Below are 144179 nucleotides of genomic sequence, written 5' to 3' on the forward strand. Positions count from 1 at the left end.
ATTTTGCCATTATTCACTTCGGAAAATCATTTTCCCACGTTTTCAAACGTCAATAACTCGGCAACAAAGCCGTTTCCGGAATTTCGTTACATAAACTTTCCACCTTATTTTCACTCATACAATCACCTCCCAAGTGATGTAAACGAACTTACGAAACACCCTGTATAGTTTTATCTGATACTTTCTCCCCAATCCTACCCATTCAACCTTTCCTTGTATGAAAGAACGATGTGGCATGGCAGTATTGCATGCTTAAAGAATGCCTGAGGAAGGGAGCAGTTGCTTCCCCGAAATGTAGCTAACTTAGGGAGTAGACTCACAAATCCGTAAGTAAAACAGTTTTTATATTATATTTATATTGTTTTCATAATAGAAATATTTTTTAATATTTAATATTGTGAGTAATATGCATGAAAATCCAAAATGAATTCCTCAACAGTGGAAAGAATCCATCATTTTTCCTGTATTTAAAAAAGGTGATAAAATGAACTGCAATAATTACCGTGGAATTTCTCTACTCTCACCAACAAATAAAATATTATCTAACATTCTTTCAACAAGACTAACCCCATATGCTAATGAAATTATAGGTTATTATCAATGTTGATTTAAACGTAACAGATAACTACAGATCAAATTTTTCGCATCAGACAGACACTTGAAAAAAAGTGTGAATATAGTCAAAATGTCCATCAGCTATTCATTAATTTCAAAAAAGCATATGATTCGGTCAAAAGATATAAATTATATAATATATTAGTCGAGTTTGGAATACCTAAGAAGCTTCGTGATAAAAGTATGCACCAGTGAAACAGAAAGTAAAATTCGTGTGGGTATTAAGTGTCTGTCAAATTTACAATTCATGATGGGTTAAAACAAGGAGATGCATTATCTCCATTGATCCTTAATTTTGCCTTAGAATATGCTGTTAGGAAGGTAAAAGAAACTAACAAAAGACTAAAATTAAATGGTGTGACTCAGTTGTTAACATATGCAGATGATGTAGACATATTAGGGGATGATATAAATACAATTAAGAATAATGCTAAAATATTTTTCAAAACAGGTAAAGAGATAGGTTTGGAAGTTAGAAAAGAGAAAACTAAATATATGCTTACAGGCCAAAACCAAGTGTTAGGTAATAATCGAAATCTAATAATTGATAACAACTCCTTTGAAAAATATACAAAACAGTAATTTTGCCTGTAGTATTATATGGATGTGAAACTTGGTCCCTTACATTGAACGAGGAACATAAATTGAGAGTATTTGAAAATAAGATCCTTAGGAAAATATTTCGACCTAAAAGGGATGAGAAGACAGGTGAGTGGAGAAGGTTACATAATTTGCATTCATGTCCAGATATTATTAGAATAATTAAATCAAGAAGACTTACGTGGGCAGGCACGAATGGGAGAGGAAAGAGGAGTTTACAGGATTCTTGTTGGGAAACATGATGGTAAAAGACGTGTAGGAAGGCCAAGACGAAGATGGAGGGACAACGTTGAGATGGACCTAAAGGAAATTGGTAGGGATCGAAAAGAGTATATAGATCTTGCTCAGGATAGGGCCAGGTGGAAGGCCTGTGTTGCTGCAGTCATGAACCTTTGGGTTTAAGAAGGATAGAGAGTTAGAGTTAGTTAATACAATCATTGATCTTTCCTATACTAGACTACTGCAACATGATTTACGGACCAAATCTATCCTTTCGAAACAAAACCAAAATTCATGTTTCCGTTTCGTGTACCATATAAGATAATATGATCATATCCTCTGAATCCTAAAAGCAAACAAAATTTTGAACATGGCCAGATGACGAAAATTACATCTGTGTTGTTTTATTCATAATCTTTTAGAAACAAAACACCTAAAAACCTATTCCAAAAATAAATATGCAGAAGGGAAACACATGATTACAAGACAAGGGGAAAATCGAAACTTGAGCTTCCAATGCACATACTAGTGCTTTTCGAATCATCATTCACATATTCAGCTTCAAGAGCATGGAATGAACTTCCTCCTTCCATGACGTCCCTCACTAATCGCAACAACTTCAAAGACAAACTCAAAACTCTATTGTTAAATGAACAATATCTGTGTTCCAGCACTCACGAATAATAGCTCTCATCTCTGAACCAACTTCCTAAAAACAAGTATTATCATTTTCATTTTGCTTGTTTACTTTCCCCCCTTACATGTTGCCAACCCTTGAGTTCAACCCAGGTCTCTGGCATTCCATGCCATTCATTTACCACTGAGCTACCAAACCGGCCTGTTTTCGCTTCGGCTGTTTTACCTGTGTGGAATCCATCGAATCCAGTCGAGCCTGCATTTTTCTACTAAAGTTTTATGAAGTACATCTCCTGCGTGTGCCTAATTTAATGTATATTATTATTTCAAGAATGAATACATAATATTTTTTTACCATTTAGTCAAAAAATATTCATATTTTTGCTGTAATTCTCATTGCATTGGTCATAAAGCTTTGTGCATATCAATAGTGTGACAATATGTTGTCACTCCCTCTCACTTTTACATTCACTCATTCTTCATTGTCTTCTTCTTTCTGTTGCAGGGTAAACATACATATCTACTTGTGACCTGTGATATCCATTTGACTAAGGGCTGCCACTGCACAGTGTCAAAACTCAAGGTCAACCTCCAGCATCACATGTCCTCAGCCTCTGAACTCCATTTAGGCCTCGTCCTCATTCTCAGTGCTCAAGGTCGACCCCTGGTCTTACATGGACTCACACTGAATATTTGCAAGAGTAATTCATTCACAGTAGTCGGAATTGGGGGATGCCTCAAATAATTCAGAAAATTATTTAGATGTATTTGCCTCACATTTTCAACTAAATTTATTAGGCACAAATACGTGTTACCATTCACCCTTCTCTTTCTTTACAATGCTTTCAAGATTGTAATTTTTTGGAAAGATGAATGCCATAGATATTACAAATTGCTTCTATAAATATTCTCTACATGTTTACAGGTAAAATTGGAAAAAGTCATTGTAGAAGAACAAACTTCTTTTAAAAAATTTGACAACTAGAAAATGAAACTTCACACATTTCAGGTTTTCTGAGTTTTCAACATGCCTGTACGTGCTCCTTATGTCCACATCTCCCTCAGTTCAAAATTCAGGATAAAGTATTCTGATATTTTAAATATTAGTGTGACATATTTTCTTTTTTGAAAAAAATCTTAAGTTTAAAATGATTATCAATCCATAAGTATCACATGTTTTTCTGGGCAATCTTAAAAATGGTCATCTCCATAAGCTTCAGGATACTCCTTTGTTATTACCTACTAGCAAATGCATTGGTCCCACACTGTGGCTGTGTGGTCTAAAACATCAATCAGGCTTTGGGCTCCTGGGTAAGTGTAACAACTTTTCTCATGAGATTTCGGCCAGTGAATGGGATCAAGCTATGAGTGAGTAGAATAAGCCAGACAACACATCATTCCGTAAGTGGTTGGATGATCGCCCACCTCTGCTGAGGCATGTGGAAGTGAAGCAGGCAGTCATTATGTAGGCCCTGACTCTTACAGGCTGTTAGGGCCTCCCCGATGGTGCAGTGGTACCGTCGTAGCCTTGTAATCAAGGGGTCCCGGGTTCGATACCTGGTGGAGGTACATAGTGGTTCGGATCCCACTTTAAATTGTAGGTCCAGTCCCGATTAGCCTTACTGTGCATAAAGTGGATTAAAAACACTAAATCAATCAATCAATCAAATCTTACAGGCTGTTGCACCACAAGTTGAGGAAAAAAAAGCAACTGCATTCAACACAATTTTTATTGTTTAAATAAGCCAAAATTATATCATCTTTGAAGATATTATCAATGTACATTAATAACTATTTGGTGTCAATTGCCATTGAGAGTCTCATGTTAATAATAATGGAACCTATTATCTAGTAAGTACAAGTGCTAAGCGATTATTTTGAATAACCATTTGGTTGGTTTATTTCTTATGCAAAAGTAGAAAAGTGGCTAATATCACATAGAACAAAGTGTCTACTTGGAAGATTAGCTGTAGCTGCAGGGAAGCTACTCTTAAAGTGTAGCCATCTGATTACTGCTAATATGTATATTTGATCAAAACTGGTGCAGTACCAAAGGAAAAATAGTGACAGGATAAAATTAAATGTTGAATGCATTTGATGAAAGGATGAACCTAGATATATAGCTCAGTAGGTGCGAGAACATAGAGCATAACCCTCAACAGTCAAAATTGGACAGGCCAGACTCCAGACTTATTACTGATCGTGAATGCTGAAACTAAAAAGCCTTGGAATCTTGCCACCTTTTGATGTGGGGATACTCAACTTTGAAGTAAAGCAGTCGCTTGGTGGGGTTTTTTGCCTCTGTGTTCTGTAAATATTGTTCTTAATATGATGAACAGTGACATATGTTAAATTCCACAGTAAAAGCAGAGAAAGAAATGATGACATATATTCTGGGAACTTTTATCAAACGACAATTTTATAAGTCTTTAAGTCAAGAAACAAAAGATTCAGAAAACGACAAAATCTTTAGTATGCTTCAAACAGCAGAGGTGCTCATCCCCCAAGACCTATGACACACTTCCCCCCCACCCCCCAAAAGGTAGAACATATCCCACCTTTATGCCGAATTTTTTACTCAAATTATTGTGGTCAGACAAAATTTTCGAAACAATGTAAACGAGTTAGAACTTAGCATAAAAGTAATGACTAGGGTGCCGAATTTTACCTATTGGCCATTTACGTATATTCCTTTGTAGTAAAACATAGGCTTCAATACAGTGGCGTCGCGTGCGGTTCACATACGGGTGTTCACAATATTTTTTTATACTGAATGGAGATTTACTCCTCTCCCTTGTAACTTCATCTTCAATTGAAAAAGTAAGAATAACAGTTCAACTTATTTTCAATTATTTCCCACAAAAATCACGCTATATTTGAAGTAATACATTTTTTTTATTCAATTAACACCCTTTTAATTACGCAATTTACAATTAGTAATGGTTAGTGCAACCTAATTAGTATAACATGCAATCTCAGGTATGTACAATGCAAGACTACCATACCTCGCAATCTACTTTCTATTACACCGACCATATGTTAACCAACCACATTCATTCAGCATTGAAAGCACGTGCATCGTTAGCGGGACAGAGGGGAGGACGCGTCCAGTCCAGAAAAAAAATATTTTGTATGCAAGATATTTGGGAATTATACAGAATGACCTCGCCCCGCCCACAATAACTCGGTTGGGATGCTTATGATCAATGTAACATTCCATATGTTCCTTCTTCCCTCGTGTTTCGTATTTTCCCTCCTAGCATCATTTTGCCATGGTTCAGAGAGATTGATTTTTGACCATTTAATGCAAGGGTTCTCAAATTTCTTTGCTTCATGGGGCCCTTAGCGTTTCAAGATTTTTCCGCGGCGCCAAGAATGTAGCCCTCTCTAACACTTGCATCAGTCAGTTACTTGTAAGATTGCATGCCTTAAGTTAAAAATTAAACACGTATTTCAAATTCAGAAACATTTCATATGTAAAAATGTACTAAATAAGCACATATTTGAAACATCCATAGCACTGACTAACAATTCAGTGAAAATATTGGAACATTTCGCAGCGCCCCTGCGCCCCTCAGGATGCCGCGGCACACTCTTATTATTAACATATTTACCCGTCGTTGCCTTCTAATTCTGGGGTCCTCGGTTCGATACCCGTGGAGGAACTTAGTTATTCGAATCCCACTTAAAACTGTAGGTCCAGTCCCGATTAGTCTTACCGAGCATAAATTGGACTTAAAAAACCAAAAAAATCAATCAAACATATTTACCATCCTTGATCTTATGCATTGCACAAAACTAATCGTTCCAGAGGCAGTCTTTTTGTATAGCTATGTGCAAATGGTAACAAACGCCCAGAATGTGTCCTTTGCCCATCCATGCTTTGAGTGAATTGTTCAATTACAAGAACTGTCCGATGAAAAAAGAATAACAATTCTCTTTTAGATATATTAAAATATTTTTTAAATGTATCTATTACAAACAAGACTACTTACTGATTTGTCCGAATAAGTGGCTAAAGAACACACTCTAAATATGCACTTTCAATTATACATTTGCACATGAACTCCCTCCTGAAGGATAACCGGCCGAAGCCTGTAATTGAGCTCTAGATATTACACAGAAAAAAATAAAATTCTCAGTGTGGGTCGAGTAATTGAACGCCACACACCGACGCACAATGATATCAAGAGAAACTAAATTCTACATTATGCTGGCACTTACCTTTATAGAGGATACAGTTCCTTTAGTAATTTCTGTTGCAACCACTGTAGTGAATTTTACTTGTATTCTACCTCTTGTACAATGTAGAGGTCCGGTTGGTGAGGGCCCATGCTTTTTACTTCAGTTCGTTCTGCTTCGCTCATTCGCGAAAATGGAGTTTCTTTCAAACTCCTAACAGTATTCAGAGTGTACAAAACACAACACTACACTACACACACACACACACGCACGCACGTCTGAAAGCCAATGCACATAAAGTCACCCAACCGCTTGCCAATAGATATCGCTCCAACAGTCGACACCACTCTAACCGCTTTTGCCGGTTGCTGCCAAAGAGCATAGGCTTTTTTATTGCCCCGCAAAAGGAAGGGAACTTGACCTTTCCAAAAATAACGTGTCCCTTGCAGGTCTCCCACAGCAACAGTGTTGCCAACAACTGAAACGCAGAAGTTGCTAAATCTTCAACATGCGCTAAAAGTTGCTGAATCAAATTTACTGGTGAAAAATGCAAAATATATTTTTAAAAAGTGCTGTAAAGAACAACTTACATCAGGTTTATCCCAACCAATAAATTAAATTTCAATATTTGTGCGTTTATATGTAGATTAAAAAATTACTTAATTTCAAATGAGATAATTTTATGCATATTTCATTTTAACTTTCTAACTTCAAAGAAGAAAATATTATGTGTAGCAAAAATGCATCTCTAGTATTCTGAAAGTTATATTTTGTTCTTCACAATAAGCGTATTCCAATAACGTAGAGAATAGTAAAAATAATTTACTAACATCAATTAAATTTTTTTACGGTAACAGCTATTTAGGCCTAGGACTCCATACTATTCTGAGTATAGTTACCAGAAAAATGCGCGTTCAATTGATGTAAATGTAGTCGGCACTTTCCTTTGCAATTTAATTCGGTGAGAGTTCTTCTTCTTTTTTTTTTTTTTTTGCATTAAAAACGTCGATTACTAAAAAAAGGTTGCACAGTCTGAATGGCCCTTAGCCGCACATGCGCAAATCATATAAACCTTGAAAGATATGTAACTCCTGCAGACTACTTTCTAAAGAAAAGTCGCTCGTCACTATTCCGTGAACTTTAGCGTCCACTGGAATTTAAAATCCGCCAGGTTTAGCGACTTCACACTAAAGTTTGCAACTATGTAGTGCAGACTGTCTCGAGTTCCCCATAGGCATGCCTTGTATATGCTGCACTCTGGTGCCGAATGCAAGAAGTATTGCCGCTTGAATCCGGGCTCCCAGCACCATATGTTCACACAGCCCAGTGAACACTTCCGCGGTATAGTGGCCAACAGCCCGTTAGCTGCCAGTTCACAAAACACAACACAGCAATTGTGTTCATCGCAACCGTGCAACACAGGAGTCAGTGTTACCAACTATCTAAAAAAGTTATCAGACGTGAAAGACGTCAACTCCGAGTAAATTGTGTGTATATATTCGAACATCAAAAAAGTATTTTTTTCAATTAAATATATGTGTGTGTGTGTGTGCATTTAATATGTACGTAATTTAAAACATATACATGAGTGTTCACGTACTCATGCGAACATTATCACGCGATGCGCCTGCTTCAATATACAAAGTTCATTTCATTGTGTTTCTAGTCCTAAAACACATTTTTATAGTGCCTATAAATGCTTATTTTGATTAATCATGCCCAAAAATTGCTATTATGCAATTTTTGCATATTTCAGCATTTTTTACGTGCCTTTGGCTTTTCCTAGATTGAAGAATGTAAGGCTTTGTTGATGTTGTACTGACTGAAATCTGGTATTTACCAGATTTGAGGGTCTCAATTGATTGGAACATTATTTCAAAATATTATTTTTGTTACAATGGTGCAAATTGTTTTTTCATCATTTGTTCAAATTCGCACAATAGTTAGCACAAGCTGTTTTTGTGAGAATTACTTTTCCCCACAAAAATGAATTTCGATCAAAATAGTGTTAATTAATATTAATAGTTTGTTATCGTACTTTTATGGATAAACTGAAGTGTTAATACTAGGGGCGTGCAGAACAGAATTTTTTTGGTTGAGATGGGAATTTTTTTAAATCCCGACATTCGGGATGGGAAAAATTTATAATTTCCCCAAGCTCTGGAAATCTCGAATTCTACAAGCCATTTTCACTTTAAGTTATTATTTTTGCATTTCTGGAATAAAAACTAACAACTACCGATAAGTTCCAGACACTTACAATGCAGGAACATCAAAAATTAACGACTTTTTAAAGTGAACATTCTGTATTTTATTTCCCGACTGCTCGGGATCCCGCACACCCCTAGTTAATACAATCTGTGTGCATACTTTGAAGAAAATGGAAATAAGTTCACATTCATTGATTATTTTAATGTCTTTTCTTTGTTTATAGTGCCTTTATAAGTGCCTATTTCAGAGGTTTTTAGTCAGCGGTGTAGTGGTAAAATAAATAGTACCAGGGCGGTCCCTTCCCTTCGGCGTTTTCTCATAATAGACATCTTCGTGTCACTAACGTGCCTGTTTCGAGACATATTCACTGCAAAGTATTTCATAAATTGAATAAATATTATCGTAACCTTCCAATTTATCCCATAATGCAGCAAATGCTGAATTCCAATTTGGTTTATAAAAATACAAGAACATTTTGATATGCTACTTACTTGCATATTAATTAAAAAATTACGAAATAGAGGAAAAGTCAAACGTTAAAGTAATAACTGTTAATAATTTGGAAATAATAATTAAGTAATTTGTAACCTTGTTCTCATATCTTCTTTTCATTTCGAATAGAAAATCAGAGAGCGACCAAAAAGATGTTTTGTTTTAATCACCTCGAAACTCTCAGCTAAAAACAAAAGAACAGACACAAGTGAGAGTCAGCCACAAATTCTCCCTTTTTTATGCTTCGCCGTCTTATCACAACTAAAATCCATTGTTGACAGTGAAAATGCAGCCAGCTGATTGATTCTTTCGCCTAAATAACGGTTGCTTTACTGGCTATTTATAACAGAGTAGATGTATTTTATTATATCAGTTAATATGTTTTCGATATACGCCTACATATATTTTAAGGAAGACTTTTAAAGGAAAAAATAGTTGTTACAAAAAAAAGAACCAGGGCGGTCCCAGGGGTTATCTACACCCCTGTTTTAGTGCCAATAAATCTGCACCCTATTAATGACTCAGTCGGCAAAGTGATCATGTTGAGCTCCCAGAGCTAGGTGAGCATTCCTTGAATACTTAACGCACCCCAAGTGATATGCCTTAAACGATGATCGTTATATGTAGAAGCATTCTCTAGGCAGCACACTGGCTATGGGCTTTGCTATAGCTACTCTTTCAAAAAAGGAGGACATTTACCAATTTCTGAAAAATCCACCCGGATGCCAGACAGACACCTAAAAAGGAGGACATGTCCGGACAGAAGAAGATGTCTGGTCACCATATTCACTCATCCCCATCTTCGCAAATTAGCCAAAAGTAGCAGAAGAAAGTGAAGTAAACACAAATCAAATCAATCAATCCCTTCTTCTCCTTCACGATTAACCACAAGGTAGAAAAGCGATGTTAAATAACTCAGGGTGAATAATGTTTTCCATTGCAAAGCTTCAGAAACAGGAGCCTCTCATTAGGCTGATTTTGTTAACCTGGTCCTTGAACCTGAAGCACTTTCATCATTGGTGTGATCTTGTCAAGACCCACTTCCAAATTTAAATTCCACAGTTTTGTACTTTATGGGAAGATTATTTTTAGTTTTATATACATGTTTAAGTTCAGTGTCTTTCCACTTATCATGGCGATGAATGGTATTACACATGTACTTCATACACACGTATTTGAACTGCCTTGTAAGACTCTTTGGAATGAATGTTCCACTTTGAATTTACATAGTCAACAAAAAGTAAGCTTTAAACAACGAAAAGCCACATAGAAAACCCCAGACATTGTTTACGATTGGCCAAAAATGCCAACAATCAAAAGGCGCATGACATTTCAAACTTTTCATTGCAGTTCAAATTAAAAGACTAAATAAAGAAAAGCACGCTATATTCCATGTTTCCTAACATAAAATGTACAAAACTGCCTAGGCTCACTGCCATTCTTAGTGTAATGAACTGTATTTTTAACATATTAATCTTGAATGCAGTGGCGGTGATTGAGTTCCAAAACTAGGAGGGCAAGGACAGTTTACTTTTTCTTCGTAGATAAGATTTAGTAGGACTGCGCAAGAAAAAGTTGCAAAAAGTGGGAGGTACTGCCCCCTCGCACCACTAATCGCCACCACTGCTTGTATAAATGCGAAAAGCACGCCCCCCATTTCCAAACCGATTCTAAAGGCATAAGCGGTGGTGTTTCATTTCAACCCCATCGCAGCAATCACCCACAGACAGGTAAAGGAAAAATACATAATATCCATAACAAAAATAAATAACAAGTCAATCAAATGAAACGTTCCCCATTTCTTGTGTGAAGATACATAGTATTGTTAGCTTAACTATGAAATTTTGTCCCCCCAAAAAATTCCCATGATGCAGGCATGTCATGAATCCCCCGCTGTTGGCATCCCTGTCAAACACACAAGTACGGATCACCATCAGGATATGAATCTGTAATCACAAAATGCCAGTTCTCGAGTGTTCTACACCTTCCAGAAGGAACTCCACTGGTACAAGTGTTCTATTTTGGTTCTTTGTCTCAACCAAAGAACTAGAGTGTAGTGTTGCCCACGAGACGAGACTTTGGCCTGTCTCGTCTCGTGGAAATGCTGTGAAATGCTGTCTCGTCTCAAAAATATTCATTTGTCAAAGGGACACATGATCAATCTCGTCTCATCTCGAATTTTTAAAAACCTGTCCCGTCTCGTCCCGTGGGCAACACTACTAGAGTGTCCATGGACTCAGACTCCTTGGTTGACAGGCTGTCAGTCAGTGACTGTGAAAACATGCCGAACTCTTGAATACTATTGTTCTGACTGAAACATAACTCACTCCATTTGTCTGTATTCAAGAAAAGATCGTTTTGCCTGTGAAAACACATGTTTAGGGCACAGAATTGAAGAACAGGAGTGATATTCAGAAATACATTATGTAAAAAAGTATGCATCTAATATGGTTCTCCCTTCACAATATAGGCAGAATGAAATTACTCCTGATTAATATTAATCATACACTTCAAAGCTCATGTAGCATTAAGAACATTTATCTCTGAATAATATCTGAGTAAAAGAAAATTGCGAAAGGTACAGTGTAGCTGGGTATTGGTAAAAATAAAATCTACTGGTACAGATCTTGGTTCAAAAGTGATAAAGAGGAACTCTACTAGATCAATATACTAGGTGGTCACTCTAGGATCATGATAAAATTCAATATAATTCCCAGTTGCCTTTCAAAAAATTCAAGCTGATGCTCTCTCTATTTCAACCTTATGTATTACCACCTTTCACCACCCACACACATACACATATATTAACAAATTAATGGGTCTGTGTGATTCCATTGAATCCAAAAATTCTAATTTAATTCAATGTAATGGTATGGTATATACACTGTTTAATATATTCAATTTAAGGTGTGGAGTCTTCGTTTACCAATTTTAGGCTCTAACTATTATCTTGAAAAAGTAAATTATGACACAATTAACATCAAAATGAAAAACCAAAGCATAATTTATGCATCAACGGTTAAAAATCTGGGCCTTACTTTTGATCCAATTTTTTCCTGGTGTGACGTTTTTCTACGCAGATCAGTAATAAAAGTATTACGTCATATTATCACGTAGAAAAGCCTCACATTCTTCCTCATCGCTTCGGTACGCCTTGCGTTAGCCTTTTATTAGGGCTATTTGGTCGAATTGCCGCTAGAGGCCCTCAGTGGCATTTCTTGGTTTACGCGATCACGCATCGAAGAAAAACCCAGTTGCGAAGGGGCAACCTCGACTTTATGGAAGCTTGGACACGTTTGGCAAGACATACCTCCTCCTACTCCGTTGACCTTCGGTAGCAGTGGCTATCTTTATCTCTCGAACTCGACAAGAAGCTGCCCGTTTTTATAGACTGCATGGTGAACAATACGTGAGAGAGTTGGTGTTTCGAGAGATGGAAGGGGAGCGGTGATGACTATGTGAAGCCCTTTTGACTGTTGGCGATTTTGATTCTTGTTCCTTCGTGGACGAAGTTGGATACGCGTGATCAAGACAGATTGAAGAAGTTCGAGGAAAAAAGGCACAAGTCGCAGTCCCAGAAGTTTGGACGTATGTGGATATGGACCCGTAGGAAGGCGACGTTTGGCTCTCTAGGTCGCCACCATCAAGAAACCAAGCTGTCCAATTGATTCGTTATTGAGGTATGTACTTTATGGCCATTCGATAGTGAATAGTGAAGTGTCGTCAGACGAATGTACATGTTACGCTGGATCAAATTACAAGTCGAAATATCAAGAAATGTTGTAAAAGAATGCAAACAAAAAAAAAAGGATTACAGTTGTTTCCTTCGCAATTTCACGACAACGTCACGGTTGCCCCCAGAGTAATGTGATGTGACGTTCTGTTCCTTTTCCCGTTTACGAAAGGCGGATTGGGCTCTAATCGGCACAAATTTGGCACAAAGAAAAAACGAATGCACTTAAGGTAATTTCGGGTTGACACTGTAGGGGATAAATAGGTACACTGCGTACCTTAGCAAAAACATGTAAGAGCACCAAAATATAGGGTTTTCTCTAAAATGTCATGTGTATGCCAATGTCAATGATTAGGCGTTTCTAACTTTTAAAAGAAACATTTGTACAGAATTGTATATAATATAATTTGTCAAATTAGGATTGGTTAAATGGGGAAATGCATTGATGTTGTTTTATACAGGGTGTAAATGTTAACAGTTTGATCTAGTCTATTGTAATACCTTCGGGGAGAGTTAGACCATTGAATAGATGCTGGTTTCATCAAAAAGAAATGTTATATCAATGTATTTGTTGTTCATAAGAAAATATCAGCCATTTCTACGTTGTGTGAGTTAATATAATAAATTTGACCACGTGTCGCAAATTATAGATTGCAGTACATATTTATCTTAAGAAAAAAAATATACTTTAAATTAAAATTGGGTAAACGAGATTGTAGTTATGTGGACACGGAACCGTGGCAGAATTTCCGCTCTAGTTTAGGGAGTTTTTTTGTCGTGTAAAAAAGCAACAACTTTTGACTTTAGTACGAACGGTATCCCTTTGTTAAATAGATCGGATTACCCCGATTAGTTGGTTCTCTCACGAGACTGAGGTGACGGTACAAAATACACATCATTAGCCTCAAACAAATGACTTCTGTAACTGTTAGGTTTTGGTACATTTAACTTTGATTCCACGGCCTCTTTACGCATCTTCCCTTTTCGCTCATTATTTGAGTACCCACCTAATTAGTTACAAAGTTCCTGGTACCAGAGCTGGTTGTACCTTATTTTTTTTTTTTTTTTTTTTTGCTAAAGGAATTATTAATAGGGCTCAATTTTGGAAAAAAAAATTTCCCTTATATTGAAACTTTTGGTTATAACATCACAGCAAACCCCCCCCAATTTTTTTTCCCCGAAATTTTGATTTCACCTTTGGTGTTTTGGAAATTCATGGTTGCTAGTTTTTCCGGCTGGGCAGAAATTTAAAAATTGGAAACTTCATTGGATTTTTATTACAACATACATTCATGTTGCAGTTGAGGAATTTCATTGTATGTATGTTAGTGCTGGTTAATCTTTTGTTTTGGTTATTTTTCTTTTGGAATTCGGGGCACTCTAACCGTGCGGTCCACATAATGTCAGTTCCCCTTAATGACCAACTTTTCCATTCCCACCTGTTAACATACAACCTTCTCCCTTTTTGCATTCTCCAACTTTTCGTACAACGAGAGAACTTTTACTACCTCAAGACCATTCTTATATCACCAATCAGATTAGATATTCGGCAGCAGTAGACCTTTTACAGGCTTTACCGCATACGGATGGTTCAGATCATGATCAATTGTTCCATTTTTTGTTAACACTTTATAGAACCTTCAAATTAAACCTTTTAGACTTAGAATCATTATTGTTGATGGCCTTTTCATCAACAACGGGATTACTACGAGACGTTTGGTATGACTCACTCATTGAGAAATTTCCATGGCCAATGTTTATAAGAGTTATCTGGTATCGATTAGTTCAGTTTTCAAAATTGCAAATGTTGGAAAAATATTTAACACGAATTCAACGAACAGATGAATTTATTTCTGCTTATTTGAATGATATTTATGATGCCTATCATATATTACCAATTGATTGGTCTGAATCTAGTTTATTGGAATCTGCATTGCAGAATTTACAGGATACAACTCGTTTGCATTTAATGGGTTTTAATCGACCGACATCAATGTTAAATTTCATGTGTTTGTCTAGGGAAATTTGGCCTATGGAATTATGCCATGTGGAGCAACAATTGGATGAATGTAAGTTGCAAAATATAGTTCCTCCTTCAAAAAAGGTGCAATTACCTGCAGAACGTTCAATACCTGCTTTGCCTGTACTTCATTCTCCTTCCCCTTCATTGGACGTCTTAGATAAAAAAGAACATTCTCATTCTAATGTTGTTTCATAGACAAATTACATTTCACCAAATATTCTGTCCACTTCTTTGGGTACAGAACAAGTTCCGTCATCTGAGGCTACGACTATAACTCACATAGAGCATCCCTTGACTTTTATTGAAAAAGCAGTTCCGATCATTCATGCTACCTTAAATTCTACACCGAGTCGTCTTCTTGTAGATTCTGGAAGTTCTGTGTCATTAATCGCGAGGGGATTTTTTTAGCAAGTTTACGTCCCAAGCCACCTGATCTTAATGATACTACTCGTAAGTTACAAACAGTAAATAGTCAGGCTATTTATCTCGATTCACGTGTTGTTTTGACATTGAAATTACAACGTTTGTCTTGGAGGTGGAGCTTCTGGATTTCAGAAAATTTACCTTTTCCTGTTATCCTGGGATCAGATTTTCTTTCACATTCTAGGAGCACTATTTTCTTTGAACACTTAGTTGTCTCTTTTCCCTATTCCAAAGAATTAATTCCTTTTGTTCCACCAGTAAATCCAACAATGAAACATCAGGGGCGAACAAATAAGGAAGATATTATTCCTCATCCGATCAATTTACCTACTAACATAGAAAGTTTATTGCAGGAATTCGACGACGTTGTTACAGAACGTGTTGGTAGTTGTACTTTAGAACCAGTTTCCATTCCTTTAATTACCAATGTTCCTTTCCGTTCTAAGCCATTTCGGCTAAACCCAACACAAACGAACATCCTTCATCAACAAATTCAAGAATTGATGGACCAGAATATTATAGAGGCTTACGCTTCTCCTTATGCATCACCTTGTTTCCTCGTCGATAAGAAAGACGGCGGACATCGCCTTGTATGTAGTTACAAGCACTTAAACAGACTCATCGCCTATGACAACTTCCCGCAAAGCCGTATCGATTTGATCTTTCAACATTTACAATCTGCTAGGAAATTTTCCTCCTTGGATCTCTGCAAAAGTTTTCATCAGATACGGTTAGATGAGCCTAGTAAAGACCTAACTGCGTTCGTCACCTCCTTTGGTCAATATCGATATACCAGGGTTCCATTTGGTATAAATCTGGGTACTCAACTTTTGACACGTGCTCTAGATAAAATTCTGGGTCCCTTTAAATATAAATTTTTGGTAAATTATGCAGACGACGTATTGATTTTCAGTCCAGATGAAGAAACTCATCTGAAACATCTTAAATTGGTTCTTCAGGCATTTCGAGAGGCCGGGTTAACTGTCAATCCCGTCAAATCAAAATGGATGCAAACTGAGATCAAATATCTGGGGTATATTTTACGTGAGGGGCAAGTTGTTTTAGACCCCGACCGTATCTCTGCTATTCAGGACATCCCCCCCACCCCCCTAGGAACCTCAAAGCTATCCAGCGCATTCTTGGATTATTGGGTTATTATTCCAGGTTTATACCATCGTATTCGGAGCTTACCTCCTTTTTAACAGGTAAAAAGAAAAAGGGCATTGCATTTACTTGGTCAGAGAGTGACCAACAACAATTTGATCATCTCAAGCAGGTTTTTCTTAAGCATACTGTGTTAGCTTTACCAGATTTTTCTAAAGAATTTGTTTTACAATGTGATGCTTCAGGATTGGAATTGGGAGCTACCCTTAATCAACGTATGACCGATGGGTCATTACGCCCTATAGCTTTTGCATCTCGAAAACGTACAGAAATAGAACGTCGACAATCCATTTATGAGGCAGAATGCTGCGCTATCGTTTATGGATTTAAAAAGTTTAAGACTTATTTAAAATATTACTCTTCACTGTCAAACTTCATGTGTATATTAAGTATACACCTCCAGACAAAACATCTTAGCAAATTCAACAATGGAAAAGCATCTCCATTCTGTGAATGCTCACACGCACATAAGTTGGCCCTTAGGAGCAAAACCATTGTTGTAAATTGAACAATTAAAAGGCTTCTCTTTTGAGTGAACATTCATATGTACACTAAGATCTCTTTTATAGGCAAAATAGTTAGTGCAAATTGAACAATTGGAAAGCCTTCTCCTTATTATGAACATTCACATGCATATTAAGATGATCTTTACAGGCAAAATCTTTGTTACAAATTGAACAATTGAAAGGTTTCTTTCCAGTGTGAACCCTCACATGCACATTAAGATGAACTTTACGAGCAAAATCTTTGTTGCAAATTGAACAATTGAAATGCTTCTCTTTCGAGTGAACATTCATATGTACACTAAGATCTCCTTTACAGACAAAATCTTTGTTGCAAATTGAACAATTGAATAGCTTCTCTAAAGTGTGATCCCTCACATGCTCATTAAGATGAACTTCATGGGTAAAATCTTTGTTGCAAATTGAACAACTGAAAGTCTTCTCTTTTGAGTGAACATTCAAATGTACTCTAAGATCTCCCTTACGGGCAAAACGTTTTTTGCAAATTGAACAATTAAAAGGCTTCTCTTTTGAGTGAACAATCATGTGTTCACTAAGATCTTCTTTACGGGCAAAATATTTATTGCAAATTGAACAATTAAAAGGCTTCTCTCCAGTGTGACCCCTTAAATGCACATTAAGATAATATTTACGTGCAAAATCTTTGTTGCAAATGGAACAATTAGAAGGCTTCTCTCCAGTGTGAACCATCGCATGCTCATTAAGATGAACTTCATGGGCAAAATATTTATTGCAAACTGAACAATTGAAAGACTTCTCTTTTGAGTGAACATTCACATGTACTCTAAGATCTCTTTTACGGGCAAAACATTTATTGCAAATTGAACAATTAAAAGGCTTCTCTCCAGTGTGACCCCTCACATGCTCTTTAAGATGATATTTACGTGCAAAATCTTTGTTGCAAATTGAACAATTGAAACGCTTCTCTCCAGTGTGAACCCTCGCGTGTGCATCAAGATGAACTTTACGGGCAAAATCTTCGTTGCAAATTGAACAACTAAAAGGTTTCTCTTTTGTGTGAACACTCATAAATGTATTAAGCTCAGCTTCATGGACAAAAGTTTTATTCGAAACTGAACAATTAAAAAGCATATGTGATTCATGGGTTATCAAGTCTCCATTGTCAGAGAAAGTATAGTTGGAGATGGGACCTATACATTGCTTTCTTCTGATATTAGCCTTGGAACCATCAACATATGTCTTGCTTGGAAGGATTTTTGGTGAAGGTTCACATTCAAAATTTTCTTCTCTACTGATACGTTCTGTAATTTCTCTTGGCTGCTCTTGTTCACTTAACTTTCCTGCAGACACTAGCAAATGTGGAACTGACCTGGGGACTCCTTGTATCTGTTCTTCCACATAGTTCTTGATCAGGTAGCTGAAAAAAATATGATACAAATGTAGTTTCACTTACTGAGTAAATAATGAGAATGACTGACATGTGCAAATCTATGAAAGGAAAGGAGAGTAGAATAGACTTGATGGGGACATACTCATGAAAAGGGAAATACATGTATATTATTACGTAGAACTTTCAGCAAAAATTGCAGACTCGATCATGACTCGAACCCGGGTCTCTGTTGTTCCATGTCAGGATTCCATGTATTCCAGCAGAAACAAAAAATCAGGCGAAACCAGTTCAGCTTGGTAGCTCATAGTAGTACATAAGCGTAGCTACGAGGTGTGCCGGGTGTGCCTAGGCACACCCTAATGGGCTGCTTTATCAAAGAGAATTAAAGACATATTTCAATAAGCATCTTTCTACAGGGTGGCTACAAACAAGCAGAAATGAAATTCCCTGACTTTTCCAGGTTTTCCAGGACAAAATTTACATTTTTCCCTGACAATTACAAACTAAACTAAATCCATGTTTTTTGCAAAATGGAAATAATAAACTTGTACAGATCCACGTATGGTATTGTTAAGTACCAATATCATCTTCTATGAAATTGACTTAATTTTTCTTTTCTCTATGGTTTGTATTCAAACTGCAAAATAGTGAATTTGGAAAATTATTACAATTCACAAGCTAGGGAAGGATTACGGAATTTTGTCATACGCAGTAAGTTTAAAATAAAATATTTGATTATTTTTAAAGTTACGACTAAATGAGATAAGAGTGAAGAGTGATTGATTAAGAAATACAATTTGTAATTTATCAGTCTCCTTATACATTCTCGGTATTATATGTTGATATTTCCACTGAGGTTTAGGACCCTCTGCTTGCAAGAACCATGAGTGCGGACTCATTTTTCAATGCATAAAGCTACTTCTCTCTTCTCTGTAAAGCAAACAACTTAACTCTTGCATATAAGTGAAACAATTGAATCGAACAAAATAAAGTGTCATATTTCCTTACATTATCAATGAGATTTCTGCTTCAGTACAGTATATCCAAGTGAAGCACTGTGAAACTCACAACATGCAGTTATACCGTATGCTGACGAAAAGGGTTGTAGGTTACCTATTAGAAATTTAACGCAAGGGATTTATAGAATAGCATTGTATAGGTACCTGATTTAGCTAACCACACATTAAAACAGGAACACTAATAATATAATCTTCTGAAAGTTCATATACGAGGGGAGTGCTGAAAAAAGCTCCAATGGTGCCTATACGCAGCACTATTGGTCGGAGAGCGACACACACACATGCAGGCAGGAAGAAGTGGCATGTAGCTGTAATTTGGTACAGTTGCAATGCAGCCGTTTTAGGACAGTTCTAGGTTAAACATTGCAGCTCTCATACAGTCTCCCACCGACTGCGATGTAGCCTACATTGCATGCTCAGAATTTGGCACAGAGCCACCAGCAATCGTGTGAGGTGTGCAGAACGGACGTCGTGAGTATGGTCAGACGATGGTGCAGACAATTCACGGAAGGCCAGTCGAATGTGCACAACCCCATACAGCTGAGTACACACGGGCCCTTTGCATCACTTCAGGTGAGAGATCCTGAAACACTCCCTGTACAGCCCTGACCTTGAATGTACAGACTTTCATCTCTTTGTTTAACTGAAGAGGTTTCTGGCAGGTCAAGGATTTGACAGCTACACTGTGGTAGAGATAGTTCCAGTCTTTGCCGTCAGACACACATGCCATGGGCATACAAAATTTAGTGCCACGCTACAACGAAAGCTAGAACAACGGTGGTGATTATGCCGAAAATTAGGTTAGGACTCACTGTTACTAATGCAATTACTTACAAGTGATATTCTTGTTTTATTTATGCCTAATCGGTAGGGACCTTGATATTTTTTTCTTTTCAAATTGGTGGATTTTCTTATTTTTTTATTTTTTACTATACGGTGTTATTTTCCCCAAAATTCACATTTTCATTTTACCACATTTTCTGGCAAATATCTGAAATTATACCTTCATGGTGTTTTTAAACTACTCTTGCAAATTGTAAGTGACATGGCTTACACCTCTTTGTGAGAGTTTGATATCTTGAAAGTTATTTTGGGAAAGTTATTTTCCATACCCCCTTTTTAATTTTAAGGTAAGGATTTCAGACAATTGAATTTTCCCCGTATATACTGAAGGGTGCATAATGACCATAAGTGGCGACGCACCCAAAAAAATTAAAATCAATCAATCTCACGTGACAGATACCGATATATTATGGCACCAAAAATTGGCATTATCTTTTTTGGACTTGTTAGTGTTAAGATTCCCAAAATTCGCATTTTTATTTTAGAACATTTATCTGCCAAATATATATGTGCTTTTAAACTATTATTTTAAATTGTAGGTCACATGATCTACATATTTTTGTGACAGTTTGATATGTTGGAACAGATTTTTGAGGAAGTAAAAGTAAAGTGCTCCCCTGCACTTTTCCTTGACGGTGTATAGGGGTGTGGAGTTAGGGCCCCGCATTTCTTGATCACTGCTGGAGGTGGGGGTGATGTGATCAGCACCACACTCCTGGCTACCTTTATCCCTCCAAGTTTCCTCAAGGTACCAGCTTATGATGCTGGGTGGGCACCAGAACATTTTGAATAGGTGGAAAACATCCTGGTTCTTCCCCGCAGGGGATCAACCGTGGGTCTCTTGCACAGTAGTCAGACGCCCTAACGACTGAGCTCCATTATTACTCGCTCGACAAATGCCGATGGCGCGCACTTAGCTTGGTAGTTTAAAACATATCTCGTGCGACAAATACAAAGATGTGGCTCCCATGTGACGGTAGATACACACTCGATCTCCTGTTAGAACCCTGCCACTTTGCTCTGTGATGCAAATGGTTTTGATAAAAGTTGAAAAAAATTGTGCGAAATACATGATTTAATGTGGCTGTTGGAATTATTCCATGTACGTATAACTCTATAGTTTACCCTTGAGTATAATGTTGGAAAACTTGCATGTTCTATGTACACAAACATGGCCTAGAAAAGACAAGAATGTTGGATTTTATGGAATTTTTTCGTTGTTTTAGGACATTTCTTTTTTTAAAAAAAAACACTAAGAACGCCAACAATTCGCATTTTATGCCAAATTCGCATTATTTCGATATTTCGAACGGGCAAAAAATGTGTCCAGACATCACTGCACATTCATAAACACAACTTCGCAGCAATTACCATTTTTCACGGTTTTGGCGTTTGCGAAAAATCAATGTCCCTACACATTGGAAATTACTTTCTGGACAGCCCTCGTATAAATCAGTAGATGGAAAGTGAAAATTTAGCAGGGCTGGCAGAGAAAAGTCAATTCTGGAAGAAAGTGATTTGCTTTTATGATTGAATGATTCGAGTAAATATGATATTAAAATATTTACGTATTTATTATTAGTATTTTATTTCATAATATTGGACATTAAACTTACTCAGTGAGAAATTAATGACTATCTCTCATGAGTTTAAACAGACAGGACAGAGAGTGGCGTTAATTTCATTGCAATACTAGTGTTGCAGTAAATTTGAGGAAGGGAGCATGCACTTGCCAATTTTTATAAGGTTCACCAATGCAGATATATGTTTCACTTTTTCGTGATATTATTCAATATATATATCCCGTCTGGTTTTATTCTTCTTGATATCTAAGAATAGTGGAATGTCATTGTAAACGTATGTTAACTTGTGCGAAACCAGTAGTAAGTCAGGATGATGAAAGAAAACCTTTGTAAGCACTGCTACATTAATTAAGGCGAAGTGAGCCAGAAGAGTAATAAAATTCCAGCAGCATATTTGCAGTCTAAAGCTCTTCTTGTTTATGTATTCGATTTTTGTTGGATGTTGCAGTTCATGCAATTTCTGTCACATGTTGTATTGAGATACTTTGTCAGGTGGCGATACTGGACAAAAATCGTATGTATCAATGGAACCTATTTGTTTCCATGTTCCTTCAGTTTGTCCAACAAAATGCCTTACTACGCTCGCACGCATCCACTCCATCTGTTGACAAGTCCCCTTACTACTCCCATACGGACAACAAAAAAATGATAATTCAATGCATTTTCCACGTAATATTTAGAGGCTTAACCTTTACTCCCCTGATGATACCACATGGTATCATCAGAGTAAGGTCGTACTGGCCCGATGATACCGTATGGTATCATGGTGCTGATTACGAAATGAATGTACTTTTTGGACAAATATGGACGGGCCTTGTGCAGAAAAACAAAATTTATTGAAGGAAACAAAGACATTGCCACATCCTATTTTTCTACATAGTCTCCGCCCTTAGTGATACATTTTTCCCAACGTTATGGTAGGTTCTTGATGCCATTCTCGTAGAATGAAGCTGGGCGGGTAGCCAACCAGTTGCGCACAAAGGTTTCCACCTGATCGTTGGTCACAAATAGCTTGCCCCCAAGTGCTTCTTTGAGGGGTCCGAACAGGTAAAAATCACATGGTGAAAGGTCTGGGCTGTATGGTGGATGCAGAAGTGGTTCCCAGTGCATTTCCACCAGTTTCTGCTGTATGGGGTCTGGCGTTGTTGTGGAGGAACAAGACCTGGTGGATGGGACAGCCTCGTCGTTTGCGTCGATACTGCACCTTAACTTGATCCAGGAGGCCGCAGTAGTAGGGTGCATTGATGGTCTAACGTTCGTGTAAGAAATCCACCAGTAGGATCCCCCTCCAGTCCCAAAACACCGTGGCCAACACCTTCCCCGCAGACAACCGAACTTTGGCCTTCACGGGGTTTCCTTCGCCTTTCCTCCTCCACTCCATGCTGGCACGCTGGGATGCTGGGGTGTAATGATGCACCCATGTCTCGTCACAGGTAACGATGCGATGCAAAAACGCTTCCCCTTCCACGTCAAAATGAGTGTGAAGCTGGCGAGCAATGCAAACTCGGTCATCTTTTTGAGCAACATTCAGCAGCTTGGGAACCCACTGAGCTGTGATTTTGCAGAAGCCCAAGTGCTTTGTGATGATTGATTGGACACTTCCATAGCTCACACCAAGTTCTGCCGCAATTTGCTTCACAGTGACTCGGCGATCCTGTTCGACAAGCTCACGAACACGAGCCAAGTTGTCATTCGTCACACTGGTGCGAGGACGACGGGGGTGCACTTCATTTGCAACACGTTCACGGCCTTGCTGGAATTCCTTACACCACACCTTCACTCTTGCCTACGAGAGGGTACCATTCCCAAACTGGGCCTGCAGTCTCCTGTAAATTTCGGCCAGTTTGACGTTTTCCTGGGTGAGGAACTTGATGATTACGCGTTGTGCAACAGACACTGGCACACTCTGCTCACTCATCGTGAGAGCTACTAAACGAAGCATGCGACACGCCGGCTGTTCTGGTTCCCGACTCACGACAGCCCCACCTACCGGCCGCACATGCCCAATCACACCCTGCTACCCATTCCCAAGCTTAGCCAATCAAGGCTCGTTCATATTTGATTCACCTATGTTTGGGTGGAAACTCTGACACAGGTCTGGAGCAAGCCTGGGAAATTCATATTGATGACCAACCTCCCCCTCTTTGCAACATATCCATGCCACATTTCCGAACAGTTTCACATTTTGGCTCATTATTCAACTTGTATGGCACCCAGGAATATGAAACATGTTTCAATCTCTTTGGAAACGTCCATTCTTTGAAGAGAATACTAAGGTTTGCGCCTTCTTCCCAAAACAGCGGGAGAAGAGGTTACAAATTCCAGATTTATTTTCTTTTAAATTCGGTGGTTGCACCCTCAAACCCCCTACCCTTCCTCAGTTCGGCGTTCTGAATTGTACACTGTTGCATGCTCTGATGTTTTAGCTTCAAAACAAAACTTATTCCAAGTAGATTGCTCCCATAGTGCCCGAGTTATAACAATTTTCCTCCTAAAATGCAAATTACCTATTCTTCGTAAAAAAAATAATAATCACATTTTGGCTTATTATTCAACTTGTATGGTACCCAAGAGCATGAAACACGTTTCATTCTCTTTGGAAACGTCCATTCTCTGAAGAGAATTGTAAAGGTTTGCGCCTTCTTCCCAAAATAGCGGGAGAAGAAGGGGCAAACTCCAGATTTTTTTTTCATTGAAATTTGAGTTGTCGTGCCCCCAAGCCCCCTTCCTCAGTCCGGCGTTCTGAATTGTACACGGCTGCATGCTCTGATGTTTTATCTGCAAAACAAAACTTATCCGAAGTGCATTGCTCCCATAGTGCCAGAATTATAACAATTTTCCTCCAAAAATGCAAATTACCTATTTTTCGTAAAAATAATAATCACATTTTGGCTTATTATTCAACTTGTATGGCACCCAAGAACATGAACCATGTTTCATTCTCTTGAGAAATGTCCATTCTTTGAAAAGAATACTAAAGTTCGCGACTTCTCCCCAAAATAGCGGGAGAAGAGGGAGCAAACTCCATATTTTTATGTTTTTTCCATTGAAATTCAGGGTACGTGCCCCCCCAAGCCCCCTTTCTCGATCCGGTGTTCTGAATTGTACACGGTTGCATGCGCTGATGTTTTAGCTGAAAAACAAAAGTTATCCAAAGTAGATTGCTCACATAGTGCCCGAGTTATAACAATTTTCCTCCAAAGAGTGTTCGAATTTAAAATTCCCGCCGAGAACCCCGGGCGAGAGAAATTTCTCTCTCTCTCTCTCTCCCCCACCTGCCATCACTGGTTTCTGGCGCCTTGGTTGTGTTGCGCATAAAAGGGGCCTAAAAGTTCAGGCCGAAACTTACGAACGAGATTTCCTGTTCCCGTGCAGAGTTCCATAACGATATCTTTCATGGAAAAAGAAAGATGAAATTCCCTGACATTTCCCTGACTTTTTTTGACACCTCAAATTCCCTGACTTTTCCCGGTTTTCCAGGTCTGTCGCCACCCTGTTCTATTTTCAGGACAAAATTATTAAAAATAGAGATTATTTGAAATATTGAACTCACTGAATTTATCCCCGAATCGCCCCCCCCCCCCTTCCTCAATATTGGTCTAAAACTTACCTATATTTGTGGAAATGTGGAAACCGGTTCTTTTCTTTACTGGATGCTCGAAATTAAAAACTGATACAATACAGGGAAACAATATGTATAACAATGTCACAGTAACATATTTGCTGCCAACAATCGCCTTCGCCTCCATTCTCACAATCAACTAATTATTGTAAGCTTTCTGTGAGGCAGAAAGCTTATCAGTAAACATTTTGACAATGCAACTATATTGTTGGAAGTTTATTTATCAATGTCACTGGTGGCTGGTATTTAAATCTCTTTCCTGAACCAACTAGTTTACTTCGTTGTAACTTTCGTCATACTTGCTTTTTTGGATTCTGTTGCAAATTCGTCTATCTTAATGATCGAAGGAGCCATTATTTCATGGAAATTGCAGCTTGTGAACGTGATATTTCGTTCGTGTAAACTTACCGTACTTTTTTTAAATAGTGAGTTTATGCTCTAAAAGAAGACGTTTTGGCATAAGACTTAAAAGAAATGAAGGTGGTCCTGATCGAAAGCAGACAGTTGAAAGTTCAAATGCCTGTCACAGTGCCAGTTGTAGTGGTATTGGTGAACTTGTAAATAACAAACCATTCTGTTTTGATGCTCTTGACGCTGAACAAACACCAGGTAAGCCTATTGACATATCAGTAGATCCTTGTGACCCTGTGACTGCAATACCACATAACAGATCAGAATGTGATGTAAGGGTGAAATTAGGACCGTACCAACCAAACCTGGTGGTTTTCCCTAGAAGAAGAACAGGTGGGAAAGAAAGGGCTTTTCAATCTCGCTGGTTTCACAGTTACAATGGTTGGAATATAGTATAGCTGTTGACTCTGCATCTTGTTTTTACTGCAGAGTTTTTGCTTCAAACAATGCATCAGTGAGAGGGCACCTTGATCAAGCATTCATTACACGAGGTTTTAAAAACTGGCATAGAGCAAACAAATGTTATCGAAGTCATGAAAAATCTAAAGGACAGCAGCAAAGCTTAAGTTCCTGGTCAAACTACAATAAAAATAAACCAATTGACGTCCAATTAGATGAGTGTAAGAAGGCTTTTCTTTCAAAGCAAGGACAAACAAGACTGCAAAATCAACAAATCATGGAGAGGCTAATAAACATAATTCTTTATCTTACAAAAGGAGGCTGCCCATTGAGAGGTCATACTGAGAATAAAGAAGCATACGACAGGGGGTTATTTCTAGATGAAGTTGATTTAATTTCTTCTTTATTTTTCTTTTATTTTACCTAAAGATTCAGATACAGTACTGAATGACCATTTTACACTGAAACAGTAACAGCACGAAAATAACAATAACAATAACAACAACAACAAAATAGAGTACAAGATGTCACTGAAAACAAATCAAAATTATACATACATCGTTAACAATTTTCTAAAACTTTCTTCTGGCAACAATATGTCCACATTTGGAGGCAAGTTATTATATGAGTGAGGAAGCCTGTAGAAAAGAGATCGCTGTAGAAGGGAGAGCCTTGTGCTGGGATTGTGGAAGATACATATTTCCAAATATGACCCCATTTTGAAAGAACACTTAGTGAACGGGCCAAAAAATTAAACTTACTTAAGTCCACAAATTCGTTTGAGTTCGTCTTTTGTCTCACAATGCTGCATTCAGTCCTACAAATGATCCTGAAGGTAAGCAAGTTACTCCAAAGTCCAGATGTAAATCTACTTTCAGCTGTATCTAGTGTCAGATCGCTTCGTAATGCTGTGGAATCCATGAGAAATTCATTTCAATTCATGGAACTCTTCAACAAAGCTATTAAGGTCTGTGAGAGTCTGGAGATTTCAATTCCTCCAGTGAAGAGGCGCAAAATTGCAAAGACTCTTGACGAATCAGTCAGCTCGCAGTATTTGTATGAAACAAAGGAAGAGGAGATGAGAATTTCTTGTTATTATCCTCTGTTAGACACAGTGGTGTGTGGTATTGATGAGATATTTCATCCAGAAACTCTTGGGGTCATCAGTGCCATGGGAAATCTGGTTGACTTGAATGCAAAGGATGAAGAAATAGCCGTCTTAGCTAGAACTTTCAAATTGTCAGGTGACGAGTTGGCAGCAGAAGTAAGTCTTCTGAAAGGAAAATCCTCTGAACCTAAGGGAAGCTCTTCTGTTACGCTATAGGAGTGGTTTGAGTGGTTAGAGAAAGAAGAGAGAAATAAGATATTTACTGCATTCTACTCTGTACTACAGCGCTTTTCTTCTATACCTGTCACAAGCTGCACGTGTGAGAGAGCTTCCTCCAAGCTTACCCAAGTTAAAACTAAATTAAGAGCAACTCAGAAGCAAGATAGATTGGAAGCCCTGCTCTTGCTATTTGTGGAACAGAAAAAAGCTTCGTCTATTGATGTAAATTAAGTTATTGATGAGTTTGAGAACATTGTAGCTTTTGACAGACGTCTCTTGTTATGGATGATGTGTATTTTGATGTATTTGTTTGTAACATTTATGAACATTTTGTGTGTGTGTAATTTCTATGCAATTTCTATAAAGTTCTAGCTACGCCTATGTTTATGTATATCAATAAGAGTGTGACAATATATTGTCATTGCCTTGCAAATTTACATTCATTCAATCTTCTTTTTCTTCTTCTTTCTGCAACAAAACTACATTTTTGCGCAATACTGGTGCAGTACCAAAGCAAAAATAGTGACAGGATAAAATTAAAAGCTGTCTATTAATTAGATACAAAAAATTTTATAAAAATTCATAAAAATGAAAAGTATGCTGCATTTGATGAAAGGACGAACCTAGATTTATATCCCAGTGTAGGTGCGAGAATATAGTCAAATTGGACAGGTCACACTCCAAACTTATTACTGAACATGAATGCTGAAACTAAAAAGGCTTGGAATCTTGACACCTTTTGGTGTGAGGATACTCAACTTTGGGCTAGGAAAAAGTAAAGCAGTCGCTTGGTGGGGTTTATTGCCTGTCTTCTGCAGGGGTGGCCCCCTGCCCCAATGTGGTTGCGCCACTGACATGGACACAAAAATATAGTAACAATATGAAGTACCTGTGTGATTCCAATGTATCCAAAAATTCTAATTTAATTTAATTAAACAGTATATTTAAAACATTTAATTTCAAGTCCTTAGTTTACATTTGTCATTTCACATACTCAGACTTGAAATACATCTACAAACACAAGTCACACAAATGTTATGGTGTATATTCTAACCTGCGAAAGTTTGTTAATTGTGTAAGAATTTCAAACTCAAATCTACCTAATCACCTTCAAGAAATCTTATCTTGCAATAATCTTCCATTTGTCAGATTGCTCTACAAAGGACAGTAACAAAGTAAACAGATTGAGAGAATTCTGTTTTTCACATAACATAATTTTCCTTCCTCGATACAAATATAAACTCAACTGAGAAAATCTTGCCTCAGTGCATTTATTAATATGTATAAATTCAAGCATAATTCACGCATAATTCCTGGAGCCAATAATTCACGCAAAATTCCTGGAATTCAAGGAATTCCAGGTGAGTAGCCACCCTGTTTAAATTAAACACTAAGCATTATATTTTAAGAATCAAGGTTATTAATGAATATCGAGAATATCGCTTGTCTTGTAATGCAGCTATAGTATAAATCTTCACGTTCACCTTGGAAAAGCGTGCAACACGCATTCTTGAAACACATCAATGAAAGTGAAGCGAGCAAGAAAATTTTTACATCCATTTCTTTACAGGATTTCAATAATATTGATTTAATGGGTGTCAATAATTTTTTTGATCCCGAGATATTTAGTCTTTTCCAGCTTCTCTTTTCGCACGTTCGGGGTCGAAAAAACGTGTGGATACCATATTGCAAAATGCAGTCTCCAAAATTTAATGTTCAAACTCTCCCTCCACTACAGAAATCCCTTTACAATCTAAGATTTAACAATATTTCAAGAGCTTCCTATCTCTCCATTTAAATTTAATACTCAATCTTACCATCAAAATTTCCATGCCAATTTTAGACTTACTGTTGATATTGAAGAGTGGATATTATCTCCCCTTCCCAAACGTTTAATTCAGAACCCCCCCACCAGAATCCACGTGTCAATTAAGGCCTAATGTATGTAGGAGTTGGATATTTCTCCCCCCCCCCCCTTTCGATAATACCCTTAAAAACTTTATTTCCTTCGTCTAATGAATTAAATATGGTGTATTTAAGGTGTAAAATTTTTACACACCTATATTTTGGGAAAATATATAAATACTGAATATTATATTATTTGAAGGGAAAAAATCCCCCCAAAAATCTTGATGGTGCAGCCTGGGCACCCCTGGAGTTCTGTATAAATTGTTGTTGATATACTGAAGAGTGACACATGGTAAATTGCTCAGGAAAAGCAGAGAAAGAAATTATGACAAATATAAAATGCGAAATGTTTATCAAACCACAATTTTGTGTTAATAACTCTTTATTGCTTAAGTCAAGAAACAACAAGATTCAGAAAGACATTATCTTTAGTATGCTTCAAACAGACAAGTACGGATCACCATCAGAATATGAATCTGTAATTACAGAATGCCAGTTCTCAACTGTTCTACACCTTCCAGAAGAAACTCCACTGGAACAAATGTTCACATTTGGTTCATGCCCTCAACCACATAACTAGTGTATCTATGAAAACACACTCCTTGGTTGACAGGCTGTCAGTCAGTGACTGTGAAAACATGCTGAACTTTTGAACACTCTATTGTAATGTCAAAAACACAACTAATCCCCCACATTCCAATAGCTCTTTCTTTCTTTCTTTGAAATGGAAACTCACTGCAGTTCTCTGCATACAAGAACAGATTGCTTTACCTTTGCAAAACTCATGTTTAGGCTACAGAATTGAAGAACACCAGAAAATGCATTAAAGAAAATAGTATGCATCTAATACAGGACTTCCCCCTTCACAATACAGGCTGAATGAAACTACTATTCATTAATACAATTGATTTGCTTCAAAGCTCATATAGCAATAAGACCATTTATCTATGAACAATATCGGAGTAAAAGTAAATTCCAAAAGGTACTGTGTATTGACCAAAAAAATCTGCCGGTATGGATATGGATACAAAAGAGACAAAGTGGAACTGTACTAGATCGATGGAGTATACTTACAAAAGAAAACAAATATATAAGGTGCCATAAAATAAAAAGGTCCAATGGAAAATATCCCGAAATATGTGTTACCTGTGACAGTGCTTTTGGGTGCTGTGTATACCCGTAGGTGTATGTGACACGTCAGTGGCAAGGGATCAGCACATGTGCAATGTTGACTTGGGTGGCATTGGGTCATTGGCTAATCACTTATCTGGCTCCCCTCCAGGTAAAACATGGTACTGTGTGACGGAACAATGGAGGAGCTGTTCACGGACGTGACCATGGAAGAATAGAGTGGTGTGATACGCTTTCTGCACGCTGAAGGTATGTATGCAGCAGACATTTACCGGAGAATGCAGGCTGTATATGGTTACAAAATGTGTATCGGACAAACAAGTGAGAAAATGGTGTCGACAGTTTCGTGCTGGACGCAACACATTGAAGGACAAATCGCGGCCAGGACAATTGACAAAGCGCATTCCTGATGTGAAAGTGAATGCTATTGACACACTCATTCAAGAAGACAGAAGGACACACCATTAATGTCAACATGTTCTGAGAAACATTGCATCATCTGTGGACAGCAATAAAGCATAAGCGACCCAGCAAGCTCAGCACAGGCTTCATTTTACTGCACAATAATGTTCGTCCCCATGTCGCCATTCAAACATAGGACCTGTTGAATTCTTTTGGTTGGGAAGTGCTCAACCACCCTGCTTACAGTCCTGACTTGAGTCCATGTGATTTCCACATTTTCGGCCCAATGAAGAAACACCTCAGAGGACACCGCTATGCTTTGGACGCAGATCTGCAGGCTGCAGTGACAGAATGGTTTGCCTCACAACCCAAGGACTACTTCTAACAAGGCATTCATCAGTTGGTACCCAAGTGGGATAAGTGCCTTACCTCATATGGCAAAAATGTGGTCACCAAGGCATTCATCAGTTGGTACCCAAGTGGGATAAGTGCCTTACCTCATATGGCGAATATGTGTAGTCAATGTCAGTAATAAACTCTGTATATGGAAATGGACCTTTTCATTTGATGGCACCTTATATATTCTGAATGAGTATAATTGTTACTGTACTGTACTATCAGGATAGACAGAGGCGGGAGGAGGGGGGGGGGTAAGGTTGTTGGATTCAGTCTCAACTTTGTCCTAATTATGATATTCAATAAATCAGAGGTTCAAGTACAATATTCTTCATTCATTTTTTTAAAACATCTATACAGAAACTACACATGAGTAGTACAGGAAGTGATTATTTTGGTATTATGCTGTCCTTTCTTCTTGTAATAGGTCACACTTTTTTACCTTGAATTGTCCTTTGTTATGAATTCTCATAGGTGTATTAAGTTTCTTCATGGATAAAATCTACGTTTAAAATTAAACAATTAAAAGGCTTCTCATTGATGTGAAATTTCATATGCACATAATACACTCCTTGCAAACAATTTGCAATATTGTTACATTAGGCACAAGTTTGGAATACTGTTATATTTGGAAGTAGGTGTTACGCACAGTGGCATATGTTGGTGAAAACATAAGAATATCCAGCAGACACAGATAGCATGTACTGTTGCATTCCAAGGCTGTGCCTATCACCTAATGCCTAATATAACAATATTCAAACCTTTTTTGTAAGGAGTGTATATGGAACATCTAATGTGGGCATTTAAAAGGGTTTTGATTGTGATGAATACTTAGATGAGGATTTCAAAACCAATCTTCTGAAGTATTCATAATAAAATAAATAATACAGTCAGACATAGTGTTTTATTATAAAAGGTCAGTGGAAAGTAAAAAAAACACAACATATTTTTAAGGTTTTGCCATTTCACATTAACCAGCAACATTAACTGCTGATTTCTCAAGAATTGAAATGTTTGAAATATAATGTATTTTGTTACTTACAGATTTCTTCAACATGTATAAAAAAAAAAGGTAAAGTGCTCCCCTGTGCTTAGCACCATGCCATGAAGGCGTATAGGGGGTGTGGCGGTAACGCCCCAACTTTCTTGATCCGGTCGTGAGTGGGGGTGATGTGATCAGCATCACGCCCCTGACCACCTTTAACCCCCAGGGTTTCCCCCAGGTACCCATGTCAATCGATGCTGGGTGGGCGCTGGAGCCGCTTCCAACATTAGAAAAGTTCCCGGATTTGAATCGGCTGGGGATCGAACCCGGGACCTTGAGCATGGTAGTCAGACGCGTTACCGACTGAGCCACCGCGGCCACTTCAACATGTATAAACCAATATATTCTTATCAGTGGCGGCGATTGGGTTACGATACCAGGGGGGGCAAACACAGTATATTTCCCTTTGTAGATAAGGTTTAGCATAGTGCAAGGGCAAAAGTAGTGAAAAGTGGGGGGGGCAACTGCCCCCCTCCCAATCGTCGCCACTGATTCTGATACACAAAGAGTAACTCTACAACAAACTCAAATTTGAACACAAAATACAGCCTGCAGCCTGCTTTTCGGACACTTCCTGGCAAAATGTTCTTCATGTGCTGTGACCTTCGTCATTTCCCTTTGTACCCCCACTCGATACCTGCGTTCCATGTCGGACATACGTATTCCCGGGAATCCCTCACTTCTTGTGGGGAATCCCTGCCACATTCATTTTCGACACGCGATTTGTGCATCATTCGCTAGCCCAAATGTGTTTTCTTTGGGGATATCGTGCCGCATCTTCTTTATGAGTACTATTGTCGGCATATGGAGGTGTGAAGTCCATTTTCACACGATTTCGGCATCCTCTAGCTCTGACATGGTGCATCATTCGACAAAATTCCATTGACATTCTCGTCTTCATTTCACTTGGTGATTCACCTCCTCCACGTTGTAAATGGAATTTTGCACCACCCTGTATATATATTGCATAAACTTCCTGATCTGACTCAAATTTAGCAACCAAAATCATTACAAATACGGAACTACTTCGGTTGAGTGCAACACTCAGCTGCAAGTAACAGCATGGCAGATCTGACAACAAGTAGTACCAGGTTAAAATCAAGTGAAATTTTCTGCCAAATAGAATAGTGAAATTCATTTTACAATCATTTTCAAGTTATTCAATGTTAAGAATAAAGACTGCCATTGTTACGTTCACGCTATTCATTAATGTTAGTTTCCTTGTTATGTAGTGAAACAAGATGTCATTGATCAAAGTAGAGAACATTAACATTAGCTTACATTGTGGTGGACAGAGTGCAACGATAGTTACAGACCTCAACCGCACACATCCTGAGAGATGACCGGCCAATTGCTCATAGCACAGTGGTGGCACTCATCCAGAAATTGAAGCAAAGGGGGAGTGTGTGTGTGTGGTCACTACGATGCAGCAAGCACTGTTTGGAATTGCTTGTGAAAAATTAACAAAAGCCGAAAGCCACCCTTTGTGGTTTTAGTGGGGGGCACATGCCCCGTTCGTGCGATTTTTTCGTGCAAATGGGAAGGGTATGTTTGGAATGCAGATTCGGAAAGGCTGGGAAAAATACGATTGTCATATGAAACATTTGTCCGTACCACCTACCGTTTTCCATGTAGAAAATGGTTTTGAAAAAAAGGAAGGTGAGCCAAATTGAGTATGCCAAGCTTAACAATTAAGATAAGTGCAGCACCATAACAGTTTCGGAAAGTGCAGGACACAAGCTTTCCAACGATATGCCACATGATGACCGAGGGACTAAAAAAGGATGAAACCACGAGACCCAAAAGAGGGGGTCTAAAGTTAGGGATTTCGTGTAATACCTCGTTTTAAAGGTCACAGAAAACGTGAAAAGGATGCAAACATGATTTTGTAATCCACTGACCAGTTTCAAAATGGCGACCAAAACAATTCCGACCCCTGAAGTTGGTGTTCCAAAGTGAGGAATTTCGTACGTAAATAGCAAAACACAAACACTGGACAGAGGACACTAGATCCTGTACAAAGAATGCTAGCGGAACAGCTGTTTATTCATGACAAGGTTTCTAAATGGTTACTGGTTCGCTACCATTGTCAGACCATGCGACCCGTCCCATGTAACGTCAGTGTGCTGAACGTCCGGGTGAGAGGTTTGCGGTTTCGTATTAGTACATGCCTCTGTGAGTGTACAACATGCAGTGAGTAGAACTTCAGGTCCTTTGTGTACGAGTAGGAATAAGCATAAGCCAATGTGTTGGGTAGGCTGAAGTACACAACACAGCATGCTGGCCAATCGACAAATTACAAAGTACGCCAATTGCCGGTGCGTTCAGTTCCATTTGACTGCACGTATGCTGTTCCCACTGCCCGGTTCAACAAAGGCAATCGGAAAGTACCACGGGTCGAGGTTGGACGAGCTCTCCTGCATAGCAGTCGGTTCCAGTGTGCTTCCACTGATAACGCGAATACGCCCCTCCAATCTTGGTCTCATTCACTGTTGTCTGTTACAAGTGGTTGCATCGTCGAAGGCATTGTGTGGTACCTCAGGATGTTCTACAGTGCATTCCTCGCAGGTAGTGTGCATTCCTGTACTTAATTCGCAGTGGCAAATTCTTGAATGTGAACTAATAATGCCTTTCACAAACGAAGAAACATTTGATATGCTCATGGTGTTCGGTGAGTGCCAACGAAATAGTTCTGCTGCTGCTCGTGTGTATGCCGCAAGGTATCCCGATCAGGAACATCGTTCAAGACATGTTTTTCGCACCCTTGCTGATTGTGTACGCAGAATGGGCAATGTTCAGCCTTCTAGCAGTCACAAACATGAATGCATTGCTCTGCCTGTTCGAGATGAGAGGTCTGCTGGTGTACTTGCAGTCTTCCATCTCAATCCTCACATGAGTATCAGGAAGTTGCTCGTGATTCTAGTGTCAGTGCAAGTACAGTGAGAAGGATTTTAAAGGATCACAGATTTCATCCGTACCACGTGTCCTTGCATCAAGAGCTACACAGAACTGATTTTCAAAGCAGGCTAGACTTTTGCATATGGTCTCAAGCTCAAGTGAATGCAAATGTTTGATTCTTTGACGAAATGTTGTGGTCTGACGAGGCTACATTTAAAAGTGATGGTCAGGTAAATTGGCACAACATGCATTACTGGGCCGCTGAAAACCCAAGGCGGATGCAAGAAGTTGATCATCAACGTAGATGGTCTGTGAATGTGTGGTGTGGAATCATCGGCGGACAAATAATTGGACCTCATTTATTTCAAGTGAGACTTACGGGTGTTGTGTACCGCACATTTATTCAAGAACAATTGCCCAGTCTTCTCGAAGACGTCCCCTTACACATCAGAACACACATGTGGCTACAACAAGATGGCTGCCCAACACATTCTGAGCTGACAGCGAGGAATCAGGTGAATGCAATGTTTCGTGGTCACTGGGTAGGTAGAGGTGGGCCTGTGTCCTGGCCTCCTAGGACACCAGACTTAACATGTTTACATTATTACCTCTGGGAACGACTGAAAGAAATTGTTTACCAAAATCGCCCTACAACGAGGGATGACATGATCGAGAGCAAAGTTGCTGCATGCAGGCAGATTAGTGAGGCAGAAGTTATTGCAGCACAGAAAGTTTTCAGTGTCCGTGTGCAGAAATGAATTGAGACCGAGGGAAGACATTTCGAACATCTACTGTAAGTTGTAAAATGTGCATCACACTGGGTGCTTTACCTATTCTTCTCGTTTCCATTGTTCATTGGTTTCTGATTGCTCTTTCGTTTTTCTTATCAATCATTTCAGTTAGGCCTATTTCTCTTGTCAAACAATGGTTTGGCAATCAATTGTAAGAAAAGGACCTTTTTCGTTGGCTAAGCAGCCGTTAAACGCGCCAACAAATTCCTTATTGTGCGTGACAGTAAACCATTCGTTCCCAGTCCTAAGCTTGGAGAAAGTGTGACGGGCGGTCAAAGTTGCAGCTCAAACAAAGCTTACAGTAGTACGGTGTTTCAAGAGCGATCCCATTACCGTAATTGTTTGTACAGGATCTTATGTACTCTGTCCAGTGTTTGTGTTTTGCTATTTACGTACGTAATTCCTCACTTTGGAACATCAACTTCAGGGGTCGGAATTGTTTTGGTCGCCATTTTGAAACTGGTCAGAGGATTACAAAATCATGTTTGCATCCTTTTCACGTTTTCTGTGACCTTTCAAACGAGGTATTACTAGACACCACTTGCCATTTGAAATTTTCGAGTTCTTCCCTAACTTTAGACCCCCTTTTATGGGTCACGCTGTTTCATCCTTTTTTAGTCCCGCAGTCATCATGTGGCATATCGTTGGAAAGCTTGAGTCCTCAACTTTCCGAAACTGTTATGGTGCTGCACTTATCTTAATTGTTAAGCTTGGCATACTCAATTTGGCTCACCTTCCTTTTTTTGCAAAACCATTTTCTACATGAAAAACGGTAGGTGGTACAGACAAATGTTTCATATGACAATCATATTTTTTCCCTTTCTGAATCTGCATTCCAAACATACCCTTCTCATTTGAAAACTGCACGAACGGGTCATGTGCCCCCCCTCTAAAACCACAAAGGGTTTGAGCCAAAAAGACTAGGATGTCAAATCAGTCAATTCTCTTTGGTTTGAGCCAGTGTTGTTTGCTGGAGGATCTTTTCCAGAAACAGGGAATATTGAAGCCTAAAAATTACAAAAAGGGGAAAAAGATGAAACATAAAAATGAGCAAGTAAATGAGAAATACTAATTAGTGTTAGATATAACAGTAATATTAGTTATAATAATACTAATGTACTAAACATTTGCAAAAATGGCATAAGGGTAAATGTATTTAAAAAAAATTGAACATTTGTACAAAAAAATGGAGGAGGGAAGGGGTCGGAAGTATGGGGATAAATCACTGACCACCCCTGTCCAAAAATGCAGAAATCAGTACAGCATGCAAAATGCTAGACAGAGGATTATCCAAAATTTTCCATCTCATGGGGTAGAAGTTCGAATTTGGGGGTAGGGGTAAAATGGTAAATTTAGAGCCAAAATGACCATAAATTAGGCCTCAGTAAAAAAATTTAGGGAATGTGTGGTTAAATCACTGATGCTGAGCTTACAATGTTGGAAAGGTGATAGATACTCCACCATTGGACTTAATATTTTGTTAAAAAGTCTATTTAAAAACAAGGTACAAGTATCTACATCAGCTTCTTAAATTTTATCAACATTGAAAAACGTAAAAACAACCCATTGAAAAATTTCTGTGCATGAACATTTATAATGTAACAAGAAAATTTCCCAAGTATACAGACTTAAAATTTGATTTGTATCTCTCGCAGCATAAATTATCTACAAAGTTCTATAGCAATGCTGATTTTGTTGCTATTTATAGGCACACTTCAGGAAAAGGTCAAAAGACAAAATTTAAGATTATAAATTCTAAATTCAAATTAAATTATATAATATTAATTTATCTCAGTGCATCAGTAGACGAAGGAGCACAGCTTGAGTTCTATGTGGTGAGAGAAATATAGTTTCCAGGAGCTACATCAGTGGTTTTCAAAACACCATTTTAACATGCTGTATTATGTAATCAGCTCTATGAATCTTGTGTCACATAAGAACTACGACAATGAGTACATAGGAGACAGTACATGCAGCTTGATAAAATTCAAGTATAATTCCTGGTTTTCAAGGCAAAATTTCAAAAAATTCAAGGCCACAAGCAGATGTTTTCTCTATTTCAACGTTGTGTATTACTGCCTCTCAACACCCACACACATGTGCAAGAAGTGCAACCATGAACTTTTGTCTTTGGGGGGGGGGCAAGTATTAGGACAAATGTACCAATAATAATAATAATGACATTATTATGACTATTATTATTATTAGTAGTAGTTGTCGTAGTGTCAAAGACATTATCATCCTCGTAAATTACACAAAAAGAGGGGTAGAAGTCGGTGTTAACGCATTTGTGTTGGAACAAAAAATTTTAAACATTTTTTTTAAGAAACGTTCAATTTCACATTCATTAATAATAGAAAACAAGTACACAAAGTGTATTTTTGAATGACAGAAAATGCATGATAAATGCAGTCCGAATATTATTATTTTTGTATATATATGATATACAAGATAAGAGCCGTTGTAGCTCAGTTGTTAGGGCATCTGACTACCATGGGAGAGACAAGGGTTCAATCCCCGGCGGGGGAGAACCGAGAATTTTTCCACCTGTTCAAGAGGTTCCGGCACCCACCCAACATCACATAAAGTGGGTACCTGGAAGAAACTCTGTGGGGTAAAGGCAGCCAGGGGCGTGGTGCTTATCACATCAACCCCATCTTCGGCCATGATCAATAAAGTGTGGGGCCCTAACTCTACACCCCTTATACGCCTTCATGGTGTGGTGCAAAGCACAGGGGAGCACTTTACCCTTTTCTTTTTTTTTTGTATATATAAGATGTAAAACTTTCATGTGCAACATATGTTTTACACATATTCAAAATGGAGTGATGTAAAATAAGAAAATACATGCAAACACTAAATTGTGTATGCATTCAACATTACTTTAATACATACATACATATATATATATATATATATATATATATACTCACCGGACAGTAGGAAAATTCAAAATTTTCGCTAATTTATAGCATCATCGGTGTGAGAAGAAACAGAAGACGGAACCGGGCCGGTTCCGTCTTCTGTTTCTTCTCACACCGATGATGCTATAAATTAGCGAAAATTTTGAATTTTCCTACTGTCCGGTGAGTGTTTCCTTTTACCTTATTTGATTTTTACTTAGCCCTTTTGGCCCTCCTTGCTTTTATCCATTATATATATATATATATATATATATATATATACACACACACAGCATATAGGACTATTATTTATATTCATTACATAATCAATTCATCCACCTCATAACAAACCAACAGCAAAAATTACATAAATTGTCTTTCAAATGTGCACGCTCCTTTTCCTACTAAAAATTGTTCATGCATTTAAGACAAAATCAATTAAGAGAAGTCTTATTTCTCTCTTTGGTAATTTACAATGCATTACAGAAAACAATCATATTGCGAGTGAAGCGAACAAGAACATTTTTAATCCATTTTCTTGCAAACTGAAAACAATATTGATTTAATAGAGCGCAGATAATTTCTTAGGTGCCATGGCATTCTCTCTTTTACAAATTTTATCATTTAGATTGTTTGGCGGCCAGGGCTGACTCCTGCCGCTCCCTAGCTATGGCTCTGAACTTGAGAAGACTAAGAAAAGCAGGCATGCGAGCGAGAAAATTTTATGAAATGTATTTTTATTTGCATAAAATTGAAATCGAGTGCGATAATTGCATCTCTGTGCCCTCTGAGGTGCCCTTGGCCGTCAATGTTTGCACACTTGCCCTCCTTAGAACTGATTTCCATTCAAGGTTGGGGGGGGGGGGGGGGGCAATGACTCCGTGCCTGCTGTGGTTGTGCCACTGATATGGACACAAAAATATAGTAACAATATGAAGTGTCTGTGTGATTCCAATGTATTCAAAAATTCTAATTTAATTTAATTAAACGGTACTGTATATTTAAAACATTTAAATTGAGGTCCTTAGTTTACATTTGCCATTTCACATATTCAGACTCCAAATACATCTACAAACACAAGTCACACAAATGTTACAGTGTATATTCTAACCTGCGAAAAATTGTAATTTGTGTAAGAATTTCAAACTCAAATCTACCTAATTATCTTCAAGAAATCTTATTTTGCAATAATCTTCAGTTTGTCAGATTGCTCTACAAATGACAGAAAAAAAGTAAACAGATCAAGAGAATTCTGTCTTATTTTTTACACAATATTTTCCTTCTTCGGTAAAAAATAACTCAACTGTGAAAATCTCGCCTCAGGGCATTTATCAATATGTATAAATTCAATAGGATTAGGATTAATTCAAGTTGCAATTTTTCGCGTCTATGGAGAAAAATTTAACCAGAATTCACGCATAATTCCCAGAGCCAATAATTCAAGCAGAATTCCTGGAATTCAAGGAATTTACGGTGAGTAGCCACCCTGCTACCGATATGTAGATATCAACAATTGATTTTGATAAAACAGATGTTGAGATTCTAAAGCAAGTGAGATTTGTTGAGAGTCAAAATATCTCTATTTAGAAATCTACTTAGAAACACTAATGGAACGATTTCTAAAATTTCAAGAGATCACTGTTTGGCAAATCACTCCTTCCCGCATCCATACAGCCTTAATGACTTCTGTTTTATGTGTAATCTCTTCACGTGCATAATAATTTATATTTACAGACAAAATATTTTATGCAAATTGAACGATTAAAAAGTTTATTTTTTGTGCATGTTCTCATATGCACACTGAAGAAACCTTAACAGGAAATTCTTTGTCACAAATTCAACATTTAAGATGTTTCTCTTAGACATGAAACTTCCTCATATGTCTATTCAAGTTATGTTTCCAGCCAAACATTTGCTGCAAATTGTACAATTGAAAGCTTTTCTTTAGTGCGAATGCACATATGCAAATTAAGACGTCCTTCATTGCAAAATCTTTGTTGCAAATTGAACACTTCAAAGATTTCTCTTGACTGTGTAGCTTCATATGTACATATATTGAGTGTATATCTCCAGACAAAACATTTATTGCAAATTGGACAATGGAAAGGCTTCTACTTAGTGTGAACGTTCAAATGTGCATTAAGTCGATCATTACGGGCAAAACCTTTGTTGCAAACTGAACAATTAAAAGGCTTCTTCTCGGAGTGAACCCTCATATGCTGAATAAGATTACATTTACGGGCAAAATCTTTGTTGCAAATTGAACAATGAAAAGGCTTTTCTTGACTGTGAATTATCATGTGTGTATTAAGGATATATTTCCGGGCAAACTTTTTGTTGCATATTAAAAAATAAAAGGCTTCTCCTTGGTGTGAACTTTCATATGCACTCTAAGATTTCCTTTACGCGGAAAACTTTTGTTGCAAATTGAACATTGAAGAGCCATAAGTATATTAAGGTCAGCTTATTAATATATTATTCGTTCAGCATTGAAAATTAAAACTTTCTTTTTAATAAAACTTAAACAAAAAATATTAAGGCCAGTCAATAAATATCCATATTGTTGCTGTAATTTTCATTAGGTTGGCCATAATGCTTTGTGCATGTGCAGATCAATAGTATGACAATTTGTTTTGATCATTTGATGTTTATTATTCACTTATTTTCTTGCTGTTTCAGGGTAAACAAGAGTTACATTAATATCTACAAGAGTCCAGAGATGTCCATTGAACTTAGGCCTGGCACTGGCACTGCCCAAACAAGCAGAAATCAAATTCCCTGACTTTTCCAGGTTATACAGGACAAAATTTACATTTTTCCCTGACAATTACAAACTAAACTAAATCCTTGTTTTTGCAAATGGAAATAATAAACTCATACAGATCCAGGTATGGATTTGTTAAGTATGAAATTGACTTTATTTCTCTATTCTCTATGATTTGAATTCAAACTGCAAAATTGTGAATTGGGAAAATTATTGCAATTCACAAGCCAGGGAAGGTTTGCAGAATTTTATCATACGCAGTAAGTTTAAAAGTTCCACTGAGGTTTGGAACCCTCTGCTTGCAAGAACCATGAGTGCGGACTCATTTTTCGATGCATAAAGCTACTTGTCTCTTCTCTGTAAAGCAGTCAACTTAACTCTTGCATATAAGTGAAACAATTGAATTGTACAAAAGAAAGTGTCATATTTCCTTAATCAATGGGATTTCTGCTTCAGTATAGTATATCCAAGTGAAGTATTGTGAAACGGACAACATGCAGTTATACCATTATTGCTGACGAAAAGGGTATGTAGGTATTAGATATTTAATGCAACCAATTTATAGATTTGCATTGTATAGGTACCTGATTTAGCTAACCAAATATTAAAACAGGAACACTCTGTTAATAACAGCATCTGAAAGTTCATATACGAGGGGCATCCTGAAAAAAACCTCCAATGGTGACTGTACGCAGCACTAGTGGCCAGAGAGCGGGCAGGAAGAAGTGGCATATAGCTGTAATCTGGTACAGTCTCAATTCAGCAGTTTTAGGACAGTTCTAGGTTAAAGATTGCAGCTCTCATACAGTCTCCCACTGACTGCGATGTAGCCTACGTGTAGTAATCAGGTTTTTTCATGCTCAGAATTTGGCACAGTGCCACCAGCAATGGTGTGAGGTGTGCAGACCGAACGTCGTGAGGGATAGTACGGTCAGACAATGGTGCAGACAATTCACAGAAGGCCAATAGAATGTGCACAATCCCATACAGCTGAGTGCACGTGGGCCCTTTGCATCACTTCAGGTGAGATATCTTGGACCACTCCGTGTACAGCCCTGGCCTTGCACATACCGACTTTCGTTTCTTTGTTCAATTGAAGAGGTTTCTGGCAGACAAGGATTTGACAGCTACACTGCAGTAGAGATTGTTCCAGTCTTTGCTGTCAGACACATATGCCATGAGCATACAAAATTTAGTGCCATGCGACGACAAATGCCATAACAACGGTGGTGGTTAGGACTCACTATTACTAATGCAATAAATTACAACTGACATTCTTGTTTTTTTTTTATGCCTAATAGGTAGGGACTTTGATTCTTGTGGTTTTTTTTCAAATTGGTGTAATTTTTTTTTTTTTTTTTTTTTTTTTTACTATTCGGTGTTATTTTCCCCAAAATTCACATTTTCATTTTAGTGCATTTTCTGGCAAATACCTGAAATTATACATTCATGGTGTTTTTAAACTATGGTTTCCAATTGTAAGTCACATGGCCTACCCCTCTTCGTGAGCATTTGATATCTTGGAAGTTATTTTAGGAAACTTATGTTCCATACCACCTTTTTAATTTTGTAAGGGTTTTAGATAATCGAATTCTCCCAATACATACTGAAGGGTGCATAATGACCATAAGTGGCGACGCACCCAAAAATTTTAAATCAATCAATCTCAGGTGGCATTATCTTCTCTTGACTTGTTAGTGTTAAGTTTCCCAAAATTCGCGTTTTTGTTTTAGAACATTTTTCTGCAAAATATACCAAAACTCAATACTTCCATTGTGCTTTTAAACTATTATTTTAAATTGTAGGTCACATGGTCTACGTATTTTCGCGACGTTTGATATGTTGGAACAGATTTTTGAGGAAGTAAAAGTAAAGTGCTCCCCTGTGCTTAGCACCAATCCATGAAGGCATCTTGGGGGTGTGGAATTAGGGCCCCAAACTTTCTTGATCATGGCAGAAATTGGGGGTGATGTGATCAGCACCACACTCCTGGCTACCTTTACCTCCTCCCTCCAGTTTCCTCCAGGTACTGGCTTGATACGACGCTAGGTGGGTGCCGGAGCAGTTTGAACAGGTGGAAAAGATTCTGGTTCTCCCTGCAGGGGATCGACCCCGGGTCTCTCGCATGGTAGTCAGTATTTCGCGCTCGACAAATGCCAATGATGCGCACTTAAACACAGTCAATAAAGTTTTGCATCACCCGAGAAATGATGAAAATAGCATCCGCAACATGCCGAAGCAGACAAGAAACGATGAAGCAGAGCTCATTGTGCAAAGTAACGTGGTCGACGTGCAATACCGATCACAACAGATGATTACCGGAGTCTGCAAGCACATGCGTGTGTTCGAGCGTAGCACCACGGTAGTCGGCGAAGGTTAATTAGGTGTTCCTTGTGTCCATTTAGCGAAGGCGAGCGAGTGCAGCTATGTTCAAGGCATGCCTAGGCATATGATAGTGCAGTTTGATCGGGTCAGGAATATCACGCTACTGCAGACTGGCATGTCACAACGGGCTGTAGCAAGGGCTGTTGGAGTGGTGCAAAGCGATGTCTGTAGGACCTGGAGGCGGTATACAGACACAGGAACAGTAGTAGATCGTCAACGGACAGGTCGTCCATGGGTCACAACACCAGCACAAGACCGCTATGTACGACTCTCAGCTCTGCGACAGCATACCATGACGGCAAGGAACATCACTCATGCCCTCCATGCAGCCTCTGGTGTGCGTGTGTCAAACCAAACTGTCCGTAACAGAATCCGAGAAAGTGGTTTACGTTCCAGAAGACCTCTCCAGTGGCAGTACCTGTTGCCACGACATCGGCGTGACCGTGTGCATTGGGCCCATGCACATCGAAATTGGGGACCTGGTCATTGGGCTCATGTGCTCTTCACCGATGAATGTAGGCTATGTCTAAGGCCAGATTCATGAAGAGGATGGGTGTGGCGAGGCCCTGGACTGCAGGAGCGGCTTCGTGGTGTCAAGAGGATCCATCCATACCAAGGAGGAGGAATCATGGTGCGGGCAGGGATCATGCTCGGACCTCGAACGCCCCTAATTCCAATTAGAGGAACACAAACAGCTGTTCGTTATGTCAGGGACATTCTCCAGACGACTGTGGAATCATTTCATCAGGAAATTGGTGATGAATTTGTCTTGGTGGATGACAATGCCCGTCCACACCGCTCATAGATGGTGCACGATTATCTGCAGGCGGCGAATATCCATCGCATGCTCTGGCCAGCGCAAAGTCCAGACATGAATTGCATCGAACATGCATGGGCAATGCTAAACAATGCCATTGCAAACCATCCTGTGGCTCCCACCAATATTCGTGAAGTCCTTCTTGCGGCACAGGACAAATCGTTTACCGCAAGATCACCTTGATCGTCTCATCCTCAGCATGCCACAGCGTGTTCAAGACCTTCTTGCAGCCAGGGGAGGATACACCAGGTGGTAGACAATGTTTCTGGTGGATCCGCTATGACGAACAGTCTTCTTGTGACAGTTCTTTGTTTTTCGCCTCCATCATGAATTGTGCCTTATTCGTTTTAAACACATTTCTGAGAAAATTGTACGTTTTTTGTTCCCTTTTCATTCAACATGTCTTGTTCTTCATCTTTTCTTTTGTATTCCCACTGTCATTGGCAATAAACCTTGTGCTTCATATATGTTTTGTAGTTTTCCGTTCTGATGCAAAACTTCTTTGACTGTGTTTAGCTTGGTAATTCAAAACACATCTCGCGCGACAAATACTGAAGATGCAGGTCCCGTGTGATGGTAGATATGCACTGGATCTTCTGTTAGAACCCTGCCACTTTGCCCTGTGATGCAAATTGTTTTCATAGAAGTTGAAAAAATCGTGGGAAATACATGATTTAATGTGGCTCTCGGAAGCATTCCATGCATAACAAGCACTATAGTTTACTCTTGAATAAAATGTTGGAAAACTTGAACATTCTATGTACAAAAAATGTGGCACATTTTGTTTCTTTAAGCCTAGAAAAGACAAGAATCTTGGATTTCATGGAATTTTTCATTGTTTTAGGACATTTTTTAAAAAAAATAGCTAAAAATGCAAAATAATCGCATTTTATGCCAAATTTGCGTTATTTCGATATTTTGAACGGGCGAAAAATGTGTCCAGACATCACTGCACATTCATAAACACAACTTATCTTAATAATGATTTTTGTAAAAAAGTCAATCAAGACAAAATTCCCTGACATTTCCCTGACTTTTTTTGACACCTCAAATTCCCTGACTTTTCCCAGTTTTCCAGGTCTGTCGCCACCCTGCCAGTGTCAAAGCTCAAGGTCAGCCAGGAGATCAAGGCCAGCTTCTAGTTTCGCATGGCCTCTGCCTCAGACTCAGAACTCAAGGTCGACCTCTGGTCATACATGGTCTCACACTCATAAGTCTCTTGAGGCTCAGTATCAGTCTCTGGAGGCTTAACATTTGTGTGAGAAATTCATTCACAGGTGTCGGAATGGGGGGATGCCTAATATTCAAAAGATGATTCAGGTGTCGTATTTGCATGATATTTTCAGATACACACTATGTACATTCCAATAAAATTTATTAGGCACAAATACATAATACTGTAATTCCTTGTAAGCATGAATGCTACAGAAATTACAAAATGCTTTTGTAAATATTCTCAACATATTTACATGTAAAATTACAGAAAGTCATTCTAGAAGGTAACATTGGACAATTGGAAAATGGGAGCTCCACATTTAAGGTTTATGAGTTTTCATGTAAAGTGCTCCTTAATTTTTGCTCACCACTCTCCACCTGCATAAAGTATACTGATATTTAAAATGTAAGCATGACACTTCCTTCTTATTAAAATTCATATTTAAGTTAATTTATTTTTCAATCCACAATTAACACATGTGTTTCCTTCCAAACTTACAAATGGCTGTGAAAGGCATCAGGATTTGGGCTCGGGCTATGGGACGTATGCTGGTTCAAGTCTCCTGGGGGAAGTGTAACAACTTTTATCATGAGATTTCAACCAGTCCATGGGACCGTTGGCCACCCACAATTGTGAGAATATTTGGAAGCTAGGAATGAGTAGCATAACCCAGTCATGGAGACCTACAACAATGACTCGTCGTGCCCTCAACACATCATCCTGTAACTGGTTGGATGATGGCCCACCTCTGCTGAGGCATGTGGAGTGAGGCCAGCAGTCAGTAAGTAGGCCATCGACTTCACAGGCTGTTGCACCATGGGTTGAAATAAAAAGCAAGTGTATTCACTGCAATTGTATGTGACGTGGTAGCTCAGTCGTTAGGGCACCTTTCTACCATGTGAGACACCCAGGTTCCATCCCCAGCATGGGGGGAACCGGGATTCTTTACACCTGTTCAAGCGGCTCTGGCACCCAACCAGCGTCGTACAAAGTGGGTACCTGGAGCAAACTCTGGGGGGTAAAGGTGGTCAGGGGCATCGTGCTTATCACATCACCCACACCTTCGGCTGTGATCAAGAAAGTGTGGAGCCCTAACTCCACACCCCCTATAAGCTTTCATGACATGGTGCAAAGCACAGGGGAGCACTTTACCTTTTTACTTTTTAATTCACTGCAATTGATTGACAATTTTTATATATAAAACTACAAGTAGCCAAAAGTAAATCATTTGTGAAGATTTTGTCAATGTACATTAAAATTTCTATTTGGTGTGTGATGCCATTACATAAAAAATGATTTATTTTATTTAAGGGGGTTCTAAAGCCATGTTAAAGAATGGGCCCAAATTCCCAGACACAACCGTAGCACTAATATAGATTCGGTAAGGAAGAAATTTTCTGATATGAAAGATTGTTTTATTCACTAGAACCTGGGATATCTATAATTTTGTTACAATTAAAGGCATTTAAGTAAATAAGAGAAAATATAATTTCTCCGTCAGGTTCAAACTGCTGCATACAGATGGTGTTGAAGTGGTAGTTCTTGTCAAGACTGGTGCATTTTTTTTTTTTTTTTGTGACTAGTAAGGAATATTTTGTTGTGAAACAACAAATCCAGTATGAGCCGCAAGTATGTGAAATGCATGGTGGAGCGGAGCCGACTGACACATTTGAAAGTTGAATATATTACGCATGCACGATAGTTTGAAGTGCATTGCGGGGGAAATGAGAATAGGATAGTATGCCATTTCATATGATGACAGGAACAGTCATAATAAACCGTTGGAGCGTTGAACATCGCATTTTCTGTGTTTGTAGTTATTACGAAACGAAGTCAGTGGTTAAAGTGCAGCGATTGTTCAGAAAACAATTCATTGTTAGCCGACATTGTAACGTACAGTATCGAAATATCATATAGGCTTGGGTGAAGAAATTTGAAGAAACTGGCAGTGTATTTGATGTGACACATGGAGCTCCAACAGTGCATACGCCCGAGAACTTGCAGAGAGTGAACGTAGTCCACAATGCATGGCACGCCAGCAGTCTCTGGGGATTCTTGAAAGACCGTGTGTTCAGAAGGCATATCACGACTCTTCAACAATTGAAAGAAGCCATTGTTGAGGAAGTAACGGCTATTGATGAGAAACTACGAAGATAACTTCCAGAGACGTCTGCAACAATGCATTGATGCCAAAGGAGGCCACCTGTCTGATGTAATTTTCAAAAAATGAACTTGTAAGTTGTTAGTAATAAAATTGCATACTTCAATGTACAATTACATACGGGTTTCCTTATTCTCCTTCTTTTCTTTCATCATCTATGAGCATATCAAATGTGTCAGTCGGCTCCGCGCCACCCTGTACTATGTGAAAAGGTGAACACCTTTTATATCTTAAGAAAGTAGTGGTTATGTTCATGGTTTTTGAAGTGCCGTTCATCGTGGTGCTAATTTTAGCATACACTGTTGCCAAAATTTCACTCCGTGATTTCTAACGATATGATCAACTTTTTTATTCACTGCAATTGATTGACAATTTTTTATATAAAACTATAAGTAGCCAAAAGTAAATCATTGGGGAAGATTTTGTCAATGTACATTAAAATTTCTATTTGGTGTGTGATGCCATTATGAGGATTATGAATGATGAGGATAAAGACAATGAAACCAGGGTTCAAACCTGACTCCATAAAGCATTGTACTTGCCACATTATATGAAAACATATCCAATGATTATTTTGTATTTTTCTATGATTGGCACAGTGGTAGCGTCGTCACTTGTAATCAAGGTGTCCTGGGTTCGATACCTGGTGGAGGCACATGGTGGTTCGGATTCCACTTAAAACTGTAGGTCCAGTCCCGATTAGCCTTACTGTGCATAAAATGGACTTTTAACACCAAATCAATCAATCTATGAATGTAACATGAAGTGCTGCTATTATTTATTAATGCATGTTCCTCTTAGGTACAAATTAATGTTTAACAAACATTATAAAGTTAGAACTAATGCATTGAAGTGATCGCCTACCGTGTAGCAAACCAGTAACCCTTTAATTAAGCAGAATTTGTTGTACGTAGTTTTGACTTTTTGAACTAAGGACTATTGCATTCTATTTGATAAAACTAGTTAAATATGTTTCATAACAACGATAACACTTTTCACCGATGACCACCTTAAGTCACATAAAATTAAAATTTATTTAATATATGTTTATACATAAAAATATATGTGCAATAACGTTTAAACTAAATCTCTGTTACTTAAAAATGAAGATCAGGCTTTTATTTTTGTTTGGAAAAATATATTTTTGTAGGAATGCTGATCAACCAAGAAGTTGTGTATTCCCAAGATAATTGTCGAAGATTGCAGGTGTATGTACTCATGTCGTAGGTGTACTAATATAAATAAGGTAGGGACACGTGCAGATGTTGGTTTTTGGTGATGGAAATAGGTTGTAGATATAGTTACCAATTAGCCTTTCTGTGCATAAAGTGAATTTAAAACAAAAAATTTAAAAAAATAATTATATTAATTTTTAAAATATTTAATAATGTATATATTTAGATATTAATTATATAAAAATATATATTTATTATTATTATTATTATTACAATTTTAATAATCATCCTTCTTTCAGTCTGTCATTTGCTTGAAAATATTGACAATTTGCAGATTACAAGACAATATCGTCAACCGCTGTAGTACCATTTAGATCTATTATTTTCACGTCCATTTACAGAAGATACGTAAGTTTTGTATTTCATTATTAATATTTAACTTATCTAAGGTTGTAACAAGAAAATGTAAATATTTTTAAAATGCATTATAAGTTGACTCATACACGATGTTAACTTTATTTTTATTCTTCTTTTTCAGAGAAGCATTTGAGAGTAACTTTTGTAAAAGAGGACAACAAAATTAATTGACAATGGCAGCTGTCCACCATCACAGCTTGCGGATAAGATGCTGTGAAATACGAGGCCTGTCCGGAAAGTAAAGATACAAACCAAAAATAAGATATAAAAGAAATGTATTGCTCGCAACTAAAGTTACACTTGATGCACTGATACAGAGGCTATTTCTCCACATAAGTGCCACCATTGTCCAAACATTTGTTCAGACGCGGAACAAGTTTTTGTATCCCTAAATCGTAGAAATCCGCAGCCTGCATCTGGAACGAAGTTGTGACTTCTTCCCCGACTTCATCATCATCGGAAAGTGTTTTCCACCAAGATTTTTCTTGAGGTACAGGAACAGGTGGTAGTCGCTGGGTGCAAGGTCAGGGCTGTATAGTGGATGGTGAAAGACCTCCCATTGAAACTGTGCAAGCAGATCCTTGGTGACATTCGCTGTATGGGGGCAGGCGTTGTCATGAAGAAAGCAGATTCTACTTGACAACATGCCTTGACAACTTATAAGCAAAGGACTGGAGAATGACTAGAGAGTAACTATGAGAAATATTGATATATTGAAGATGGAACTTCCTCCTGCAAAGTTATGAAGAAACTATGGTAAAGATTTCTGATAAAAGCGAGAAATGTCATCAAGTAGTGTTATACAAAATGGGTTATCTGTAAGTATCTTCAATAGGTGGGTTTTATGTGATGTCAGGATGCACACAGCAGCCATGTTTGCGGTCAATTTTATTTGTCATTTGTAAGGAAATATCCACCACATAGCGTTCGTAACATCTCCATGAACTGCACGTTTGTTTTAAATCACGAATATCTGTGTTACTATCTTCCGCCTGCCTGCTTCAATTCCGTACGCTTACAAGAACTGGTCTCAATCATGGCTGCTCAAAGTCATAATTCAACAGTTTGTGACATAGGTGAAACACACTTATTATCTTGTAGTCAACGCAGCAGTTGCTTCAAACAAAATTGTATTATACTTACTTGCTCTGTTTGGTGTATGAACTAACCACACTGTTGTTTTTATTTTTTTGTTAATATTTTGGAATATTTTGGACTTTTACTACTTTTCATTGCTGATACACTCCTTCTGATAAAGAGTTCTAAAAATCAATAATATTGCTGCACCCCTACGAATTTTGTCTAAATTACACTAATTAATCTGATGTTATCTTCCATCAGTAAATAACCTGATCGACCAACCTGTCTGTACTTATCTTGATTATGCACATAGATCTGGCAACATGGCACTCAGTTGCCATGACAAACAGTACTGACATCTGTTATCGAAAAATTACCGCAAAATCACCTTAGTACGGCCTTAATGTGTTTGGTTATGTTTTTAGTGACCATAAACAATCAAACAAACAAAAAATGGTAGCATTTATTAAATTCGGTAATTTTTTACCAACATATTTAGTAACTTTAAACATATGTTTAACATTACTAACAGGGTGTGGCTCTGCTTAAAAATAATTTATTTGTCGACATCTCAAAAACTAGCAAAAACAAGTCACAGATGGTAACACTGCTATCAAAGTATATCAAATGACAAGTCTCTATCTAATAATGTAATAATGTGAATGCTCAAACTACAAAGCCTGGGCATTTTGCCACCTTCTGCTGAGGGAAAACTCATCTTTGGGCTAGGAAGAAGTATGAGTTGCTTGGTGGGGTTCATTGCCTCAGTATTCTGTAAAACTTCTTCTTAATAAGCTGAACGGTGGTCAATGGTAAATTGCTCAGTAAAAGCAGAGAAAGAGATGATGTCAAATATAAATTGGGAACCTTTTATCACACAACAACTTTATGTTAATCAGTTGTTACTTCTTAAATCAAGAAATAAAAGATTCAGAAAACAACAAATCAATCATATGTTTCGAACAGGCAGGTAAGGATCATCATCAAAGTATGAGTATGTAATCACATAATGCCAGGTCTCGAGTGCTGGAACAAGTGTACCCTCTTAGTTCAAGGCATCACAAAAGAACAAGAGTGACCATGTACTCACACTCCTTGGTTGACAGGCCGTCAAGCTGTGACTGTGAAAACACACTGTTCTCTTGAACACTATTACAATGACCGAAACACAACTCATTCCCCTTCCTCCACTACAACAGCACCTTTCTGCTTTGAAAATGGAAACTCACTGCATTTGTCTACATACAAGAACAGATAACTTTTCCTTGGCAAAACTCATGTTTAGGCTACAGAATTGATTCTGAAAATACATTAGAAGGAAAGAATGAATCTAATTATGACTACTCCCCCTTTTCCAATATAGCCATCATAAAATTAGTATTCATTAATACTAATGATATATTTTAAAGTTCTTGTAGCAATAAAAGCATTAGCTCTGAACAATATCTGAGTCTAAGTAAATTCCAAAAGGTAAAAATATGTACCAGCTGGGCAATGGAAAAAATTAGAGGTATAGAGAAATAAAGTGGCACTCTACTACATCGATATACTATAGTTGCAACAGAAAACATATATTTCGGTAATTATAAATATTCTGAACGATTATATTTGTTAGTGTTAAAACCGAATATTAATAATAATATAGCAGACATCGAAAATTACACATTAGTTAGATGTAGATTAAACAAATCTAGAGGTGGTGTGTGCTTATACATATCCAAATCGCTTTATTGGAAATTTTTAGACGGGTTCGTTAATAATGATATCGGTGTAGAGTCCCTTGTAATTTAATTAACTATCGATAGGAAAAAAATTGGAATTACGGATGGAAAAGAGTATATAGATCTTGCTCAGGATAGGGACAGATGGAAGGCCTGTGTTGCTGCAAACATGAACCTTAGGGTTTGAGAAGGCTAGAGAGTTAGTTAGTTATATCATCCTTTAATACTATGCTTACAGGAAACTAAAGGCAGCCAATATGAAACATACAGAATTGTTCACTATTGTTTAGGCCCACCCTGAACGAGGAATTAGCATATACGTATGTTCATGAATCAATACCATATCAGGAAGTACAATTATCCAAACATCATAAACTCTTCTGCGATTTCAAAATAGAAGCATGGGCTATCCAAATCTCCATAGAAGGACAAAAAATAACAATAATCAATATTTATATTCCATCAAATTACAACTCTCAGAATATAAACCAACTTTCAGAGTTAGAAGCATTGATACCCCTAGTCCATACGTTATTGCTGGTGACTTTAATGGTCATCATGCCATTTGGGGGACACACTCATCAGATAGACTTGGGTCCAGCATTGCTGACTGGATAGAAAACAACTATTTATTGTCATAAATGATGGATCGCCCGCTCATATTCCATGCAATGGAAATAACCCCACATCAATGGACCTTACAATAATATCAGAGTCATTATTCCCCAAATTACAGTGGACCACAGCGGAGGAACTTCATGGCAGTGATCATTTTCCCATTTATGTTAATGCCCAATTTTTATCATCACAACCAATCCTACACATTATATTTCCAATAATTCTCTTTAAAATTAATAATCTATCATGGATCATATATAGTATTAATAGATTCTCATATACTAAAAAAAAAACGAATAAATTCCTCTCAACCGATTACATACAATACATTACTCCAAATCATCACAGAAGTGTTAGACATTCTTAGTTCACAGAATCAATTTTTCGCAAACAATATTTCCAAAAATACATTGGTGGACCACAGAGTGCGAGACGGCAAAAACCAACCGAAAAAAGAGTGTGTTTCATTTTGTATCATACCCCACCCTTGAAAATTGTATATTATGGAAAAAGTCAATAGCACAAGCAAAGAAAATATTTCTGAAAGCCAAACGTCAAGCGTGGATTAAATATTGCTATTCAGTACACATGCAGGAATTATCCCGAAACGTGTGGCACAAATTTAATTCCTTACGTAAACCACATTCACCTCGCCAACAGCCAGTAGATAATAGCTGGCAATACCAATTTTTAACGCAATTGATTCCGCCATCGGTACATCTTCCATATGATAAAATGGAGGACAATAATTCAAATTTTACACAAGAATTATCTCCTGTTACTACAGAGGAACTAAAAAATATAATGAATGATGCTAAACTCACAGCACCAGGCTTGGATGGAATACCTTATGAAGCTATAAGATATTTACCGGAAGCAGGTTTAGATATATTTGCAACATATTCTGTACTGCTATAGTACCAAGGGAACGTATAAATTACGTAGTTCTCCCAGTTCTGAAAGTGCACAAACAACCTCATTGCGCAACATCATACAGACCCATAGTGCTAATTTCAGTCTTGGAAAAAATATTCGAGCAAACAATCTCTTTCAGAATTACCTGGACACTAGAACGTTATCGTTTTTTTATCCTACTCAACTTGGTTTTAGAATTAATTATGGCAGTCAAGATGCAATAGCCATCCTTAGTGCTCCAATTCAAAATAGTAAATTTAATTGATCATACTGTTATAGTCTTTTTATACATTTAGAAAAAGCATATGGTTCAATGAATTTATATATGCTCTTCAATAAATCAGAAAACCTTCATATTCACCCCAACTATCGTTAATTGTATGGAACCTACATACAGGGTGACAATTAATGAACTATATGAAATAAAACGGAAATTAGTGACAAACCACGTAGTACACAAACTATATTGCACATGTAAACGGCACTACAGACATTCGGATTTAGGTTATGACTAGAGCCCGGAAGTTTGGCAAAATGCCCCTTTTTATCTACTGCATATATTGATAAAAATTTTCCGGATATATGTTTCTTATGTTGTTTCAAATGTTTTGGAAGCCTTTTCATTTTGCCAATTTTGCCTATTTGGGATCCCACTGCCTATTTTTAATTATAATGCCTTTTTTGCCTTTTTCAATGAAATTTGACAATTTTTTTAAAAAAATGTGTATATAAATTATTTTTCTCCCAAAAAACGTTGTTGGCATTTATTTTTCTTCCGTTTATTATGTGAATAATTTTCGCCTTTAAGTAATATTGAACTCATGCATGTTTCAACATTGCTGAAGGAGAAAAGTGTGAGAGAAAAGTATTTCATCCTGAGTCAGGATATTGCCTTTCAGTTAACATTTCTTGTGCATGATTGACTGCTGAAGTGGACAGGTTGATTTCAAACACAAAGAAGATATTTCTGAAATCTCCCTCTCGAACCCGAAAATTTCAGGAAGTTGCGATTGAGCTTAGTTTACCTCAGCAACCAGTCTTGACGAGATGGGAAACCTGGATATCAGCAGCTATATATTATGCTAACAACCTTCAAAAAATCAGTGAGGTGATCGATGCTCTTCCAGAAAATGAAGCGGCTTCAATTCGTGAAGGGAAAAAACTCCTGTGCTATTCAAGTTTATTTTTGCACATTATGGTGCATTGCCAGAGACAATTACAATTATAGCATCCATGAAAATCTTCGAGGAATCTATGCAGCAGATGATGGAAGTGCCAGGAGAAAAGGGGTCAGCTGCTGCGGAAAAGTGCAAACAGGTAGTGAGTGCAAATGAGGACTTGAAACAATTGAAAACAATTTGTGATATTCTTAAAGGTGAAAATGCTGTTACCAAAATCAGTCCAGCTACATTAGCTTGTTTTATGTATGCTCCAATAACTTCTGTCGAAGTAGAAAGATCATTTTCTATTTTGAAAAACATTCTCTCTGACAGACGACTATCAATGAATGTTGAGAACTTAAAAAGCACCTTGTAGTTACGTGCAATCAAGACGGAGAAAATTGAAATGCTCTTCCCAATTTAGATTTTAACATTTTGCCAGAAATTATAGATAAAAGTAAGCGACTTCCAAATGTGCCTTTTTTTGGTATATTTTGCCTTTTTTTCATTTTTAGTGCCTATTTTCCACATTATAAATGCCTTTTTGCCTGCCTATTTTAACAAAAATAAATGCCTGAACTTCCGGGCTCTAGTTATGACATATTCGATATGTCTGCCATCTCTGGCGATGACGTGGCATAGACGAACAGCAAAATTCTGCATGACCCGCTGAAGTGTCGAAACATCGATGCTATCGATGACCTCCTGAATGGCAGTTTTCAGCTCGGCAATGGTTTTGGGGTTATTTCTGCACACCTTGTCCTTAACATAGCCCCACAAAAATGAGTCACATGTGTTCAGATCCGGGGAATATGGCGGCCAAGCGAGTCCCCTCCAGTGGCTTCTGGGTATCCCAGGGCCAGAATACGGTCCCCAAAATACTCCTCCAGGATGTCAAACACTCTCATGGTCCGATGGGGTCAAGCTCGGTCTTGCATGAACCACATCTTGTCGAAATCAGGGTCACTTTGAATAATGGGTATGAAATCATTTTCCAAAACCGTCACGTATCGTGCAGTAGTCACCGTGCCGTCAAGGAATATCGCACCGATTATTCCATGACTGGACATTGCACACCACACCGTCACCCATTCAGGGTGTAGTGACTTCTCGATTGCGAAATGCAGATTCTCAGTCTCCCAAATGTGCCAATTTTGCTTATTGACGAACCCATCCAAATGAAAGTGGGCTTCGTCGCTAAACCAAACCATATTCACATCAAATTCCTGGTCGTCAATTCTCTGGACAATAGTGTTGGCGAAAAACAACCGCTGTTCCATGGCCATGGGGCTTAATGGCTGATGGGTTTGAATTTTGTATGGGAAGAGATGCAGGTCTTCAAAAACAATTTGTCGCAGGGTCTCCCGGTTGATTCCCACCTGTTGTGCAGCTCATCTGATCAATTTCCGTGGGCTGGTTTGAAACACAGTGCGTGTCTTAGCGAGGTTTTCAGGCGTTTTCACACTTGTTTGTCGACCGACATTGCCAACAGTATCATCACAAACACTACCTGTTCTCTCAAACTTGCGAACCAAATTCTTGATTGTTAGCACACTTGGACTGCAATCGGACTGTTATTGCTCGCATAATACGCCTTCACAAGTGATACATGCTCCTGCATGCTGTACAGGGACATTTCAACTTGCAAATGGCCGACATCAACACATTGCGAGCGCATGCACATACGAATTCCCATCATGCCCTGTGGCCAGCCACGCAGTTTGGACGTCATCACGCAAACCGTTCAGAAATTGTGACGGTTTTATTTCATATAGTTCATTAATTGTCAGCCTGTACATTCCAACAAAAAAATGCATGGTTCTCAGAAAAACTTACTGACCCTCGCTTTACTTCAAATGGAATTCCCCAAGGTGCACCATAGAGTCCTTTATTATTTAATATTTACACTAATGAAATGCATGCCTTAGCTCTTTATCCATTCCAGATAGTACAATATGCACATGATTTTTGTTTTTATAACTACAGATGATGCAACCCAAGGCGTAATAAAAATGCAGAGATTAATCATCAACATACAAGAATGGTTCTACAATGCAGGATTAATCCTTAGTGAAAACTAATCCAAAATTCCAGCACACATCCCAATAATATTCTACAAATTTCCGACATCCCAGTGACAGATACTCACAAATATTTATGTGATTATTTTGATAAATGCTTTACATGGAATACACTCATTATGCATTTACAAAAATTTACATAAATTTTTAAATATACTCTGTAGTATGGCAATATACTCTGTAGTATGGCAACAACTAAATGGGGTGGGCACCCAAAAATTTTACTTCTCTTTTATAAAAATGGTTTTCGTTCATTTTTGGATTATGCAGCTTTCAGTTACCGGGGAGCAAGATCCAGTCTACTCGACAAAATAGACATATTACAAAGAAAAGCATTGTAAATTTATTTAGGTATCATGCAATCAAGCCTCAATGTAAAAGTTTATATGGAGAACAAAGACACATGCTTGAGACACAGGTGGATTCAATTAACAATAAAATTCCTCCTTAAATCTTGGGAAAATTATCCTCATCCATTTAATAAACTGTTTGAAATACAAAAACAATGGACTGAAGCCGATGTTATAAATCCACAAACAACCTCATATTTCTTTGTATACTGCCATTACTTAGACCCAGAACTTCGATCCAAGAGTTTCACTCTCCTACATCCTTTGATTTATCAACTTGATATACCATTAACAGTGGCAAAGCGTAACATTTTTACGTAGTCATCGCAAGATTTGCCAAACGTCAGGAGGTGGGAAGGGGGGGATATTTCTCCAGGATAAACAATAAGGTCATGTGTTATGTTGTACGATTCATATTCTAGTATTTGATTGATAATAATATCTGACGATACTTAGCATGTCTAGATTATCTGAAGAAAACAAAAAATTTTGAGTCTGTTTACCATACATTTTCGTCAGATGAGAAGTTCCGAAAAATTGGGAGAGCAAATCCTATAGAAAATACAAAATTTCAGATAACCTGAAAAATGGAAAAATTGTTAAACCTCTCTCCCCGAAATTCGTATTGCCTCCAAAATCCGGTCACAGAAAGCCTACTGTGGTTGTAAACAAGGGGACTGAAAAAAAGGTATTTTATGAGCGGTAGAAACCAGTGGTCGAAGGACTTTGGATTCGCAGACCTGCTGTGATGACTTGGGCCGCCTGACACCATTGTACTCAACAGGAAACATAGTGGAAAGGTTGGGCACGGGCGGTAGAACTGGGCTCCCATTTTGATACGCTAAACTTAGCGAATCTCTTGCGTATTTCTAGCTGTATCAAGGCGTCATTTGACTAATTTCTCACAAAGATGCGAATATTCTGACTTATTTTTACTTTTTCTCTAAATATTTAAAATGCAAAATTTTTATTATTTAGCTTCGTCTCCGGATGCCTCGCCTCTGACCATTAAAAACACAATGTACAATACACTTCAGAGATCTAGGACTACATGCATTGTACAGAGAAAAATGGCCAACACACGTAATTATATACACTGATGGTTCAAAGGATAACCAAGGGGTAGGATGCACCTATTACATCCCAGAGGAAAAAAGTACAAGCAGTTTAGATTACCTATAGATTCATCAATTTTCACCATGGAAAGTTAAGCATTATACTGAGCTGTACAAAGTAGAATATCCGAAGGTTATAAAAAAATCTTATCCTTACAGATGCTTTGCATGTATTACAAGCTTTATCTACATCTTATCCTAAATTATGCCATCAGTTTATATTCAATTATCTAATAATTCAACAAGTTCAATTGGCTCGTAAAAGGAACATTGATATACAATTTAGTTATGTTAAAGCATATAATTATATATTAATTTGGGAAATGACACACATACCACATGGAACATTTTAGACTTTTGGAGCATACTGTACCTCAGGTAATGTTCAGAGATATAATATTTTGAGTGCTACATAAGTCTTCAGAAGGATTTTACTTTTCCCACAGAAAACAAGCATGGCTTTTACATTAGAAAATATTTCTTTCTACAAAAGTATCAGCAACAAGCATGGGCGTCCGGAAGGAGGGGCAAGGGGGGGCCGTGGCCACCCCCTGGAAAATGAAAGTCAACAAAAAATTATGTATTTCACACATATAATTTCATTTTAGCCACAATAATATGTGTTAATTATTGCATGAACACCATAAATTCAAATTTAAGCATTTTTTTTAGGGAACAACACTATTTTTGGAGAAAATATGCCTTGTTTGCCCCCCTGGAAAAAAAATACCTTCCTTGCCCCTCCCTGGAAAAAATCCTGCGGACGTCCATTGCAACAAGTGCAAAATTCTTGACACAAGAATGGAACAAATACTCAGGCAATATGTAGGTATCATTTTGAACACTCGCATCCTGCCGTTGCACGTGTGAGGATCCGACAAATGTCAGTTTTTGTATAAAAAATGTGTATTTACACTCATATTTTTCTTCTTGGTAAATTAAAATTGTTTTTTCGACCATAGGCTTATAGCCTAGTCATTACTGAAGAACACGTGGTATAATTTGGCTCTAGCATTCATACAGTGCGTTTGAAAAGTCCCCGCACTCATACTTTAAAAAAAAAGATTCTAAGGCATTCATCTGAATTAGTTGTCAAGTCTGCCAGTAGTGATTGGTATGACCTTGAAGAACGAATTTATGTTATGCTTAGAGCAGTGCCGCTGCTACAGTCCTCGGTGTGAGGCGTACAATCACAGTTTGTCAACAATGCCTTTTAAGCACACCACCCACTGAGATGCGGAGAAACACTGAGTAATGTGGCAACAGGACTTCTGTTGTCTGCTTCCACTGAAATCGAATGGTGTAACAGGGAAACGTGGGGAACAGAAGCACACAATTTCCGTCCCAGAAGTCTGCAGGTTATCTTGAAGGTTATCGCCCACTGAGACGTCGGAAATGCATCAGTTGGGTTCTGCTTCCATGTCTCTCCACGTCTCAGTGGGCATTAAGCTTTACGCACACAGAGCGAATCACATGTTGGAAGCATATTTTCAGTACGTCATATGAAAGATGTGTGTCTATTTGCTGATGATCCAGCACCAGGTAAAACTGCAACGGAGGATTGTTTCAAATTTAGTTTCCATATTCTTGTTGTGTATTTCATCACACGGAAAGTGGTATGCCATCTTGTCAGTGTGTTACTGACCTCAGAGATTGCAGTATTCCTCACATTTAGTTTACAAATTATTTTTTGTGTATTTCAAGATATGTATGTATTCAATACATTGCAAGTTCCATTAATTATAAGCAAAAAATTCTCAAACTTGGAGTGTGGGGACTTTTCGAACACTCTGTAGTTTCTGAGACAAAGTGCAAATTTTATAGCCTAGTCTGTACTGAAGAAAACAAGGTATAGTTTGTAACTCTAGGAATCATAGTTTTTGAAAACCTTGCAGAATTTTAAAATTCCAGCTGAAAACAAGCATAGCTTTCACATTAGAATGTTTCTTGAATCAGAAATTATCAATAACAAGTGTGCAATTCTTTCCCCAGAAGAATGGCACACGTATTGCCGTATTGCCTAAGTGGGGGTAAAATTAAATTCAAATGTCGTAACAAAAATAATTTTCTCACAATTTCTTCTTCTACTTGATATTTTTTTTTTTTAACCATAAGCTTATAGGCTAGTCTGTACTGAAGAAAACGACGTATAATTTATAACTCGGGCATTCATAGGTTCCTACATATAAAATATTATAAAAACCTTGCGGCATTATAAAATTTTTCTCTGTAAAAGTATCAGCAAACAAGTACACAATTTTGTCATGAGAATGGAACACATATGAACCACCACCAGCTTTGCCAGACAAAGTAACAAATTTATTTGTAAAAATATTTTTTTTTAACTTTCTTCTTTTTCTTCTACTACTTGATAAAGGAAATAGAGCTTTTGAACATAAGCTTATAGCCTAATCTGTACTGAACAAAATGAGCTAATATCTGTAACTCTAGCATTCATAGCTTCCAAGATATACATTGTTATTTAAAGCTTTGCATAATTTTAAATTTCCAGTTGGAAAAAGGCTCGCTAATGTCTAACGAGGGAAAATCAGGCTCAGCATTTAGGGGTTATATCAAGATGTAGTCTTCTTAATATTTTATTTTTATGGAATAAAAATATGTCGCTATAAATCACGCACAAAATTCAGCATTGCAAAACTATGGAGGAGGAATAGTAAAAAGCCTACCTGGTAAAAGGTAAACAGTTGAATGCAGAAGTCGACATCCCATGCAGTGCTCAAATGCCGAAAACTGAGATTTTAAACCCATCATCCCGTACCAATTTATCCAATCTCATTGCTACAGTTAAAACAGCATTACAGATACTGGTTTCTCTTCATAACCAAGTAATTGCACACACAAAAATTATAATACAAAATACATACAAATATTTTCATGTAACTGAAATTATCAAATAAATTGGAAATCATATTATCACTTTTCACCTTATGACCTACCTTGGAATGCAATAAAGTAAGTTCATCAAACCCCCTGACAGCTGACAAGGGTGCATGCATCATTTCACCATTCTTGATGTTCCTGGGCCTTAGGCTGCAGTGCAGGTTAGTAGTGGGTAGAGTGCTGCAGCAAGGGCTATTTGTTCGAGTGTCTAATAGTTCGTAAGGATGACGCTAGACAGTGTACGTAATTGACAGGTGCTCGAACAGGCAAAATGAGCAGTATACGCTCAAAGCCCAGTAGCACACATACAATAGTAATTTTCCTGTTGTAGTGGGCCTTCAAATATGAATCATCAAGTGAAAGACACAGTGAAATTGAAACTTAAGTAAACATAGTCATCATCTCCATGTTAAAATGTAATCAACTATTTCATTTTCATATATGGTTATGTATTGGTACAGTCCCGCAGAATTAACTTGAGAGAAATGACTGCCGATGCCACTGCAGGAGTACCAACCTGCAGCGAACGCTTGACTCTCAAGCGAATCTCGGGCAATCGGCTGACAACGGGAGATGGGAGATTTGAAAAATAATTACATTGTGTAATTGAAATATCACTGTATTAAGAGGACATGCTAAGAAAATTATAAGCACTATAAGTATTCTTTCTTACACAATAAATGGATAAACAGTTTATTCTTTACCTTTAATCCGTAATTTGAAAACACCTGAGGTCATCATCCGTGGAGCTCTGTTATGTCGCAGTCGTCTTGTTCACTGTCTGAAGAAGAATTTGACAGAAGACTTGACTCCCCAATATTGATGATGAAATTGTCAATATTTTCTTCGATGATACAGTCCTTCTCCCAATAAAATTTTTCCCATTTACACGCATTCTCAACCACTTTTCTCCAATCTTCAACTGATACTTGTTGGAATCCCTCGTAATCCCTCATCAATGAGAACGCGTACACTTTGTTGTGTGAATGTGCAGTTCTTTCTTTTCTGATTTGGCTTCTATCCATTTATCGCGCTGTCGAAACAATTGCACACAGACACTCACTAATACAAGAAATAAAAAATCAGAAAGAAAGCTCTATGCACTGCCACTTCGCTTGCTTCACCGGTCACTGCATGTGAGTCCTTTCAACAGTTGGTAACATTTCGCGTGCCCGAACATTAGAGTTTCCGTTGGCCCAATACAGCGAGAAGTCTCCCGCTCTAGCCAATTCGAGTGCAGTTGCATCACTCACAGAGCGGCCATTTCTCTCAAGTTAATTCTGTGGGACTGTACCAATACATAACCATATATGAAAATGAAATAGTTGATTATGGGCTAAAACTATCAGGGTGGATTTTACACATATATTTCTACGATTATTGTCTCATTAAAAAGATATTTGATTCCATACATTCTGAAGCATGGGAGACTCAAATAACTATAAGGGAGGGAGAGTGGTCCTAAGCAGTATTTTAGTAGTGGTTAACTTGAAACCTAAAAGGTGGGTGGTGAAGTAACTGAAGTATCAGTCGTGAAGAATTTTTGTTCTTAATTTTCTTAAAAAAAAAAAAAAGACTCCTTTTTTTTGCTTAAACATTAGCAATAAAAAGATGTTGAGATCAGAGTCAATGAACTGCATCTCTTATACAGCATAACACTAATCTCACTTATTTTTTTTACAAATTACATAGAAAATATGATAAAGCCAATTGAATTGCATCCTTTGTAAATACTTTGTGTACAACAAGGCACATGTACTAGGGTTGGCACACTATTTTGAGCCAATACCAGTATTGCTCTCACCACCTGCTGCTGATATTGACATACTTGGTAATTCCATAATTTAAAGATATTCAAAATAGTTATTTGATTGATTGAGTTGTTGTTGTAAGCCCACTTTATGCACAGTAAGGCTAATCGGGAGTGGACCTACAGTTTAAAGTGGGATCCGAACCACTAAGTGCCTCCACCGAGTATTGAACCCGGGACCCCTTGATTACAAGGCGGCAACGCTACCACTGCAACATCGGGGAAGCCCTCTCAAAGTAGTTATTAAATGTGGTAATAAAAGTACAGCTATACCATTTCAGTCTATTTCTTCCATATCCAAAAGTTGAAATATGATACTTAAGTTCGCACAATTAATTTCAGTCAAAAAAAATATATATATCTATGTACTTTGTATCCCATGATAATATCTAGAAAAATATTCATAATCTGTTTGCAAACAGACATGATCAACTGTTTGGGGGTAGTGATAGATCAATACTGATCATTGCTTGATGACTTGCCACCCACTACCCCAGATAACCCTGCACTGCAGCCACACCTGAAAATCCTATTCGCTCTTTTCAAGCTACACACATCAAACAAGAGACAAAAAAAACATAAGAAGCCTCAAATGTCAGATTGTAAATGAACATGACAGTAATAATTTAGGTCAGCTTTTATATATCAAAACGCTCTACTACTTTAAGAATGGTAGGCTGACATTACGGTGCAAAAATCTCACAAAATTTTGTCCTGGTTTATGATGAAAGGATATAAAAAACTTCTCCGTAATGCTTGCTGAGACTGGAGTGCCAGGATTTGAACAAGTAACCCTGTGAAAGAGGAAGAAGGGATCGAGATTTGATGGAAAATCCTTGAACAATCAAAAAGAATATTAACCGAGGATAACTGTAAAAGGTATTTTAACAATTGCCATATTGTTTTTATAATGAGGGACAGGGTGCAAATAATCACGAATTTTATTTTATTATCTTTTACTCCCTCTGTCCCATAACTATTGTCCGGTATGCCAAATGGTAGTACAGGAATTATGGATGAAGAGGCAGATGGAAAGCACACGCATGAGGAGAGGCACAGTAGATCAGTCTTCAAGATTGTGAAGAGGAACAACGTGACCTTATCACAACGAGCAAGAAATACCGCCCAGACGATTACCAAAAGGAGGTGTTGGGTTGCAACACACCGGTGTGGCACTGTATGGCACTGTATGGCAACCGGTCTAGCAAGGCATGCTGCAAATCGTTAGTAGAGCACTCCTTGAGTGAGTACATGTGAGATGAACAGCCATTAACACACAACCCATGACAGGAACCGACAGGGGTAGCAAGAACCTCACGGACAGTAAACGACAGGCAGTGTACGAGTTTCTCTTTGAAAACAGTACGGCTGGCGTAGTGAAGAAAGGTGCCACGACAAGTGCGACTGAGAAATTTCATGTAAGTACGAGAACAGTACGTCACATTTGACAACAGGGGCGGCAATCGTTGAAAAATGGGGCCATTTGTACTGCGGTTGCATCTCGGATGAAAGGCAAAGTCAGATCAAAGAAGAAGGATCTCGCCCTACAACGACTACAGCACGTACCGCTGCGAAAGCGGCAGAATATTCGTTCAATGGCAGTGGCGCTAAATGTTGCTAACAGTACCCTACACAGGCGTGTGAAGGCAGGAGAGATCAGAATTCATACGAATGCGCTGAAGCCATTATTGACCGATAGCAACAAGACGGAACGTCTAAAATTTGCCATGTCAATGCTGGATCCTACCACAGTCGCTTGTCTTGAAAGCGGAAATCCGAAGTTCAACATGATGCTGGAGACAGTTCATGTGGATGAAAAATCGTTCTACCTGATGAAGGATGGTCAGAAATTGTACTTGCTGCCCAATGAACCAGACCCGCAGTGAACATGTAAAAGCAAATATTTTATTCCCAACATGTTTCTGGCTGCCGTCGCCCAGCCTCGTTTGGATCCTGGTCGCAAGCAATGGTTTAATGGTAAGTTAGGCATTTGGCCGTTCGTCAGCAAGGAATCTGCCAAGAGGAACAGTAGGAATCGTCCTGATGGTACAATGGTCACCAAACCATTAACTGTTACCAAAGATGTTTACCGGGACATGCTCATCAACAAGTTAATCCCAGCAATAGATGAACAATGGCCTCGTGGGAGAATCCAGGTGTCCGTTCAGCAGGACAATGCGCGTCCGCATATCGTTCCCAATGACCGCGCCTGGATGGATGCTGCAGCGGCCAGTGGAATCACTTTGGATCTCCTATGCCAACCGCCAAACAGTCCGGACATGAATGTTTTAGATCTGGGGTACTTCCGGGCAATTCAGTCTCTCCAGCATCAGGCAGCTCCACAAACTATTGATGAGTTGATCGCCACCGTTGAAACATCTTTCTCTGATCTGACACACGACAAGCTCAACAACATCTTTTTCACTTTGCAGTCCTGTCTCATTGAAATCATGCGCCTCCAAAGGTGGGAACAACTACAGGATTCCCCATATGAAAAAAGCACACTTGAACCTCCGAAAGGTCCTGCTATCTCGCTTGGAGTGTCCTCGAAACATTTACGACGAGGCTACAGCAGCACTGCAGCACTAGATCTAGCTCGTTGATGGGATGACAACCTTCCTGGACCAACAATCTCTTTCGTCTTGATGTTTTATTTTGTCGAACTTCTTGGTCACTTTGTATTGATCCTGGATTGATTGCTTTTTATTTATGTTCTTTTGGATTCTTGATCGGCCAATTTGTACTGATCCTTGAGTAATAAAGTTGTATGACTCATTCCCGTGTTTCATTTTCTTCTTCTGTATACACCAATGTCACATTTTGAATATCGGACAATTATTATGGGACAACAAACAAAGGTGTTGTTGAGCTTACTACTCCAAATAATTCAATAGTCACTTTCACAAAATATGCCACACTGTCGGTTGTGGTATGCTGACTTCCCTCTCAAATCATTCTATAAATGGATTATTCTATTAAAAAAAAAGTATGTGGGCCATTCAATGTCAAATCAACAAGCCACACAACTTGACCATCACCAATTTCGACAAAATTCACAGAATGGATTATATCTATAGTGATACAAAAAAAAAATAAGATTTTTCAGTTGCTCAGCTTTTCGTGTAGGATGTAAAAAGTCAAAAAATTGCAAAAAGTAAGGTGCGGGTAATTACAAAAAATATTTTTTCTCAGCTCCTATAAGAGATAGAGAGTTCAATTTGGTTCCATTTTAAAGCTCTTGGAATGGGCTTTCATATGATATGTCACTTGGCAAGGTTTTGTGACATATTTCAAGGTCACCAAAAAAAATTATGACGACCTTGTCCTATATCCAAAAAAAAAATTGAAAAAAATATTTTTTGCTTACTAATGTGTTGTACATGTGGTAACATTTCATAATGGGATTGCAATGGGATCATATTAAAAAAATAATTTTGAAACAATTAGGTACAGCTGAATATTGCAATTTTTCCCCCTCTGTGGCAATTGTTAATTGAGATTCAATCAGTGAAAACCCTCCCCTCCCAGTCTTCCTTTTAGTTCGACACAATATGAAAATACAATATAATTAACATTTAGGAGTGGGTGACTGTCACTTGATGAGGTAGAATGTCATGACATGCACTCCTAGTGTCAGCAAAAGAATGCATGTTTCATCCTGTTCAGACAAGCTACATTCCGTCTGTGATCATCTCTTGGAACAGAAGGTTCAGTGGTGTACTGCCCAAGAGGATCTTTGTTTTAGCTCTACCTTTCTGTTTACAGATTTGGAGAAAAAGGACTTAGTTTATCACTGCCTTGGACCAGAGTTCAGTGACCAGCATGAAACCATCAACTTCAACAGCTTCAAGAAAAATGTACTGTTGCAATCCCTTTGAAAAGTCGTCATAATTCCTTCAAGAAAAACCTAAGAACTGTAAACAAGAACACCGCAAACATGTACTTTTCTTAAACAAGGTTACAAAATTTGTGATACTTGCCACAAACAGTTCGAAGCATCTGCTAAAAAGGGACATAATTTAGAATCTAGTTCTGATGAAGAATTTCAACAATTAGATTCTTTGTTTACCCGAGAAAAAGATGAAGCTCTAAATGCTCTGAACAAAAGTTTGATTGATTTTAATGAAACACCTATTCAGAAAGGACGATTATGTGAGAAGAAATACCTTCAACAAAAGCTTAAGAAAGCAGCAGCAGTGTTCAAAAGCAGAGTATTGAACATAGATTCAGATCCTGAACATGAAATTATCAACCAATTGAAGGGAAAATTTAATACTACAGATGATAAGAGCATCAGGATGCAAATACTGACAACGCTCCCTAAAAGCTGGACTTTGAAAGACATTCAAGATGAATTTGGAGTATCAGACTACATTGCAAGGAAAGCTAAAAGCCTGGTTAAAGAAAAAGGTGTCATGTCATGTCCTGATCCTAAACCTGGTAAAACTTTAGATTTTGAAGCAGCAGAATCAGATATATCCACTGCTGAAAATAGGATTTTACAAGTTTTGTGAACTCAGTCCTAAGTACTGTGTTCTTGCCGGTGCAAGTGGAACCCACAGTGTTTGTGCATGTACAATGCACCAAAACCTAAACTTATGGTTATGCATTGTAGGATGAAAGAACTGATGGAAGGTGATAGACCAATTAAATCTTACAAAGATATTATGATGTATGTAGTGTGTGTTAATCCAACTGAAGCTTGCTACTTTGGTGATTGCAAAAACTGTTCTGGGTTTGAAGAAGTCAAGGGAAGATTGAAGAAGCTTTCGAGCTCAACTGCATTGAAAACATCACCTACAAACAGTGGATACAAGTTGAAAAAAGAACATCTCTTGAGACATTAGTGAAACCTACTGAAGAATTCATCAGTATACTTTTGAAAAACTTCCGAAACTTCTTCAACACTCATTTCTTGCTAGTCAACAGTCCAGTTACCTCACCCATCTGAAGCAATCTCTGAAAGAAGGTGGATATCTTGTAATCTGCGACTTCGCTGAGAACTATTCATTCATTCTCCAGGATGCAGCCCAACGTTTCCACTGGAACAATGCACAGGCAACAGTTCACCCCTTCACAATCTATTTCCAAGATCCAACAATAAAAACATTGATGCATACATCTCTTCTCATCATTTCTGACTGCCTCAATAATGACAATAGCGGTGCACCTTTTCCAGAAATACCTAATTGGTTTCATGCAGTCTCATTTTACCACAAAACCAAGCCTGATCTATTACTACGGTGATGGTGCTGCCTCTCAGTATAAAACAGGCTCAATTTTCTCAACCTCTGTTACCATGAATCAGACTTTGGGATCAAATCACAGTGGCAACCCTTTGCAGCTAAAGCCAGTCTTCAAATGACCTACAATGACCAGATCATGACTCCATGATAGTTGTATGACTGGGCAAATGGACACATTTCCAGTACAGTACAATTGAACAGCATAAAGGACAAGAGATTTTGAAACTCAGGACAATGACAGCAAGAACTATACCAGGTACTCAGAAACCACACTCCTTTGTTCCACTGAACAAGATACAGCTGCAAGTGAGGGCGTTTTTATTCTCTAACAACTCAAGAGTACAAAGCACAACAACTTTTGACAGTGATCTTGAATTCACAGAAATGGCTGGGATCTGCAGATATGATGGACACTGGTGGTTAGGGTGTGTTTTAGACTCAGATGAAGAAAATAAAACAGTGAAGATGAAGTTCTTACATCCTCATGGACCTTCACCTTCCATCCGCTACCCAGACTTTGAAGATGGTTTTACTGTGCATAGGAGTGATGTTATTTCAAAAGTAGACCCCAGGGTAAATCCAACAAGAAGAGTTTACAACCTTTCAAAGCAAGAAGTGGAAATGCTAACCAGAAGTTGTAAACAAGAAGTGTACACTGTGTAATCCTTCTGTAAATATCCTCGGAAGCAATACAAATTGCAGTCAAGTGGTGAGTAGGTACAAGTTCGTTACTTTATTCCACCATGATCCCATTACAATACAATTATGAAATGTTTACCACATGTAAAATACATTAGCAAGCAATTTTTTTTTTAGAGTTTCAAAAATATACTTTTGGATATACAGGGTGATGCAAAATTCCGTTTACAATGCGGAGGAGGAAAATCGCCAAGTGAAATGAAGACGAAAATGTAAACGGAATTTTGTCGAATTACGCACCGTGGGAATATATCCGGCATGGAGAGCAGGTATCGAATGGGGGTACAAAGGGAAATGACGGAGGTCACGGCACATGAAGAACATTTCGCCAGGAAGTGTCCGAAAAGCAGGCTGCAGAAGGGGATTCCGCAGAGAAGAGGGGACACAGACAACATGTGCAAGAGGTGTACTATGATGACACACACGTACACAAGAAGTATCCAAGGCTGTACGTAGAAATGAAATACGTACGTAGAAGTGAGAGAACGACGCATGTTGTCACAAGGTGTTCATCCTGAGGCGTGAGGTGAAATTGAGCAAATTGCTAAAGTGGCCGTTAGGAAGTATGTAGTGCATACCATCATCTGTGTTGTCTATACGGGGTGGACGCCTGTGTGGAGTGTTCAGTGCTGTAGTCGTTAACGGTACATCACAAGTTAGTTTCGTACATATTCGTGTGCTCCTTTGTGAGCCTGACAATGGCGACATACACCACCAACGAGCTTGCCGATATGCATCTCGTTTACGGTGAGACACACCAAAATAGCCATCTGGCAAGGCGTGTGTATAGCGAACGATTTCCAAATCTGTGCCTACCATCACATGTCCTGTTTCAACAGGTGGATGCTCGTTTATGTGAAACTGGATCTGTACGACCTAGGGTGTGGGATCATGGCAGACCATGCAGTGTGCGTAGTGTCCAATTTGAGGAAGTGTTGGGACAGGATACGAGAGACGCCAGGCACCAGCAAGCACCCGTGCCATTGCCCATGTGCGACACACGCACCATACCAATGTGTTACGTGTGCTGCACGATGAAGGTATCCACCCACACAAAGTGCAGAGGGTGCAACACCTGTAGCCGACGGACTTTCCCCTACACCTTGATTTTTGTCAGTGGTATTTGCAACAAACCCTTGCAAACCCCAATTTTCCAAATGCAGTGTTGCGGACCGACGAGGCACTATTCACCAGAGAAGGCGTCTTCAATACCCATAATAGTCACGTGTGGGATGTGCAAAACCCGCATGCAATCATTGAGCGTCATTTTCAGCGACGGTTCGCAGTGAATGTGTGGTGTGGCATTGTCGGGGACAACCTGATAGGTCCATACGTGTTGCCCAATACTTTGTCAGGTGGGAACTAGTGTGTGTTCCTACGGGACGTTCTACCTGAACTGTTGGAAAATGTACCTCTTGCAATTAGGCAAGATGTATGGTATCAACATGATGGTGCCCATGCACATTTTGACCGCCGAGCCAGAGCTGTACTCAACAATACATACGGTGATAGATGGATTGGTAGGCGTGGACCTGTTCTGTGGCCACCTTGGTCACCCGACCTCACAATGCTAGATTTCTTCTTGTGGGGCGAAATGAAGAGGCTGGTCTATGAAACCCCGGTGGAAAGTGTGGAGGACCTCGTTGCTCGAGTTACCGTCGCTGCTGGGATGATCACTGACATGCCCAACGTATCTGAGCATACCAGAGCATCCCTGCTACGCCGATGCCATCTGTGTAGATGTGGCTGGCGGACATTTTCAACAACGTCTGTGATATGTATCGTATGTCATTTCCACAGCCAATAAAGAATACTACTTGTGTACGTGTGTGTCATCATACACCTCTTGCACAAGTTGTCTGTGTCCCCTCTTCTCTGGGGAATCCCCTTCTGCAGCCTGCTTTTCGGACACTTCCTGGCGAAATGTTCTTCAAGTGCTGTGACCTCCATCATTTCCCTTTGTACCCCCATTCGATACCTGCGCTCAATGTCGGACATATTCCCAGGAATCCCTCACTTCTTGTGGGGAATCCCTGCCACATTCATTTTCGACATGCGATTTGTGCATCATTCGCTAGCCCAGGTGTGTTTTCTTTGGGGATATTGTGCCGCATCTTCTTTATGAGTACTATTTGTCAGCATATGGAGGTGTGAAGTCCATTTTCACACAATTTCAGCATCTTCTAGCTCTGACACAGTGCGTCATTTGACAAAATTCCATTTACATTTTCATCTTCATTTCACTTGGCGATTCACCTCCACATTGTAAACGGAATTTTGCACCACCCTGTATACGAGGTCATAATTTTTTTGGTGACCTTGAACTATTAATGTTACAAAACCTTGCCAAGTGACATATCATATGAAAGCCCATTCCAAGAGCTTTAAAATGAAACCAAATTGAACTCTCTAGCTTTTATAGGAGCTGAGAAAATGATTTTTTGTAATTACCCGAACCTTACTTTTTGCAATTTTTCACCTTTTTATGTGGGGTCCTACACAAAAACTGAGCAACTGAAAAATCTCAAAAAAATATTTATTGTCATCATTTCATGGGTAGAGCCAATCCTGTAAATTTTATTTGAATTACTTGACATGAATCTGAAAAGTGCATTTATTTTCGTCGATTTGACGTGGAATGACCCATGTACATACTTCCAGAATGTGGTTGAACAGGTGCTTCTACTTGTGCTTAGTAAAAACCATGCATTTCATTGTGTGGTTCAGAATGGTCTATATTTTACAAACTTGAATATCTGTAAAAACAGCAAACCACACAGTTGTATTTTGTTTATACAAAAAACAGGCAAAATAGCGAACACTGATGGGAATTAGTCCAAGTTTGTAAAAATTAATAGAAAAGTTACAGAGGCAAATATGTGCATAATAAACACCACACTTTTTCAAATTGCAAGCATTTGGAGACATTTGATTACATTTTATGTGATACTTGAATTCCCCATAAAATTTTGATTAAGTATTATGATAAATTTCAAACTTTCATGTTAATAATTGGGTCTGAAACTTTTAAGCAATGTGAAGTAGAGTATTCCATCAAATGGCAGAAAATTTTAAAGAACTATAAATTTCAAACTAAAGTTGATATTCCTAAAATGAAAAAAAAAATGGGTTATTATATATTTATCCAAAGATATCACACACCAAATTTCATCCAAATCTGAGATGGTGGACGATCTTGTATGGAATAACCCACTACTACTGCAGCATTGGTGACAATATTCAATAAATTAATTGCATTGTAAATCTTACGTAATAAGATCCAATTTTGAACTTTAGTACTGTCATGTACACTTTCAATCCTTGTACTAAAATTTCCTTCACCTACCTTTCTCCAGGATCTGTCCTTTGGCCTTCCACTTCTTCGGTGATCACTGCATTCTTCTTCCTGTCCTCATCATCACTTAATACTAACGCATCATTGTCACTATCCTCAGCTGGCACTTTCTCCACAAATTGTTTACAGTCATATGGATAAAATCCTTCACTTTCACTAGGAGCTTCCTCACTTGTGCCTTCAAAATGCATCAATTTTTCATCACTCTCACTTTCAATTTTATCAACTAAAGTTTCATCAATGTACTGACTGGATAAATTGATGTCAACATTAGGAGGATCTTCGAATGATTTGGTTTCAGTCTTGACACACGACTCGTCTGGAAGCCAAACATTCTCCAGAGATGATTGTTCACAAACTAATGAATCAACACTTTCCATTTCAGACTTTATTGTTGTCACTTCTGGAGGAGGGAAACCCATATCAGATACTGGAGCAGCCATAGTTTCTTCACTACCACGAGACGAGGATGCAGAATGCTTCTGAAATACAACCGTAACGTACATAAATTTTATGATATAGCCTTTTCATATATAAAACAACCTTTCCCTCTTCCTACAGAAATCACTATCCTAATTGTGCAGCTTAGAAACTACCAACAAAGAAAGGCTGTTTCAGTGTTCAAAGGCACACCTCAACGGTGAATGAAGGATAACATTTATCCTCCATGACATAAGATTGCATCTGCACTGTTTATTTGTTTGCATTTGCTTGGTATGAAGGCTATCAGTCAGTATCATGACTACTCAGTAATATTTTTTTCTACACCAGATGTTACAATGAACACACACACTGATGTAGAAGTTGATATTATGTACCCTAGAGTACGCAGTCATGCAGCACAATGTACTCTGGGAACCCATTCTCTACAGCAATTATGGGACTGAGTTACAAGGGTGCATGGGTTGTTTTTACAGAAAGTGTAGTTGATTCCCGGAGTGAGTGATCTCAGGTGGAGTTTTCAGGCAACATCCCAGCTCCAATGATCACCAAACCTCTAATCAAAGAGGCTCTGGCGAATCTGGGGGAAGGAGTACTGGCTGGAGTCTCATGCTGATCACTTCACCTTGACTATGGCTACCTATTAGGCAGCAGATGTTGCCTATAGTGGATGTCAGTGTAGGAACCAAGCACTTCAATGTTTCTAGGAATTTTGAGGGAGTGGCATTTCCACCCCTCGCAGGTCATAAACAGGCAGGGTGGGTGTCGCCATTGCATCCTAACAATGTTTCCAGCTTGTGTACTTTGTGACCAGATTGTGTGGCGGTAAACTGCATAGATGCAAACAGTTACAACCAGTCCTGAATCAGAGCCCAACACATGCTAAAATAAGTATAATGCTGGCGTGATGCCTATGTAAGCCAAGCGTCAGGTTAACTTTGCAGCAGGTTTTCGCATATGTAGATCCAAACGTGCACACAGAATATAGTTCCACTGAGACAGGTTCTATTCTGACACAACTGCATACTTGCAAGAAAACAGTTATTTAATTTGTAAAATACAGACAAAATAATACATCCATTAGCAGGTTTGGACTAGGGATGGCCAGATCCGGATCCTAAAAATTTTCGGATCCGGTACTTTTGGATATGGTACTTTTGGATCCGGATCCAGAATTTTCGGATCCGGATCCGTTTTGCCATCCCACATGCGCTTCTTTGGAAAGTAAGAATGTGCTTATAACATATTGTTACCTGCTAATATACATATATATATATACACACACACACACATATATATATATAGTGTGTGTGCGCGATTTGTAATTAATTATTACCCTTACAAGGGAGGTCTAAGTCTCCCCCTCCGATTTCCATGAAACTTGACAGGTGTATATACCCCCCCCCCTCAAATGTCAAGATGGGGAGAAATTGAAGTGGGGATCTGACTCCGATTTGATTTAGTTTATTTTACTTCGCGTTTTGTGCCTCTTGGCTAATTTGCGAAGATGGGGATGAGTGATGAAATTATGAAATTGATGAATGGACATTCACAAACAACCAAGCCCACAGGGTCGGGCCGGATCTGACTCCGAAACCATGTAAATATGGCATAGGAAGAAACAGGGGGCATAGGGCCTCTCTATACACCTGTCAAAAATCATGGGAATCGGAGGGGGACACAGGGGTCAGATGATCCCCAAGTCAATTTGTCCTCATCTTGACATTTGAGGTGGGTTTTGCTCCCTAAAACAGTTTTTTAGCTGAAACAAAAAAACATGCATTTCTTCCTTTGGGCCCCTCTATGCACCTGCGAAGTTTCATGAAAATCGGAGGGGGACACAGGGGTCAGATCCTTACTTCATTTTGTCCTCATCTTGACATTTGAGGGTATTTTGCCCCCTAAAACAGTTTTTAGCTGAAACAAAAAAAAACAACATGTATTTCTTCCTTTAGGCCCCTCTATACACCTGCCACGTTTCATGAGAATCGGAGGGGAACACAGGGGTCAGATCCCCACTTGAATTTGTCCTCATCTTGACATTTGAGGGGAGGTTGCTCCCTAGAACAGATTTTTAGCCGAAACAAAAAAACATGTATTTCTTCATTTGGGCCCGTTTATACACACACCTGCCAAGTTTCATAGAAATCGGATGAGGACACAGGGGTTAGATCCCCACTTCAATTAGTCCTCATCTTGACAATTGAGTGGGTTTTGCCCTGTAAAACCGTTTTTTAGCTGAAACAAAAAAACACGTTTTTTAGCTGAAACAAAAAAAACACGTATTTCTTCCTTTGGGCCCCGTTATACACCTGGAAAGTTTCATGGAAATCAGAGGGGGACACATAGGTCAAATGCCCACTTAAATTTGTCCTCATATTGACATTTGAGGGGGGGTTACCTCCTAAAACAGTTTTTTAGCCGTAACAAAAAAAACACGTATTTCTTCATTTGGGCCCGTTTATACACACACCTGCCAAGTATCATGGAAATCGGAGGGGAACATAGGGGTCAGAACCTCACTTCAATTTGTCCTCATCTTGACATTTGAGGGGGTTTTGTCCCCTAAAACCGTTTTTTAGCTGAAACAAAAAAACACGTACTTCTTCCTTTGGGCCCGTTTATACACACACCTGCAAGTATCATGGAAATTGGAGAGGGGGACAGGGGTCAGATCCTCACTTCAATTTGTCCTCATCTTGACATTTGAGGGGGGTTGTTCCCTAAAACAGTTTTTTAGCCGAAACAAAAAATAACATGTATTTCTTCATTTGGGCCCGTTTATACACACACCTGCCAAGTATCATGGAAATTGGAGGGGGACACAGGGGTCAGATCCACACTTCAATTTGTCCTCATCTTGACATTTGAGGGGGTTTGTCCCCTAAAACAGTTTTTTTAGCTGAAACAAAAAAAACACGGAATTCTTCCTTTGGGCCCCAGTATACGCCTGCCAAGTTTCATGGAAATCGGAAGGGAACACTTAGATAACTTCCCTTGTTAGTCTTACACTTTGTAATTATATAACACTGCATATATTATAATGTTTTATTTTAATTTGTAAAACTGTAACTGTAGAACAATTGTATAATTTTTGTATAACATTTCTATCTTGCTATATGTGTTAAAGGTTTCATCCTGGAATGGAATGTCTCACATTTATGTGTGTTTTCATTTCCAATACATTCGAATGAATACATAATCGTTTCAATGGCATTTACAAAATCACCTCTGACATTTTATGTTAAACAAGTAAGATTATTTTTGTACACGAGTGTGTTAGCCGATGCGTAGCAAAGTATTTTAGGAACAACACTTGAAAAAAATCTTGTAGGACTAACGAAAAATTTCTTTGTAATCGAAGATCATAATACCTTATTAAGGTGTGGTAATATTATAATGGGATTGAGATACGAAACTTTCGGACCCGGATCCAGATCCCAAATTTTCGGATCCAGAACTCTCGGATCTGGAACTTGTGGATCCGGATCCAGATCCGAAACTTTCAGACCCGGATCCGGATCCGTTTTGCCATCCCTAGTTTGGACTTGATCGGTTGCAATCACAGTGCAGACAAACTTGGATCTGCAGATTCGCCAACTGGAGTTTGCATTGCGCTGAGGAAACGCTGAAACCCAAGTGCGAGTCTAGCAAGACTGAATACGTTGCAGAGCACGTGGAATCCGTGATACCAGTGTTGCACATCCCACTATTTTAACCCTATGTTTATTGTGATTAATAAGCATGCTACACAGCGGCGAGAATGGCTGAATCAAGGTCTCCTGTTCAGATAATGTTATTGTGGGCTTCATCTGAAGGGAAAAGCTCTTCAAATCAAGCAAGTTGTTTAAAATGCATAATCCTCCTTACGGAAACAAGATCAAAGTATAACAGGGCGTGAGGTGATTTGCCGTCAATGTGCGCACGAACTGTATCCCGGGTGTTGAATGATTTGCGGTCTGAGTTTAGGACGAGGAAACGATTGTTTGTTGTTTGAGGACAAAAGAATGTCCGCGGTATTAAAAGATATCCCAGTGAGAAGAAACATGTTTATTATTTGGACCAGACGTGCTTTAATTCGGGGAGGGGGGGGGGGGGGCGTACATTGAACTTTTTTTCATACCACCATGCAAAACCACCACCAGGGCTGAAGAAACTGACGAGAAAGGAAGAGGGGGGAGGGGGAGGCTTATTGTTTCACCCACTGGCTGCAATGAAGTATTTGTTGAAGGCGCATATTTACTGTTCCGTGCAAAGAAAGGGAAGGATGTTAAGCAAGAAATGGACAGACCAAGATTTGAATCCTGGTTTAGTGAAGTGATTCATAAATTGAAACCAGAGTAATAGCAGCAGACAATGCACCTGATTGTATATACAGTATATCACCAATATCAAATCATGCTTTTTTTTGCTGGTATAACTTGAAGTGCGTGTGTCTTACAGTAACCAAGTTTTTCATAAATGTATTTTTTATAAACCAAAAACAATAATTTGTTATTATATTCAAGAGGACCTATCGTTGTTTACTTATATATTTGTTTATTTTTATTTTTGCGTGCTCGAAATATACACACATGCTTATGGGCATCCGGAAGGGGGAAAGGGGGGCCATGGCCACACCCTGGAAAATGAAAGTCAACCATAAATTATGTATTTCACACATATAATTTCATTTTAGCCACAATAATATGTGTTAATTATTGCATTACCACCATAAATTCAAATTTAAGCAATTTTTTTTTACGGAACTACACTCTTTTGGGCTTGTGACTTGTTTGCCCCCCTGGGAAAAAATACCTTCCTTGCCCCTCCCTAGAAAAAATCCTGTGGACGTCCATGCACATGATCTCATGTTTCGAAGATATTTCGCATTTATATTAAGTAATGACCCATTTTTTAAATAATTTATGTGCCGAAAGTACTTCTAAAATGTTATGTTTCAGGAGACAAAAAGAAACAAAAATATATTCCGCTTGTTATGCATGCGGGTTTTGATGTGTTTTGCGGTTGGCAATACTGTGGATTTTCTCGGTGTCTGCGATGTAAGCAGCTCGGCGATTGAAGCAAGACTGGCATGGAAGGTTCTGAGCTCAGTTCTCGCGTGGATTAATACATAAAACCTGCTGCAAACTTAGCCTGACGCGCGGCTTAGATTATCATATCTCCGGGCAAGTAGTATTATTTGCAACAAATAACTTTTACCTTTATACTATTGAGACAGCCTAAAACATGCAATGTGTTAAAAGTAATTATCTTCACAAACTACAATTTCTTCAGCCACATATTATTTTTCTCGATTTCGTGAAAACTGAATTTGAGAATCCCCCTTAACAAACGATGCCTCCCTGATGGCACAGTGGTAGCATTGTTGCCTTGTAATCAAAGGGTCCCATGTTCGATACCCGGAGGAGGCACATAGGAGTTTGGATTCCATTTTAAACTTTAGGTTCAGTCCTGATTAGCCTTACTGTGCATAAAGTGGACTTAAAACACAAACTAAACTCCTTAACAAACTTTTCGATGAATCAAAAATTTAAACAAGTGAATACATTTTTGTCATTTTGAGGTAAATTAATTTTTTGGGGCTATTTTTGGTTCACATGAATCTCCCTCACACAATAAGTTTATTTTATTGGGTCAAGTACAATAGCCAACCATTGCAATAATTTGATTTTTTAATTTTGATTTGTTGTTTTAAATCCACTTTATGCACAGTAAGGCTAATCGGGACTGGACCCACAGTTTAAAGTGGAATCCGAACCACTATGTGCCTCCACCCCTTGATTACAATGCAAGGACTCTACCACTGCGCCATCGAGGGGGCCCTACCAAACCTTGCAATAAGTCACTGGAAAGACATACATATGTGGTTACACAAGCAACTAAATAATAATTATATTCTTGTGGTATGGAGCCATTGTCATTTAACGAACATTGTTGAATTATTCCATCAGCATTATTGAAAATATAGTCCCATGCTGAACTTATCAACTTAAGAACAGCACATTGATTGCTTAATGAGGCATTTTCCTTGTGTTGCAAAGCAGGTTCAGTTTTTGGAGTATTACAATGTTTTACACAGTCCGTTCGAATAATTTTGTGAATATTGATCTTTTATCAGAGAGACCACCCTGAAACCAACACCCGACTCACGTTGATTGTACCATGACTGAGGCGAAGCTTGACCGCTAGTGTGGATACCGCCTGACCGTGAGCAGAGCATTATGGGAGAGTGACCTGAGTGTTGCTTGAGTGTAGATGTGAATCAAACCTTAATGTAACAAAAACAAGAGAGCACTTAAAAAAAGTGATTAACAAAATGCCAACCACTTACCACTGGTAGCAACAATGAATCACAGAATCCGATAATGACTTTATACCTGCCTCTACACATAACCAGGGTGGCTACAAACTAGCAGAAATGAAATTCCCTGACTTTTCAGGTTTTCCATGACAAAATTTACATTTTTCCCTGACAATTACAAACTAAACTAAATCAATGTTTTTGCAAATAGAAATAATAAACACACAGATCCATGCATGGTTTTGTTAAGTACCAATATTATCTTCCATGAAGTTGACTTAATTTCTCTATTCTCTATGATTTGAATTCAAACTGCAAAATAGTGAATTTTGAAAATTATTACAATTCACAAGCTAGGGAAGGATTACGGAATTTTGTCATATGCAGTAAGTTTAAAATGAAATACTTCATTATTTTTAAAGTTACGACTAAATGAGATAAGAGTGATTGATTAAGAAATACAATTTGTAATTTATCAGTCTCCTTATACACTCTCGGTATTATATGTTGATATTTCCACTGAGGTTTAGGACCCTCTGCTTGCAAGAACCATGAGTGCGAACTCATTTTTCAACGCATAAAGCTACTTCTCTTCTCTGTAAAGCAAACAACTTAACTCTTGCATATAAGTGAAACAATTGAATCGAGCAAAATAAAGTGTCATATTTCCTTACATTATCAATGAGATTTCTTCTTCAGTACAGTATATCCAAGTGAAGTACTGTGAAACTGACAACATGCAGTTATACCATTAATGCTGATGAAAAGGGTACGTAGGTATTAGAAATTAAACGCACGGAATTTATAGAATTGCATTGTATAGGTACCTCATTTAGCTAACCACACATTAAAACAGGAACACTAATAATAAAAGCTTCTGAAAGTTCATATACGAGGGGCATCCTGAAAAAAGCTCCAATGGTGCCTATACGCAGCACTAGTGGTTGGAGAGCTACACACACACATGCAGGCAGGAAGAAGTGGCATGTAGCTGTAATCCGGTACAGTTGCAATGCAGCCGCTTTAGGACAGTTCTAGGTTAAACATTGCAGCTCTCATACAGTCTCCCACCGATTGTGATGTACCCTATATTGCACCCTCAGAATTTGGTGCAGAGCCAGCAGCAATCGTGTGAGGTGTGCAGACCAGACGTCGTGAGTGATAGTATGGTCAGATGATGGTGCAGACAATTCACGGAAGGCCAATCGAATGTGCACAACCCCATACAGCTGAGTACACACGCGTTCTTTGCATCACTTCAGGTGAGAGATCTTGGACCACTCCCTGTACAGCCCTGGCCTTGAATGTACAGACTTTCATCTCTTTGTTTAACTGAAAAGGTTTCTGACAGGGCAAGGATGTGACAGCTACACTGCGGTAGAGATAGTTCCAGTCTTTGCTGTCAGACACACATACCATGGGCATACAAAATTTAGTGCCATGCTACGACAAATGCCAGAACAACAGTGGTGATCATGCCGAAAATTAGGTTAGGACTCACTGTTACTAATGCAATAAATTACAACTGATATTCTTGTTTTATTTATGCTTAATCGGTAGGGACCTTGATATTTTGTTATTTTTTTTTTAAATTGGTGTATTTTCTTATTTTTTATTTTTTACTATACTGTGTAATTTTCCCCAAAATTCACATTTTCATTTTAGCCCATTTTCTGGCAAATATCTGAAATTATACCTTCATGGTGATTTTAAACTACTGTTTCAAATTTTAAGTCACATGGCTTTTGCCTCTTCGTTAGAGTTTGATATCATGAAAGTTATTTCGGGAAAGTTATTTTCCATACTCTTTTTTTAATTTTAAAGTAAAGATTTTAGATAATGGAATTTTCCCCGTACATACTGAAGGGTGCATAATGACCATAAGTGGCGACGCACCCAAAAAATTAAAATCAATCAATCTCACGTGAGAGATACCGATATATTATGGAACATAAAATTGGCATTATCTTTTTTGACTTGTTAGTGTTACGTTTCCCAAAATTTGCGTTTTTGTTTTAGAACATTTATCTGCCAAATATACCGAAACTTAATACTCCATTGTGCTTTAAAACTATTATTTTAAATTGTAGGTCACATGGTCAACGTATATTCGTGACAGTTTGATATGTTGGAACAGATTTTTCACGAAGTAAAAGTAAAGTGCTCCCTGTACTTTTCCATGAAGGTGTATAGTAGGGGTGTGGATTTAGGGCCCCACACTTTCTTGATCACGGCTGAAGGTAGGGGTGTTGTGATCAGCACCACGCTCCTGGCTACCTTTATTCCTCAAAGTTTTCTCAAGGTACCAGCTTCATATGATGCTGGGTGGGTGCCGGAGCAGTTTGAATAGGTGGAAAACATCCCGATTCTCCACTGCAGGGGATCGACCCCAGGTCTCTCGCATAGTAGTCAGATGCCCTAACGACTGAGCTCCATTATTATTATATCGATGGTGTGCACTTAGCTTGGTAATTCAGAACATATCTCATGCAACAAATACGTAGATGTGGCTCCCGTGTGACGATAGATACGCACTCGATCTCCTGTTAGAACCCTGCCACTTTGCTCTGTGATGCAAATGGTTTTGATAGAAGTTGAAAAAATCGTGGGAAATACATGATTTAATGTGGCTGCCGGAATTATTCCATGTACGTATAACTCTATAGTTTACTCTTGAGTATATTGTTGGAAAACTTGCATGTTATATGTACACAAACATGGCCTAGAAAAGACAAGAATGTGGTATTTCAAGGAATTTTTCGTTGTTTTAGGACATTTCTTTAAAAAAAATCACTAAACACGCCAACAATTCGCATTTTATGCCAAATTCGCATTATTTCGATATTTCGAACGGGCGAAAAATGTGTCCAGACATAACTGTACATTCCTAAACATAACTTCGCAGCAATTACCATTTTTCACGGTTTTCGCGTTTGCAAAAAATCAATGTCCCTACTAATTGGAAATTACTTTCTGGCCACCCCTCGTATAAATCAATAGATGGAAAGTGAAAATTTAGCAGGGCTGGCAGAGAAAAGTCAATTCTTGAAGAAAGTGATTTGCTTTTATGATTGAATGATTCGAGTAAATATGATATTAAAATATTTACGTATTTATTATTAGTATTTTATTTCATAATATTGTACATTAACCTTACTCAGTGAGATATTAATGGCCATCTGTCACGAGTTTAAACAGACAGGACAGACAGTGGTGTTAATTTCATTGCAATACTAGTAAATTTGAGGTTGGGAGCATGCACTTGCCAATTTTTATAAGGTTCACCAATGCAGATTTGTGTTTCACTTTTTCGTGATGGTATTCAATATATATCCCATTTGGTTGGATTCTTCTTGATATCTAAGAATCGAGCAATGTCATTGTAAACATATGTTAACTTGTGCAAAACCAGTAATACATCAGGATGATGAAAGAAAACCTTCGTAAGCACTTCTACATTAAGGTGAAGTGAGCCAAAAGAGTAATAAAATTCCAGCAGCATATTTGCAGTCTAAACCTCTTCTTGCTTATGCATTCGATTTTTGTTGGATGTTGCAGTCAATGCAATTTCTGTCACATGTTGTAGTGAGATACTTTGTCGGGTGGCGATATTTGACAAAAATCGTATGTATCAATGGAACCTATTTGTTTCCATGTTCCTTCAGTTTGCCCAACAAAATGCCTTACTACGACGTCCGACAACGGATGACGCCACCCGCTCTTATCCCCTCCATCTGTTGACAAGCCCCGTTACTACTCCCATACGGACAAGAAAAAATGATAATTCAATGCATTTTCCATGTCATATTTAGAGGCTTAACCTTTACTCCCCCGATGATACCTTATCGTATCATCAGAGTAAGGTCGCACTCACCCGATGCTGATTACGAAATGAATGTGCTTTTTGTACCTTCATACTCTTATGTTTTGGTGGAAACTCTGACACAGGTCTGGAGCAAACCTGGGAAATTCATATTGATGACCAACCTCCCCCTCCCCTTTCCGCAACATATCCATGCCATATTTCCGAACAGAGTTTCACATTTTGGCTCATTATTCAACTTGTATGGCACCCAATAACATGAAACATGTTTCAATCTTATTGGAAACATCCATTCTTTGAAGAGAATACTAAGATTTGCACCTTCTCTTCAAAATAGCGGGAGAAGAGGGGGCAAACTCCAGATTTTTATGTTGTTTTTTTTTTCAATGAAATTGGGTGGTCACGCCCCCAACCCCCCCTTCCTCGGTTCGGCGTTCTGAATTATACACGGTTGCATGCTATGATCTTTTAGCTGCAAGACAAAACTTATCCGAAGTAGATTGCTCCCATAGTGCATAGTGCCCGAGCTATAACAATTTTCCTCCAAAAATGCAAATTACCTATTTTTCGTAAAAAAAAAAAATCACATTATGGCTTATTATTCAACTTCTATGGCACCCAAGAACATGAAACATGTTACGTTTTCTTGATAAATGCCCATTCTTTGAAAAGAACACTAAAGTTCGCGACTTCTTTCCAAATAGCGGGAGAAGAGGGGGACAAACTCCAGATTTTTATGGGGGGACCATGCCCCCAACCCTCCTTCCTTGGTTCGGCATTCTGAATTGTACATGGTTGCATGCTCTTATGTTCTAGCTGCAAAATAAAACTTATCTGAAGTAGATTGCTCCCATAGTGCCCGAGTTATAACAATTTTCTGAGCAATATGCAAATTACCTATTTTTCGTAAAAAACAGAGTTTCACATTTTGGCTTATTAATCAACTTGTATGGCACCCAAATACATGAAACAAGTTTCATTCTCTTTGGAAACGTCCATTCTTTAAGCCTCGGCTGGATGTTTCTCTCAACAGCTGAAAACTGCTTCTCCTTCTATTGACAAAATCTCCTAACATATGCTTCCAATTTCGATGATACTCTGCAAGGCTTTTCTAGAAGGATACACGGAATGATGTAATGAATAAAAAAACAATTTGGGATTCTAGTTTGGCGTACAAAAAATTGGAAATTCAGCATTAATTGGATCTGAAAGCAGCTTTAAATGGGGCGTTTGAAGAGTTTTAAACCATTTTAGCATTTAAGTTCAATATTGTGCATCTTAGTGTCGTGAATTTATATAGATAATTCCAAGCGTTTGCACAATATCTTCAACAGAAATTCCATAATTTTATTAAAAAAAAGACAAGTATTTAGTTCCCACGCCTTCTGCAAGTTCGAGGATTTTCCGCTTATGGCGCTGCTGTCGCTTCTGGGCAAGCAACCCTCTGAATGTGTAAGCTCCCATCTGCGGCACTAGTCATGTGCCGCTCGGAGCGGAGGAGGGGGAAGGGGAGGGGGAGGGGGGAGGGTTTCACACCGCAATTTGTAAACTTATCTTGCTTTGACATCTGGTTTATGTTTTGTCCCTGCAAAGACCTTGGAAACTCAGGGAAGTGCATTCATTCCTTCAGTGGGTGGCTACTTTCAAAATACAAGACAGACAGTCTTGGAAGTCGAGGAAGTGAATCGCCATCACTTAGTTTACACAAATTACGTCGGTTCGTACAAGTCTGATCCGAAACAAGAAAGACAGGTTACTTCGTTGACTTACTATGTGATGCTCTCCCATTTTTTTTTACATATCTAGGTTATATGCATCATAATGGGAATTGAAGAAAATGTAGGATGGAAGAGGGTGGTTCAGATATTCCCATTTTCGCATTTTGACTTTTGTTTTAACCTAATACAATAATTATACTTATACTAAATCTTTTGCGCCACGCTGAGACCCAAGAGCTGACTTATTTTAATTTATTGAGGCTCAAAGTAAATAATAAAATAAACATTTAAATTAACGTTCATCATATTATTATTATTATTATAAAACGTAAAGCACAAAATTTAATAGGACGACAATGCTCTGTGTGAGTTTGGTGTGGAGTAACAAAATTTTAATAAATTTATTTCCAAACCATGAATTTCATCTGAAATTAATGATCTCCCCGATCGCATAATGGTAACGTCATCACCTTGTAATCAAGGGTTCCCGGGTTAGTGTCCCACTTTAAACTGTAGGTCCAATCCCAATTAGCCTATCTGTGCATAACATAGGACTTAATACAAAAATTAATGTAAGATTATGTAAAAATTGACAATTTTGACTGACGTGTCAGCGTTAAATGAACCTAAAAATTAAAAGACAAATTACACAAAAATAACAGAAAATTTACGAAGGGGAAAATTTATGTTACTGGTTGGAAGATGTAGAGGCTGGGGAAAATGAGACAGGAGACACTTACCTGTAATCCCCTTGAATTTGAACAGTGACTTGACATTGGTAACATTAACTAAGGAAGCATTCATTCATTAACTGACATTCCAGCCTATAGGACTTATGACCTTGTGGTGCATCACAGTCAGAAATCTGGTGAAATCTTAATTTTTAGTTTCAATTGGGATCCAAACCACTCCTTCGGGAGCGGCGTGCCTTCACCGGCTATTGAACCCGGGGTCCTCTGATTACAAGGTGTTACTTTTAAGCCACCTGGGAGGCCCTCCTTAGTAATGCATAATATTTGAATACAATTGAATTGTGTTCCTTTTCCAGCAGTTTAGCGAGTAAAATTTTAAAATTTCGCTTACACTCGAAACTAGGGCGACTTTTTTTTTCGCCCCATTTGAGCTGGAATGATACTTGGGAGAGTCTAGAACTTGTAATTCAGAAAACTAACTTTTATTTATAACTCTATTATCTCTCTGTGTGTGTAAAACCATAGTATCTTTTTCACGATTAGGTCTTGTTCCATTTTCCCTCCTGCGTTCTTTGCTCTCTCTCCCTGGCTCTTCAGATATAGAGCTTCCTTCATTTCTTGCCCTTCTCTTTCTCTTTCTCCCTCCACTTGCTCGTTCTCTATTTCGCTTTCTACCTTTTGCTTCTGTTTCTCATTCTCTCTTTCTATAGTTTTTTCTGTATGCCTATCTTTTTGTTTCTCTTCCTTCCTTTATCTCTTTATCGTTCTGTACTGTTTCTTTTCTTTGTTCCATTTCTCACTCCATCGTGAGAAATGTTTATCTTCATTTCTCTCAATCCACCCCTCACTCTGTTATTATAGTCTGCTTTGGTTGGCTTTCCTCTTCCTTTTCCTCTCTTTCAGTCTGTGTTGCCTCTTTATTTCCACTGGAGGCACATGGCACAGTGGTTCGGATCCCACATTAAACTGTAGGTCCACTCCCGATTAGCCTTTCTGTGCATAAAGTGGACTTAAAACCACAAATCAATCAATCAATCTTCATTTTAACTTTCATTCTCTATCATCACGCTCCAGCCTCCTTTAGCCTCCCCCGCCCCTTGGGGTGTCGTCCTTCAATGGTACCTATTTATTTGAGAATGGGTGAACCCCAGAGCCGCTTTATGAAGAGAGAAGGCCACAAAAATCCGACCTCACAAAACACGCCCAGGAACCTAACCTTAGTTTCCAGCAGGCCAGTGAGACGCCCAGCTGACTTTACAAAGGGAAAACTTCCCTGTTATTGTCCTTCAATACTTCTTCTTCTTTTTTTTTTATGGAAATCAACTTTAATCTCTATTTTTCATTCCAAAAAGAATAGTTTCGGAGAATTAGAGATTATAAAAAGGAATTCACCTTGGCTTTTCTGTCACTTTTGAGCCGAGGACTATTTAGGGGAGGGAGATCCAGAGGGCACTGCCATACGCAGAGGGGGTGCTAAAGGAGCTACAGCCCCCCCCTCCCCGAAATTTTTAGAAAATAAAAAATTCAAATGAAGGTAGTAATAAAGTCGAAAAAACTCAAAATGACCCCTAATAACAAGTTTTGTGTTTGAATTACTTTTAAAACGAAGGATTAAAATGGTAATTTGAGCTCATACCAAATGAAAATAAAACACCAACAGTGAAATTTATTTACGGCAATGTATTCAACCAAATATTTAATCTGCCTCTGTTCAGTAAAGGTTAGATTCATGACACGGAACCCGCATTCACATTCAGTTGTAGATATTGGTACAATTTCAATTGAATTCACATAATCCTTGACCTTGAGTGAGGTGAAAATGTATCTTGGCTGACATGATTCCATAAAACACACGTTCTTAATCGTCTAAATGCCATGTGTGTGCATTTAATAGGACAATATTCACATTTAATAAATATTCGATCCTTGATCTATTTGACATTCATTTCTCATTTCATTTCTTTGCGATATTAACTACACCTAAGCTAGATAAAGAATATGTGTTGTTATATCCCTGTTCTTACACCATCTTTTTGCCTATTCAAGTAATAATAATAATACATTATTAATTAATTTACATATTTAATTAATGTCATTAATCTAATGTGAATACTTTAATTTCATCATTTATATTATTATTATTTCTGAGACTTGGTTTGGACTCTCCACCCCCCCGAAATATATTTCTTGATACGTGCCTGCTTTTGACTAATCTTCATTGATTGATTGATTTGTTGTTGGAAGTCCACTTTATGCACAGGAAGTCTAATCGGGACTGGACCTACAGTTGAAAGTGGGATCCGAACCACTGTGCCATTTGCCTCCACCGGGTATCGGACAGACTAATCTTGAGTAATAGAGGTCCCGAGTTCGGCGGTTATGTACAGAATGGTATTTGAAAGGGAAGAGGAAGTCCTCCACCTGCTTGCTAATATTTGGTTATTGTGGGAAGACTATATATGTACAATTTATAATATATCGATGCTTCAACAGTAGTTGCCAAAAATTTTGCAAATACCTCACTCTTTACGTGCATCTATCCATTTTGGACACTTATCAATATCTCCAACTATTTGAGCACAGCCAATTATGATTGTAAACTGATAGCAAAAAGTTAAACTTGTTTTAAGACCAATTTATGCACAGAAAGGCAAATCGGGACTGGACGTATAGTTTAAAGTGGGATCCGAGCCACTCAGTGGGGTAGCGCAGATCTTTGGCCCCATCTTGCAAGTAAAATATTGAGGAGCCCCCTTAGTGTCAAAAAAAAATTATGATGCCAGAGTGGGACGGAGGTACAATAGTTAGATAGTTATCTGCCCTCCCCCCTTCGTTGTACAAGAAATTAACTTTTACCTCAAATATTATGCCTTCCCATTTTTTTGTTATCGACTTATATCACTGTAGTACCTTCTTGAAACTAAATCAGGATGGTCTGAATCTCTGAAAAATAACTGGAAGAAGAATATGGAAACATTTTCTCTACTTCAACGCAGGGACACAGCCAGGAATCACTTTTGGAGGAGGGGGAAGCTTCCCGCTGCCAAATATTTTGTTCCTGATGCTTTGTATTTTTGCTTGAAATATTTTTTTTAATGAAGTTATATATATATTACACAGATATTAAAAAATACTGTTTTGGTGGAATTGTAAAAAGATAGTAAACACTCCTCTTTTGGACTTTGAGGTGAATGTGCCTTCAGCCCCTAAGATTCAACGTAAGAGTCGCTCATATTAGCCTTCTAATACTGAGTGAGTAATATACTCAAGCAACAAACTTATCCTTCAGTAAAGGGGGTTGAACCGGATATCTAGATTGTCGGTAGTAACCTATCGCAAGGTAAATTTCAATCTGCTACGAAGAAATAACTGCGGACTCTAGTCTCGAGTGATAGATAATAAAGCTGCGAAGGAACTCTATTCACTGAAAATTTGTCACTCCATGAAATGCAGCTTGGAAGGATGGAAACCTCCCCCCCCCCCAAAAAAAAATAAAAGAAGGTTGCCACAGGTTAGTAGACCTCAACATCATTATTCATAATTTTAATGCTGACATTCTTTTTTCGATAGACCACTGATCATACTTTCTTAAATAATTTTTCATGAAACAAGAACCTTTTTATTAATAGACCATCAGTGCTCGAATTTTCCTTTCTTCTATCCCAACGCGAACAAGCAAATTTGCAGCGAGGAATTTTCCCTTCGAACACTGAAGATCAAAAAATCATTGGAAAATAAGAACTAGTTCGACAGAAATGTCCACAAAATGCCAAATTGTAAGAAAAATGAACTTACAAAATTACACAAAATAATGGTCACCTTTAACTCATACGTTCTATACCCTGCGTGGCAGAGGATGGGATAATGGTCTTTACAGCAAAGGGATAATTTACTATGGGTCCCACCTTTAACTGAGGTTTTCGTCCCCTTTGAAGTAAAACGTAACAAGTATAGACAATATGGAAAATTCATTTCAGCTCTTATTTCAATATGAAAAGAATTGGGACCCCCTTGAAAATATTAGGTGGGAAGTTACATTTTAAATATCACGTGTAAAACTAAAAGGTTACGAATTAACAATTTTGATGTTTATTGTAAAATAAGGAAAGACTGGTTGAGCAACTGAATATTTCTACTGGATTCATAACTATAGACAATTGACACTCTACACTACGTTTACGACAAACTGCGTAGATACAAAGGTATGAGATGAGGGATATTTTCCTATCGATGGACATCTGCGAGCAAGTAACTTAATTCTGCATTTCGGAGGGGGACCCATATGACAAGTTACTGGGGCCCCTCTGGCTGAGATAATACGTCACTGCTTGTTATCGCAGACGTCGTACATGATGTTACTGGGAACCAGATTTCTGTTTCGTAAATCGATTTTTTTATCAGCGACACTATATGTGGAATTTCTGCGATTATATAAAAAATTCAAGAGCGCATTGTGGGGCTCCTACACCTCCTTTCCCCCAATGCATTGCGGGGATTGCGGGGGTGGCTGCTACGCCACTGGAGCCACTACAACTCCACCGAGTATTGAATCCGGGGTCCCTTGATTACAAGGCGACGACGTCACCACTACGCCATCGGAGAGGCCCTGATAACACGAAGTGTGTAGCTTCTTGTACGAGAACAGTAACAACAGAATCCTGATTCCAAAGCGGAGAATTTATATTTTAGGTATTTTACTACATAATCTATGTTAGTTGGCCATTTTACTGTAACGAAATGAATGTACCGACGGAAACAAAAAGAAACATGCAGCTTCACAGTGCATAGGCTGGTAATCTAAAAGGACGATGTGTAAGGTTTTTTTCAACTATGGAAAGGAAAACAGTTATTCTTCAGGGTTTCGGCACATCTGTCAATGGCCAGTGGGAACGACCATTCATTCTCCCCCTCTCCCTGCCAGATTGTAAAAGCAGCAAGGTCGGGTTGCTGAAACTGGGTAACAATGGTAAGAATATGGGAGATTTGTGACTGGGAAAAAGGAGAATTTCTTGAAAGCGACGTCAGCGCCTCCCTCGTGTTCCCTTGGTACTGTTGTTAGAACGGAACTAACGACACCCTCGAAATTTGAATTTTTTTCAACATCCAGCTGAGGCTTAAAGAGAATACTAAGGTTTGCGCCTTCTTCTCAAAATAGCGGGAGAAGAGGGGGCAAACTCCAGATTTTTATGTTCTTTTTCCATTGAAATTCGGGTGTCGCGCCCCCAAGCCCCTCCTCCCCGGTCTGGCATTCTGAATTGTACACAATTACATGCTCTGATGTTTCAGCTGCAAAACAAAACTTATCCAAAGTAGATTGCTCCCATAGTGCCCGAGTTATAACAATTTTCCTCCAAAGAGTGTTCGAATTTAAAATTCCTGCCGCGAAGCCTGGGCGAGAGAAATTTCTCTCTCTCTCTCTCTCCTCCTGCCATCACTGGTTTCTGGCGCCGTGATTGTGTTACTCATAAAAGGGGCCTAAAAGATGAGGCTGAAACTTACGAATGAGATTTCCTGTTCCCGTGTAGAGTTCCATAACGATATATTTTTTTTTAAAAAATAAAAAAGTCAATGAAGACGAAATTCCCTGACTTTTTTTGACACCTCAAATTCCCTGACTTTTCCCAGTTTTCCAGGTCTGTCGCCACCCTGATAACATGTCAAATTTCCTCAGAGTGACATGTGGTGGCAGCAATATGCTGATTGTAGCCTTATTGAGTAGTGCACTCTTAAATAATGTACAAATGAAAAGAACTAAATCTGTACATCAAAATTCAAATTGTATGTGGAAGAAATGCTGCAAAGTGTCACAAAGGACTTGTGCAGGCTTGTGGTGATGAACCACTTCGATATTCAACATTGGTTTGCCATACTAATTTGTCAACACTGTGAAAGTTCTGACAAGCACCCAGCAACATTTAGGTGGTGCATCTCATTGCCTACAACTACAAGGTCATTCTCCTTTGTCACTGTGAACAGTGGGTATTACAGTAACTTTCTGGATATGTCCAGTGATATGTCAGAAATGACAAACCTTCTTGGTAGACATCCGATTGTGCTGCACCTTAGCCCAAGGAGTCATGGTGCAAATTTAGTGGGCCCACTGGTTGAGTAATGAGGTTCAGAAGTGCTAGAAGATCCACTACAGTGACATCAATGACATAGTGCACATCATAGGCTGGTACTTCAGTCATATATAGAACAATTAGGGATGAGTCGATATGAAATTTACCAATACCGATAACCAATCTAAATGCTTCATTCATCTCCTTAATAAGTGTGTGGTACCACATAACTGCAATCCAAAAGAAGCTGCATATTTAGAGATTTACTTTCAACAAAAGTATGGAGATTGTATGTTTATATCCCATAAAAAATTATAACAAAATGGCAGAATATTGCAATACATTATTAGATATTTATAGATACATTGGATGCAGTAAAATTATCAGTAATTTTAAATTAAATTAAGTTTAATTTAAACCGATATGCCTATATTGGCCAATAACAATAGTGTACTAATTAATCTGTCCCACCCCTAGAAAAAATGTTTCTGCTGACAGCATGAGATTATTGAAAGAACTTTTGGCAATATGTGCTACATTTGGCCAAAGACTATGCAGTACAGTAATTTCATCCACCACAATAATATAAGTAGTCAGTTACGAGCATGTAATAACTTTCTTTAAAATGATTCTCACATATTTCACAATAGACAACTTTCTCTGGCACTGTGCAGAAATCTCAAGAAAAATGGCTAGTCGAAAATACATTTGCAGGTTCAAAAATATCCATTTAATAAGTGATTGATCTGATTTACTTTACTTCACTTTCCTGTGGCTGATTGCGAAGATGGGGATGAATGATGACATTGATCCCGATGCCTAGGCCTAGGCCGATGTGCTAACCACTCTGCCAAGGGGGCCAGCTATTCATATAATAGATGTGTTAATAGGATAAGAAAGAGCATGGGCTGGTTGACACATTAATTGGTTAATAACTTCTGTGGTTCATTGTGTACTCCTTCAGCGTTACACAAATGGTGGCCACAGAAGGATCCTTATCATGGACAAAAAAAATTTCATGATTGAAGTGTCTTACAATCGTCAAAACGACCATGTATATGCTTCGACATCCCAGGAAGCTCGTGAAAACACGCGACGGATCCTCAGAGGCCATCATCCTGCCTCAGTGATGGTTTGGGGGTGGGTTCCGTACGATGGCACAACAAATGACCTCCACTTCTGTGAACATGGTGTGAAAACATCTGAAAAAATGTACGAAGCGACAGTGTTGGAGCCACTTGTGAAATCGATGAGCCACACCATGTTCAACAATCAGCCGTGGAGCTTCCAGCAGGACTCGGCACCGGCCCACATGGCAAAGACTACACAGGAGTGGTTTCAGAGGAATGTGCCTGATTTCATTGCTCCGGCTGATTGGCCCTCCAACAGCCCCGACCTCAGCCCATTGGACTACAGGTTGTGGTCCATTTTGGTGGGCATGATCTGTAGGAAGAGGCATCCAAACCTTGCAAGTCTCAAGCGTTCTCTTGTAAAGACAGTGGTGGACTTTCCCCTCGAGACCATGCGTGCTGCGATCGATGACTGTCCTCCGAAACTTCGGGCCTGTGTGAAGGCCAGAGGTGGCCATTTTGAACAGTGATTGGTTCTCTGTGTTGACAAGACTTGTACCTTTGTAACATCCAAATATTAGTACATTAGCTTGCTTACTGTGCCTGTAGTTCATTACTAACTTTGTAACAGAATTTATGATATGACTAGGTATATTTCATTCTGAATGTAATTTCAAATAGTTTACAATGAGGTCCATTTTGCGTACAAAAATGAATGAATGAAAGATTTGATTTATTTTACTTCATGTTTCTGCCACTTTTGGATAATTGCAAAGATGAGGATGAATGGTGATACGATGAAGTGGATGAAGAACATCGCAAACACACATGGACGACACAACACAATTCCTACAGAGGATTATACTGGCTACAGGTTCAGGTGCTAGAGCCTTGTTAGTTTGCAACAATGCAGACCAGAGTCTACTATGCGTAAGCGAGGTTGTCATTTGGATGTCTTTGGAAAGGGTCACCTCCTACATCCACAAAAATGCATTGCTATTCAAAACATTGAGGAGAATAGAGTAATAAAAAAACAATCTTATACACAAAAGCCCAGAAACCCACATACCACTTTCACTATGGGTCTTCACGAAAGAATACATGATTCCATTCTTAGTAATAGCAGGTGTAAAAATTTTAATTTTTAAAAATGAATCTATGTATTACCACGCCATGAATAAATAAAGTATGACTTACTTTTACACATGCCACCATTTGTTCAAGTATAAAATTATCTTTACCTTAACACTCGACTTCCTCTTGCGCCCCTTTTCTGCAGACCACAGGTATTCCTTGAGAAAGTCTTCAGATTCATGACACATGCTGTGGAAATCCTGGAAATCTTCTAGCTTGTCTACACACAAATAGCACACAAACTTTGGCAAACTGTCATCCTCTGTAACCTGAGATGGAGAAAATTGAATTCATAAGTAGGGTTGGAGCATGGGTATTTACAAACTGTGTAGGTAAATAATAGGTATTTATGAAAATGTTATTTGCCTACACCAAAAGTAGATATTTATTACAAATTGCATATTAAATGTCAGACTTTGATACTCCAATTACTTGTGGTTACTTTTGCTATAGATAGGGTTATAGCAAATGGATATCTTAAAATATATAAGAAAATAAACCAAGTGAAAAATGTCGATTTCACTATAAGAAAAATGTAACCCCTTTTGAGTACTAATCTGATATTCCCCGGACAGATTTCTTCATTTTTACAGAAGAAACTACTTACGATAATAAGTTCCTGTAGCAATGTCTAACATCTGGAAGGTGTTTTGTGTGATAGCGGAAATTCATGTTCTTTGTTGAAAATGAATTCTCCGACGGAGAATAGTCTTTGGCACATACACTTTTGTACATCATCACACGTCGTGATTGTGTTTTGTTCATGTTCATTGGGTATCCAGTGTTTCGAAATGTCTGTGTTTGCAACGAAAGTTAGAAACATGACGTGTCGTAGATGTGTGGTGAAATTTGTACCGGGTGTGGAACATCCAGTGCATTTTTTAATTGAACATGGGATCTTGAAGAAAGGAAAGGAATGTCCAAAATGTGGCAGTGAATGTAAGCTACTCGTTTGAAGGAATGGGCTGTAGGTATATGCGTGTTCAAAGAGAGTCCAGGGACATGGGAAGTTACGGTTTAATAGAGTTCCGTGTAGATTTGAAAAGAAAACAGATTTCTTCAAATTTACAAGTTTAGGGCCCATTTGAAGGCAGGTGACTCCGGCCAATTTCTAACATGCCTTTAACAGGGACTCTATAGAGAAAGCCAGGTAGCCGGAGCTAAGGCAGGGCCACGGTAGCGGTAGGTCAATTACCCCAGGGGAGGAGACTGGAATCTGTGGGAAATTTGGACTCAAAAATTTCAAATGAGAATAATTTTCTAGTTCAAATTTCCCACCGATTCCGGGACGGATAGCCCCACGAATCATTACAATTTTCTTCGTAAAACAATGTGAAAAACTTTAAAAAAAAAATAGATCAGATGAGCTTTTTTCACGAGTATTTCTTGGGTTCCGAAGGTTGAAACACTGCATAACAAATGAAAATCAACAAAACACAAGCACAACGTGTGATTATCTAGGAAGGTGTATGTGCCATATTGTGTCTCAGGCAAGCGAAAAGACTACAAGAAAGAAGTATTAAATACACCTTAAAGAATGTTCCGCGAAGCAGATAGGTAAGTACGAATGTGAAAAGAAGAAGTTATAGGTGTCCGGGGAATACCAAATTTTTACCCTGGTTGCTATGTCATAGAATCTTACTGACTGATTATTTAATGCATATTTTCTGGAGAATGATTTTTAGCTTCCATATATTTCTATAGCCCCATGTAGTTGACTGCAGTTTTTGACTAGATTTGACTCTGTTTGCACCGTAGCATCTAGTTGGTTGCACGGTGCAACACCAAGTCGTCTAGTTCGTTGATTTGGAGTCAAGTAGTGTATTTGGTGTCTGCACCGATAACGGTTCCGATTGTTTTTCTTTTTCCCCTTATGATTACAGTAATTATCCGATAACGCCCGAACACCTCTCACTCATTTATTTAATTAATTTTAGCATTGATACTTACCTATTCTGCATTGCAGAAGATTCTTTAAGGTGAGGTTATGCCTTTTTCTATAAAATAGTGTCAACTTTTCATATTACGAGTCATTATTTGTCTTCATTGTTCTGCTTGGGTAACAGACAATATGGCATGCACTCTTCATGGATCATCAGGCGTCTGCTTGTGTTTTGTCAATTTGGAGTGGGTATGCAGTGTTTCAGCCTTCTTAACCAAAAAATACCTACTTTCGTGTTTATTATGTTATCACAAACCATTGACGGATAGCCCCAAAAAAACATTCACGATAGCCCCACAAACCATTGACAGATAGCCCCAAAAACCAATCACGATAGCCCCACGAACCATTTCCAGCAAGGTTAGGTTAGATTAGATTAGGCAAGCATAGTGAAAAAAATCTCATAAAAAAAAGGCATGCTCACGCCATCTGCACATACATAATGGAAACAACGGGATAATGATACAGAAAATGCAAGTTCCTTACGTAAAAAGAGATTATTTCTTGTTCTGCAGCATTATGTGGTAAAGTTTTCAGTTTCCGTGAAAGAAAATACAGTAACAGTTTCATACATCGGAGACACATTTCTTCAATTTTACACAAGAAACTACTTACGGAAATGAGGTTTTTCAAAGGTTTACAACGTTCGTCGAGATATTTTCTTTCATCTGGAATATATTTAACCGGGAAATCATGTATTTTTCAAAAGAAATATTGACGTTGCTTTCATTTCCTTGCCCTACGACAACCAGATGCTGCGTACGTTTGATGACATCAGCCCCGTCAGTGTTTCAACCCCCCCTTTTTTTTACTATGCTTGCCTAACCCAACAAAACCTAACCTAACCTTTTTGGAAATGGTTTGTGGGGCTATCCGTCAGCTACCCGTGCATAATGTATAATCTCCACCAGTGACGAACACGATAGTAGGTATTTCTCGGTGAAGATTGAAACACTGCATAACCAAAACGCGAGTCAAGATGTGCCCACCATACTGTGTGTTCCGGAAGCGAAGAAAAAAAAAAAGCATTCGGAATGTTAAAAATTGCATTTGTTTTCGTGTAAAAAGCATAATGGCACCTCGAACTATGTTCCACAATACACAATTGGTAAGTACAAACCATGTGAAACACAAAATATGTGATTTAAATATGTCTCCGATCTTTAAAACTGTTACCAAAAATATCTCCAAGAACTTCGACAATCCTACAGAAACTGATTTCAGTAAGTAGTTTCTCCTGTAAATTTGAAGAAATCCGTTCGGGCGATATCGGATATTTACCATAATTTCTCCTAGCACAAAGACTAATTATCGTAGAATTTTCGAAATCATTGTCACACAAAATTTGAACCTTCCTTAAAGTAATGAGGGTACCATTATAGTATGGGGGAAACACCTATGAATCATATATTTCGGACTTTTTTACATTGCTAACGTACTATTTTGGAATGTGGAACATTTCCTAAAGTGAAATAATGCATCTCAATATCTATTTCTTAGATTTACAAGTACTTACTGTTACTTGTTATTTCGATTCTGTAACACATTATGGCGGGCGATAGCGCACTGGTTCAGGGCACGTTGTGCAAGTGTTTTGTCGATTTATGCAGTGTTACGACCTCGTTCAACAGAAAATACCTACTTTCGTGCCTGGATTTGAAATTATGCTAATACGTCGCAAACCATTGACGTTAGCCCCTAAAACTATTTACCGTAAGGTTAGGCAAGCATAGTTAAAAAAAATTAAAAATACTCGAAACGTCATGTTCTAGTGAAAACACGGTGAGGTTGAAACACTGACTATGGGGTTGCGTCATCTTAACACTCTCGTGCAGAAAGCAAATGGCGGCAGCAGAAATAGCATGTCGGACAGAGATTTTCGCATTAAAATGTATCAAAACTACATTCACGAACTTCCACAACGATACAGAAAATGATTTCCATAAGTACTTTCTCCTGTAAATGTGAAGTAATCCATTTCCCCCATACTATAATGTTACCGTTACCAATACCGTAATGAGCACTGTTTGGACTCAAAAAAAAATTATTTATGTTGAAAAAAAAAACTTGAAAATTACCTACGCACTTTTTATGGACAAGATATTCTCCGTCGACAAGCGACAGTAAATATCGTAGAAGCGTGGGAATGAATGTAGAAGTAAATCGGAACCTTAGTAGAATGCATTTAGGGACATTATTTTAATGCTAAGGGAACCAAACCTAACCACGAAAGCATATATTGAACAAAACCTAAAGTAATCGCTAAAACTCCGCAGTATGTGTCAACAGACGTACATCGAAATCGAACCATGTAAAAATTGCATCATGATGAAATTGCAATAAAACAAAAAGAACTTGGGCCCAATGGGGTAATGGATTCTTGTGTACCGAACCCCAAATATTGGCAAAGTTAGATAAGGAAATGTTCCCCGTGGATTTAGCACCGTGCCACAAAGGCAGGGTGCAGTGCCCTGCACATTCCAGATCTCGGGCATTTCGGATGTGATGTGATCAGCAACACACTCTGGCCGCCTTCCAAAGGTTTGCCAAAGGCTAGGCGAGCTCCCAAAATATTGGTAAAGGTATATATTATCCACACTGAAAAAAGCTTCATGAACTAATAAATGAAAAGTAATGGGTAAAAATTTACTATCCTTCGGACACCTCTAATTTTTTCGTTCCGTCAATTTTTGACATTCGTACTTACGTATCTGCTTCGCGGAACATTCCTGAAGGTATATCAACGTTGTTTTGATGAAATTTGAACTATGTTTCCTAACCTAACAGAACTAACCTAACCACGCGCCAATGGTTCGCAATTATTTCCAATTTCTAGATCCTGATACTAACACGACACCAAATTTTAACTATGTTTCCTAACCTAACAGAACTAACCTATCCACGTGCCAATGGTTCGTAGGGCTAGCTATTCTCCGTCGGAGAATTAATTTTCAACGAACAACATGAATTTCAGCTATGAAACATTCCCACATCACACAAAACACTTTCCCGATGTTCGACAATGCTACAAGAACTTATTACAGTAAGTAGTTTCCTCTGTAAAAATAAATAAATGTGTCCGAAGGATAGTAAACTAGTACCAAGTAATGCTTACAAATAATAAAATATACTCACAATGAGGGATAGACAATTTAATATTTTCCCTTGAATATCTCGTCTCTGTCCTTCATCTAGGCAGATTCATACATTATGGTAATCCTCCCCCATTTCTGTGTGCTTATAAAAAATTTATATTCAGTAATTTGGGTCTCATTGTTTTAAACTAAACTATCACAAAAGTATCATATTTTCATAGTGAAAAATATAAAACAAGGATTGCCTCATGGGAAGTTTGTAAACGACGGGTCTTCCTTGTCGCGCAACAGTGTTGCTACCTTGTGTTCTGACGTAACAAAAATTGCCTATGATGTTAGGTTAGGCCTGTTAGTTTAGGTTTCATAGAATAAATGCAATGAAAAATTATTATTTAGACTAAGGGAACTAAGCATAATTAGCCTAATCTAACAACGTAGGCATTTAGTCTAAAATTAGAAATACTTTCCGTGACGTCAGAACACAAGGTTGCTCAAGTGTTGTGCGATAAGTGAGACCTGTATAGAACAGATCCACAGATTCCACAAAGATCATCATATGTCCTTTTCTTTGTGCTGTACTCCAGCTTCTTCTTCTTCTTCTTCATGCCCCTCGCCGCTTGTGTGGTAGCAGTCCAGGGCAACGGTCTAAAAACATTGATTGCTTGAAAACTCGCGCACTATTATGAACAGCACAATATTTTGTTACACTTCACTTCACTGTCACTGTAACCAAAGAGACTATAACACTGCAATGTTTAGGGATGATATCAGAAGCGAAGTTCACACTGTCGAGCAAAACCATAGAGGATCCACATAGTAGAGGGAGAAGGGGACGAATGTAAAGAGGGCAAGGAGGAAAAGGAACCTTTTTTCGACGGGGTCTGTGAAAGAGTGCCTGACGTGTATTCCAGAGCGGGCATTGAAAAAATAAATGGGTGGGGGTTTGTTTATGTTCGGCGCAGGTACAATTGGGAGAAGGAGTTTGGTGAATTCTTGCCAGATGATCGTTTGTGGTCACGTGTCCCGTTCTAAGCCGTAGGATGAAAGTGATGTGATCACTTCACGAGGCATTTTAAGATGATGAAACTATACGACGCACGGTTTTAGAAGCGATATCGGGCGGAGCCACGCAGAGGGTGTGCGTGGCGACCAGCCAATGGCAGCAGTGCTAGGAAACTGCGCCGCGCGAGTTAAACGCAATGTTCTGTATTTTTCTTGCGCGCAAGAAGTTTTCATAAAACTTGCCACTTTAAGGTTCATCATAAGAAAGCGCACGACATTTTGAACCTGACTGTCCAAGTCCCATGAATTTCCCTCGCCTACAGCCGGAGTTATCGTTTCTCGAAGAAACACGGGAAACAACACGTCTCTACACACAGACACAATGACCCTTTTTCCTTCCGTGTTCAGTCTGTTGTTTTTTTCGTTGCCACCGTGTTGACCCCGATGAGTTGTTGTGTCTTGGTAAAGCTATGGGCATAGAGGAGTTAAGGAGTAGAGGATTACCCCACATTTAAACCTCGCTGCGCTTTGAAATTGCATTTCCATCGGTGGCCAGTAGATGGCGCGGCCGTCTTCTTTTGCTGTTTCCAGCACAAATTGGGGGGAGAGCTCTTTCGGTGACAGTCACGTGGGTTTCAAACGTCCTTATTGGTCAGATCTCTTGTATCCCATCAAGGCTGTTACCAATGGCAAGGGCTTCCTTTTTCGCTGGTTCCCTTCCAAGCACCGCTGTTAGGGGTGGGGTGAAGAGATGGGATGGGTGATGCGTTTCCGCCACCGCAAAGTTCTTCGGAATCTTTTACTCGAAAGTAAGGTTGCCTTTCCTATGCAATTAACAGATTCTTTGAGTGTTTATTTGAAGGCGAAATTGGGAATGTAAAATGTAGGCATTTTCAACTGGCGCCTGAATTTTCAAATTCAGTTCTCAAAAAACTTTTTTTAAAAAATATTTCAACTTCGCTTGTGGAAATTTTCATTACCACTTTTGAAATAACGAGTACAGTGTGTGGGCCTCCCCGATGGCTCAGTGGTAGCGTTGTCGCCTTGTAATCAAGGGGTTCCGGGTTCGATACTCGGTGGAGCTACAAGTGGTTCGGATCCCACTTTAAACTGTAGGTCTAGTCCCGATTGGCCTGAGCAAAAAGAAAAAAATAATAGCTCATAACTGAAGTACAAACGGGGGCGGCGAATTCCATGCACCCGCGCAACAATCATTTCTTGACTGCAACAATCTTTACTCGGCCTTGCCGCACAAGAAATGAAAATGAACTGAATAGCGTGAAATTCAAATAATTTTTGTTTCACTTTGCTCGAAATAAAATCGTTTCTTTAAGATAGGGTGACCATTCGTCTCGTTTTGACCGGGAGAGTCCCGTTTCATAGGCGTGTCCCAGTTGTCCCGTCGATATTATACAAGAAACACTATTTGTCCCGTTTTTTAAAAGTCTAGGAATTAGCTTGAAAACCAAGTCTAAATTTGAGAGATTCTTAAAAAGAATGACTTTCTGTGTCTTGGCGGAAATTCAAATGTCAAATCCCGCGTTTTGTGTTAGATATTAATATGTGATGCAACTTTTTCGGGGAGCTTTATTAACGGTTAGTAAAGAATAAAGTTGTTCTCAAGAAGATTGGTCCTTCTGCAAAATACTTCTGGCATAGTAGTCATACCGAGATTATAAAAATTAATAGCTCTTGACAACGAGAGATCATATTTTACATAGATATTGTTCATGATGTATCATTTATCTGATCCATACTATAATAAATAATAAAAAAGGTAAAGTGCTCCCCTGTGCTTTGCACCACGCCATGAAGGCGTATCTCGGCCGAAGCTTGGAGTGATATGATCAGCACCACGCCCCTGGCCGCATTTACCTCCCAGAGTTTCCTCCAGGTATCCACTTTATACAACACTGGGCGAGCGCCGGAGCCGCATAAACAGGTGGAAAAAGTCCCGGTTCTCTCAGCCGGGGATCGAACCCGGGCCTCTCGCATGGTAGTCAGACGCCATACCGACTTTTTTATATATAAAATAAAGAAATTCCCCTATTCGGTGGTATCCCCCGTCATTCACACACATTTTCTCAACATTCGTACATATCAGTTTTTCTCTATATTCTCGGTTTTCTAAATTTACGGACAACACAAACATCCAAGTCCTAGCCGGGATTCGAACCCGGGACCACTATGCTAACCACTCCTCCACGGAGGCCGACCACCGACTGAGCTACAGCGGTTACTATAAATAATAATAATAATACGTTAATGACAATAATTTTATAGCTAATTAGGCCTAACCAATTTTTCAGGAGGGAGTAAAGTGACCTTTGGGTCAAAATATTATGGTCACCCTACTTTAAGAGCAACATCAAATCGTACTTGACCATGATTTTATGTTTAAATTTTTGCAGCTTTTAAAAATTAAGATATACTATTGATGAAATCCTACGAGCAATATTTGTATTTTCCTCAACCACTACAAATTTTTAATTCACCATGCTCCAAAAAACTTGTAAAATTATTGCTTTTTTATTTTGTTATTTTTTTTTTTTTTTTGAAGAGTGACAATTGTCAATTCAACCTGTATGTGGAGTGAGTTGACGATATGTTCGGGGTCAGTTGACAATACTTGTAATTCTACCTTTGAAATGGTTTGGCATATTTTATTTCAAACAATATACTGCCTTAAAATTACAGATTACAAAAATGTGATTTAATGAACAGCATAATATGTAACATAAATGTTCCAAACCAAGGTGCGGAATCCCGGGGGGACGGGGGAATTCCTCCCACCAACGATCTTGTCTTGAAATTCCCCCCTCCCCCCACAAAAATTCTTCCAAGGGGGGAAGAGTTTTTGTTTTAACAACAAATATAAACAATTAGTTTGAGATTCGAATATACATGACTGGAATAAAATCGAGAACATACAAAAAGAACGGACAACAAAGAGCCTCACCTCTAAGGACACTAAACCCAGCAATCCCCAGAACACAGAAATTGGACCGACTTGTTACTTCTTCTCCATTTCTCATCGTCTTTCGTTAGCAACCACGAAGTACATAGATATATTAATAAAACACGTAATAGCATTTATATGTGAATTTTATACATGAAACTATATCATCTTAATATATCTTATTTTTTATCCCTCCTCCCTTATGCACATCATTGTTCATCTATTTGCAATTATACATTTTGAATGAAAGACAGTCGATATAATATATTGTATATATTATAAAATAATTTGAGACATTTAATTACATTATATATATAAATATGGGTCGGGTCATTCATTCCATGTCAAATCAGGCAGGAGTTGACCCTCATAGTCACGATGTTGATGATATTTCGGACACAGCTTTGCTTTGCTCCAAAACCTGTGAAAGGATTTTGCTGAAATATGATTATTACAAATTATATGAGGGTTGTTCAAAATGTCAGTTTTGAGCATCATGCTCTTTTCAATTAAGTATATCTCGGGAACGAACGAAGATACAGAAGCGTTCTTGAGCTCGTTGTAAAGGGGAAAAACGGTTGCATGTTATGAGATGATAAAATGTTGAAACTTTGTAAAATTTGAACACACTGTTCAAATTTCAAGTTTGAACAGCTCAAAACATCCCCTCATCGATTTTTCTCATTTTTGAATATTTTTAACTACCATCCTTCCTCTTCATACTAATAAAGTTTTATGAAGGTTTTTTTTTTATATAAGAGAGAAAAATGAATTTGAAATTTGTCCTGCATCAGCAATGAACTGAGCTATAATGAGACTTTTCATTTGTGTCGCGCTAGAGGATATACATACGTACTGTTCAGGGACAGATGATATTCCTCTTGATAATAGCCTTTATTTTGTGCTGTAATTGCTAATTTATACGTTACTGTTTTCATATTTTTAGCCGCGTTCATGGGGACGAGATGTGGGAGTGTTGTGAAAACTTCTGTGTTAGCCAAAAAAAAAAATTAAGTTGAAAACGACGAACGTTGGGAATGATTCCGTAAAAGATGGATTTTGGTCAGTTGTTAGACCTCTACTAGAAGAAAAAAATCTCAAAAGTTCACGTCCTTCTCCCCTGTGCTTCCCCTCAAGCATCGGATTCACAGACTCTTAGTTACTGGCTTATATCTAAGCAGTTATTTTTCTATTAAACTTTTGATCCTCATTAGATAGACTGAAGAAAAGGTAATGTTTCGTTGTTCAATAATGCGTAACGATCTGTAGGATTTTATGTTTTGGTAATGAACGATACCCCTATAAGATTGGATCACATATAAAGACGAATTCAAAGGAATTATTTTCCGGAGAGGGGCATCGTAACGATCTGTAGAATCTTTTAAATGTAACGTACAACGAACTCTAAAATCCCAGACATTTAGCCATCACTTTCCAAATCAGGAAATTGCTAGAACCATCTAAGGAATGTCTTGTTAGACATTGCCGAGCTTCCTTGATCGCCGTCGTTGCAAACAGGTGTAAACGATCGCAATCAAGTAAGAGTCTACAGATAACTGAGTCGGCATTACTGAGTAAATTCGATTGGAATAAATGTCTGGAAGGAGAGGGGTCAGTGGTCAGTTCTAAGTCAGTCAATCGAGGAGCGAGTACGAGGATTACGAAGAGAGATAAGAGGACGCCTTGGGAAGACCGTGTCGAGACGAGTCGCAAGTCAGACTCTTTGTATAGTCTCGAGCGTAACCTCTCATCGCATATCTTCAGTAGTGCAGAGACAAGTATACCCTTTCCAATAAGCCATGTTGATCCAGTCTTTGGGGGTTTAAAACTCAAGTGGTGTGTCTTGCCACACGTAGGGTTACCAGACGTCCGGTTTTTCCCGGACATGTCCTACATTTTAGCCTTATGTCCGGCGTCCGGGAGGAATTTGAAAAATATCATAAAAGTTCTACATTTTGAGCGTCACAAAATATTAATTAGGAAAATAGGTAACAGAAAGAAATCATGCTAGTTACAAGTCTATGGACTACGCTTCCAAACTCAATAGTGAAATTTATTTTGCTTCAGTCATTGATGTCCGTGTGCACGAACGAAGATCAAATTTTAAACTCGGATCGGGAAAGGATCACTGGAAAATTCCATTGCACGAAGACGGTTCAACACTTGTTTACCTTCTGATCGGCCATTCGCGACCGTTTTGGTGTCTGATCCTGGTTCACGATACTGACGCTTCGACTGCAGGCAGTTGTTTTTTAATATAAAAAGAGCGGAAAGTGATATCGAGGGCGTGCAAACGCTAGAGATGTTGGATGTACAATACTAATAATTCGAGAACTATGTAAACTAAAAACTGTTAAAATAATAATAATAATTTGTGGTTCTGTGGTGCAAAGTTGTAATATTTATAAATACTGTACTTTCTATCCCAGAACACAAAACATATATAAATGTCATATATTACGCGCAAGGTAAATTAGAACACAGCAATGTTTACGATATTGCTACATGGTGTTGGAAATATGATTGTATAAATTTACGAAAATACATGTTACTGGCTATTTACACGACACGACAATATAAATATATAAGAATTAAGAAATGAAAAATTCAAATAGTTACCACAGTACAGTAATAATAGAAATAATAATAATAATATATCTTTATTGCGGGCGAGGTTCAGCGTACACTGTTCTCTCAAAATCGAATGTATTTCGTAAGGCATTAAAGTCCCGTAGAAGAAGGTTCCATGCTTTCTCCTCCTTTTGTGTTGTGCCGTCAGTTCTTTTTTAATATCATTATTTCTTTACACTCCACTACATCCTTGTACATATTGACAAGGTTGATTAGTACATCTCTCAAATTCAGAGAAGTTTGCAGCCCGAATTATCTTCTTCTCCTACATGTTGATACTTTACCACATCACATTACTCTATGGAGTTCTTGGTTGTGATTTGTGTTAGCCAACCAATCAGGTATAGCCTTACAAATTAATCTCGGATCAGTTGAACGGAACCTCCTGATCGTTGGTGCAATGCAAATCCTTAAACCAAGTTCATTTATTGTGGATTAAAATTGATCTCGTTCATCTTGATTTATTTTGATTTAGTTTATTTTACTTCGCGTTTTGTGCCTCTTGGCTAATTTGCGAAGATGGGGATGAGTGATGAAATGATGAAATTGATGAATGGACATTCACAAACAACCAAGCCCGACCGGGATTCGAACCCGGGACCCTTGGCGTCGCAGCGCGATGTGCTAACCACTCGGCCACAGGGTCGGGCGATCTCGTTCATCTGAACTTCGAAATAATCGGAGTTGGTGAACGCGGAAATGAGTCATTGCCCCCCCTCCCAAAAGTTTGTCCTGCTATTAAACAAACAGGAAAACGGAAGCACTTAATGAACAAAGTTTTGGGACCACTTTCTGATAACGTCACTGTTCAATGCCTGAGCAGAATTTCTTGCCTTAGGGTTTATACTGATGGAACAAGGTCTTGCCCATTCTGATTCAATATTCAATACAATTTGATTGTAAAGCAGGGGTATAGATAACAAAATTATTCATGGTGTCTGCCAGTCAAGGAAGTCATGGTAGTCAAGAAAAAGTAAATATATTAACAAGTAGGTCAAGAAGTCAATAAAAAGGCAATAAATTATTCTTGTGGTCAAGAAGTTTTGCTATCATAATGACTGATTGGTTGATTTAGTTTATTTTACTTCACTTTTTTCTGTCCCTTTGGCTAATCGCGAAGATGAGGATGAATGGTGGTAAGATAAGATGGATGAAGAGACAGTCACAAACATATAGGGACAACCGACACAAGCCCCACATGAGTAGACGCCAAAGCCTCGCTTATTTGCCAAACACAGTTCAGGCTCTTTAGTACGGTTTTTCATTAAATAAATATTTATTTTCTTAATTACTAATTTTCAACTTTACCTAAGTAGCGGTCGAATAAATAGACATTAAGAAAAACGGAAAAAGGTATAGAAAAGTCCAGAAAAAGTCAAGAATTCTGGATGTGTTATTTTGGTAGACACCCTGGACACTACTCAAGATGAAACTTCTCGAACCATTTTCAATTACGGTAACTGCTGAATATTTGTTTGCCATTACAGGTCATAATTCAAATGTTGAGAGAGTACTTTCATTACCATCAGCACAACAGACTCACGAGAGAAATTATTTTTTCATGAATTCTGTAAAATGTTTGTTTGGTACTGGTCCCTATAATTTCAAAGAGTTTGACTGTCCACTCTAACATAAATATAGTTTGGCTAAACCTGAAATTTTGATAAAGATTGTCTCCTCTGAGAAGTACCGCTTAAATCATGTAGTGAGAGGTGCATTGATTAGTATGATTGCAAGTTTTGAAATTTTGCATTTAAAAATTCATTAAGAATTAATTTTTTTAAAACTGAAAAGTGTCACTTTTCAACTACTTTCTAAAGTGTTCTATAGAAATATATATTATTTATTGAGAATGTTTTGTGTCCTACCTACATTTTGGATAGCATGTCCTACATTTCCCTTACAGCGATCTGCTAAGTGCTAACCCTAGCCACACGTATGTGTTTAGCCAGTACCACTTGCACCTTACCATCAGGTTTGCCATGAACAGCGAGTATGCCAATAGTTGGGGGTGATGAATGATGAATGAGCTATACATTACCCGTAGTACGATCCCACGTGGTGATAGATGTGGGATATTCATTTATTTCAATTCGAAATAAATGAAAATTGGAAGGATAGGCAATGATACGAATGTAAGTGGTTTTCACGTTATGTAAGAAATCATCTTTTAAAATAAAGACAAGTCTTGTCTTCCCCTGTAAAATAGAGACAAGTCTTCCTGTACTTTTAGAATTTTCTCGATTGTAACTATCAGATAAATTATGCGACAGAATATTATTTGGAATAAAAATTATAGCCTAATTTATAAGCGTTAAACTGATATAACTTTTAATGTATTTAATCAAAGAATCGCCATAAGATGTGTCTCCAAATAGAGGACTCGTACCCACAATCTTGATCACTGTCCAGCGGCTAAGTCCCTAATGATTGACGAATTGTTACACTTTTTGATAAAAGCAAGAGACTTGGTAGTATAATTGTTATGCCATTTAAGGAATTTTCAGTCGAGGAGCCAATCGCTATGTGCGTGCCGATGCCTCCCATGTTCAAAATAGTCCACCGTATTAGATTTATTTTGGTTTGATATTTCTCGGGAACGGTGACGCCTATGAATGTCTGGTTTTCTCAGAAGTGCTCCAAATAGTATAAACTTTCACACTAAATCAATAAATCTATTTTTAAAAAATAAACGATTATTTTGTGAAATACTCATTTTTAAAGTATTTTGTGAGAATAACTGCATATTGAAAATTTTGTTGATGGTTATGTTCTTACATTTTCAGTCATATAAATTAGAGCTCATTCCAACATCTCGAATTGAGGTCTCAAGCAATAAAATTTTGTATAACTGTCATTTGTCCAGTAACTTTATAAATATAAAAATAGTATTTTAAGAGGAAATCATGCCCCTTGCCCGAGCGCGACCGTCTGCCCCTCCCTTTCCTAGAAAGACGAGTTTTCCCCGTTTATTTGTAAAAGAAGTAATCAATTCCACTCCTCGGTAACTATTGGACTTACGACCTTCATATTTTTATGGGACACTTTTTAAAGGTTTATTTCATAATCTATTCACTCAAATTCTCTGTAGCAATAATGATTTCATACTTGATTTTAATTATATTGAGTTTGGTAACAGCGTACAATTGCCTCACTAAATGGTCGGCTTCTCACTTTCCGATTCCGAGGGTAAACAAAACAGGTTTCGAGAATCGACGGGACCGAGCGGGCAGTGGTTTCTAGTGTTTCGCCCGATGGGAGGGATTGAGAGAGAGGGGAGGGGGGGAGTGAACTGCCTCCTCCAGAATAAATAGCCTCGGCCTTTTACTATAGCCATGGGCAGGGGCAGCGTGACAAAATTCGCAGCAGCTTCTATTCTCCACTTGCTTGTGTCCATAGGAACACAGAGCAGATGGTAGGTTGGTTACTCTATCCCAGTGGTTCTCAACCTTTTCGAGACCTCGGCCTAGTATTTTTTTATTTTATAGGACGATGCCCAATCCCAACAAATTTATTCGTAAATACTTTTCATTTTTTTTATAGTTTATACTAACAATTGGAAAGTGTGGTATAATCATAAAGACTGACAAATATAAATTTAAATTAGTTACCAATCACTGGAGCAATGCAATATTATAGCATATAAGTTCCTCAAGCCATCATCATTAAATTAATTTCTGTTCATTATTATTGACAAACCCCTTTCTGATAAAAAATATATAATATTATTCCGTATAAAATTGATTATTGTGTTATTAAATTGATTGATTTTAATTGTGTAATTAAAACTGCCGGCCCCCGTGGCGGAGTGCTTAGCACATCGCGCTACGACGACAGGGGTCCTGGGCTCGAATTCCGGCCAGGGCATGGATGTTTGTGAGTGTCCATTTATCAATTTCATCATATCATTCCTCATCACCATCCTCGCAAATTAGACAAAAATGGCACAAAAAGCGAAGTAAAAGAAAGCAAATCAAATCAATAATTTTAATTAAAACTGTACTCACTATAGAAGTCAATTAAGCAGGAAGCCAGCAGAAGAATGACAGCTTATCGGCGAAACCCTGTCCTATCATATACACACAACAAATATGTACATGCGTAAAATATATAATTTAGTCAATAAACACTAGTTCAACACTAATACCAGGCTGTCCCAGAAGTCCTGCACCATCAGCACACTGAGCCCCAAGAGATGAAGTTTGCGAGGGTAGGTGGCGCCACCGGTGAAAGGCTGTTGGCAGGCATAGAGGACAGGTTCGTGGGATCAAGTGAAGGCACGCGCAGCATGTGTAGCCAGTGTTCCTTTGAAATTAAAGTGGGCACGATGAGTGAGGACCAAATTGCACTTCGTGCAGTGCTAGCTTTTTTTTATGGAAAAAATGTCTAACAGCAAAAGCGGCAGCGGAGGAAATTTGTCGTGTGGAGAACGAAGAAGTGGTGAATCGATGGACAGCTTCCCGTTGGTTTAAAAAATTCGCTTCGGGTGAACTACGCCTCGCGGACAAGGCCCGCACGGGGTGACCTCCGATGGACATTAACGAGTCTCTGCAGGATGCTGTGCATGCTACACCACAATCCAGCACACGTGTTAGCCAGAGGGGTTGGGGCATCCAAATCGACAGTAAAACTTCGCTTGCATGACATGGATTACACCAATACACAGTCTCGACAAAGTCCACACGAGCTGACAGAGGTGCAGGCCCAGCGCAGAGTTGCAATTTGCCAGACATTGCTACAAAACCCGCATGATCTTCGTTTTTGGAGGAGAATTGTGACAGGAGACGAGAAGTATGTGTTTCTGAAAACCCCGATACACGTAAACAGTGGGTGAAAAGAAGGCAGGAGGCCATCGCCCATGTGAAACAGGACAGATTTGGGAAAAAGCTCATGCTGAGTGTGTGGTGGAATATTGACGGGATTGTCCATTATGAGTTTGTTCCAGAAGACCATGCTGTAACAGGTGAAATGTATTCTGAACAATTACGCCGAGCGTATGCCATTCTGGACGGGAAATACCCGGCATTAACGAGGAGGAAGAGGTTACTGCTGCAAAATGACAATGCTCCCAGTCACCGGTCTCGAAGAGTGGCCAACACACTAGCTGAGCTTGACGGATTTGAGTTGTTACCTCATCCCGCCTATAGTTGGGAAGTTGCACCATCGGATTACGGTTTGTTTCGCTCTCTCTCATTTCCTGTGTGGTCGGCACTTCAGTTCATATGATGAGGTAAATTCTGCCTGTCGTGAGGTTTTCAATTCTAAACCTGCCACCTGGTATCGCCATCAGATTGAACTGTTGTCGCAGAGGTGGGTGAAGGTAATTGAACATGGAGGCCTGTACTTTGCTGGATAAAGTCTGTCTTTGTTTCTGATATTCTGATATTCCCAAGGGTTGCCCCCAGATACACATTGATTAGAGGCTAGGTGAGCCTCAGAGCCGCTTTATGAGGGGACAAGGCCCACCTCCAGAATCGAAACTGTGTCTCCCACGTGGCAGTCAGACGCCCTACCGAGTAGACTACCGAAGCAGTATTCTTTATTTTTATTTCATTTTGTCTTTATTTTTTTTTATTTTTGGTGATCTGGTGTCCCTTGCTATCACTTCGCTTAAGAATGATTTAATACACAAGGATTCTCTGTTTATTTTTAATACACCAAATCGCCGACCTACATGACGCTGTGGTTAGCACTGTGCGCAACAATGCCAGGGATGCAAGGTTCGAAGCCAGGGCTTTGCATGGTTGTTCTTTGTGAGTGTCGGTTCATCAGAACATCAATCATCCTCATCTTCACGATTAGCTAAAAGTGGCAGAAAAGCAAATAAAATAAACCAATTCAATCGAACCACAAAATCGAAATTAAATATTTGTTTTTACCCGGACATGCAAACAATTTTCATTGTGAACTCAGCCGGCTCCCGTGGCGGAGTGGTTAGCACATTGCGCTCCAACGCCAGGGGTCTCGGGTTCCCGGCCTGGGCATGGATGTTTGTGAGTGTCCATTCATCAATTTCATCATATAATCACTCATCCCCGTCTTCGCAAATTAGCCAAAAAGTGAACAAAAGTTGAAGCAAAAATAAAGCTAATAACAAATATTGTGAAATTTTATGTAAATAAAAATACTTTTCGTAAAATTTTCTTCCTCGCTTCGCTAGCAGTACCTGATTTTCTTAGTATTATCAAGTTCCGAACCGTAGCTGGGGGTGGCGAGAGTCTGCCTTGGGCGCCGAACGATCTAAATGAAAAGAGATGAATGGTGGTTTTTCCATTAATTCCGAAGAAGAGCACCCTGCCGAGATTTATTCTTTGGAACCTTTGAATATGGTGTTCTGCGCCTTTTCTCTCTTCGATCTTCCATTTCTTGAAGGTTTACTCTTCCAACGAAGGTTTGGCACTTGTTACAAATAACACAAACTCCCGTTGCTTCGTAAAACACACTGAAAGGAGGTTCAAGCATTCTGTGGTCAAAAGCAGGCGGGCCATTAGCAGCACCCCTCCCTTCCTTCGCGGTCCTGCCGAAATGAGGGGGGAAAACTCCAACCGCCGGGAAAGACCCCGTTCCGTGTAAAGGGTCGATTTTGACTTCGCCTGTTTATGGCATTTGGAATGAACATTGCCAAATTTAATGTAAATAAAACCAAATATCAAACCATTTGTGAGAATGAAAATTTGAATGAATAGATTATGAAATAAACCTTTGAAAAGTGTCCCATAAAAATTTGAAGGTCGTAAGTCCAATAGTTACGCAGAAGTGGAATTGATTACTTCTTTCAGAAGTAAATGGGAAAAACTCGGGAGACGAACGCGCTCGAGCGAGAGGCATCATTTCTTCTTAAGTATTCAGTTAATCTAAAATTTAAATTAAAACTTCTAACAAACATTGCCCAATATTACAATATATATAATACTATCGTTTGATTCGGGAATATTTTTAAGACTGCTAATTAGTAGTGGTGATCGGCACAAGAAGAGAAGTAAAATAAAGTAAATCAATAATAATAATAATAATGTTACAATAACATTATTAGCAACATTATTATTAACATTATTTTATTAACATTATTATTATTAACATTATTATTATTATTATTGGTACGATTATCCTGGTACTTGCCTCCCCCCCCCCAGACAAAAATTCGTGTTTGCGCCTCTGGTCCCAACCAAGACAAAGCCTACATCACGCAGGAAGTCACAGCACGGAGTTTGCGGGTTGTTTTTAAAGAAATCGTTTACGCACGACATCAAACTATGGTCAATGGATTCGTCTCTCCCCAAACCTTCCCTCGCTCAAGGACGACTGGTCCTCTATGCCTCGCAAGAAGGCATCCCTTCTGTCCCGCAGTCAAGTTACGTTGTGTTCTCTGCCCACTGCCTGAAGGTCCCCTTTTGCAGGGATATAAAACCTTTTTCGAGCAAGGCCTCATCCCCTTTTGCTAAGAGAATGAATGGGATTTTGTCAACCCTCGCGGTCTGAAAATTCTGTGACGTCATCGTCACATCGGCTCGAAGAACTTGCCTTCCTGTGATGTGTTCACGTGGAGTGAACATCAGTGGAGTGTACTGAGTGTACCGAGTTTAAACCCATTCTTGAGCTTTGATTATATAATGGAAAATTTGGAGAGCGGTATTGGAGGTTTATCACGAATCTTTACAGTGTCGTTTGAGAACTTTCGATATGTCTAAACCATGTAAGCTACCGCCACCGCAAAATTCAATTTTGCATTCCCGCTCCCCGTCCCCCAAAAAAAGTCACGCGGTGACTCTTGCCAGAATTGTGAAAATTCCTTTCCTCGTCGCATTGGGTCGTCGTTATTGCGAACGTTCTTCCCGGTATTGATTTCGTATCCCCTTGTGAACTCTCAAGTGGTACTGAATATACATCTACATCAGTAAATAATGTTGATGAAGTGCTTTCTGAATAGCCTAGAAGTGATTAATGCGTTGCAATTTTTTTAAATTTACTTGTGAACGCAAAAATAGACTCAGTGGAATTTAGCAACATGTATTCTGGTGAGTTCCATAGGTAAAGGTAATGTAAATTTTCCCGTGCATATAACACCGTGCCCAGGGGCGCCGACTTGTCAAAATTATTGGGGTGGCTCTGATCACTGAAATAAATGAATGAATGACTCACTCCCTCCCTTTTTTAAAAATAAAAATTACGTCTTCGTATAGCAGATTTAAGCAGCTATTATATTCCTCATGCAAATGAAATGTAACATGAAAAACGTGTGTCTGCTCATTTGTTTTTTAGATAACAATTAACATTTTTATTTAAAAGTAGGCTATGTATTTACATTAAGAGGCCAACATAACAGTTTTATGCCGGCCTCGGTAGCCGAGCGTGTTGGGTGGTCGGCTCAACTCGCTTTGATCCGGAGGTGTCGGATTCGAGTCCCGGCGAGGGCATGGGTGTGTTTTAATGTCCGCAACAGATTTGTAAAGAAAGGACATGTGACGGGTGCAAAGAACCTTAGTGTTGACGTACCCATAAAAATAGCGAATATTTACAATATTTAACAGTTTTATTTAATTATTTACATAAATGCTAACACAAATCGCAGGCAAATAGTTTTACTTTTTTGTTCTTGCTACAATATTTTACTTTTTTAATTTAATTTTGCAATAATAAATAAACACATAGCACGCCGTGCTTTAGCAATAATGCCTTTGATCATAGCCCTTCCCGCTTTCGCAATACAGACTTTTCATAAGCTTTCCTTGCGTACTTTACTGCAAGCCAGTGTTAAATAAACTCAAAGACTTTAGAATTATTTTCCCCCTATTCTTTGGACTAGAGGAAGAGATTTCGAGGATAACTAAATATCGTACATATCAATATTGCCTGAAAGTCGTGTTTACGACCTCAAATTGTTCCGATTTAACTAAACAACATACTGGTATAATTGTCATATCACCTCGTTATTTTGAAACTCTTTTTAGTAAAAATATTATCAATACTCATAATTATATACTTAGTATATAGTAATAAGTCACGTGTTTTGCTGTCTCCGCTCATAGCCCACCCCCCCAAAAGTTGATGGTTTAGCGGTCTCAGCCCCCAAATTTGATGGTCTAGAACATTTCAAATGTGTATTTTAAGTTAAGTTCATGTTGCACAATTCAGAGTAAACTTTACAAGAGAAGCAAAATAATACATTAGATTCTCTTAAGCAAAATTATTTGAGGGTCTCTTCTCCCATATCATTAACATTGGGGGGGGGCTCGAGCCCCCCAAGCCCCATGGAGTCGGCTCCTATGACCGTGCCATGATGGCATATGCAAGGGTGGGGCCCACACATTCTCGATCTCGACCATTTTGGAGGTGATCTGATCACTACGCTCCGGCAGCCTTTACCACGTTGATTTACTCTCGGGTACCCATTGATATAAGGGTGGGTGAACCTTGGAGGCACAAGGCCGGAAAAGTACCAACCTTAGATAACCCATCCCGAGAATCAAAGCCAGAAAAACACCAGCTTTGGGCCTCTCTGCAGAGCTGATTAACGGAGTCCTTTATAAATCGTGCTTCATAATGTTTCCCACTAGTTTCCAGTATGTAAGATTTTTACTCACAAAGGAATCTAACGAGAAACCAACAACACCATTGTGTTGTGTTATGCAAGAAAAATCGAATTAATTAAATAATAATGGTTACATATTATCTACACTTTGATGATAAATTATGTAAAACTTTGTAATATTTTTTTTCTACTTGCTAAAACATGGGTCCCTTAGTCCACCACGGTTTCTATTTCCTTCAAAGGGCAGAGACTCTTGCATCACAACAGACAATGTTTGCCTCCTGGTTACGTTAATCATTTTGCAAAATGTTGTGTGAATTTTGTTATTTTATTGTTGAAATAAATGTGTTTGACACCCAACAAACAAATTGGAATCCCTTGATTGATCAGTTACTTCTTGGATTACAGTGGCATCATTAATATTTCATATGAAGTTTCATAGAGAGACATTTAATTAAAAGGGTGCAAATAATTTTACGGGGCTCCATGGCATTCTCTTTAACATTTTTTCCCCCACATAGATCATTTGGCTCCCAAGGCCGACTCCCGCCGCCCCATGGTATGGCTCTGAATTTGTACTATAAGTGCGAAGATATTGCGAGCGAAGCGATCAAGAAAATTTTACGAAATGTATTCTTATTTTTATTATATTTGAAATCCAGGGGGCAATTTCCACTCTGTGCCCTCCTGCAAGTGCCCTCGGCCGTCTGAAAGATAAATGCATGGAACACGTGAAAACTAATTCCATCTTGAGTATCCATTTGTCCTTGTTTTTCTTTCTTCCTCAATGTTTGCTTCCCCTAGAATGAACTCAATCCAAGGTCGGGGAGGGGGGATGGACAATGCCCCCTTCACCCCTGTACTTGTGGCACTGTTTGTGAGTGTCTCTTTATCAATTTCATGTCATCACTCATTTTTGCGATTAGCTAGAAGTTGCACAAAAGCAAAGCTAAGTAACAAAAATTAAATATCCACTCCCTCTCTCTACCATATGATTCATATGATATGAATCAATATTACCAAAAGGTAGACTTGGGAATCAAAAATTTAAGCAGTTCGAAGTTCATACCAACACATCAAAGAAAAACATCCGAACACATTAGGGAACTTTAATACAACACTACTCAAAATGCCACAACTGTTCTAGATATTGAAAATTGCGAAATCATTTCCCGAAGTCTGAATCTCGAAGAGAATCCCCCCTTGCATCAATGATTGTAAAATAGAACTAAAAATACACAATATTGCAGACTGCAAACTTCTGATGTCTGCCTCTCTACACAACAAACACATTCATTTTTGCAAGAAGAAAATTGGAATTTTACAAATTTGAAAAATCGTCGATGTTATTTTCGTAGCTTATTGTAAGTTCACATTTAAATATTTCATAGTTCGAGGAGGGGCATGCCCCCCCTGGCCCCTCCCCTGGGTACGGGCCTGCCCATATTATATAATATTGCCTAGAATACCAATTTTTCTATTATTTTTTATTCATCTTTATTTCTTCAACTCAGGTTTAAGTACATTGTAAATGCATTTATGACCTAATACATGCAAGAAAATGCCCTATAAACTTAGAAAAATGACCTCAAAATTCTGAAAGATTTTTAAAACAAATTTATAAACTACCAAGAGAAATTCAAATTACAAATCAACGTTACAGTATCTAGCACATGCTCATTGCGTATGATGGTAGTACAGTGGGATCCTTGAGTATTACCGTGCAAATTGTCCATGACTATTTTCATTAACTTTTCTCTTACATGCGATGCGTTTTTAAGCGATGGATTTTTATGCATGATGGTGCAGAAGTTGTCAACAGCTTGTTTTGTGTTTTCTTCTAATTCTTAAAGCTCTTACTGGGTCAAATAAAGTGTACGAACATGGTGATGGATAATTTGCACGGTAATACTCATGGATCCCACTGTACAAGTAAGAAAGTTCACTTTTTGTCATCTTTTACACTTTAAGTACTGAGTTGCAGTACACAACGAATGATTGTCGGTTTTTGGACAAGAGAGCCTTGTACACGGAAATTTTTTTCTCGACTTCCACCTACACAAGAGTAGCTTACTTGAAATGAACAATATCACTTCCTGTTAAGTCACTTTCAATTCCATAGAGTGCAAATTGCTCCCTGACAAAATATCCGATACAGAACACAAAACTTTGTACCCTTTGTTTTTTTTTACAATAATCCGTCTGGCGACAATATATTTACTGATATAGGGGAAATCACATTGTTTGAGCTGAATTGTTATACAACACCTTGTGTCAACAATTATGCACAGAATTTCTTTTTTTCTTCAAACACAGTCATTCAGAACTGCGCTGAAGACAATGAGACGAGAGTCGGGAACCTCTCTCCTTCAAAGGGTTACATTTGCATGTAAAATGTCCCTTCTTTCACCAAAATGTAGAAAATTCATAAAATGACTTAAAAAATGGCCGAAAAATGACAAACGGTTTAAAAAGTCTAAAAACTTACATTTACTTCAAAAAGGTTCAAAGAATTGCAAAAAAAATGCCCAAACAAAGGCGTTCCCATTTATTCACTTACGTGTAAAATACGTTCCTATCTACTTATGCAATGTTTCTGCCTTACCAAAAAAAATATGCATGTGCATCAAAATCCTAGCCCTAGTTATCACATTACAAAGGATGTAATATTATTGAAATTACAATTTCTCACCACCAGAGTAAAGAACCTGGATAGCTATTTAGTGACTCGGACAGAACGACACCAATCAGATGTCAGCCCACCCCTTCCTTTTTTTCAGCTCCACATTTATAGTAGTCAATCATTATTAAATTGTTTCGTTCTACGTGTATTTCGATGCCCGGCCTGGGCATGGATGTTCATTGTGAATGTTCTCATATGAATTTCATCATATCATCACTCATCCTCATCGCTGTGATTAGCCAAAGTGGCAGAAAACGACGTAAATAACCTAATTCAATCAATTGAGCATTCAACACTTTCGAATCTGCCCCCCCCCCCACAAATGCTTTGTGTGAGCCTGACATACGCCCCCCTTCTTCAAATCAACATGTTTTCGTTGCTGAAATGGCGACCCTCGGAAGAAGTTTCACCTACGTAGGTGACGTCACAGCAGGCCTGTAGCTATAGGGGGCAGAGGGGCAACTGCCCCCCCTGTAAAAAGTACAGAATAAATATCTACCTGGAATTCTCACTAATCTTTACAATTTGATCCTGTATTACTCTAGCAACATAACAAAGACATTTATTGATTTTGTGATTTATGAAGGTGTGTGGGATTCCGTATAATGTCGCATCAGGATTTGGGGAATAAAATCTCTTCCAGATTCAAACTTCGGGAAATGATTTATCAATTTTCAGTATGTAGAACAGTTGTGATATTTTGAGTAGTCTTGTATTAAAAGTGCCTAATGTATTTGGATGTTTTTCTTGGATGTGTTGCTAAGAAGTTTGAACAGCATAATTTTTTGTTTCCCAAGTCTACCTTTTGGTAATAGCGATTCATGTGATAGAGAGAGGGAGTGACGTGAAATTGATGAAGAGACAATCACAAACTGTGCTGCAACCACAGGGGGTAGGGGCATTGTCCCCCCCCAAACTTGAACGGAAGTCCAATCTGGGAGGGGGCAAACATTGAAGTAAAGAAACATGACTAGCAGAATCTAAGAATAGTAGAACAAAATGGTTACTCAAGTTGGAATTAGTTTTCAAGTGTTTCTTGCTATTTTCCTCCAGACGGCTTAGGGCACTTGCAGGGGACAAAGAGGGGCAATTGCTCCCTCGATTTCAATTTCTTTTACAAATAAAAGTACATTTCGTAAAATTTTCTTGCTCGCTTCGCTCGCAAGATCAATATCTGATATTCTTATAGTCCCACGTTCAGAGCTATAGCTAGGGGGCGGCGGGAGTCAGCCCTGGGGGCCAAAACGATCTAAATAAAAAAAAATGTTAAAGAGAATGCCATGTTCCCCGTGAAATTTGTTGCGCCCTATTAAATAAATATTGTTTTCAGTTTGCAAACATTTGATACTAAAGATTTTCCTGCTCGCTTCGATCCCAATATGATTATTTCTGTAATGCATTCTAAATTACCCGAGAGAGAGGTAATGCCAGATATATAAATACTTCAGACTGTTGCTGCTTAAATGCATGAACAATTCTTTTGAGGAAATGGAGCGTTCACATTTGAGAGACAATTTGGCGGATGAATTGACCATGTAATGTATTTAAATTATATATATATATATATATATATATATATATATATATATATATATATATATATATTAAAGAAACTTTGAATATGTACACAATTTAGCGTTAACATGTTGCATATGTGTTTTGCTATTTTATGTCGCTCTATGTTACATATGTTTAAAATATATGTTGTATACATGAAAGTTATACTTGTCATATGTACAAAATAATAATGTTCGTCATTATTCTGTCCTTGAAAAATACGGTTTGTGTGCTTGTTTTCCATTATTAGCTAATATGAAATTGAACGTGTTGGAAAAATATTTCAAATAATTTGTTCAAACACAAATGCTTTAGCACCGACTTCTATCCCCTTTTGCATGATTTACGACGATAATAACGTCTTGTAATGCTACTATTATTACTACCATTACCAGCACTATATTACTATTATTATTATTGGCACGTTTGTCCTGGTACTTGACCCCCTCTCCAGATAAAAAATTGTGGTTTCGCCTCTGCTCACAAAGAAGACTCATGCCCAGGCTCGAACCTGGAACCCCTGGCTTCGCAGTGTGTTATGTAACCATCCTACCATGTAGGTCGGCTAGTGAAAGATGTAGGACAGCTTACTGGCTCAAATATCAAACACGATGAAAATGTGATAGTGTTTCACAATTATTATTTCGGTTAGAAAGCGATAAAATTTGTAGTTCCATAGGGTTACACTAAGCATCTTATGGAGTGTAAATATCAATTTCAAATCTTATGAATCATTTCTCTATGCAAACGCATCAAATATGGTAAGCAACATAGGTGTGTGTTATGATATCCATTTTATAAAGGAAAAGTTAAGTTTTAACCCTGACTGTTTGCATGATATCGTTTCAATAGCATGTTATATATTGCTCTCAGAATTTTAATCGGCAGTAAAAATAAATGACATTTGCAACTACGAAGCTTACAATGGGATTGCATCCATTAAGGACAGAAGATGCCTATTTTGATTGCTTGTAACATCGAAAGATGAATTAGAGGCGCAAATAGTGACTGAGAAAAGTTGCTTGCCTTGATGTCCTGCACACACTGTGAAAGTTGTCAATGTTATCAGGCGGCACCTTATGAATATAGGTTCAAGAAAATGACAAGTAGAAAAAAGCTGCAGTGAAATAAATACGATTGAAAATCTCTCAAATTACATTCTATTTATTTTCTTATATTTATAATAATAAATTGTGTCTGTAGCAGAAGTTGTCTGTTAAACCTACCTCAGGCACAACCTAATTTTTTGACAAATAATTATGTCAACTCTTCTGCTATGTAGTGGATTCTCCTAATTTTATTCATATATCTTAAGCCTTTGTGTGACTGGTAAAAATTAGTATCAGAATAAAAATCCCTGATATTTGGGGTTTGTACTCTTCTGCTCAAAAAGTGGTGACGATAAGCTGCTCAGAGACTTCGTGCCGCGGAAATGGGGTAAAGCGAAGGTGGCCCCTTATATCTTTCGGTTTCGTACCATAGTCATTAAGGAAGGTATTTTTCAAAATGTAAAGAGGATACAGCATTTCCCTCGATAAAACTTGATAAAACATGAAATATTAATGATGACAGTGTAATCAATCAAGGGATTCCTATTTGTTTGTAAGGTGTCAACACAATATTTTGCAAAATGGTTAACGTAGGCAAAGATTGTCTGAAGTGATGCAAGAGTCTTTCATTTGAAGCAAATAGAATCCATGGTGGAGTAAGGGACCCATTTTAATGTTTTAGCAAGTAGGCCTAAAAAAATGTAAATGTTTACACAATTCATCAAAGTGTAGATAATATGTAACCATTATTATTTAATTAATTCTATTTTTCTTGCCTAACACAACACAATGGTGTTCTTGGATTCTCGTTAGATTCCTTTGTGCGTAAAAATCTTGCATACTGGAAACTAGAGGAAAACATTATGAAGCACGATTTATAAACGTCTTCCTTAATCAGTTCTGCAGAGAAGCTCAAAGCTGTTGGTACATATTAATCGTCTATTAACATTATTGACCTGTAAATATAACGTAGATACAGTCCCGATTAGCCTATATATGTTAAACTTTATCTTTGTATTCTTTGGTAGTCCGAAAATGTCATTATCGAAATATTGTTATTTGATGTTGCTCGAACTTTTTTTGTTCGTTGGAGTTTCAAGATATCATCCCTTTCCTGTTACTTATCACTTTTGGAGGAGGGGGAGGGGCATCTTCCAATGCAACACAATATATTAAAAATTTGCCCCCTCTAGGATTGACTTCGCCCCCCTACTAAAAATTCTGGCTACGGGCCTGCGTCACAGAGAAACTGGCTCTGGCGGGATTGTAAACACGAGAGTTGGGGGAAGAAAATGCCTGTAGGACCTTCAAAAGCGGGCCAAACCTGAATCAGATCCGCGAGCAGTTTGGGCATCGGGGTAATGGTTGCGGTCGTAAACTTGGGAACATTACGACAGTGAGTGAGTCCTAACTCAAGGTTATCCCCCCCCCCCTCCTCCTCGAAGCCAATGCGTCGCTATTTTTCCACAGAAGATTTGAATCTGAAACCTGCGAAGATTGACATAACAGCTACTGAAGGGAGCCACGAAAGCTCAATTGATCATGATAATTAGAGACAGTGGCGTAGTGGCCGCCCGGCAATGCAGGGTGTGGCGAGGTGTAGAACCAGCCCCGCAATATTCTTTCTCTCTCTCTGCTTCTGAAATTTTATATAGCTCAAAAATTCAACAGGAAGTGTCGCTTATGAAATAATTTAATTTACAAGACAGAAATCTGGTTTCCAGTAACATATGATACGACATCTTCGATAATAAGCAGGGGCGTTCTGGTTCGGCCAGAGGGGCCCGGCTAACTTAACATATGTGTCCCCTCCGAAATGCAGAATTAACTTCCTTGCTCGCAGGTGGACATCTATAGGAAAAATCCCATATCTCATAACTAGACCTCGGATTTTTAGATGCTAAAAATCCTGAAATAGGTCCTAAAAATCTTAAGTTAGGCTCGAAAAATCCTAAAATAGGTTCGAAAAACCCTAAAATAGGTTCTAAAAATCCTGAAATAGGTCCTAAAAATCTTAAGTTAGACTCGAAAAATCCTGAAGTAGGTTAAAAAAAACTTAAAATAGTTCAAAATTTCTGAATACTGCTGATTAGGTATAGTCACCGGCAATGAAAATGAGACACATATATCCTGAAATATGCACTATCTTGCATAACGTTATGTGTGTTGCCTAACCCTACGGCGATGGCAGAACTCAACATTGGAAATTTGCTATCAAATTCCACTCATCGCCGTATAGTTTAGGCACCAATCTGTTTTCATGTTATCCACAGTAAAACTCCGCAATTTTGTCTGTGAGGATCATCTTATATTCTGAAAATCTTACAACAAAAATATAGTGAGTGGTGCAAACTTCAATGCTGAAATGTTCGTTTGCAAGGCGTGAATGCCACAAAGCATGGAAGTGACGCGAAAGTGAGCAAGACCACACAGATCAGACCACTTTGTATTGCACAGGTAACAGTGGAACCTAAAATAGGTTCTAACAAGCAAAATAGGTTTTTAGGCACTAAAAAACTTTTGTTGCGTTTTTTAACGAAACGCTGACATAACTTATTATTTCTTGCATTAATCCAGTATAGAAAGATCCAGTTACTCAACCAGTCGTTGCTTTGTTGCTGCACAATATAAAGAATTAAATTTGATAAATCATGAACTTTTATCACTAATTTTAATTTTATGTGTGGTATTTAAATGTAACTTCACATCAAATATTTTCAAGATGGCTCTAAGCCTTTTTATATTCAAATAAGAGCTGAAAAAAACTCTAAAATAGTTTACACCTTTCCATGTTACTTCAAAGTGGTCCCAAAACTCAGTTTGATGTGGAGTCGAATTATCCCTTTGCCCTAAGGGTTCACAGCGTATGGGTTAAATGTTACCATTATTTGGGGGCATTTTGTGAAGTTCATTTTTCTTCCATATTGAAATTCTGTGGACATTTCCTTCTTTCCAGTGTGTTTTTATTTTATGATCTACAGTGCTCGAAGTGGATACTCCTATAGCTGGTATGCTTGGTCGAGGAGGATTGGATTGATTTGGTGTTTTAAGTCCACTTTATGCACAGTAAGGCTAATCGGGACTGGACCTACAGTTTAAAGTGGGATCCGAACCACTTGTGCCTCCACCGGGTATCGAAACCGGGACCCCTTGATTACAAGGCGACGACGCTACCACTGCGCCATCGGGGAGGCCTCATGGTCGAGGAGGGTCTTTGTGTAGATCAGCATGGAGACAATGAAGAAGTGGGGGATGCTTATGCAAATTATCCTAGCAGGAGGGGATGGTTAATGGAAATGTACATAACTGGGGGAAAAGCACCCCTCTGCACTCCTTCTCCACACCCACAACTCCAGCACTGACGATCTATTATTAATATAAAAAGGTCTTGTTTCATGAAATATATCGAAAAGAAATGCTATTGTTGAAATTATTATTAATAATGTCCACTATTATTAAAATTGAAATCCTTTTCGGAATTCAGTCTTTCCGATCGACTTTCATTGAGTGACGAATTTTCAGTGAATGAAGTCCCAGCACCGCCCTATTACCCGTCTTTCAAAGCTGGAGTCCTCCATATTTCCGTCTACTAGATTCCAATTGAACTTGTGATGCTGGGTTAACACTGGAAATCTAGAGGTCCAGTTCAACCCCCAAAACAGAAATGAGCACATTGTTGAATACATTAGTTACTATTAGTATTAGAAGGCTAATGTGAGGGGATTACTTTATATCATACATTTTAGTCCGATGAGAAGGTCCGGAAAAATGCACATAGATACCTCAAAAATTTTTAGATCCAATTTGTGCAATTGAAAACAATATTGATTTATTAGTGCGCAATTAATTTCCCTGGACGCCATGGCATTCTCTCTTTTACAACTTTTTTTTAGATCATTCGTGCCCAATAGCTGGCTCCCGCCGCCCCTCTGAACTTGATTAAAAAAAGAATAGCAGATAATGCGAGCGAAACAAGCAATAAAATTTTACAAAATGAATTTTTATTTGCATAAAATTTGAAATCGAAGGGGTAATTGCTCGCATTAGCCCCTGTCCCCCCTGTAGTTGAGTCACTGTATAATGCAGACATACAGGGTGCTCGGAAATTCCCCTTACAAACTCCTAGGGCTAGTAGAGGGGACTGAGTAGACAATATTTGGAATAGGAACCCATGTCCGGAAACGTACCGTTTCCGTGCTACAACCATGACAATGTGTCGGATGGGCCTGTGTTGGTATGCAACCGGGTAGGCAGTATATGACGTCAGAAGATCACCTGATGACCTAAAGTGTAATCATTTATTACAACCATGTCAAATGAGGTGTTACGTAAGGTACGGAAGTGAATGACGTGTGACTCAGTCCATAATACAAACACATTTATTTGGTAACAATTCCCTTGGCACTTACTATTCATTAATCAACACCTGTGTCGACAGTGGAACGCAACAATTTGTAGACGTCATTGTCTACATTGTCATGGTTGTAGCACAGAAACGGTACGTTTCCGGACCTGGGTTCCTATTCCAAATATTGTCTACTCAGTCCCCTCTACTAGCCCTAGGAGTTTGTAAGGGGAATTTCCGAGCACCCTGTATTTAAGCAATATATGTTTACTTTGGATACTTTAGGCTCACTGCCATTGTTAGTCAACCTTAATCTGCACAGTTGCTCGACTAACCTTGTGTTAATGCGAATACCACGCACCCTTCCCCCTTCCATCCAAACCGATTCTAAAGGCATAAGAGATAATGTTTTACTTCAACCCTATCACCGCGATCACCCACAGGTAGGTAGAAAACCTATACATAATAACCAAAACTAAAAATCAATAACAAGTCAATCAAACGATAGTTTAAAGTGGGATCCGAACCACTATGTGCCTCCACCAGGTATCGAACCCGGGACTCCTTGATTGCAAGGCGAAAACTTATTCACGGCGCAATCGAGAAGGGCAGTTATAAATATCTGATACATAAAAAATATCAAATAAATTCCCTTATATGTATTAAATACTAATGTATTTTTACATGTTTAGTAATTTACTTTTATATTTAATAACATTATAAATATTAATCATATAGGCTCTTTCTTGTCAGTTGCTTGGTAGAAAATTTGAAAAGTTTCATGCACATACATAATATATATGTATAGTTTGTGTATGTCTGTGTAGACCACAATCTTCTTCCCCCACCAAAAAAAATCAATCTTCAATGATTTCGCGCCCTGGTAGGGTATGTAGCTGCCTGGCAAAGTCCTCATTCCGTAAATTCACGAACTGCATGAAATCAGAAAAAGACATATATTCCCCCCTCGTTTTGAGAAAACCTGTTTCACAACCCACCCCTGTCCTTTCTGTGGTGAAGGACACTCCAGTGGGACAATGAATCTCCCCCCCTATTTACTGCGAGCAGCAAAAGAAGACGGCCGCGCCATCTACTGGCCACCGATGGAAATGCAATTTCAAAGCGCAGCGAGGTTTAAATGTGGGGTAATCCTCTACTCCTTAACTCCTCTATGCTATGGGTGTCAAATTCGGCTGAATATGCACAATGACCTTTCATTGTCTTGTGTGTTCACAAACATTGCGAGTCTGGGTCAGTTTTGAGTTCAGCGTTTTCATAACAAGGGCGGTGTAAGATAATTTTACTATAGCTCTTTTCAGTTGTTACGGCGTGCGCTCTAGAAGCTGGCAGGGGAAGTGGAGAGCGGGGAAACGACCTATCCAGCGCTATGAGACAGGCCGGTTAGAGAGAGAGACTGCAGCGTTGCCAGAGTAGCGGGAAAGGCGAGTTGAAATCGAAAGAACATGAAATACAGACGTCCCATTGTTCGCGTATGGCCTGAGAATGTGTATTATCCCCATCTTGTGGTCAGTAGAATACCGATAAGTGTATGATATCAAGTGTATACGTTGTAGGAATTCTTCCAACTGTACCGAATGGTAGCTAGCATTGTCCATTACAATCACTGCGTCTTTGATATTCCTTTCGTCAAGCGTATCTAAAAACTGCAAAAACCACTGAAAACTAATTTACATGCCTGTAGAAAACCAGTGTGACTGGAACCTACGTGACAAACAATAATGCGCCCACCTTTACCCACGGGCACTTTTAAACCCCCTGTACCCTCTTTATTTTGCCAGATTTTCGTTGGAGCGTTATTCTGATCTATATACGTTTCATCTAAATGAAATACCTATATAGGGCAAAGGTTCCTTATTTTTTAGAAGATGCATTTTTCTCAAAAACGTTACTCTGGCTGTAACTCGTATATCGGCTCTCTCCATCAGAAATCGTCTACCGTCATTGCTCTTTTTGTACTTGAACCCCATATATTTCAGTATCCTTCACAACGACGAAACTCCCCACTGAAAGCTTATTAATGTATGCAAATGAACGAAAACTTGTTCAGTGTTGGATATTCACCCTTTAAATAATACCCGAGGATAATTCTTCTTGTTATATCTTTTTCGCAACCGTCGATTGCCTTTGTGATACTGTTCCTTTTGATTCGTTTGCGCGGTGATTCAAGACTGTCTTTGCCTTCCCTAACAATATGCTGCACAGTTCGCGCACAATGGAACAGCGAGAGTACAAATAAACGTAACATCACATGCCACATACACGTTTATCGAAGAAACAATGCAGTTAGGCAATACACGACGCGACAACAATTACTCCCACTTATGTTATTCCTACATTCCGCTCATAACAAACAGGAATCAACACTGGGGCAAAACACCATCAGCAACGCGATGAATTGGCAACACAGCAACGTGCAGAACGAAGTTAGCGCCTGCAGCTTCCTCCCGCAACTGCCTAACTCTCGGCTCCACCGCTAGGTGGTCTGTTCTCTGGTTGGTCAGCGGCATGTTCCCCGGTCCCCACTTCCCCTGCCAGCTTCTAGACCGCACGACGTAAGAACTGAAAAGAGCTATAGTACGGCATGAAGAACAGTTGTGAGAGGATTCAATACGGCCCTTATTGATTTATTTTACTTCGGTTTTTCTGCCACATTTGGCTACTTTACGAAGATGGGGATGAATGATGATACGATGAATGGACACTCACAAATATCCATGCCCAGGACTGGATTCGAACCCGGGATCCCTGGCGTCGTAGTGCGATGTGCTAACCATTCGGCCACGGGGGCCGGCGATGAAATTGATGAAGGGACACTTACAAACACCTATGCCGATGATGATGACCTTGCAGTTCCTACAATAAATACGTACCTTCAAACTTCTTTTAGGTACGAGTTTCTCTTATATGCTGCAGTGATATGATATAATCCTGTGTAGAATTCTTCACTATATATTTCACTGTACTGAAATATCACGTGCATGCATTATACCCATAAAAAGCTGAATATTGGACACAGCGAATTCTCTGTGTTTTCCTTCCGCTAGCAGTTGGTTTGGCAACAGCGCGACAGCACTGGCTGCGTATTGGCTGAACTCATGTTCCTTCTAAAAGCGTATGCCGTATAGGGTCGAATAGGGAGTTGATCCATGAACCATTTATAAGTAGTGGTTTTCGCTACTGCGGCATGAACCCAATTTTCCCACTTTGAATGATTTTTTTTTCACTCGAGGTAAAAGATCACTAAAAGCCAGTGACGTGCACTGAGGAGTAGCTAGTCTAGCAGAGATAGATCAATCAATCTCACATTTCGAATTATATTCAAATCACAATATTTATTGTCTTGTTAAAGCCACAGTTCATATGCAACACTTTCTTTTGCACGCGCTTCTCGTCCATCGGTGTGATCGGCGGGCACAGCTGACTGGATACTCTAGCTCGCTCTTCTTCCTCCTGACCAGTTTCCAGGTAGAAACGGCCGGCCCAAGGAAAAGGAAGATTACTACCCCTACCTCCCTTGCACCCTCGCCCCCCGCTGCAATGGTTGAAAGCACGTGCTTTCAGGTCCCCTAGTCTATCTCCTATAGGACAGATAGGGGATTGGTTTGTCATAGATGTTTTGTAAATCCTCTAAAGAATTCAGGGTAAAATTTTCTGCAGTACTTATGTTCTCTATTCACACAACCTTTTACACGTTGTACAATATGTATGTATGATATGGGATGTAGTTTTATTATTTATGAAATGGGAACGTGTTATGTGCAGACAATAATGTTATGCCACTATTCTATGCTTCAAGAGTCCACGTAAGCTGAAAGACAGGTTAAATGACATGGAGGGGGTGTCCGATCATTGAGGGGTTGTCGTGAGCTACTTCCTCTTGCTCATATATTGATGAATAATGTCCACAGCTTGAATTTTTGTTCGGAAAGTTACTTTTAAAAAGGTAAATAGTTACAGTTACAGCTACTTGTAACTCAGTTACAGTTACATGTACTTCAAAAGTAACTGGAAGTTACTTTTACAGTTACTTTCTGCTGAAAATTTTCTTGCAACCAAATTACGCAAACGATCATTAATTATAATAAAATATTTTGTGAAGACTAACATGGCTTTTACTTGCGTTTCTCGTATATAATATAAGTCTTCGTATGTATTTACTATATTTATTACAAAATAAAGTGCTCTCCTGTGCTTTGCGCAACGCCATGATGGTGTATAGGTCAGTGCTCGAAAAATCTTCATCAGAGCTAGGTGCCAGCTCTGAAAATTAGGCGCCAGGAAAATTGTGCATACCGTAACACCGTATTCAAAACTTCTAAATCATGCGAGAAAGCAGAAAATTAGGGGTTGGGGGACAAAGAGCAAGGAATAGTTACTGATTCTAGGAAATGTTCAAAACGTTGATTAAAAAAATCGTTTTCTAACTTACGCTGTATTGCAATTTGAACTTAGAATCTTCAAAATTTCGTACATGCAAACTTAAAAGAACGGCAATATTACAGCAAAAAGACACAGTCGCCAGGCTGAAATTTTTAGTCGCCATGGCGACCTGGCGACTGGGATTTCTCGAGCCCTGGTATAGGGGGTGTGGAGTTAGAGCCCCACACTTTTTTGATCATGGTCGAAGGGAGGGCTGATGTGATCAGCACCACGTCCCTGGTATCCTTTATTCCCCCTCCAGATACCCACTTTATACGACGCTAGGTGGGCGCTGGAGCCGCTTCAACAGGTGGAAAAAAATCTCGGTTCTCCTCCACCGAGGATCGAACCCGGGGTCTCGCGCATGATAGTCAGGCACCCAAACGACTTTCTTTTTTCTATATATAGGAATACCCCTATGCGGTAGTATCCCTCGTTATTAATATTTTCTCAGTTTTCACGTATGTCAGTTTTCTGTATTCTGTATTCCCATTGGAACAAACACAAACATCCATGTCCGAAACGAACTAGAATCCGGGACTCCTGACATATAGTGCGTTGTGCTAACCACTCCGCCACGGAGGTTGACCTGAGCTACTGCGACTTAAACATTTGTATTTATTATCATTGTTGTTCTTAAGGTATGTCCATTGGAGTGGGGGGGATTCTAGAAACTGTATAGAAAGAGAGAGAGAGAGAGAGACATCACTCACGTAGAATATATTCTAAGAAGGGAGGTCTGTTTTGCATAAAGGCGTGTCAGAGAGAAATAATTTTGTTGTGCAATTTCAAGTGTTTATGAATCAGAAAATGATAAAGAAATATAATGTAGTAGCCTATAATTGTGTGTTATCAAGGAAGGTGAAAATGGCATTTTGAACTTACCCCTTCAGTTCTATCTGAGACGATTATAAACAAACGAGAATGATTATTAGGGTCTTCCTGATCCTTTCGTTTGCCACTTGAGTGTTGTAATTCACTGTTGTATCAATAATAATGGTGAGATCTGTCCAGAGGCGAAGATATAGTACAAGCAATGCAAGCACTGCTTGCATAATTCGAATATCATTTAATGTACTTAATGTTCTAACCGTATTTAGTTTCCATCGCACTCGATTTCGCGAAAAAATGCGACCGCAAACTCCCCCAGCAGCTCTGTAGCAAGCACCAGCCTCAATGCTTGCAGCCGTTCTGCGGGAAAATAAGGCCTCCGAAGGAGTCACATGGCGAAGCGTGAAATTCTGGTGGAACCCGTCCACAAAGCTTCTACAAAAAGCTGTGCTTTCCGAGCTTGCGTGATTCCCGAAAATAGCCGAGTTCAACCGAAAGCAGAAGGATTCATCTATGGGTACGTTGCCAGCAAAAACTAGTAACGAATATTTGTCTTCATGAACACGTAAACAAGATCGCAAATATAATAATAATTGTTAGTCATAAAATAACTAAAAGAAGTTATTATCACTGTTCTAAATTCCATATATATCATATTATATTACAAATTATTTTAGATTTCGCGAAATGTAAACGCGTAAAAAAAGTTGACATTGGGAGTTGGGGCAGTGGAATTTCTGCACCCCCGTGAAGAGTTTTCTCAGGGAGGGAGGGAAGATTGGACGGACCTTGGTCCTGCACCCTGCTTCCTGGTCGGTCCAGCTCAAATTACGCCAGAAGCGTTGACAGCTACCAGTGTTTGCAACTGCCAAATTATTTACGCAGTAATTCAAGTGAGCTCTTTCACAAATTTTACAATCAATAAATTGACTGCTTTTGAATAAAACTTGGGGTGAAAATAAAGCTATCTGAGAAAGAACTATCTACTGATATTTGTACATGGCATAGAAGTAAATCGTATACATTCTGCATATTATGAGCACAAGAATATGTTTTAATGATTGATTGATTGATTTGTTGTTTTAAGTCCACTTTATGCACAGTAAGGCTAATCGGGACTGGACCTACAGTTTAAAATGGGATCTGAAACACTTGTGCCTCCACCGGGTATCGAACCCGGAACCCCTTGATTACAAGGCGACGACACTACCACTGCGCCATCGGGGAGGCCCGAATATGTTTTAAGTTCTATTATTATGACGCAAGTGGTGTTCCCAGGGTCTTTTTACGGTTCCCATTTTGTCATCTTTTCCTTCCTTTGACGTTTTTCCTTAGATATACTGGGCCAAAAGGGGGTTATGTATACCATCCACCCCCCCCCTTCGCCCCGGGCACGCCATTGAATGACACTTTATTACTTAAATATTAATGTACATACTCGTTCTGCTGAAATGATTCTGATTCCTCCGCGTAATTTTTATCTCCAAACTGATATATCTTTCCTTTGTGACGGATAAAATTAAGGAAATAGGTTGGTATCACTTTCTGTTGTTTCAGAGATTTTCAAAGTGATCTTGTGTGGATGCTTGCATTTGCAGTTGTGGAAAGCGCGTGGGATAGTGTGAGTGTTTGTTGCTTCGTGTTTTGTGCTGTGAATTTATCGGAATGAACGCATATTTAGGAACGGTTGATGTGAAGTGCGGGTGTATTATTGAGCAATTGAAAATTGCTTCGTTTAGCTCGAGAGAGATAAGTGTTAAAGTGAAAATCGTGGAAGGGGGTCGACCAACACCAAGAGTTTGAAATTTATTGTGGTGAGTACATCGATATGCATGTCTTTCTTTGCTTTGAAATGATTTTTTTATTGTTTGTGTTTAACTTTTTATTTAGTGTTTAAGTTACTCCAATGCGGTTTTTAGGGTGCCCAAAAAATACTAAATTACATCATGCAGCGTAAAATAAACAAATGATTCCCATTTTTTTGATCTAAATCAGTTTGGTCACCGTTTGACCATATTAAATAATAATGAACAAATAAAGGTACTAATAAGTAAGTAAGAAATTCCGTCTCCCTTTAGTCGTATGCGGAAAGTTCGCATATGCAAAACGTTTAATATCATATGAATAACGTTACCTGGATTTTTTTTTAAAAAGTAAATGTGACGTTTGCGGATCATATGGTTTATTTTTAGTACAGTCACTTTATTACGATATTTTGACAAATCCAGCGACTGGGTAAATGAGGCTATAAACCTTGAATCTTTCACCTCGGCATGTCGTTGTACTACATGTTTTGTTGTACTGAAACATTGCTTGCCTCCTTCGTAAGACTACGCTTCGCTACTGGATCTGTCGTATCTGTTACTGCAAGAAAATGGTTTCTCATTTAAATCTTAAACGAATAGCACTTACCAAAATATATTACTTGTTTTCAAAATGTCCAGAAATGCTGAATAATCATAAATAAGCGAATTCTAACGGAATATTTTTCTTCCATTTTTAAATTATCAGGAACTGAGATAAATGAAATCACGTGGAAACAATTACATTGTTTTCCATTCATATGCGCATTTGCTAGCTCTCGTCTTCTTCGGCTTCGTTCATACTACCAGTATCGTTGAATTATTTCGTAAAAACACTGAAATATTGCAGTACGTCCCTTTTCAGCTTAACCCGATATTATAGCAAAGAAAAAAACTATCGGATGCTGCTTACAGAAGGGGGAAGTTACAATGTTTAAGGTCACAGAGGAACAAACTACAGAAACAAGAGACACTTCACAGCACATAACAGACAATTGCAAACTGTCAGCAATAGAAAGGAATTCTCCTCCTAGAGTCTTATCTTCCCGCTTAAATCCACCCCTCTTCCGAAGCGTGTACATACATCGCTTTGGAATTCAGGTCTACCAAACGAAAGATGAAACATACGATAAACCTTGAAATTCCTGGCACCTGGTTGGAGCCTACCGACTGACCACCGCCAGGATATAAATTTCGTACAACTACTTTCTCTTTTCTTCTTCATCTATTGTTTGCAGCAATTAATGTATCAAAGATATTTTTTTATATCACAGCAGAAACTAAATTCCGGCTCACTTTGAGTCCAAAATCGCCAATAATTGATGACACTTACATAACAATTTAAGTGTCCCAAAGTAACTTTTAACACGTTACTTCTATCGTAAAAAGTAACTCAGTTACAGTTACTCACATTTAAAAGTAACTAGTTACAGTTTCTCAAAAAAAGTAACTGTTACTTGTAACTGAGTTACTTGTAACTAGTTACTTCCAAACACTGGCTTGAATGAAATGCAAAAAATATTGTGCCAACGGAGGAATAAAGGGAGTAGATGGGTGACCGCACTCCCCACTCTATCAAACAAACAGAATGTAATATTTCAGGATGTTTGTACTATGTTTCACAAAACACTTCCACGTACAAGCCCTACATGATAGAAGAAATACATATCAGTTGCTATTTTTACATAAACTTCTATACAACTCATTAGACTCCTCTCAACTGATCTCAGAAATCCCTTGTTATGTACTATATAAGTCTGCCGAAAGACCTGTTTCAAGTACCGAGAGCTCTAAGAAAGTCAGCCAATGTGGCACCCAGTCGGAAAATGTGTAGGTTATACAACGAAATTGCAAAATCATATGAAAAGGTGGACATCTTTCAAAGCATACGAAAGTTCAATAGGGAAATCGAAACTTACATTCAAAACAAGATTTGACGTTATGTAGCAGTTCAGTCATTTTCTATGTAATACTTGGTTTGTTCAGGTGAAAGAATTGATGTTAAGGACCAGTTTTTTGCTATTTACTATCAATATTTCTATACCTCATCATTTATATGTAATGTGTGGCTCATAAGTTTCTCTTTGGTTGTTTTGTTTTTCTCTCTTTCTATTCTTGTCATATCATGTGTATGATTTACCCTCACTTGTCAGGTTTCTACTTTCCATTTCTTTTTCATATTACTTTTTATATTAATTTTTATATTACTTTAACACATATATCATATTATTGTACCTTATCGATTCTATTGATTGCATACTCTGTGTAACAAGCAATGTGATAATACAAGACACTGTAAATGGGCATTTGCCTGTAGTGTCATGTCTTTAAATAAATCTATATACAGGGTGTCCAAAAAGTCTTTCCCCGATTACAAACTTTATTCATATCCGCTATATGTAAGGTAGAGATGTGAAACTGGTGCCAAAATGTTGGAAATCTAACCAAGTTTTTTCATTGCAGGTTTCACTATTGTGGCTGTAGTGTAGCAGTGTCAGTGCCCAGGAAACCAGAAATGTTCACAAATCAGAAAAAAGCTCAATGTGTAATCTGGTATCACGAGACCCGGTCACCAATAACAGTGCAGAGGAACTTTCAAACAACGTATGGAAAGATGCCACCCGATGTCGAGAACATTAAGTCGTGGCCTGACAAGTTCAAGACCACAGGATGTGTTGCTGACTTACCGAGAAGTGGTCGACCATTTGCACTTTGTATGCACGAAACAATAAACGTTTGTGTAAGATATCATGAAGAGAACTGTTTGGCAACTCTAATTCATGTGATTCTCTACGCACTGATTTCTTGGGACTACACACAAAAGACTGTCTCACTGCTTTCACCCTTTCAGCTGAGGTTGATGGTCGGCATGAACCGGGTGGGCAGAAGCTGTATATTGATAAATTAGGGTGAGCAGTACAAACGTAAGGTATTATGTGAGTTTGACTAACATATATCCTCCCCCCCCTGTCTTTCACTCGAGATCTCCCTCTTACCTTGTGTAGAAAGCGATTTGAAAGCAAGGAATACATCAAACATAATAATCGTATCCAGTAATTCGTATCTTTTTCACAGATTATTTGTCTGTAAGTGTAACCTTTTCAAACACACTCAAATGTCAACCTCCCTCCTGAATAGTACACCCTGGAAACTGTATTCTTGTAGGCAAATGAGTTTCTAATGTCTGTAACCACAGTCAAGATATTCCTTTTGGTGTTTTGTGTCTTTGTGCTTGTTTGTGTTCGTCCCTTCATGAGGTTCGTCTAATTACCATTCAAGCTCACCGTCACCATTGGTCACAAAACTAGCAGAAAATTGACTTGAAATATAACAATGAGTCAAATCAGTCTTGATTACTTTCCACAAATAGAGTATCAACAGTTCATAGCACTTCAAAAGTTGAGGTAGTAATTTCAACTCCACAAGGCTTAATTTTTTTTATCAAAACACATAACTCCGCGAACAACGACGTTCTTTATACAAGTCTCAAATATTTTGTCTGTGCGGGAAAGAAAGAGTTTAAATCTCAGGCCAATCCATGGGCATCCGGAAGGGGGAGAAAGTGACATTTCCCCCCATTGAAAATGGATCTTACCATAAACTTATATTTTTTTTGAGGTTTTATAGGATTTTTATATCTCACAGAGGTATTTACTAGGTTTGGCGGTGAAATAATTCCATGACTGGCATGTTTGAAACATGTTTCCTGATGATTTCCCTTCCTCCAAGTATGTGATGTATATCAAAGCTCTAAACAAAACAAAATGTCTGACACACTATTACCTACACACAGTGGCAGCAAAAGGGGACAGTTCCCCCCACTTTTTACCCCCGCACTATAGACTTTTAATGCTAAGCCTTGACTACTAAGATAAAGTAAACGTTCCTCCCCTCCCTCCCCATTCTCAGTTTTGGCACCCAATCGTCTCTACTGCCTGCACAGTCCCAAGTGCAAACTTCTGATCTGTGCAGCCTTGCTCACTCTCGTGTCAGTTTGGTCCTTTTTGGCATTCACGCCTTGCGAAGTAATGTTTCAGCATTCAAATTTGCTTTAATTGATTGATTGATTTGGTATTTTAATTCCACTTTATGCACAGTAAGGCTAATTGGGACTGGACCTACAGTTTAAAGTGGGATCCGAACCACTATGTGCCTCCACCGGGTATCGAACCCGGAACCCCTTGATTACAATCGCGCTACTGACTATGTTTCTTTTGAAAGATAATTTTCAGCACATGAAATGATCCTCACAGACAAAAGGTGGAGTTTGAGTGTGGATAATGCAAAAGGTTTCATGGTGGTCAATAGGACCATGAAAAAATTCAAGTATAATTCCTGGTTTTCAAGGCAAACTTTCCAAAAATTCAAGGATACAAGCAGATGTTTTCTCTAGTCCAACCTTACGTATTACCGACTCTCACCCTCCCTTCCATACACAAAAATATTGGCAATATAAAGGGTTTGTATGATTCCAATGTAACAAGAATTTGCCTAATCAACTTCAAGATATATTATTGTGTAAAAATCCTCCATTTGTCAGATATATTGTTCTGTAAAAGATACTAACAAAGTAAATGGATTGAGAAAATTTTTGTTTTATTTTCACACTATTAGTAGAAACTTTACTGTTGTCCATTTTTGGACCATTTTGTAGTAGAAATGAACCCAAGCTTCTCTTAATACAGTAACCACATTGAAAAGTTGCAACAACTTATTCCAATAAGAAATGCCTATTCCTCATTCATTGGAACAGGGTGTCAAAATGTTGGATGGCCTTGGGTGATATTTTTTACATTTTCAAATCTGAATGAAAAATGATGTGGCAAACAGTAATTGAAAAGTGTCTGCATTGTAGGCAGTAGAACATTGTGACAAGCTCTTTTACTCAAATATGCACAAATTGTTGGTGATCTTGGCTACACTGCCAGCTTCATCTTCAACACCCAAGAGGATGTGTTTAACATTAAGGAGATTGAAATAATGTCCTCGCAATTCAATGGGAGATCCTCGACTAATGGATCCTGCACTGTTAAGTGTACATACATACAAATATTAAAATAACACCGATGACGTTATTTTCAATGTTGTAGCAAGGAGGAAAATACTAATTCTAACATTGTAATTATTTTCTAAAGAGAAGCTGACACTAGCTTCTTCAAAAGCTCATTTTACGTAGAAAACTTAGAACTTCGTAGATAGACTTAATTTATTAAATGTCTGACCTTTCATGTGGTAGCAGAGTCGATTTTGATAGCCAGATCATATCTAGGGGTGCTATATGTCCCAGATTTTCAGGGACAATCCCGGAATGGTATAATTTGTCCCGGTGTTCCGAATAGTTTCTCCGAGATGCACAAATGTCCTCGAATTGGGTGGGATAGGAGAAATGATTAAGACTATCCTTTCCTGAACGTTTTTTTAATATTTAAATGCATTGAGGTAATTTTAAAATTCTCATTTTACAAAACAATCTAACTCTACATTGAACCACTCCCTCTCCAAAATACAAAAGTTAACAAGATACAGACGGCACTGCAAACATCTTTGACTTCACGATGGCACCGCCGTCTGCTAGCAGTGCTGAATTTCAGTTACGATTCTCTTCCATTGTATGTATAGTAACCTGCTTACTATAAAGAGTCAGTGCTTGGGTGCCTATCTGTTCAGTCCGCAGTTTTCAAATAAAGTTCCCACACAATGTGTGATGTAAATGACAATTAGGTTGTACATACATACAACTTTACAGGTCGAGCCCCCCCCCCCTTGCTCCCTAACAAGCTACTGGTCAGTAGTGTCCCGGATTTTCACTTATGAAATATAGGAACCCTAATTGAACCGTTGAACCAAAAGTTGAAACCCCACCTTTACATGAGCTACATATACGCCCATGGGCACTACCAAACATCCATAACCAGGCCAGGATTCGAACCCGGGCCCCCTGGCATCGTAGCGCGACTTGAAATGATACGTATTGCAATGATATGTACAAACCTTGATCAGATGGTATCGAGAAAGCACTATTAAACAATAACGGAGTGCTTAGGTTTTTACTTACATGTTGAAATTTGGAAAAAATGCACAGTACAAAAGGCTGCATTTACTCCATGTTACAATTGGCCTCATTCTGCACTACACCCCGGACTGCATTTTGCTGACTAACGAGGCTCTGGCACCTAGACATGTAGCCAGCATAATTCTCCATGGGAATCTTGTTGTGTTGGCAATTGTCCTTTCGCCCATTTTTATTTAATCCATCCACATTTATTTTTGTGCAGTTAATGATAATTATTTGCACAGTTGGAATGTGGCAAACATTGTGTCATTCTCACAAACACACCACATTGTGTGCGTTTTCAATATTATCCATAAGAAAGTATATTCGGAATCAAAACTAATTGCTTGTTTTTAGTTTTTGTAAGAAAAATTGATATTTCATTGCTGTGGCAGTGTTATATATTTATATGATATGATTTGTAACATTTGAAAAAAATCACTCGTCAGCATGTAACGTGGGATCTGAACCACTATATGCCTCCACTGAGTATCTACCGCTATGCCACCCAAAAGATGCGTAGATGCGTGTGTGTAAACATCAAGGTAAGGTAAAGTTCCCTGTGCACATAGCATCATGCCATGAATCACATTTAGGGGATGTGGCGGTAGGCCTTCACACATACTTGATTTCAGCCATTCTGGAGATGATGTTATCAGCACCATGCTCCAGCTGCCTTTACCCACAGCGATTGCCACCAGGTACCCATTGATTTGAGGCTGGATGATCTCCAGAGCCACATTATGCAGAGAGAAGGCCAGAAAAATTCCGGCGTTCCCGAGAATCAAACCTGGGTCTCCCACATGGCAGTCAAGTTGCACCATCAACTAGACCACTGCGGCTCATTATGGTAGACATTCACTAACAATATTTCATGCCTACCCTCTACATGAATAGACATAAATCAGGCGCGGCTCGTGCATTATTTACCCGGGGGTTCACTGAAGTCATGTGACATATATTCAGTTTCCGCAAAATAGACTTCCTTCGCCTAACAAAAGGATGGGGGGAGTGCTTAAAAGATTTGTCCAGAATTTTTTTTACCTGGGTGTATAAGGTTTTGTATTAGGGGTGCGCGAATAAATTTAGGGCTGAAACTACAATAAATTGTGCCTTTATGAAAAAAGTTGAGTTTTCTTGGAATGTCATGGACGTCCTCAAGTAGGGGCAGGTAATATATTTTTTCCCCAGGAGGAGCAAAAAACACTCCTTCAGTCTGAAGTTGCTGCAACGCTTTTATAATAATTACCAAAAATTACTGTGACTGAAATTAAATGATATGAGTGTAATATATAATTTTTGGTTTACTTTAGATTTCCATGGGGGGGGGGGCTTTTCCCCTTCCGGTCGTCCATGCCGACTAATCAGAACTGGTCCTACATTTATTAAAGGGAAATGGCAACTAATGGCATGTGCATTATAGAAATCAAACCTGAGACCCTTTTCATTGATACGCGACAGCTTTGTTCAAATTTGGGGCTGGTCGAACAGCACACGCTTTTTTTCAGTGGACAAGGAAGTTTGTTTAAGTTAATTATGTGCATTTCTATCGGTCATTTCTTACCTGCGCGGACAACAACGCATACACTGCATCAAATGACATAACCTAGGTAAAGTCCATCCCTCGCTTCACTCGCAGCATCACTTAATACTTTCCAACAAGTATCCAACCACTTCAAAAACTAACAAACTTGAGACGATTGACACCGAGCGAGAGCAAGTCACGTCTTCGCGCCATTCTTTCTCTTTCGCGAACCCGAAGTGTTTCCACCTTTAAGGAAAAACCTCTGAATGCATGCACGAGCTATTTTGGTAATGTATCTCCTTTATTTTAATTCATCGCATCTAATTCCAGCTTTTATTTGTTTCCACGCATCCATCTCTGCCACAATCTTGCATTTATTCCAAGAAGTTCGGTGCAAAAATGATACAAAGAGAATATTGAATATGTAATGTGTGCGCTTCAAACTTGAACCGCACACAGCAACACTGGAAGGGAGGAAGCAGCGAGATCGGAGCCTTGTCCCGCGCCTTCTGCGAGAGAACGAACTGCGCATGACCGTTGGGTGGAACATAGGTTCTGCAATCTCATCTTCCATGTATTTTGTCCTATACCCTCCTCGAGCTTCTGCTCCCGCACGAAGCTTTCACAATGGCAAGAGCTGTCCTGTGGGGGTTCAACTGAGGGTCTGTATCAGGGCGGCCGATTCGCGGTTTCTTCTTCTCAGCAAAAGAGTTCGCCATATTACGGGCACAAATACATGACTTATTGTGTAGAATTTTTAGCGAAATAATGTGGAAATGTAAATACATTGTTTATTGTTCATTCTCAAGGTGATTATCGTATATTACTGGGGGTTCACTGATCCTGTGCGCTATAGGGCCAACCGCGCCTGACATAAATGCATTATAAAATGAAAACTGTTAGGAACATGAAAAATTGTGAAGGAAAATCTTCATACGCATGAGACAAAAACCTAAAACTTGCCCAAATTTTCCAGTATTGTGGACGTTTTAGCGGACATTTAGTACACTACAGAAACTATATGAGTAACATCTTAGAAAATAATCAAAACAGATGAAACTTATAATTATCAATTCATTTTTCTCAGTGCATCAGTGGAAGAAGGAATACGGATTGAGTTCTTTCTGTTGAGACAGCTATCTTTTGCAGGAACTACATGTGTGATTTTCAAACACAAAATTTACCATGTTGTTTAAATGTTTTGTTACATCGTGAACATCTAAGGCCATGTGTACATGGCAGGTATCGAATTGCCATTATGCGCAATGTACAAATCAGACCCCTAAAATCTGTAACAAAAATGGTTCACCTGTATGGGCAAGAGTGGCTGCCATGACAGCTTCCTCGATTTTTGGTATCTCGGCTCAAGAATAGGAGAAAAAAGTTAAAAAGCCAGCAACGGGAAATATATAACTTCTCTTAGAACTACTGCTGACCCGTTTGCAGAGTGAGATACCTGTGGGATAATGGAAACATTGCTACAGACTTAGGGACTTCAACAACTAATTTTCATAAAACAGAGACTGAGATCCTACTGCAAGTCAGATGTGCAGACTCAAAGATTTCAAAGCAATTTCCATTAGAAGCACTGAGCATGAAATTTCTGAATACCTCAAGAATGATCAAATGATCACTGTCTGCCAATTCAATATTTCATTTGTACAAATACCATTAATGGTTTCTCTTTGGAGTGTAATAGGACCTTTACAGGCAAAATCTTTGTTATAAATTCAAGATGGTTTCTCTTTGCTGTGAACCATCATATGTAAATTAAGACTATATTTCCGGGCAAATGTCTTGTTGCATTTGAACAATTAAAAGGTTTCTCATTGCTATGAACCCTCACATGTATATTAAGGTTATATTTCCAGGCAAAATCTTTGTTGCAAATTGAACAACTGAAAAGTTTTTCCTTTGTGTGAATTCTAACATGTGCATTAAGATCTCCTTTACGTGCAAAATCTTTGCTGCAAATTGAACAAAGGAAAGGCTTTTCCTTGGTGTGAACTCTCATATGCAAACTAAGATATATATTTTACGGAAAAAATATTTGTTACAAATTGAACAATTATAAGGTTTCATGTTGTTGTGAAGTCTCATGTGAATTTTTAAGGTTATCTTTTTGGGAATATTCTTTGTTGCAAATCGGACAATTGAAATGTTTCTCTTTGGTGTGAACCCTGATGGTTTGTGATTGGGACATGAAATGTCCTTTGCCAGAGAAATCTTCATTGGCGATAGAATGTAAGTATTGCTCTGCCTTGGTTTCTAGGATATTGGGTGAAGGTTCATCCTCAAATTTTTCTTCTTCACTGAGACATTCTGTATTACCATTTAGCTTGTCATGTTCTGCAGACAGCAGCAAATGTGTAAGTGACCTTGGGACATCTTGGATCTGTCCTTCCATATAGCTCTCATTCAGGTAGCTGAAAAGAAATAAACATTTTACAATGGTGTGTTTTACTCATATGCACCAGAAAAAGGAACAAGCTTAACAGAGATGATGGTAATCTGGAGGAAGGGTGGATCGCTTTTCTCAAAAAGTGGGATAAAGCAATAAATACCGACACTAAAATGGGTGTTCATGTCACTCCCAAGGTTGTGAGGGCTGTCGAAGACGAGAGGGAGTTCACCTTGGAATGATGACCTAAACGATCGTAGAGGGGAATGCTGGAGGGGAAATTTCCCCTTCAACGTAGCATAGGAGCGCTCCCAGTCCATGTGTTCTACCCAACACTGACAGAAGTCACTAGGGGGCTATAATAGGTCGTCGATTTTTATTTGTTTTAGTTGTGTGGTTTTTGTTTTTAACATAGGGAATTTTTAACCAGTGAAGATTTTCATCGGAGTTTTTTATGCAATCACCATAAGTTCTTTACCTTTTCTATCCTCAACCTGAATCCTCAACTTATGATTTGACAACGCGGTACCATGTTTGGCACCTAAAGTTTTTTTTTTTATTTATCTGATGAAGGAAGTAGTACAGACTTCCGAAACGTCTTTTTGAACCATTCCTACTCACTCAAGTAAGTTATTTATATATTTTTATCTGACAAGAAATACAAGAGACAAATGTAGTTATACTGCGTAAGTAGCAAATGACTGATATGTGCAAATCATTGGAGAGAAAGGATAGTAGGATAGACTGTTAATGGGGACACAATCATAAAAATGTAAATATATTAGTTGTTCAACCATAAATATGAATACTTTATTACCACTTATACCAAATATTTTAGGTACTCACATTTTCTGCGAAGCTGTTTTAAGTAATTTTCTTTCTATTTATTTCGGTAGCCACCATCCTCGTTGGAATTTGTTGTGTCGTTGTTTGGCATGTTTCTGCTATTTCTTCCTAAATTGCTGCTAGGTGTGCTGTAGTCGCCTGTATGCCTGCGTATGTGTCGTCTGCTGTTCACCGGTGTTAATTGCTGCAGTAAGGGAAGCCAGGCATGCTGTGCCTAACCACTATCTATGTTGAGTTCATGGTTGTAGTGCATTATGGCATGTGTTTCTTGATTTTTGTGTCTACGAGTGTGTGTGCTTTGTATTTGACATGTACTTTTCCGATTTTATGGTTGTGGAATTTTATACTTTGCAAGTCCGGTGGTGGGTTGGGCTGTTCTATAGGGTCATAGAGTTTATAGAGTTATATTAGGGTCAGTTAATAATTAACAATATTTTACATCATTTTCTTTAGGTTGGCCATAATGTCACATTTGAGACAAGTGCAGTCAAAATGTTAACCATAATAAATTTCAAAGAGAAAGTGTCTTAAAAAAAATCTTCACATTCTTTTTATCAATCAACTATAAAAAAAAACTGTTCAACAACCAGTTGAGGCACATAGTGGTTCAGATTACACTTTCAACTGTAAATCCAGTCCCAATGGAAATGAGTAATTAAAGAAATAAGTAAAGTGTTCCCCTGTGCTTTGCACCATGCCATGAAGGTGTATAGGGAGTGTGGAGTTAGAGCCCCACACTTTCTAGATCATGGCCGAAAGTGGGGGTTATGTGATCAGCACCATGCCCCTGGCCACTTTTATCCCCCAGAGTTTCCTCCAGGTACCCAGTTTATATCATGCTGGGTGAGTGCCAGAGTCGCTTGAACAGGTGGAAAAAATCCTGGATCTCCCCTGGCAGGGATCGAAGACGGGTCCCTCGCATGGTAGTCAGACACCCTAATGACTGAGCTATTGTGACTGTTGGGAAATAAGTGGACTTAATATTGATTTGATTGATTGATTTGGTGTTTTAAGTCGACTTTATGAACAGTAAGGCTAATCGGGACTGGGCTACAGTTTATAATGGGATCCAAAACAACTATGTGCCTCCACTGGGTATTGAACCCGGGACCCCTTGATTGCAAGGCGATGACACTACCACTGTGCTATCAGGGAGGCACAAGTGGACTTAATACTGTGGACTTGTCTGTGCATAAAGTGGACTTAATAGTGTTGTTAAGTAACTGATGAATAAAGGAAGAAGGAAGTTTGTGTAAGCTAAAGATAGATGGCAGCACGAGACCAAAGGAGTTATAAGAATTATTAGTATAATAATAACCCATGGTGCAACAGGCCATGAGGGGGGAGATCATCCGACCAGTTACAGGGTGACATGGTCAGCACGATGAACCTCTAGTTGTTGTTGTAGG

At 38.6% G+C, this 144179-nt stretch overlaps 1 protein-coding gene across 1 annotated transcript; it reads right to left on the reverse strand.

The window, feature by feature from the left end:
* Positions 1–10834: 10834 nt before the first annotated feature.
* On the reverse strand, positions 10835–99409 carry LOC145996263 (uncharacterized). Its single transcript, XM_083132689.1, has 5 exons — positions 99159–99409; positions 94189–94350; positions 72829–73319; positions 17902–18200; positions 10835–10860 (listed from the first exon to the last, which is right to left on the reverse strand). Exons 2-5 carry the CDS (start codon positions 94267–94269, stop codon positions 10835–10837), a joined length of 897 nt encoding a protein of 298 aa, XP_082988815.1. The 5' UTR covers positions 94270–94350; positions 99159–99409.
* Positions 99410–144179: the final 44770 nt, after the last annotated feature.

The sequence above is a fragment of the Lepisma saccharinum genome, chromosome 12, assembly GCF_977018435.1.
Source record: "Lepisma saccharinum chromosome 12, izLepSacc3.1, whole genome shotgun sequence".
Taxonomy (NCBI): domain Eukaryota; kingdom Metazoa; phylum Arthropoda; class Insecta; order Zygentoma; family Lepismatidae; genus Lepisma; species Lepisma saccharinum.

What these genes read in the sequence shown, in the direction of transcription:
- LOC145996263 (XM_083132689.1), bottom strand. Translation starts at nt 94,269, where the DNA reads ATGTGTCATGAATCTGAAGACTTTCTCAAGGAATACCTGTGGTCTGCA. An exon ending in AGAGGAAGTCGAGTGTTAAG is followed by an intron (nt 73,320 to 94,188) that starts GTAAAGATAATT and finishes GTTGTATTTCAG; the next exon opens with AAGCATTCTGCATCCTCGTC. An exon ending in AGGACAGATCCTGGAGAAAG is followed by an intron (nt 18,201 to 72,828) that starts GTAGGTGAAGGA and finishes TATTTTTTTCAG; the next exon opens with CTACCTGATCAAGAACTATG.